The sequence below is a fragment of the Balaenoptera physalus genome (genome assembly GCF_965194825.1).
Source record: "Balaenoptera physalus genome assembly, chromosome: 1".
In the NCBI taxonomy this organism is placed as follows: domain Eukaryota; kingdom Metazoa; phylum Chordata; class Mammalia; order Artiodactyla; family Balaenopteridae; genus Balaenoptera; species Balaenoptera physalus.
Genome location: NC_138882.1, coordinates 176,048,050 through 176,169,945, shown reverse-complemented (window position 1 = coordinate 176,169,945; position 121,896 = coordinate 176,048,050). Strand labels below are relative to the sequence as shown.

At 47.0% G+C, this 121,896-nt stretch overlaps 5 protein-coding genes and 2 long non-coding RNA genes across 12 annotated transcripts; 2 read left to right on the top strand and 5 right to left on the bottom strand.

The window, feature by feature from the left end:
* The first annotated feature begins 792 nt into the window (after positions 1-792).
* Positions 793-17,065, top strand: SELENON (selenoprotein N). 2 transcript variants are annotated; one of them, XM_082434197.1, is made up of 12 exons: positions 793-994; positions 1,629-1,746; positions 4,897-5,030; positions 7,585-7,797; positions 8,014-8,138; positions 8,702-8,839; positions 10,543-10,624; positions 11,074-11,262; positions 11,646-11,751; positions 12,836-12,948; positions 13,042-13,143; positions 14,615-17,065. In XM_082434197.1, the coding sequence occupies exons 1-12, from the start codon at positions 812-814 to the stop codon at positions 14,783-14,785; spliced, it is 1,674 nt and encodes a 557-aa protein (XP_082290323.1). In that variant the 5' UTR covers positions 793-811; the 3' UTR covers positions 14,786-17,065. The 2 variants fall into 2 exon arrangements, with proteins under 2 accessions (XP_082290323.1, XP_082290324.1); XM_082434198.1 differs by lacking the exon at positions 793-994 and adding an exon at positions 1,152-1,175.
* A 1,756-nt stretch (positions 17,066-18,821) lies between these two features.
* Positions 18,822-30,787, top strand: MTFR1L (mitochondrial fission regulator 1 like). 3 transcript variants are annotated; one of them, XM_082434265.1, is made up of 7 exons: positions 18,822-18,952; positions 21,787-21,928; positions 22,352-22,456; positions 25,609-25,718; positions 25,943-26,154; positions 27,373-27,694; positions 29,767-30,787. In XM_082434265.1, the coding sequence occupies exons 2-7, from the start codon at positions 21,905-21,907 to the stop codon at positions 29,870-29,872; spliced, it is 879 nt and encodes a 292-aa protein (XP_082290391.1). In that variant the 5' UTR covers positions 18,822-18,952; positions 21,787-21,904; the 3' UTR covers positions 29,873-30,787. The 3 variants fall into 3 exon arrangements, with proteins under 3 accessions (XP_082290391.1, XP_082290393.1, XP_082290392.1); XM_082434267.1 differs by lacking the exon at positions 18,822-18,952 and adding an exon at positions 18,963-19,213; XM_082434266.1 differs by lacking the exon at positions 18,822-18,952 and adding an exon at positions 19,249-20,387.
* Positions 30,788-31,195: 408 nt separating this feature from the next.
* On the bottom strand, positions 31,196-76,173 carry AUNIP (aurora kinase A and ninein interacting protein). 2 transcript variants are annotated; one of them, XM_082434217.1, is made up of 5 exons: positions 76,044-76,173; positions 72,332-72,427; positions 64,928-65,022; positions 34,846-34,987; positions 31,196-32,798 (listed from the first exon to the last, which is right to left on the bottom strand). In XM_082434217.1, the coding sequence occupies exons 1-5, from the start codon at positions 76,099-76,101 to the stop codon at positions 31,945-31,947; spliced, it is 1,245 nt and encodes a 414-aa protein (XP_082290343.1). In that variant the 5' UTR covers positions 76,102-76,173; the 3' UTR covers positions 31,196-31,944. The 2 variants fall into 2 exon arrangements, with proteins under 2 accessions (XP_082290343.1, XP_082290344.1); XM_082434218.1 differs by lacking the exon at positions 72,332-72,427 and having other exon boundaries at positions 76,044-76,126.
* On the bottom strand, positions 66,259-76,170 carry PAQR7 (progestin and adipoQ receptor family member 7). Of its 2 annotated transcripts, XM_082434263.1 has the most exons (3): positions 76,044-76,088; positions 72,332-72,427; positions 66,259-68,356 (listed from the first exon to the last, which is right to left on the bottom strand). In XM_082434263.1, exon 3 carries the CDS (start codon positions 68,333-68,335, stop codon positions 67,283-67,285), a length of 1,053 nt encoding a protein of 350 aa, XP_082290389.1. In that variant the 5' UTR covers positions 68,336-68,356; positions 72,332-72,427; positions 76,044-76,088; the 3' UTR covers positions 66,259-67,282. The 2 variants fall into 2 exon arrangements, with proteins under 2 accessions (XP_082290389.1, XP_082290390.1); XM_082434264.1 differs by lacking the exon at positions 72,332-72,427 and having other exon boundaries at positions 76,044-76,170.
* A 2,086-nt stretch (positions 76,174-78,259) lies between the features above and the next one.
* On the bottom strand, positions 78,260-83,353 carry LOC309647185. The gene is made up of 2 exons (XR_014255854.1): positions 82,986-83,353; positions 78,260-82,640 (listed from the first exon to the last, which is right to left on the bottom strand). It is a non-coding gene; the product is annotated as an uncharacterized lncRNA (long non-coding RNA).
* A 3,101-nt stretch (positions 83,354-86,454) lies between these two features.
* Positions 86,455-95,175, bottom strand: LOC309647184. The gene is made up of 3 exons (XR_014255853.1): positions 93,337-95,175; positions 92,672-92,832; positions 86,455-88,207 (listed from the first exon to the last, which is right to left on the bottom strand). It is a non-coding gene; the product is annotated as an uncharacterized lncRNA (long non-coding RNA).
* An 11,377-nt stretch (positions 95,176-106,552) lies between these two features.
* On the bottom strand, positions 106,553-112,168 carry STMN1 (stathmin 1). Its single transcript, XM_082423419.1, has 5 exons — positions 112,034-112,168; positions 110,360-110,432; positions 109,686-109,858; positions 107,500-107,691; positions 106,553-107,069 (listed from the first exon to the last, which is right to left on the bottom strand). The coding sequence occupies exons 2-5, from the start codon at positions 110,370-110,372 to the stop codon at positions 106,998-107,000; spliced, it is 450 nt and encodes a 149-aa protein (XP_082279545.1). The 5' UTR covers positions 110,373-110,432; positions 112,034-112,168; the 3' UTR covers positions 106,553-106,997.
* Positions 112,169-121,896: the final 9,728 nt, after the last annotated feature.

Sequence of the window (121,896 nt, the reverse complement as noted above, 5' to 3'; positions counted from 1 at the left end):
TCCTGTGGCCAGGGCAGGTCCAGCAGGGGAGAGCGGGTAACTCACAGCCGGTCTTGCCTTGCGCCTGGGAACTACCACCCCTGCCAACCCGGGTATTTCGTCTTCACCACAACCCACAGAAGGGCCTCTGTTGAATCCTCCTTATAGGCGAGGAAACTTCGGCCCCGCGGGTGAGGGTTCAGGGCTGCACCACCTGTGTTGGCCTTAAACAGGTAGTTCCCATCCCTGAGGAACTGGCAGAGGTGGCCTTCCAGCCGGACCATGAAAGGAATAGGAAGGGTTGAACTTCGTAGCTTTTCTGTTTCTAGATGACTGAAGACCTTTTAGCAAGCAGGTGGGATAAGGGTGGAGAGTGGGGTGCCCGGCGGCCGCTGGAGGACGGCAGTACCCTTCTCTGGCCTCCCTCACATCTGCCAAGAAAGGTGGACACAGGCCTGGCGGCCCCTGAGCCCCCTCCCAGGGAAAGCTTCGGCTGTGCGGGTCCTCCCCACCCCCGCCCAGCCCCTCCTCCCAGTCCCCAGCCTGGAAGTGCTCCCGGCTCCGCCAGGCAAGATGAGACGCGGAGGCCCGGCTTCGTTTTGGGAGACCAAGTACAAGAAGGAGGCACCGACTGGCAGGAAGGGGCCTGTGGAGCAAGAGCCCCGGCGCCCCCTCACGGACTCGTGCGCCCACTGAACCCGCTGTGCGCCGGACCCCGCGCCCCAGCCCGCCCCGCCCCGGCGCCCAGGCCCGCCCCCGGCCCCGCCCGCGCCCGCGCCGCCGCGGGTCAGCGTCCCCTGCCGCCCGTCTGGAGCCGCCGCGAGCCGCCGCCATGGGCCGGGCCCGGCCGGGCGAGCGCGAGCCGTCCAGCCCCGGCCCCGCCGCGCCGCCCGCGTCCCCGCCGCGCCGCGCCCGCGCCCTGGCGCTGCTCGGAGCGCTCCTCGCCGCCGCCGCCGCGGCCGCCGCCGCCCGGGCCTTCGCTCGCCACGCCGAGGCCCAGGCGGCCGCGCGGCAGGTCCGAGCCGGCGGGGAGGGCGCGGCGGCCGGGAGACTCGGGTGGGCCCGGGCAGCGGTGGGGCTCGCAGAGGGACTGGGCTCCGAGGGGCGGGTGGGGGCCGGAGGGCCGGGAGGGCGGCAGGGAAGAGATAGGACGAGGCTCCAGGGGTCGGGCACACTTGGAAGGACTGATGGGGGAAGTGAGAGGACTGGCCCAGTGTGAGGCAGGAGCTGGGACAGGCTGCAGGGGGACAGTGCAGATGGGTGACTAGGACAGTGCAGACAAAGCAGAGAGCAAAGATGGGACCCGAGCATCTATCTGGACGGGCCGGGAGCGCTGGGACGGTGGGGAGGGGAGACCGGAGAGGACAATGGGTGGACCAAGAGGGTGACACGAGATGGGCGGGATGGGCCCAGATAGAAAGGGAGCACTTAGAGAGTGGACAGTGGATGAAGGCTCAGAGTGAAGCAGGGACCAGGAGGGATGGGAAGGGGGACTGGGGCTCTGGGGCATGCAGAGGTGGCATTTGGACAGATGGGCTGGGAGATGGGCTGAGACAACCAGGAAGATGTGGCGGAAGCAGCTCCCTCCACCCGTTTGGGATGCCAGTGGGGTGCACAGCTGCTCAGCCCAGCCACCTCCTCCCGAGCAGGACTCGGCGCTGAAAGCCCTGGGGACAGAAGGCCTCTTCCTCTTCTCCTCTCTGGACACTGACGGGGACACGTACCTCAGCCCCGAGGAGTTCAAGCCCATTGCTGAGAAGCTGACAGGTACCGGGAGAGGCTGGGGACTAGGCAGGAGGGAGCCAGGGCATTGCCCTCTACTTCTTGCTCTGTGTCTTCTGTGTCTGCTCTGAACAGAAGGGCTGCCTGGAGTAGGGGGAGGACGGTGCGTCCTGGCAGCCCTGGGGTCCTCCCAGCTCTGACATTTTCCGGCTGGTGGTTTGGGCAAGCTGCTTCAACATGGGCACCCACACATACTCGCACACCCAAGCCTGTTCTCACGTGTGACTAAAACTAGTTAACATTCCCTGACCACCTTCTCAGGACCAGACATCACTTTAAGCACCTCCTGTGAGTCATCTCTTTAATCTTCACAGTGCCTGTGAGATGGACCTGTCCTGATCCTCTTGTGTATAGTTTAGGAGACGGAGGCGCAGGAAGGCTCTCCAGCTTGCCCAGGCTGGAAAGGTGCAGAGCCAGGATTAGGGGCCTCCTGTCTTCAGGTCCTGCACCAGCTCATTTGAAGCTTAGAGAAAAATGTCTGCAAAGTGCCCACCATGCAGTAGACAGGAGCTATTACCATTACTGCTAAATATTAAACTCTGCTCGGGAGCTGTCAGATTCCTATCCCACCTTGTTACCCATTTTTGCCTGGTTGTAATCAGTGATTTTTATTGTAAAGATGAGGGGCTGAAGCATTCTAATGAATTATAAAATGCCTCTCTCACTGCTCCATCACCACCCTAACCTCTGTGTCCATATCTTGTGACGTTTCTTGAACTTATGATCTTGGGCATTTACTTGTTACCCAAATTGCCTGGTGTAAGTAGGTCAATAGATGGGAAAGACTAGAAAGAGACACCAGCTGCTCTCAGGCCGGTAAGCGCCAAAGGACCGTGATGGGCTTTCTGTGTCTCAGGATGGGTCAGGTAGGTCAGCCACGTGCTGACCCGGTGGCCTTTGGTCACTGCCAGAGGAGGAGGGTCAGATGAAAAATGCTAATTTGCTGGAGCGGATGTGTCAGTGCCTCCCAGGGGCAGTCAGTACTGTCATGAAAGCAGATGGGCAGATACACAGGTCAGCCCTGTGTGGATTTGCTTTGACTTCTTATTTTGCACACACTTCTCCGAGCAGCCACACAGCCACCTCCTTGTCCTTTTTTATGGCCAGAGAGCAAGAGTTCCCTCATAATGACATGTTGGCCAAGCTTGCTGGGCTTGGGGGTGCTTTTAATTTTTTCACACAGATCTTTTTCTCCATGAGGGGAAAAGAGCCTCTCCCTCAATTACCTCCTAGGCCACTGTGAGTGCAAAACTGGACCAAGTTTTTGGGAGAACAGAAAACAAAACAAAACCAGAAAAACACCAAATCTAAGCAGGAAATGGAGGCAAACAGTCCTCTCTATTTGGTACAGTTATGTGTGTTTAATTTTCTGCTTTATACCTTAAAAGTTTTACAAGTTGTCAGTAGTGAGCAAATTTTACTTGTAAGTCAGGAAATAAAACTTTTTATTAAAAAACCAAAGAGCCATAAAATGCTGGGTATTATTATTCATAATTATCTATGATAACAGTTAAGTAATTGGATAAGCAAGCCAACCAGTAACGCTGCACATTCCCATTGTTCCCTTCCTCTGAGGTTTCCAGATTGCTGTTTTGAAATTTTGTTGCCTTGACTTACAAATGCAGAAGTAACCATGATTCTTTAGAACAGGGGTTTGCATCAGGAGCCACTGGGGAGCATTAATCGGGAGCACATTTTCCAGATTCTAGCCCCTGAAGACTTTGACTCAGTAGGTCTGAGGGGGGTTCTGGGCATCGGTAGTTTAAAAAGGTATCCTGGTGATTCTGATGATTCCTGGTTAAGAATGCACCCATTTTAATGCACCCATTCAGTCTGTCAGTCCGTCTGTCAACAAATGCCAGGTGTGGTCTCTACCAGCAAGAGAGCAGTCGTAACAGGACCCACCCGTGCTTCATTCCGTTATCTGTGTCGTGGGCCCCCACCCTGCTGTTAGTCACCCCTTCTGCAGTAGCCGTCATGCCTCCCTTAAGCCTTCATCGTGACTCCCTCCACCCTTGAAAGACTATAGACTTGGCAGGTCTCTGAGCAGGAAGAGATCTGACGAATCAAGTTCAACCACTAGCCAGTCCAGCCCCTCGTACTGATGGGGAAATGGGCCACCCAGGAAACAGGGAGAAGCAGGTGTCCTCACTTCTGGACCAGTGCTCTTTCTGTGACACCAAAGATGACCTGATTCCACGTCCCCTGACCTCTCTGAGCAGCCTTTGCTTCTCCATGAGACCCTCATGACGGGACAGGCACGGTAGCATGGGCTCCATCTCTCATGTGGGAAAACCAGAGAGGATGAGTGATTTGCCCCAAATTGTCCAGGAAATGGAGCCAACCTCACCCCGGAGCTGGGCTCAGGGAAGGGGGACAGTGAGAATGGCCTTTCTGCAGCCAGCCTGGCCTGGTGGAAAGAGCACACATTAGAGTCAGAATTAGGTTTGAGCCCTAGCCCCGTGGATCCCCAACCATGAAACCACCGGTAATAGCAATACAGCTGACGTTTATTACTGGTTTACTCTGTACCAGGCCTGGATTATCTCATTTAATCCTCATAACAAGCCACTGGGCCAACCGTCACACAAGCTGGTGAGGAGTGGGGCTAGGATTTGAACCCAGGTCGTCTGGCTCCTAAGCCTTTGAGGAAACTTTTGAGGTCTTAATGCCCCCGGAAGAGGGTTGTGGTTGATTATAGGTTTAGAGTAAAACAGGCCTGGGTTTGAATCCTGATTCACACACTACCTAGCTGTGTGTCCTTGGGGAAGTGACTTCACCTCTCTGAGCCCCCAGTTTCTCATTTGTAAAATGACATTGATAATACTGCCTTCACAGGGTTACTGTGCAACTAAAATGTGATATACATTGAAGAAAATGTGTATGTGTGATATACCATGTGGTATACATCATATGTATACGCCTTTTATATCATACATATACAATTTGTGTATGTTTCATAAACGATGTGATCTATATTGTTACTTTGTTGATTGTTACCTGTTACACCCCCACCCCACCCCCATCCCTGCCAGGCCTGGCTTCCTTAATCACTGGCCAGTGTGGACATCCTGAGAGAAGTGAGGCCCTGCCATCTAAGGCAGGACCCCTCTCCAAGCGACCTTTATCTCACAGGGTCAACTCCTTCGGCCAGCTATGAGGAGGAGGATCTGCCCCCTGACCCCAGCGAGGAGACACTCACCATAGAAGCCCGATTCCAGCCTCTGCTGCCAGAGTCCATGACCAAGAGCAAAGATGGGTTCCTAGGGGTAAGTTGGGGCAGGAGTGGCAGGGGGTCCCCCACAGGCGGGACCAGAGACAGAGGGACCATCTGTGTGCACTCACCTCCTGAGAATGGGTCTGTGGTCTGCTCACCTTCCCTTCTTTCTGTCTTTCCTTCCTTCTTTCATCAGCACCCTCTGTGCACCCAGTGCGCCAGGCCCTGGGGGTCCAGAAGTGGGTGCGACGCTGTCCCTGCTGTCCGGGCACACAGTCTGGTAGGGGAGGTAGGAGGGATAAGCATGAGCCTCTGACCCAGAGTGGGGGTCTGGATGGCTTCCTGGAGGGAATGACATTTGACAGTGACTGCAGGGGACGAGGGCTCAGCCCATTGTCAGTAGGGGTAGGAAAAGGATCCGGCTGGAGGAAACAGCAAGTGCACTAGAGACCGTGCTGATGCAGCCGCCTCGCTTGGAATCATTACTTTCTGCAAGTCAGTCTTTCCCCCCAGGCTGTGAGTTTCCTCAGGGCAAGGCCGGTGACTCACACATTTGTGCCTCCCCAGGCCCCTAGCACAGTGCCTGGAGCCTGACAGGTGCTCTGTTGAGCTCCGATGAACCTGAGGTTCAGCCCCTGGCGATGGCTGTAGGGTGGGGATGACCCTGACAAGTGCCATCCTAACCAGCCCTGTGGTTAGGGCCCGAGGCCCTGTGGACAGGGTCTCAATCCCTCCCAGGACCTAGGCATCCCCAGGCCCTGCCCGCCTTTCCCGCTCTCTCCCCTGCGCTCTCCTCTCAGCTTTCCACTACTCCAGATGTCTGGGCTTTCTTCCAGCTGACGGCCTTCTCATATGCTGGTCCCTCAGCCAGGAACAACCTTTTCTCTTTGCCTCACTCACAGCTACTCAGCTTTTAGAGCTCAGCTGAACTGTCATTTCAGCAGGAGATGCCAGGCAGGCCACTGAGGGCAGAGAGAGGGGGTGGCTGGACCCAGGGCATGGGGGACACATGCAGGGGCATCCTGATCAGTGGGACTGGAAGAGAAGTTGCCAGATGGCAAAGGGCCTCAGCTGCCTAACTTTGGCCTTCGTTCTGCAGCAGCAAAATACCATAGCAGATTTTGAAAGAGGAGAATTCTCTCATCAGATCTAGGCTTTCCAAACTGGCAGCTGGGGAGAAAAGGGAGGCAAGAAGACCAGTTCCCAGGAGGGAGGGGGAGACAGGTGGGGGGAGGCCATGGTGATGGAGAGGAAAGGCAGCCCGGGGGATGCTGGGAAAGGGAGAAAGGCAGGGTGTGGCTACTAATGGAAAGGGAGGGGGGGCAGTTGAGGTGACTCAGGCTTCTGGCTGGTGGCCAGGTGCATGGGGACCCATTGCCCGATGGGGGTTGGAGGAGGGAAGCAGGTCTGGTAGGGAGGGTATGAGGTCAGTTTGGACTGTTGAAGTTGAGTTCCCTGAGAGATGTCCAGGGGGAGAGTCCAGTAAGATCTGGGTGGAGAAAGGTCTGGCATTGATGGGCTGGAGTGATGTCTGAGCAGATGAGTCCCTCCTACAGGGCAGAGAGAACAGGGTGGGGCAGGTGCAGGGGGCCCACCTGCACTTACAGGGGAGATGGGTCCGGAGCAGCACCGCAGCCCTGCGTCCCTAGCTCAGCCCCCTTTCGCGGGCCGCTCCGCTAAGAGCTCGCCAGCCTGTGAGCAGGACCCAGCAGACGGGCAGGCTCTGCCTGGCCCTGCAAGCCAGCCCCGCTTTGAGAACTTGCCTGTGAAAGCCCTCTCCTCCCACCTCAGCTTCCCACTGAGCCGGGTCCCATCACCAGGGAGGTCACAGGTGGGGCAGCTCCCTGGTGGCTGAGCACCCTGAGGGGGGCCAGGCACTCACTGTCCTGGTGGCCACTGATGGTGGCCCAGAAGGGCAGGGAGGAGCTACGGAAGGTGGAGCTTTGACCAGGGGACCTGCATGCTCCAAGGTCCCACCTCTGCTCCAGGCAGATGTGCAGAGAGGCCTGCAGAGCGTCTGACCCTCATTCTGTCCCGCCCTTCAGCTCACCAGACAGCAGTGGGGTGGGTTACTGATGAGGAAATGGCTCAGGGAAGGCCTTTGCCAGGGGCGCGCAGCCAGCGTGGCCCAGGCTCTGCAGAAAGCAAGGCCAGTGGACGGGGAGAGGAAGCCCAGGGCAGGGCGGGGCACCCGGGATTGGTCTGCTGGCTTATGTGCAAGAGGCAGGCAGGCCTGTGTGAGGCCCGGGACCTGGGCTTGGAGAGGGAGGGAAGAGGCCGTGAGAATCCCCCTCACAGAGCCCCCCGTTCCAGTCCTGGGTGGCCCCTCCAGCTGCCTCTGCTCCCCTGCCCTCGAGCGAGCTGTTCCGGCCTGGGCTGGACCCGAGGGGCCACAGGGGCACCACTTCTCTGGGCAAGGGGCCGGGGAAGGTGAGATGAGCCTCAGCTCTGGCAGGAGAGTGCCAGGCTTGTGGCCATGAGCAGGCAGGAGCCTCCCGGGTCCCTCTGCTTCCTGGGCTTGTGGGTTGGCTCAGGGCTCGAGGAGACCTCCGCACACACCTGGGACGTTCTCAGTGCCCCAGAGCTTCGACTTTCCTCTGCCCCAGGTCTCCCGCCTGGCCCTGTCCGGCCTCCGCAACTGGACGACCGCAGCCTCGCCAAGCGCGGTGTTCGCCGCCCGCCACTTCCGGCCCTTCCTTCCCCCTCGGGGCCACGCGGAGCTGGGCGAGCCCTGGTGGATCATCCCCAGTGAGCTGAACGTCTTCACCGGCTATCTGTCCAACAACCGCTTCTACCCACCACCCCCCAAGGGCAAGGAGGTGAGGGTAGCCCACGGCAAGCCCCGGGGCCCTGCCCCCCAGCCCCAGCACGGCCCCTCCCCATCGGCAACTGGACCCCCAGGGCCACGCCTACCCCACCTGCTCTCTGGCCTGCCTCTGGCCCCACGCCCACCTGGGCCCCAGGTCCAGAGCTGACCCTCACCCAGGGGAGCTGGGCCCAGCAAGCCAGCCCAGGTCCCACTGCCCTCCCCCCAGGTCATCATCCACCGGCTCCTGAGCATGTTCCACCCTCGGCCCTTTGTGAAGACCCGCTTTGCCCCTCAGGGGGCCGTCGCCTGCCTGACCGCCACCAGCGACTTCTACTACACCGTGATGTTCCGGTGAGGGGTCCTGGCAGCCCCATCCTTGCCTCCCACCTGGGCCTGGGACTCCAGGGAAGCACAGATGGGTTGAGCACCAGGAGGCGGGGCCTGACTCAAAGCCCACAGCTCCACCACTTACCAGCCTGTGGTCCTGGGCAAGCAGCTTTGGCTCTCTGAGCCTCACTTTCCTCATTGGGCATCAGGGTGGTGGTGACTTCCTCCAGGAGGAAGAGAAAAGGTGTTGAATGTGCTTAGCATGGGGCTGTTGGCTGTGATTGTCATCCACACAGAAGGGGGTGCGTAAGAGCTGTGACACCAGGTCACACACACCGTGGAGGGCTCAGAGGAGGCTCGGGCAAGGCTTCCGGGGAAGGCAGCACATGAACTGGGCCCTGAAGGATGGGCAGCGCTTGGAGGGCGTCCCTTCTCCCTGCCCCACACACTTCTTCCTCCCGCGCCCAGCCCTCTGCCCCACACACAGTCTGGCCAAGGGTTCCAGGCTTTGGGACAGAAGTGAGAGGGGAGGTGGGCAGGCTCTGCTCAGCAGGGAACCTGCTCCCAGCCGGACCCTTTCCCTCCAGCATCCACGCCGAGTTCCAGCTCAGCGAGCCGCCCGACTTCCCCTTCTGGTTCTCACCCGGCCAGTTCACGGGCCACATCATCCTCTCCAAAGACGCCACCCACGTCCGTGACTTCCGGCTCTTCGTGCCCAACCACAGGTGAGAGCCTTGGCCCCGGCCCCGTCATCCTGCTTCCGTTTGCTCCCCACCAGCTCCAGGAGCTCAGATGCAGGGGCCCGGAGGCCCCCTCAGTCTCTCCCCAGAGCTACTTCTCTTGGGAGGGGCCTAGAGCTGACCCAGGAGGAGGTAGCTTGAGGTGGGCTGAGGGAGATCATTCCATCATCTGATAGGCGTGTCCCAGGCGCTGTGTGGGCCTGGCCTGCCAGCTCTGTGCTGGGACCCAACGCAACGGCCAACAGCCTCTCCCTGAAGATGGAACTGCCCCTCCCCCGCACCATACTGCTGACAGACCTCCAACAGACCCGTAACCACAGCCTGCTCATGCCACCCTAGGCGAAGGCCAGCAGGTGGGGAGGGACCCGGCTGGTCAGGGTCCAGGAAGGCCTCCCAAAGGAAGGGACGTCTGTGCAGCGACCTGGGGGCTGAGGAGAGTTTAGCCAGGCAGAGGGAAGGGCACATACAAAGGCCTAAGAAGCAGGCCCTCCACGCCTGCAGTTGCTACCACAGACCCTGGGGCGCCAGGGGGCGGCTTCTGGGAGGGCTCAATGCCAGTCACCTGCCTGCTTGCCTGCCTGACCTGCTCAGGGGCAGCCTCTTGTCAGGGAGGCAGGGGACGCAGAAAGTCTTTCCAGATTCCTGACCCCCAGCCCCAGCACGGCCCCTCCCCATCGGCAACTGGACCCCCAGGGCCACACCTACCCCACCTGCTCTCTGGCCTGCCTCTGGCCCCACCCCCACCTGGGCCTGTGATAGCATGCAGCCGCTTAGTGAGCCTGAGTGACTCTGTGCAGGGACAAGACCTGGGCTGAGAGATGAGGGGCCCAGAGCGAAGTCTCAGCCGTGGCACCCGTGGGCTCCGTGGCTGTGGGCAAGGCCCTGGACCCCTCCAGGCCTCAGTTTCCTCATCTGCTAGATGGGAGGCTGGCTCCTGGGCAGGAGTGAGGGGGTCATTGGGACAGCCTGGGAAGAGAAAGTTGCCCCCAGGACCAGGAGCGGTTTCCTCTCAGTCCCCCGAGGGAAGGAGCATCCTGGGCCACGGGGAAAATGAGGAGGAAGGACACGCTCTCCTCCTCCTTCCTCGCTCATCAGGCAAGCCCCTGTGCTGCAGGGGCTCAGCCCAGGGTTGGAGGTGGGGTCCTGGACTGAATGAAACAGAAGGAGGGGGCAACTGTTCCTGGGCCTGTGTCTCAGGCCTAGACCACGGGACCGCTGACCGGCTCTGAGGGCACCCAGCTCACCCTGACTGCTTCACCTGCCCAAGGTGGTTGGTTGTCTGTCCTGGGGCGCCCCCATGTGGCGCATCTGCAGGTTGCAATGCTCAGGCCAGACTTCCTGCGGGGGGGAGGCACTGATGAGCTCTGCCTCAAAGAGTCGTGGATCGTGGACAGTGCATGAGCCATGGGTATGGAAGCCCTTCATGAACTGTAAAGGGCTGGGCCAGTGGAGGGTGGCATGGTCGCAGTGCCTTCCGAAGAGGCAGCCTGGGGAGAGGAAAGGGACCAGGCTCTGCCGTCAGAACTCTAGTGGCTCTGAGACCTTGGGTCCACCCTGCCAAGTCTCAGCATCCTCATCTATAAAATAGGGTCAGCTGCATGCTTTCAGTGAGATAAAGTCTGACGTCTGGTTAATGGGCCTTGATGACGGTGGTGTTCTGCCCTGGCCACCCTCTCACCTGTCCCCAGGTCTCTGAATGTGGACATGGAGTGGCTGTACGGGGCCAGCGAGAGCAGCAACATGGAGGTGGACATCGGCTACATACCCCAGGTGAGCGCACCTGGGTAGGGTGGTCCCTACCCAGGGAGGAAGGTGGGGCTCGGCCGCAGGGCCCTGCCACAGGGCCTCTCAGCCTGGCTGCAAGGAGGCCCAGCTGGCTAGGAGCCTTGGGGCGGTGAAGGACAGAGCTCCTGCAGGCTGAAGCCACTGTCCCCAAAGCAGGATCCTAGGAAGCCACCTGTTCTTCCTAGCCAGTGTCTGCCATGGGCCCTCAGATGGCTTCACACTGGCTGGACACTGGCTCTGTCCTGCACTCACTGCACAGCCTTGACCAGGCCCTGCCCTTCCCTGGGCCTGTCTCCCCTCCTCTGCAATGAGGGGCAGATCTGCAGAGGTGCACCTCTGCAAATCTTTGAGGGTCTCTCGGGGCCCCTGGAGGACTCGGGCCCCTCGCTGAGACGTCCCTCAGTGACATCATCCCTCACTGACCTCCGGCCCAGATGGAGCTGGAGGCCATGGGCCCCTCAGTGCCCTCTGTGATCCTGGACGAGGATGGCAACATGATCGACAGCCGCCTGCCCTCGGGGGAGCCCCTCCAGTTTGTGTTTGAGGAGATCACGTGGCAGCAGGAGCTGAGCTGGGAGGAGGCCGCCCGGCGCCTGGAGGTGGCCATGTACCCCTTCAAGAAGGTGAGGCCAGACGGGGGTAAGGGGCGGGGCTGGGATCCCTGGGGCTGGGTCCGGAGCTGTGGGAGCAGCAGGTGGGCACTGGGCGTGGGATGCCATGCAGGGCTTGCTGCTGAGGCTGCCTCCCTGTAGGGCCCAGCCTGGGCCAGGGAACCTCCCCTTTGCCCTTTAGAACTTGGAAGGAGGTACCCCCTGGCTCAGCATCACCCCTTCACACAGACACACAGACACACGCACACAAACACACACACTGCAAACATACATGCATATGTACACACACACGTATATACACTACAGACACACACTACATGCACATCACACACTCAGCCCCTGAATGGGACCCTGGCGGCACACAGTAGCTTCTCTCTGTCTCGACTTGGCCCCAGGTCACCTACCTGCCGTTCACTGAGGCCTTTGAGCAAGCCAAGGCCGAGAACAAGCTGGTGCACTCAGTTCTGCTGTGGGGGGCCCTGGACGACCAGTCCTGCTGAGGTGAGGGAGACCCTTGCAGTCTGAGGGGAGAAAGGGGGGCAGACTTCATACCTTGTGGGTACAGGAGGCCCTGAGACCAATGGGACTCTCCTGTCGCAGTATGAGGGACTCAGGGACGACATGGGGCAGAGTGTGGGGTGACGGCTCGCAGGGTTCTGTGCTAAGCCCAGAGGAAGCTGCTGGACACAATAGAAAGAGCCCAGCTCAGCCATTTTCAGCCTGGAGACCTTGGCCAAGTGACTCCTTCCCTGAGCCTCAGTTTTCTCAGCAGTAAGAGGGTAACATACTTACCTCCCAGAGTTGTGAAAACAGATGTGAAAGTGCCTGTACTTGCACACGAGTGAGAGAAGGTAGTGCCAGAGCCTGGACTGCATTCACTTATTCAGAAAATTCAACGAAGACCCGCTGGTGCAAAGTTCTTTGGGTGCCTGACACTGGGTACAAAGATGAGCAAACAATGGCCCTGCCCACATCCAGCCAATCGACAAACATCCTGGGCACCTCCTGTGCCAAGCCATAGGCTAGGTGTTGGGCATCTTGCACTGAGGAAGTCAGAATCAGCCCCAGTCCTCAGGGAGCACACAGTGTGTGCAGAAGGCAGACAGTGAATGCACAAGTACAAGCGTGGTGAATTTACACAAGGCATGGTCCAGAGTGGCACGAGAGTGTGTAACGGGGTGGCAGGGTCAGGGAAGACTTCTTTAGAGAAAGTGACATATAAGCTGAGACTTTGAAGGATGAGGAGGATGAGTTTGCCAAGTGACAGGGGAAGTGTTTTAGGTAGAAGAATTGTCTGTGCAAAGGCCCTGGGACAGAGTTTAGTGGATTTAAGAAGCTGTCACTGTCTAGAAGCCCCTGGGCCAGGTAGGCCCCCAGCCAAGTCTCAGCCCAGGATGCCAGTATGTTATTGATGTTAGTTACAGCTGCCATTTATTCCGCACCTCCTCTGTGGTAGATTCTTTGAATCTGTTATTTCACCTGGGTGCACTGACCGTTCTACAGTTTATGAGGTTTACTGCTGATAGAAAACCCAGTGAGACATGCAGGGTGCCTCACCGACCTGGCCTTGCCTCTCCCGGAACAGGTTCAGGGCGGACTCTCCGGGAAACTGTCCTGGAAAGTTCGCCCATCCTCGCCCTCCTCAACGAGAGCTTCATCAGCACCTGGTCCCTAGTGAAGGAGCTGGAGGACCTGCAGGTGAGTGGCAGGTGGGCGGGAAGAGCCCCATGGGCGCCCCTGGGACAGTGCTGGGAGCCGAGGTGTCAGGAGCGTGCCCAACTGTCCCCATAGAACAACCAGGAGAACCCATCCCACAAGAAGCTGGCCAGCCTGCACCTGGAGAAGTACAGCTTCCCCGTGGAGATGATGATCTGCCTGCCCAATGGCACCGTGGTAGGTCCCCCACCACTCATCCCCAGCCCCGGGCCAGGCACCATGGGGCAGGGGAAGCGGCAAACAAGGGGCACGGCTTACAGACCTCATCAGGCTCCAGGTCTGGCTCTACCACTTCCTGGCTGGTGTCTTAGCCAGTCCGAGCCTCAGTTATCCCCTAATGTCCCCTCGGCCTGCCTCGTGCAGGTGTCGGGACACTCCCTCAGAAAGGGAACCTCAGCAGCACTTTGGGGACCTGGCAGCAGTGGGCATGGTCTAGCAGCAGAGTGGACAGGAACGTGACCTGAAAGAGAAGGCTCAGACCATTGCGGCCAGTCCTGGGATGGAAGGGAGGGAGGGACAGGCCTCGTGACAGGCAGAGAGGACCTGGGGACGCCCCAGGCTGAGCCAGGCTTCAAGACCCTATCTCTCCCGAAGGGCCCCTTACACAGCACTCACATCGTCGCGTTGGGTTTTCACGGGAGCTTTGGGGATAGATGAGCACGAATGCCGATCTCACAAACAAGGAAACTGAGGCTCAGAAAGGTTCAGAGACTTGGCAAAAGCTGCATAATTAAGAAGTATAGCTGCCGGGAATTCCCTGCAGTCCAGTGGTTAAGACTTGGCGCTTTCACTGCTGTGGGCCTGGGTTCAGTCCCTGGTGGGGGAATTAAGATTCCACAAGCCGTGCAGCGCAGCCAAAAAAAAAAAGAAAGAAAGAAAGAAAACAAAAAGAAATACAGCTGACTTTCAAAACAGGCGCCCGCCTGTGAGCCTCAGCGTCACCTGCTCTTCTGAGCAGAGCTGCCCCTTATCCTTTAAGTCCCAGGGGATGGTTAGTGTGGGACTGAGGGATGGAAGCAGGTGGGGAGCAGCGCAGGAGCAAGAGCTGGGGCTGGCCTGGAATGGGGGCGTCCAGTGAGGGCTTGGTGGCGAGGAGGAGGGTGCCAGCCAAGGGCCTTCTGTCTGGAGTTCAGAAGAGGAAAGGCCCGGGGGAGCCAGCCAGCTCGCACCCGCCCACAGGCGCCCACTGTGGTGGACTCGGCCCAGCCAGGGCCCGGGCTGGCGAAGCTGGGCAGACAGGACTCTGCCTGGGCTGCGGGTGGCCCGTGCTCTCCCGCTCGCTCGATTTGTTTGTTCGTTTACCGGACACCTGCCCTTAAGGTGCCCACTACCTGGAGCGGGAGGCAGATGGGGACACAGGCGTGTGGGCATTTCGACAGAAGTGAGTGCGGAGTTCAGGGCTTCTGGGAACAGAGGAGAGAGGTCATGGGGCGCGGAGGCAGGGGAGGGAAAGGTGATGCCGGAAGGCGTTAGGTTTCACCTGGTGGGCGAGGTGTGGAGCCCTGGAGTCAGAGGGCCCTGTGAGCAGAGGAGGAGGGGGAACGGGTTGCCCCTGCTGTCCGCCATCTGCCTCAGCAAGAACAGTTGAGGCTGCGGGGGCACTGAGCCCGGCTGGGCCCCCGCCCTCCTCACCCCACCCTTCTCCCAGGTCCACCACATCAACGCCAACTACTTCTTGGACATCACCTCTGTGAAGCCTGAGGACATCGAGAACAATGTCTTCAGCTTCTCATCCACCTTTGAAGACCCGTCCACAGCCACCTACATGCAGTTCCTGAAGGAGGGCCTCCGGCGCGGCCTGCCCCTCCTCCAGGCCTAGTGCGCCTGCTGGGCAGCGAGAAGCCCGCTGGACGGGGAGCTGGACAGGCCCCTCTGCCCCGGAGCCAGAGCAGCCCTCGCACGTTTCACCTTCCACCTCTCAGGCTGCCCGTGGGGTCTGCGGCCATCCAAGCTTTGCCTCAGTGAAGGGGGGACAGGGGGTCCTCGGCTGACCAGGTGGATGAACCTCGAGCTCCAGCTGCCACCATCAACCTTTTACTACCTACCTGGCTCCGGAAGCTGCTTGGGACCCCAGAAGAGGGCCCGGGGTCATCTCCCTGGACCTCACTCACTCAGGCACATAGTCCCAGCCCTTGCAGGGCAAGTAGTAGGGAAGAGTGGGTGCTAGGAAGACAGGGCCACCCCTCTCTCCTTACCTTCACCCCCTCCCAAAAGAAACATCAAGAAGCCCTGGCCTGAGGGTGTGGGCAGGCTGCCAGGGAAGCACTCCTGTTTGTCCGGAGCCTTCTTCCTCGCATAGCCCTGGCTGCCCTCCTGTGCTTGGTGTCCCCAGTGGAATCAGTCTCAGCTGGAGACAGCCTTCTGGAAGCTCTGGGTAGAACCCTCCTTCAGAAGCGGAAATCGTACTGTACCCCTGCTGCTCCCCAGACCACTCAATCCAACCTAACGATAGGACCCCACAACCTATTTCAGGACTTACTGGAAGCCAGTTCTCTAGGGAGGTTTACCACAAAGTAAGCTTCTGCCCTTGGCAAGGAGTCCGCTGAGGCCCAGGGCCATGGCACCCCCACCGCCTACCCCAGCACAGGCCACAGCGGGGCGGCTGGAGCCAGTGTCCCTGTAACACCTCCTGTCCTTCAGACCTCAGCTCCACAGAAGTGTAACCCAGTCAAAGAACACGGCGTCCCCCAGCGCTGGCACTGTCCCAGCCATCAGGCAGCCCCACCAGCCTGTCCACCGCTGGGTGGCCACTGACTCTCCTTGGCCACTCTCAGGGCCTTGGTCCACATCCTGAGCCACTGACCACGGCCAGTCTCTTTTTATACACGCAGGGCAAGTGTTTTTATGTGAACTTTCTCACAGTTTATATGTATTTTTGATAGCCCCGGCACTGAGGAGAAAGGAGGGGGCAGTGGTACCCCCCAGCAGCTGCCCCGTGATGGCTGGATCTGAAAGCCTAGGTGGATCCAGCTTGATGTCTTAGCAGTTGCTCCTGTGGGAAGAAACACCCCTCTCTTCCTTCTCCTCTTCCAACTGTTTAAAAATAGTCCTCAGAGGGTCAGTATACCCCCTACTCTATCCTTGTCCTCCGCTCAGGCCCATGAGGGGCCCTTGGGCTTTCATAAAGCCCCCTCCGCCGCCCATCCCTGCCTTCATTTATGCCCCCTCCGCCACCCCACAGGGGGGCTCCCTCCTGACCTGGAAGAGGAAGGAAGGCAAACATTTCCTCAGATGCACTCCCAGCCCTCCCACCTGCCACTGGAGTTTCCACACTGAGTCTTCCTCACAGACTGTCGTGTTCTCAGTGTTGTATCAAGTAGCGTAATAATGGCCAGTTACCAAGAGCTTTCTCTACCTAAGGCACTTTGTTAAAATCACATGCATTTCCTCATTTAATCCTCACAGCAGATGTGAGGCGGATAGTAATCATTCCCATTTTGCAGATGAAGGAATTGGGTCTCAGGAAAGTGAAGTGACTTGCCCAAGGTCACTCAGTGGTAGGGTTGAGATTCAGCCTGTGTCTTGATGTTGGAGTGTTTTGTCTTGCACTACACACGCCACCCCGCAGCCCACCCCCTCTCTCCCCTGCCTGTTTTCAGTGAGGTGAGAAAGCCTTTCAAACCAAAATGTCTTATTCCCCTCCGTTCTCCAGAGCAAATGAGGTGTGAGCCAACAAGCTCAGCCCAGTTCTTTGTGTCCCTTCTGCAAGGCAGTGCTTCCATGCCACTTACAGGGAGGGAGGGCCCCGAGCCTGTCTCAGTGCTTCCAGGCATGGGTGGCAGTAGCCTGTCCCATGAGCCACCCAGTGTCAGCAGAGGCTCAGCCTTCCCACCCAGCAGGGTCTTCCCCTCACGCTGGTCTGGGAAGGCCGGCGCCGTGATGAGCGACCCGTACCCCGTGAAAGGTAAAGCTTGCTTGGGCTTTCTGCATCCTCACCTGATGCCTCTGCCTGACCCCCCACCATGAGCCTTGAGGCTCATGGTGGGGGAGGGCCCCAGCTGCCCTCTTTTGTCACCCCTCTGCCACTTCCCTGCCCTGTCCCCAATGTGTCCTATAATAAAATTGGAGATTAGGGTGGTTCTAAGTGCCTTTCCTTTGAGCTGGATGTTGTTCAGTTCTGTTCTCGGTCTCATTCCTCTGCTGAGATTGGCTTGGCAGATGGGCAAGGGAGCATGGCTGGAATGCCTTTGGGGACTATCTTATTTGTCACCAGAAGGCTTGAGTGACTTGCTTAAAATAAATTTGTGATAGACCTAGAGGAAGAACTTACTATTTTTAGAATCTGATGCTCTGTGTTGAGAAAGATTCTGAAGTTAAGCCCATCATCTTAGAAGCAGAGCCTGAGACAGGCATTAGGTAAATTTTTTTGAGGGTGTGGACTTCAGGAAAAACCTGTAAAAGAAGGATTGAAGCAGAAGGGGGAAAGGAAGAACCTTGAGCAGGGATAGAGTCTCAAAGCCAAGCCTTGGCCAGATCGCAGGAGCAGGGCTCTAGAGCACAAACCACACTGCCAAGTTGAACTGGCCTCTTGTACCCTGTATCAGTCAGTCAATGGTTTAGGGGGTAGAGTAACTTACCAGGTTAGGGCTTCCATTCTGAGAATGGGGCAGCTGTGAGTAGCCAACACAGCTGCTGGGGGATGGATTCATGGGTTGGGTAAAAGGGATCTTTGGGGAGAACCAAGGAAAGGCAACTAGAGTGGATTTGCAAGATCTGCCGTTGCCCAGGATGGGAAAGCAATGATTAAAGCAACGATTTGTCATCCTGGAAAGAGGGCTGGACCTGAAAGTCAAATTTCATCATTTGAAATATGGTGGGGATCAGGGTGGACACTGTCTCTGACTAGGACCAGTTACATAGTTGGCAGGATCCAGTGCAAAATGAAAATGCAGGGCCCTGTTGAAGAAAACTATTTTGTTAATTTCAAGAGGTCAACAACAGGGCATTAAAGCAAGAACGAGTCAGTCTGAGCATGATGCCTGTGTGAATGCACAGGTTCTCCCTGCCATGAAGCCCATCTGTCCCTGGCAGCTAGGGCTTGCAAGCTTTGAGCCCAAAAAACTGCAGCCTGGGAGCCAGGCACATCCATGTGCTGAAGTCAGAGGAGGGCATGTGACCCAGGCCTGGATGCCGTGGAGACAGGACCCTGGAGGTTTGAGCACGAAGAGGGAGTGGGTGAGTGAGACTGGAAGGAATGTGGGTCTCTTTCGCAATGCCTCTGGTGTCTTTCCCCATCAATCTACCCATCTGATCAACCAACTCACTGAATGTACCGTGTGTGTGTGTGTGTGTGTGTGTGTGTGTGTGTGTGTGTGTGAGAGAGAGAGAGAGAGAGAGAGAGAGATACATAAAGGCTAAAATAAAAGAAAGCTACAAAGCACTGGAGGGCAGGAGTCAGAGGAGAAAGAGGCCCATTCTTGCTGCAGAGAAGACTGTAGAGGGTCTTGGCTGGGAAGCATGAACTGTGAAGGCACCAGGGCGAGATGAGGCAGCCAAGCACTAAGTCTGGGGCCTTGAACGCCAGAGGGAGGATTCTGAAGTTTGCAGTAGGGGTGGGGACAGCAGTCACCGATCAATTTGGGGGCCGAATAGCAACAAAGACCCCTTCCAGAAGTCGTTTCGAGACTAAGCGCGGAGAGCGGCAAGGAGGCCGACAGCAGCGGCGGATGAGACCGGGCAAGCCTCAGGGATCTCCTAGCGCAATCAGCTTTTCCCCAGGGCTTTGACAGGCAGGGGCGTGGCCTCTGGTGGGTGTGCCTCCTCCCTCGGGAACTGCAAGTGCGCCGCCCCTCCCCCGCAGAGCCCTCGCTCGCCCCGCCCCCAGCAGGGCCCGCCTTCCGAGGGCGCGCGCCGCCGCGGCTCTGTGCGCAGCTGCTAGGGATCGCTTCCGGGGGGCGGGTCAGCGGAAGTGAGGGCGGTTGAGGCTGGGCGGCTCGCTGTGGTAGGAGGGGCCGTGAGGTGAGCGAGTCCGGAGCTGCAGTGTGAGGTGAGACTAGGTCCGAGTGCCGCCCCGGAGCGGGAGTGTGGCCTTCCGGCACGGCAGTCGCGCGGCCTAGTGCCGGGCGCTGTGCGGTGCCCGCGGCTGCTGTGCCCGCGCCGGTTTTCGCGGGAGCCCGTGTCGTCCGCCTCACTATGTCGGGGGAAACTGAGTCCCCAGGGGCAGTTGCTCGCCCGAGTCACCCAGCTGCACCAGAGGCTTCTCGTTTCGGCCGCCTCCTCGCTCCTTCCGGGACCCGGCCCCGGGCCTGTGGGTCCAAGGGCCGCCCGAGCCGCGGCGAAAACTTGGCCGACCTTGGCCCTGTCGGGTCGGGCTGTTGCGGGGGAGGGGAGGCGTGTCCCGGGCAAGGTCCCCGCGGCGGCTCCCCCGGCGCAGAACTGCGCTGAGCGCGGCGACCTCGGCGGGGACCGGGGTGATGCGACCAGGCCCCGCTCGGGAGGAGCTGCGTCTCCGGCGGGGGACCGCGTGTACACACTGGGGCAGCAGCCTCGGAAGGGGCAGTGCGCGCGCAGAGGTGGTGGGAACCAGCCCCCACCTCGCTGGCCGCGTCTTCTAGCCAGACGATTGTGGAAGGTTCAAGGCTAAGTCGGCGTTCTCGTTGGTCCGTGTCTTAATTGAACAAATGCTCGAGTGCCTGCTGTGTACTGAGCGAGCGCTGGGCTGTGCCTGAGTCCCCGTCCTTCGGACAAACTGCACAGCACACCGTTACCTAGTTACTGCTGCTCGAAGGAAACGCGGGGTGCGGGTCGGGGAAGGGGAGGCGATGCTTGAGTTGAGCTCCAGGAATGATTAAGGATGAGCTTGGAGAAGGGGGTGCTGGTGTTTCGAGCAGAGGCAATAGTGTGGACAAGGCCATCGAGGGGCTGAAAGGCCAGCGTGGCTGGAGGGCAAGGGGAAAGCAGGTGTGGCCGTGAAGTGTGCAGGGACCAGAGTGGACAGGCCTTGTAGGCTGCGGGGAGTTGGGTACACAGGGCAGAGAAAGATGAGGTTGGGCCTGATTGGGGCCGGCCTGCTGGCCATGCTGAGGAGTGTAGATGTTATCCTCTTGGCTCTAGCAAGCATAGGGGGTTTGAAGCATGGCAGGGATATGATTAGCACTGTGTTCTAGAAAGATGCCCCCGGCTGTCGTGTGAGGGTGAGGCCCAACTGAGTTTGGAGGTAAGTTTGGAGAGGAAGTGGCTGCAGTGACTAAAGTGAGAAACACAGGGAAGCAGTGTCATGTGGAGCTTGTGGCAGCCACTGAAATTCAGCAAAGAGCCTGGCACACAAAAGGACTTTGATAAAAAGCTTGAACTTTGCTGAGAAGATGGAGCCCGTGCAGGAGGCAGCAGGGTCTGGACCAGACTTTCTACTGCCGTGACCACTGAGTGACCTTAAACCAGTCCCTTCCTCTCTCTAGCTTCTTTTCCTCATGCATCGTAAAGTGAGTGATACCTCCTCTCCTAGCGGTGGAAGAGAGACCCTCCAAGGGAGGTTTCCAGAAAGAGCTGCTCTGGTCAGCGCAGCCCAGCCCCTCTTCAGAGGCTGCCCTTGGCTCCCCAGAGACTTCTTACCCAGGGCATTCCCAGCCCTCGTGACTTGAACCCCACCCTCATCTACCTTTGCGGCCTTACCATACTCTGCTCTTTACATATCTCTTCACACTCCTTTCCTAGACCTCTGGTGGTGGTGCTGTTTTCCTTCCCTTCTTACCCCCTCTGAACTCGCCTTGGGGCCAGGGACTGAACTCACCTGGCCACCTGCCTGGTGTGCCTTTCTTAAGCAGTGATATTCAGCCTCGGCTAGAATTATGTATTCAGGTCCTATCTCTCGTCTAGATTATGAGTCCCTTGAGAGCCTGGCTATGTCTTACTCCTGCCATAGCCCCTCCAGTGCCCAGCACAGGGCCTGGCACAGAGCGAGTGTTGTTAGTGTTTGATGAACAAGGGACTGAATGAGCTCATTGACTGCAGCTGCTCACCATGCAAGGGCAGCTGTGAGGAATCCAGTCAGCAGCAACTCCACCCATCTGTGTCTTGCTTTAACAGCTCATTAAGTACTTTAAAATCCCGTTTCACTGATTGACTCTTAAGGTAACTTAGAGTGGCAGCTCTTCCTGTCATCTTTTTACAGATGGAGAAACCAACATTCAGAAAGGTTAAGTGACTTGCCTATGGCTACTAAGCCAGTAGATGGCTGAGCCAGGATAAACACTTTTGGCTCTTTTCCCTTGTAGCCCAGTAGACTGAGTTTGGCTACCGGTGGCTGGCTGTTCTTTCTACTGTTGTCTGTTTTACCTCTTCCCCTTATGGGGGCCCAGCAGCGCTAGGCTGGGTGGCACATGCTGGCCTTTTTACATCTTATCCCCAGGAATGAATGTTGGGCTTGGATGGTACCTACACTGTGGCTTTCCCATGAGCTTTTTTAACTACCAAAGGGTTCTATTTACATCTTAAGAAGTTTGCTTGTTGTTTTATCTTTCTTATCAACTTTAAAAAAAAAAATTTTTTTATTGAAGTATAGTTGATTTACAATGTCATGTTTCTGGTGTACAGCACGGTGATTCAGTTATACATATATATTCTTTAGAAGTTTTGCCTCAGGAAACCTAAGTGCTCAGGAAGCCTCCCAGGGTTGGCCAAGCTCATATAGCGAATCTGAAATAGAACCTTTAAGGGTCTGGATTTGTTGAAGCCGTTGTTGGGTGAGGGCAGCCTCTTTGGCTGGTTTTCTCCCCCTGTGAAATGTCAGATAAGCCTCAGCGTTAGTCATGGCTCTGCAGGGCCTGGTTTTGTGGGGCTTGTGTGGTGGCCACTGAGTCTCCTGTGGGGGCTCTTTCACAGGAAGAGGAGTCTGGTTCCTTAAGATGGCCTGATATGAAGGCGTCACGCCTCCTGCGTCCCCAAGCCTCCAGAGCTGCCCTGTGGCTGCCTTGTCCTTCAAGTCCAGGAGCCAGTCGAAATGTCGGGAATGGAAGCCAGTGTGGTAAGGGGCATTCCCAGGGCAAGGGTGTGGTGGGGAAGGTTAAGCACCGGACCTGCTGCAGTTCTGAGATTCTCAAGTTACTTCTTCCCCCACCCAGGCCTGGAATTGAAGGGTCCTCCCTTCCATCCCCTCCCCCAAGGCAGAACCAACTATGATCTTGGGGCAGCTAAGGAGTCAATGCGTTTCCATCATTCTGTGCAGAGGGAAGGGAGGGCAGCCTGGCTGATCCCTACACCCGGCTAATTCCTCACCCTTTCACTGGACCCTCCCAGCATTGACTGTGCCTCGACAGCAGCAGGTGTCCCCTTAGGTGGCTGGCCCAGGTGAAGGCTGGCCCCTGCTAAAGGGGACAGGGGGAGAGGATGGGGACAGTAGTTGGATGTTCTCTGAGGTTGTGGCCGTCCCTGTCTCTTTCTGCTCTAGACCATCCCGATCTGGCAAAACAAGCCGCATGGGGCTGCTCGAAGTGTAGTAAGAAGAATCGGGACCAACCTGCCCCTGAAGCCATGTCCCCGGGCATCCTTTGAGGTAAGTGAGCTGGAAGGGCAGGCAGAGAAGAGGCTCAGAGTGTATGGGAGGCTGGTGCTGCTTCTGTGCCCCAGACTCCTTGGCGTTGCCAAGGCAGGTTGCTTTCCTGGTCACTTCTTCTAGCTACCTATTTTCAGTGTTTCCCTGAGGCCATTACACCCCATCCTCTTCCTTCTGGCCAAGTCTAGCCATTCCTTTACTGGGCTATTTCAGTCTCACCTCTGTGCCTAGGGGGCCTTTAGTACCCACTTTGCAGCACAGATTCTTGTCTGGCCCAAGTGAGTAAGACCCCCTTGTGCAGTGGAAAGCTCAGTAAAGTTTATTAGTCCCAGCTGCCTCCCTCTGAGAGCTAATGGTTAAGCATCAGCTCCAGGCTAGATGGTTAAGGTGTGTGCATTTGGGGAGCTGGGACACAAAAGAGATACTTCAGCTTTCTGCCTACACAAAGGAGACAGAAATACATGCCTGAAAAGATGTGGGCCCAGGGCGAAACAAAAATGAAGGAGCCGAGTTTGTATGTCACATGGCTGAGCTGCAAAGTCTGTGTAGGAGCTTGATCTGGAGTCTGAATTGGTGTCAGGGTTGGTATTAGTCAGGAATGGGTTGCGAGGGTGTTGTCCCTTGACCCAGATTGCCAATTATTGTGTAGGGCAGGAAGTGGCCCTAGCTGCCTCAAGCATCAGGAGCAAAGGGAAGGACAGCTAGGGAGTGTGAGTCTGTCGGGGTTGCCCCCACACTCGGCTGTAGCCCCTCCAGTCCTTTGCCTGCATGCTGCTGGGCAGAGATGATCAAGGGCACGGGCTCCCACGGAGCAGGAGTAGTATTAGTAATACTAGCTAACACTTACTGAGCCCATACAATGTGCCAGGCTCTGTGCTAAGTACTTTATATATGTTAACTCATTTAATTGCCGATAGCAGAGGAGCACTCTGGCTAATCAAGGAAAGCAAATGGAGGCTTCCCCTAAATGGCCCATCTTAGCGTTAGCTCCTGGGTCAGTGGAAGTCTTCCTCTGCAACCCTGGAGTATCACTTCACTCCTGTGAGCCCAGGTTTCCTATCAGCTCCTGATCTACCTACCAAACAGTCTGTAACAGAAACCTCTGAACTTAACTCATGTATAGGTGGATTTTTGAGAAATTATCTCTAGATTTGTTGTAAATTGATTACTTTAAATATTTGAAGGGAATCTTGCTGATTTATTATTCTTTAATTTACCCATATAAAAATATTCAATTATGAAAAGTAAAAAAGGAGAAAGGGAAACAAATTACCTATAATCACACAGTCATGACACAATAACTGTTAATGTTTTAGTGTAGTTCTTTTCCATCTTTTTCTAAACGCATGGTTCTTTCTTTGTTGTAATCAGTAAGTACATAATTGAACCTTCCTAATTTTTCATTTAACATGGTGTCACTCAGTCTCTCTGTTCCCTAGTTGTTCATTTGGGTGAAGGAGCTATTTTAAGGAGTTACATTATGATTCCTTTTGTATAATTATTTTTTTATTTAAATCTAAATAGTCAGATTATCAAGTTTGCTTCTAACAGTGTTTGTTGCTGTAACATGTTACACCAGTAGCTAACACCAGTTAGCTACAAAGGTGTTGTAAAGAGCTTGCCAGCAGAAATTTCCTGTTGCTATAACAGATTGTCCATGTCCTTGCACCTGTATTCTCACAACCAGAAGGCAAGACACTCTTAGGCAGTGGTCATCTCTGTTAAAAAGTAACTTTGGCCAGTACCACTGAAGACCCCTTTGCTTTAGCCAGGGGTCAGCAGAGGGCCAGAGAGTAAATATTAGTTTGGCCAAAAAGTTCGTTGGGTTAGTGAATACGTTCAATAACGTTCTTGGTGACAATGAAAAATGTGATTTATTTTTACTTAAAACCGAACTAGGGCTTCCCTGGTGGTGCAGCGGTTAAGAATCTGCCTGCTAGGGGCTTCCCTGGTGGCGCAGTGGTTGAGCATCTGCCTGCCAATGCAGGGGACACGGGTTCGAGCCCTGGTCTGGGAAGATCCCACATGCCGCGGAGCGACTGGGCCCGTGAGCCACAACTACTGAGCCTGCGCGTCTGGAGCCTGTGTTCCGCAACGGGAGAGGCCGCGACAGTGAGAGGCCCGTGCACCGCGATGAAGAGTGGCCCCCGCTTGCCACAACTAGAGAAAGCCCTCGCATAGAAACGAAGACCCAATACAGCCAAAAATAAATAAAATAAAATTTAAAAAAAAAAAAAAAAAAAGAATCTGCCTGCTAATGCAGGGGACACGGGTTCGATCCCTGGCCCTGGAAGATCCCACATGCGCGGAGCAACTAAGCCCATGTGCCACAACTACTGAGCCTGCACTCTAGAGCCTGTGAGCCACAGCTGCTGAGCCCACGTGCCACAACTACTGAAGCCTGCGCGCCTAGAGCCTGTACTCTGCAACAAGAGAAGCCACGACAATGAGAAACCCGCACACCACAACGAAGAGTAGCCCCCACTCACCACAACTAGAGAAAGCCCACGCAAAGCAACAAAGACCCAACACAGCCAAAAAATAAATAAATTTTTTTTTAAAAAAAAACCGAACTAACTTTTTGGCCAACCCAGTATTTTAGGCTCTGAGCCATACTGCTCTCCATTACAACTACTTACTTCTGCAGTTATAGCTTAAAAGCCATCACAGATAATACTTAAACAAATGGGTATGACCATTTTTCCAGTAAAACATTGTATATAAAAACAGGTCCCATCCCTGCTCTCGGCCACCGTGTTTTGCTTGGAGGATGCAACAGGCTCATGACTGGTCTCTGCACCTTCCCATCCAGTAGCCAGAGTAATCTTTTAAAACCTCAAATCTGATCCTTACTTACTTAAAATCTTCCAGTGGCTCATTATTGATCTTAGAATCTAAGCTCCTAATTCACTTTCCAGTCTCTCCCAACTCCCCACCCCACCCCACCCCACCCCACCAATCCTATTCCAGCCATGCTGAATTACTTGTAATTTCACAGACTCTTGCTTCTGGCCTCTTATTCAAGGTGTTTCCAACTGGGACATCTACGAAGACTTCCCTACACATTAGGTGTTCCTCCTTTGTATTTTGCCCAGTCTCCAGTTGTTTCATCATGAAGGCAGTAAATGTTGATCAATTTTGCTTCCCTACAGACCCTGCCCAACATCTCTGACCTCTGTCTGAGGGATGTGCCCCCAGTCCCTACTCTGGCTGACATCGCCTGGATTGCTGCAGATGAAGAGGAGACTTACGCCCGGGTCAGGTAGCGGAGGCAATAGCCTGCCGGCTGGGGAATGAAGAGCTTCTTCCCAGATGAGGTGGTAGGCAGCAGGAAGAGTGAGAGGTGGAGGGCAACAGGAATGAGAGCTGTGGGCTCAGAGTGGGAGCAGAACCTGGCTGTATTACTCTTGTAGGAGTGGATGAAGGAATTGTGGAAGCAGTGCAGTGGCCCGCTCTCTCTGACACATTTGTCTTTCCCTGGTCCAGGAGCGATACACGCCCCCTGAGGCACACCTGGAAGCCCAGCCCTCTGATCGTCATTCAGCGCAATGCTTCAGTGCCCAACCTCCGTGGGTCGGAGGAGAGGCTCCTGGCCTTGAAGAAGCCAGCCCTGCCGGCCCTCAGCCGCACCACAGAGCTGCAGGAGGAGCTGAGCCACCTGCGCAGCCAGATTGCTAAAATAGTGGCAGCTGATGCAGGTAAGAGCCCCTGAGCTAGGACCAGGATATAGCAGGCTGTTCCTTTTTGCTTAGCTTTTGGACAGGATAGGGACAAGGATGGTCCTTGGTTCGGGGGTACTCGGGCCTAGGGCTCTGAGGTTGCCATGAGGCCTGGCTAGCCTGTTATAATCTTTGGATGGTTTCCGTCAGCCATTTTGGGGCTGACTGGTTGGGTTAGGAACAAAATCTTCACTTAACCTGGGGCCCCAGGCAGATTCCCCGCCTTGGCCACAGAAACCAACACTCTCTTCCAAGTGTCTTTAAGATCATGTCTTCCATGAGCGCTCATGGCTTTCCTTTCCAATATGAAAAATAAGCATTCCCTACCACTAAGAGACATCCCTCTTTGTAAGCACCTATCTCCCCTTTCCTTGCCCTTTCCCGCAGAGACCCTCCACCCATTCCTCCACCTTTCTGTCTGCAGTTAAGGCAGAACCACTGGAAGTGAATGGGATGACCAGATGCAGGAAATACTAATAGGTGGATCTCTCCCAAGGTGCTCAGTGTTTAACCCTCATATACCTCCCATTCTCACTGTTTTGCTCCTCACTGACTCAAAGTCATAGCTCCCAAACCTTGTCAGTTGGTAGAACACATAAAAATCATGGTGTTCTCTTTGAAATCTTCATGTATTTAATTCCCTCATATGGCAGTTTTATAGAGGAAATGGACCTGAATTTTCCATTTATATTTGTTGGCTACTTTTTTTGTCCCTAGGATGTTCCCTAGAGACTTAGAAATTGAGGAAATTCTATCCATTAAAATCTGGGCACTAGGAGGACCATCACCATTCTGGTTTTTTGCTTCAGAACAATTCTTTCAGTCACAGATAGCTGGATTCAAAGGAGCATAGTCAGAAGCACTGGCCTAGTTAGAGAAAAGGGCAAATTCAGGCCTTGGTTCTGCACTGTTGCTTCAGTCTAAAGAGTGCTGTCACTCCACAGCCCACTGCAGAATGGGAGCTTTTAGGAGGCAAGGCCCTTATGGGGTGGCTTTTTTTCTGCCCTCCTGGAACACTGGAAGAGCCCAGTGCTGCTACATCTTCTTGAGATCCTGAGAGGGGAAGGTAGTGGAGGAACCCAGGATGTCATGGTGTCAGCCTAGGAAATGAATGTTTGGTAGGCAGTGCTTGCAGGGAGATGTAACTGCTGTATTTTAGCCCCAATGTCCATCCATGCCTATTGTTTTCTCTTTCAGCTTCGGCTTCATTAACGCCAGATTTCTTATCTCCAGGAAGTTCAAATGTCTCTTCTCCCTTACCTTGTTTTGGATCCTCATTCCACTCTACAACTTCCTTTGTCATTAGTGACATCACCGAGGAGACCGAGGTAGAGGTCCCTGAGCTTCCATCAGTCCCCCTGCTTTGTTCTGCCAGCCCTGAATGTTGCAAACCAGAACACAAGGCTACCTGCAGCTCGTCTGAAGAAGATGACTGCGTCTCTCTGTCCAAGGCCAGCAGCTTTGCAGATATGATGGGTATCCTAAAGGACTTTCACCGGGTGAAGCAGAGCCAAGATCTGTAAGTATAAGGAGCTGTGATGATCTGTTTATTGTTTAAGTTGCCTGTGGCCAATTATCCAATAGAAAGTACTTACATAGTAAGTCCTCAATAGTAGTCATGTGTTATTTCATTCACAAAGCTTGCTGCCTGCTTGCTAGTGCCTGGGGCCCCAGTTTGAGGAAAGAGCAACACTTTACATTTGGTTGGGGTGATCTAACCCAACCAAATGTTGTTAGACTCATAGGGATTTTTACAAGAAGGCTCATCTAATCCAGCTTCTGTCCCCCAGAGGGGCTTCACCACTTCAGTTTTCATACTGCTAGTGACAAGTGTCCCCATGCCCCACCCTTCAAAACATAATTGCGTAATAGTTATTTTAGTATCTCAAAAAAGTAGACTTATTTGGTGAAAGGAACATTTCCTTTAAACACAGTGGTCCATTATTCAAACCAGCCCTGCAAATTCAGAGATTTATGAACAAGGCTTTTGAGACTCCTAGGTAGTTCCTAAACCTGGCTGCCTATCAGAAGTGCTCAGATTTGTTAAAAAAAAAAATACACCTTAAACTTACCAAAGCAGAACCTCCAAGGAGTAGAGCTCTAGGTGTTTCTGATGTCAGTGTGAGGGGATGTGGGAAATACCTACCATGAGAAACTCATCTAGCAGAGAAGCCCTAGAGCTCCAGCCTGAGGGAGTCACCACCTTGCAGTGTTTCCCTACTGCACAGGACATACCAGAAGAGCTTATTCAAATGCAGGTGCCTGGGCATCGAAATATTTGACATCCAGACCTCAAAATCCAGAGGCCAGATGTGCAGCTGTATTTGTTAATGCAGTTAAAAAGCTGTTTTGGGGGGTGGGGAGGTGAGGGCTGTCTCCTGAGCTGATGAAGTTCCTCTTAAAGGAATAGTGACTCACCTCGCACAAGGATCCCTTTGTGTTTTCTGGCCCCATTTTCGTCGGAAAACTAGACAAGGGTCCTGGTAGTCGATTCTGTAGGAAAGTTACTTTTACCTTCCTTCTCTGGCCATACGGACCCGCAGTTCTTTGTTCTCCTGCATTCCCAAATTCAGCTGCTGCTGCTGCTTTGGGGCCACACTGAGCCTTTTTCTTCTGGTCAGTGTTTTATAGATTGGACTCTCCAACTTTCTTATACCTGCCTCTTGTACCATATTAGATCTGTGACCCCCTACTGCCAAGCCCTTCCTCTCACTTGTGTCCTGGGCCCTTTCCTCCTTTGTTGATAGAAGGTGCTGGGGGTTGATGACTAAGGAGCTGGGTTGATGACTAAGAACGGGAAAGTAGCCCCATCATCAGGGTTCAGACATGTGACAGACTGAAGGCAGTTCCTCTTGTTTTTGTTTTCAAGGTTTAATAATCAACCTTGGCCTTTATATCTAGCATAATGACCAATAAAATGCTTTCGTGAGGATGTATGTATGTAAGAGTTCACTAGAATTTCAAGCAACTATTTTCCAGGAAATTACCTGATGTTATCAGGTAATTTAAACCTACCCTAATCTGAAACTGGTTTTGTTCCCACGGGTCCCTTATGATGTGAACATTTTACTATAAATTCTGGATTGCTTATAAAAAAACCTCTCAGTTTCCCTGGCAGGGAGACGAGGTAATAGTAAATCCTCAGCACACCTTTTCCCCAGAACGAATAAATGTCAGAAAAGCCTAGAGTCATCAGTCATTTCCCCTGCTGACCTGGGGAAATGCTACTAAGAAAAGATAGGGCCAGAAGGTGGGAACAGAAGCTTAGCCACCACAGGCCAATACCAACAGGTTGGCCCACATTTTGTAGCCATTTCAGGAAATAGTAAAGCCATGTCTAGTTAAGAGATGAGATCTGTAACCAGCAAGCTTGGTTTTGAACTGTGGATTCACCACTTACTGAGTGACTAATGACTTTGGGTAAATTCCTAACCTCATTGTGCTTCAGTTCCCTCATCTGTAAAAGGATTGTAGTAGCTCCTACCTCATAAGAGTGTTGTGAGGATTAAATGAGATTGTATTCCAACATACAAAACAGTGCCCAGGGCAGAGTAAGTACTCAATAAGTATAAGCTATTATTGTGTCTCTAGGAACCGGAGTTTATTGAAGGAGGAAGACCCAGCCGTCCTTATCTCTGAGGTCCTAAGGAGGAAGTTTGCACTGAAGGAAGAAGATATCAGTAGAAAAGGAAACTGATAGCACTCAGCTCTGCAAACTCAGTCTCATGCTCCTGGAATTCCTTCAACAGCTGCCTTCCTCACTGCAGATGTTTCTGCCTCTCAATTAGAAATCTTCTGCAACAGTCTTGCCGAAAGCTAGAGCTTGGACTAAGAGAAGAGCTGCATTATATGTTTTCCGTACTTCAAACCTTAGCAGAAGCTGCCTGTTTTGAGCTGAGACACGTTACAGGTAATTGTGTAGGTTGGAATGTCCCAGTTTAAAGGGTGAGATAGAAGTTTCTGGTTTTTCCTTGCCCCTGTGTGAAAATAGGTCCTAAATGAATGACTGACTTCACTGCACTAGACCCCATAACTGGTCTCACTGAACACTTTGTGCCCAGCTGTCACTTACTCTCAGCCAGTTCCTTGCAGCAGAGCAGGGCTGAGGGGAGGGGGCTATGTTTATGTACATGTTCACAGGGCAGGGAAAATCTTATGCTGCTCCATCATGAACTGACACCAGTGCCCAGCAATCACTCTCTCCCCCTTCCCTGTCCAACACCTACATGTAGAGGTCGAGCCACTGGACCAGCTGACACTTGGGCTGCTGGGAGGCCTGGGCTGTTTTTTCTTAAATATATTTTGTAATACTGTACAACCAAATCTACCCTCCAAGGCCCTGGGCCCTCATTGGTTCCACTAATTGAAAGCTCTTTCTCTTCCATGGACTTTAGTTTAAGCCCAGTAGGAAAGAGAAATGGAGATGGGAAAGAGAGTACCATCCCTCTTCCAGGCCCTTGACTGCTCCTTTGCATTGGGCCAAGGTTTGTACCTACCACACCATGCATGACTCAGATGCCCTCAGGTCCCTTTTCTCTACGGTATGTATCCTGTGTGTGTTTGGGTTGAAGCACTACCTGACATTAAAGGAAGGATTTGGAGAGATATTGCATTTGCTGTGTCCATCTCTGAGTTGTGATCACCCAGTATCTCCCACAGGTATAGAATTTCTATTAATTTTAAGGTATATGAACTTCTGTAAACAGGTTCCTGGCTTCCCCTTGCCTTTAGAAGAGAAAGCTTCCCTAGGGAGCTTCTTGTCTCTTTGTTTACAGAGAGATTTTGCCCTAACCTTTCAAAGCCGGTCCCGTCTTATAACTTGCAAGCTTGCCCCCCAGAGGCTTATTTTTAAGCCTCTTAGGTACCACACCTGCAACATGGGAAACTGCCACCTAGTGGATGTCTTGAGTAGAACACAAGTCAAATTAGACTCGTGTTCAGATCAGACCCATGGCAATGACAGCAGAGTTGCGTTTTCAAAAATAAAATTGGTAATGTTTTAATTACCAGCAGAGCCAGCTTTGTACACAGTCATTTATTTGGATTCATAGTTTTACAAAGGGAGTTCTCTCCTACCTTGTAGTAGAAGAATGATATAGTCCCATTTAGATTGTTATATAGGTCAGCCTTTTTTAGGGAGATGTTTAAACATATAGTATATAACTTTAAAATGCTGTAAAGTTACCACAAAAATAAAATAACAAAACTACCTAATCATTCTACCTCTCTCTCTATCCTCCCTGCCCCTGTACACCTGGGTCTGGGAGATTTGCCTTATCATCACTCAAAAAAGTGTCAAGAATAATGGTCACAGCTTAGGTTGCATGGGTAAGATTACAGCCAGAGATTAAAAGACCACACATCCGTAAGCAGCAGTATCCCAGTCAGGCATCTGAAAGGGCAAAGAGGTGGCTCTGTGCAGGCTGAGTAGCAGGCTCTTCAGTGGAGAGATGAGCACCTGCCCTGCCTCTTCAGTGTTCACCGTAGACTCATGCAGGGAATATGCCAGCCACCTCCTCCTCAGGGAGGGGCATGATGCCAATCAGTCATACTGTCTCAACAAGCGGCACCACCTGCTTTATTTACACAAAGAAAATGCTCAATAATAACAGCATCATCCCATGTCTCCCTCCCAACGAAGATCATTCTCCTGAATGACCTTTCTAAAACAGATCTTACATTCCCCTACTCCAATATACTCACCCCCTGGAGATACTTTCTTATATGTCATTTCAAGGTACATTTAGAACCAAACCCTCGCAAAGACATTTAGACTTGGTGCCTGATAACTTGATTACCTTCAGAGTCCTGGGTAAAGAGCAAATCAGGCTGCAGATTTAACTGAGTGGTCCTATCCTGGCACTGAGCCCAAGGGCTGTTAGGAAGCTGTCCTAAGCCCTGATTCTGGTCATTGGTTACATCTCGGAAAGGAGCTCTAGAGTTGTGGGCAATGACCCTCTGGCCCTGAGAATCCTCGGTGAAAAGCTGACTCCAGGAGTCCTTGTCATTCTTTTCGCTGTCCCAGGAAAACACAGGAATAGGACAAGGGCTTTGTTTCACTGCTTCTTTGTTTGCTCCACTCCAGGAATCCTCGTGTGTTTGAAGCAGGATGGGGGCCTGCCTGTTTCTTTTGGCAGACACCTTTTCCAAGTTAGTCTTATCCAAGAGCTGATGGCCCTTGTGCCCAGGTGTTTTACTGTGTCTCTCCACATTCTGATGATAGTTCTTTTTCTTAGATCCATGAGGCCATCCCCTTTTCCAGGAAGAATCCTCTTCCTCCTTTTGGTCCAGTAAGCAAGAACTCTCCAGATCTTGGGTGAAGGAACAGGCCAGTGAGGCTTTACTCTCTCCAGCACAGACAAAGGTATCAGGCTGGAACAAAGACAGCACAGTCACGTATGGGCTTCCTGTTCCATGGTGATAAGAAGCCTGGAAGGACTGAGGAGAAAGTCTAGCTTCCTGGATGTCTGCAGGGGTTGAAGTGGCTAAAGGGAGTGCCATGCAATCATCCCCCAAGCCCTGGATCAGATGGTCTAGCTGGGTTGCATCTTCCTTAGACTCTTTGTTGGTCTGACGTTCTATATGAGATGAAACACTCCTCTGGTCACCACTATTTGTCTTTCCTAGTAAAACAAGACAAACAAATATTATTCTGCAGGAAAACTCCACCTGAGTAGGATTTAGGTGGCTTTTTCTGAAATCAGTATCAGCTACCATAACTACTAGTGCAGGGGTCTTAGGACTCTTCACAGATCTTTGTAGCTGATCTTCCTACTTTGTCTCTTTTCTTTCCTGAATGATCTAAAACACAGCTCTTATATTCCCCTACTCAAATATATGGATGCTTCCCATGACCTACCTAATAAAGTCAAACATGTTACACAGTCAGACCACAGCCCACTTTTCCAGTTGATTGGGGTTTGTTTAACATAGGCCACATCAGTTTTGCTTTTGTTTTTTATTTAACGTAGTTTCTGCTAAATAGTGATCCTGGCCAAATATCACCCCTGGATATTATCCTTTGAGAAACATGTTCAATATACACCATTTTTGTAAAGTCTCAAAGATCACATTGACCAGCCAACTCTGAGAAACCTTCTGGTGACAGTGAGAAAGAATGTGGGTCTCCTGCTCCCCAAACATTTCATGGGAAAGGGAGTAAAGACACAATTAGATGCTAAGTCCATCAGTAGAAAGGACAATTAAAAAAACTATTAGGGGCTTCCCTGGTGGCACGGTGGTTGGGAGTCTGCCTGCCAATGCAGGGGACACGGGTTTGAGCCCTGGTCTGGGAAGATCCCACATGCCGCGGAGCAACTAGGCCCGTGAGCCACAATTACTGAGCCTGCGTGTCTGGAGCCTGTGCTCCGCAACGGGAGAGGCCGCGATAGTGAGAGGCCTGCGCATCACGATGAAGAGTGGCCCCCACTTGCCGCAACTGGAGAGGGCCCTCGTGCAGAAATGAGGACCCAACACAGCCATAGATAGATAGATAGATAAATAAATAAATAAACCCAAAAGTTAAATAAATAAATAAATAAATAAATTTAAAAAAAAACACCAAAAGATAGGATGGTTCTTATTGGTGAGATTATTCAATAATACAATTGAGATTCCAAATACACACTAGAAATGAGGATGAAAATTAGATTCTCAGGTAGTGTAATGAACAACAACAACAAAAAAGCATATCAATACCCTCCAAAAAAAAAAAACCATTAGTGTCCAGTCTGTCCACTTTATCAGGTGTGGAATGGATCCTGTCTGCCTTAAAGATAGATGACATGGAATTCCTACTCCCCCCCCACCACATTATGCCAAGATCTAATTACAAACAAGGCTGAATGACTGATTTCTTCTTTCCTTCTCCAAGAAATATACCACAGAAATTGTTTTGTAAAAGCGTTCTCAACTGGCCTAAGACTTCAATACAGACTATGTAGAATATACCAGAATTTTGAAATGGAAAGTGGTTTTGAGAAAAATCTGCCCTTGTTACTTAAAGCAAAAGTAAGTTTTTGTTTGTGGTAGGGAGAAGGCATTTTGAAGGTTTATGCAAAGCAGTCCTGGGAACAGCACCAAGAGTTAGAGCTCTCTTCCCTGCACCCTTCAACTGGCAAGAACCCTGCTCTGTAAGCCCCAGCCTGGTCTGAGGCAGCTGGTCCCCTGAAGAGGAACATGCAAACAAAGAATTGCCAAAGGATGATGAAACACAAGCCAACTTTATGCCAAGCTTTCTAAGAAAAAAAGCGCTTTTGAACTTTGATTAATTTGAGAAGCTTCATATAGACATATCAATTATCAATTAATCTTATACAGACTGCTAATTGTGGCCAGTCCAAGACATATATCTTACTAATGGCACATCAGCTCCCCTCTGCACCCCCAACTCCCAAGTATACCTTTCCTCACTGCTCTGTCAGGGAATACCAATACTTTTCTGGTTCTGTTTAGACTGAGATAAACAGAACCAGAAAACTACGTTTGTAAAAGTATGTATATATTGCTTTCCAAAAGACGATGCTTTTCTTGTGTTTTAAAACATCTTCTAATAGGTCAGCTAAGTTTAACACAATGCACTAATGGCAACACTTCTCATAAATATCCCAGCATGGAAAAATGAATGCACTCCCTTTTGGTCCCTGGTTGCTTCCAGTCTGGTCACCATACCTGGCTGCAGGGTGAAGAAGGAAGCAATGCTGGTCTGCCGAGTGCCTGCAGGTGGACGACTTCTTTGAGTAAAAGAAATGTTAGCCTTTCTCTCTCCAGGAAAGAGTGTTAGCATTTTGGTACTTGACTTGATTAAATGTGTCTGAGAAGGGGGAGAAAAAGAATAAGAGAAACCTATTAATATCAAAACAGCTGCCAGACAGGATTCAGTAAACACCAGTAACCCTCTTGGAAACACACTAGACCTCCTGGACTCGACTAATATCCTCTACTCTAGTCTTTGCTGTACATCGCCTTCCACCATTTTCTGCCAACTGATGGTGTTTGTTTTTCCTCAAGAATCACATATTCCAACCATAGCCCATTCTTTCTGCTTCCCCATGGAAATCAGGCAGGCTGACTAAACAGGAAGGGATTCCACAGGTGATATTCTCTCCTTTATATTTAAAGATAATTAATGAAACTAGGGACCTCTCTGGCAGTCCAGTAGTTAAGACTCTGTGCTCCCAATGCAGGGAGCCGGGGTTTGATCCCTGGTCAGGGAACTAGATCCTGCATGCCGCAACTAAAAAAAAGATCCTGCGTGCCACAACTGAAGATTATGCACATGGCAACGAAGATCCCGCGTGCAGCTAAGACCCGGTGCAGCCAAATACATAAATAAGTAAATAAATTTTTTTTTAAATAATAAAGATAATTAATGATTCTACATCAGTAGCAGTTGATACATTTTTAATAGTTTTCAAATAGTCACACAGTGGTTAACAGCATGGCTCCCGAGTCACACAGCTTCTGTTCAAACCAATACCAATTCTGCCACTTGCAATTACTAGCTGCATGACCCTCTAGAAGTTGTCTGATCTGTCTCATTCTCATGTGTGAAATGGGGACAATAATAGTACCAAGCCCATAGTGCAGTTACGAGGATTTGGTGAGTTAATTCACATAAAAGGCTTACAAAGTTTTGGCACATTATACAGCATTTAATAATAGTTGGCTATTATTAAGAGGAGGAGCAATGAAACAGCAACAGTCTTATTACATTTTCAACTCCCCGCCCTTTATACTTTGAGTATGAACTGGAAGATGGGCCAGAGAGGTTTGGATGTGTCAACTTTTATACCTCATCCTTATTTAATGTAATTTGATTTTGTTTCCATTTGCTTGTTATGGAATGCTTGAGAAGTAGGGAGAATAGGATTATATTCAATTCAATTTGGCTGTGAAAGCCACAGAAGAAATGAGATTTGCCAATATCCATTACCAAGTTGGAAGTAGGCCTGAAACTTGAACCCAAATTATTAATTCTAGCCCAAAGTTGACTTCATTTCATTTTTACATTTGGAAACTAAAATGTACTTTAAGTGGTTAAAAGACGGAAGAAATCCTGGATGTAAAATTGATACTTTGACTTGTACTGGTATGGAACATTCTCTTCCACCATACCAAACTAGAAAACTGGATAAGATACATGAAACAACTGATTTTAGACAATGGATAACAGGCAGTGCAGAACTGTGATCCCCAAGAGCAGGAAAACAAATGAAGTGAACCCTGGGACACCCTAGCTTTCTGCTTGAAAGCACTTGTCAGAATGCAATGTATAGAGAGAGTACTCAGGCAAAGCATTGCAGTCTTGATAAATTGAGTAGACTGAGATTGGAATTTGGGGAAGATGAGGTGGCTGGGATTTAGAGTGCAGAGAAATATATCCAGAAATCTACATAGGGATCCCTTCAGTTCATTACTGAGTACTAACCTACACGTGTGTTAGGCGAAACCCCGTGAGGCCAGACAAAGAAATGCCAGGAACTGCAAGATGAACAATTCCCAGAGCTCACACAGGGCTGGGAGAGTTCCCACTAGCCAAAGTGGAAAGACCTTTTTAATACCAGTGGCATTCAGCAGAATTAGCAGGATCACCCCTTAGCAGTAGAGCTAAACTAGCTGCAGAGCAAAAACTTCCAAACCTGTCCTAACAAAGCTTAAAAGCAAGCTTGATTAGCAAGTAACTACCTGCCAAAACAAATTTCAGTATTCTTTAAAGACAGTAAAATCCAGATACCCAGCAATGTAGCACACAACCAAAAATTGCTAGATATGTGAAACAGCAGGAAAACCATCCATAATGGGGGGTGGGGGGTGGCGTGGGGGATCGGTTAAATGGAAATGAGTCAAATACCAGGGATGACAGAATTAGCAGACAAACTTTACAATAAATATGCTCAAGGATTTAAAGGAAAACATGAAAATACTGAGAAAAAGAACATACAAAAAATTCATTAGATGGGCTTAACAACAGATTAGAGACTACAGGAAAAAAATAACAGTGGACCTGAAGTCAGAGCAATACAAACTATCCAAAATGAAGCAGAGAGAGAAACAAACTGAAAATAAACAAATTCTTAATGGTCTGTGGGGTATCAAGCACACATATAATGAGAATTCCAAAAAACAAGGTGAAAGTGGGCAGAAAATATAAAGAAATAATGGCCCAAATTTTTCCAAATTTGATGAAAACTACAAACAACTGTGATTGTCTTTTTCAAAGACAATCAAAGACCAATTCAAAGGCAATTCAAAGACCAACACAAGATCTCCCATTTCACATGCTTTTCTTATAATTTGACCTTGCTACTCTTCCCATCAAGTGGTGAGAGTCATATTCCCTTACCTTGAACTGGTGAAGAACTTTGTGACTGCCTGACCAATAAAGTATGATAGAAGCAACACTACACGATTTTCAAGACTGGGTCATAAAAATGCCATGCACTTCTCTGCCTTGCTTTCTTGAGATGCTCACTCTTGGAACCAGGCCCCCATGCTATGAGGAAACCCAAGCAGGCACACAGCTCTCTAAATTGTATGGGAGACACATCCTAGATATTTGAAATAATGTGAGTTATAGTATGCCAACAAGTATCTGAGCACCTACAGGCTAGGTACTAGGAAACAGTGATGAACAAAACACTAATAACCAGTCTCTTGACTGGTCAGGCCCCCATTTACTACCTGTTTCAATCAGTCCCATACCCAACATCTAGATAAATCTTAAAGCACAACTGTGATCATACCATCTTGTTCTGGCAAGAACCTATAGCATAAAATGTAGACTCTTAGACTGCACACACTGATAACGATTTCAGCTTTCTTCTTCTCCATTACCAAAAACCCTTTATGCACACTCTAACATAATACTCAACTAGATACCAGTCCCTATTATGGACTTCACCGTCCTCACTTCTGTGGCTCACACAGAAGGGCCTTTTTCACACCCAACTCTGAAATGTTACCTATTCTTCAACTTAAGAGCCAAGCATTCCTGATTCTCACAGCTAGATGTGACCTCTTCCTCTTTTGAACTTGACATTTATCACTTGGTATTTCAAGACTTACACTACAAAATCCTGGGATCAACATTTAATTCACATACTTTTTTCCTATCCTCCACACAACCAGCTTAATACACATACTAGGTACTCAATTCAACAAATATTTTAGGAAGAAAGTGGATATATAGGAAGGATACATTCCAGTTTCTGTTTATTATATACCTACTCATTACATTTTCAACATCAACAAAGCTGTCAGAAAAAAACTAAAGCATTTCTAATACTGTGATCAAGGTTAAGATGAGCTCCTGTCACTGCAGTTGATGTCACACATATAGACCAAAAAACAATGCAGAAGGCTGCAAGTAAGAAAAGAGTTTTTGCGGGGGGATCTTAAGAATTGCAATTTGGGAGACATAGATTCTGGTAAAACCTAAAGAGTGTTCCAGAGAAGAGAAAGAGGGGCTTGTAAAGACAAAAAGCCATGAGGTTGTTCAAAGTTGCCTGGCAAGAATTGTGGTTGACTCTGACGTGAGTCAGGAAATATTTGTCCTTAAGGAATCACAAATTATTTTAGGGTAAGGGTCTGCTAAGTATCTTGAGTTTCTGGCAGATGTTCTGGATGTCTTCATTAGGACAATAAGTGGTCAAAAGGTCAAATTCCATCCAGGCTGAGATGTGCATAAGTCACACTTCCTTAATGGCCTCCCAGCTCCATTTTAGAGAGCTCTCTTAGCAATACCAACTCCATTTTTATTTTCCTTTCACACACATAAGGTCTAGGACACAGCAGGGTACACCCATTGAAAACTGTGAAGATTTTCCTCCCAAAGTAATCTAACAATAGAAAATTATTGCAAGAATCTTCTCTAGAATGACCTGGCACTGGTTTTTCATCTAAACCTAATGAAAATTCAGCAATGATAAGAGAAAAGCAATTTCTTCTAAGTATCACAACTCCTAAACTAGAGACCTGATATGTCTACACCCATGAGCAACACTAAGTCTCATACAAAGGTGCTTCGTGCTAATGAGATTTTTCTCACTTAAAGGATGTCATGCGGGCTTCCCTGGTGGCGCAGTGGTTGAGAATCTGCCTGCCAATGCAGGGGACACGGGTTCAAGCCCTGGTTTGGGAAGATCCCACATGCCGCGGAGCAACTAGACCCGTGAGCCACAATTACTGAGCCTGCGCGTCTGGAGCCTGTGCTCCGCAACAAGAGAGGCCCAATAATGAGAGGCCCGCACACCGCGATGAAGAGTGGTCCCCACTTGCCACAACTAGAGAAAGCCCTCGCACAGAAATGAAGGCCCAACACAGCCATAAATAAATAAATAAATAAATAAACAAACAAACAAACTCAAAGTTTTTTAAAAAAAAAAAGGTACTACTCCTACTTAAAAAAAAAAAAAAAAAAGGATGTCATGCATGTCAGAGTTCATTGTAGTACAATGTTTAGTACACTTATCATCAGTTTTGCCCTAATAAAGACTATTTATTGAAGATCTGTTTAAACATCCTGCTTTAACTACTTCCAAAATAGGAATGGCCACATGTGACCCTCTCAATAGTAGAGATGACAGTCCCATGAAAGAAAGAAGAGCACTGCGGCTCACTTAAATGGGAAAGTAGGTGCCTCAACTGAAACACAAAGGAGGGGGAATCCCCACTCTGGGACAACTCTGCGAATCCGCCTAGATGTCAACTTTGTGAATAGAAGCATTGTGTGTGTGTGTGTGTGTGTGTGTAACACAGATGATATAGATATAGATACAGATATAGATAGATATAGATATACTGAAGGAGGGCAGAATTTGTCACCCTAAAATATGCCTCCTTGGCATAAGGATTATTTTAGGCTGATTATTTTTAAGAAAAAGCAGACATAGGAAAAGCTCTGAGTATAAGTTACCCTTTTGTAAGAGACATTTATATTAATAAGGGAAATCTCCATTTGTAAGGCTGTCTTCCTCTCTGTACCAGGAAGAGGATGACTCTAAATCTCTTGAAATTCTCATCAATGGAGAAGGCAACAACTTACATCTGCATAACAACCTTACCCTCGTTTACTGTGCTTTTCCTGGTAACCTCTCATAACTGACTCTCCACCCCCAACATCTTCTTTGTCTTTAGCTGAAAATGGTATTTAAGGTGATAGCTTTAGCCATTTCTGAGAGTTACGGTTTTCCTGCGTCTCTCTCATCTATGCAGGAGATATACGTTATTAAACTTTTGTTTGATTTTTCTTTTGTTAATCTGTCTTATATCAATTTGATTATTAGACAAGCCAAAGAACCCAGAAGGGAACAAGGGAAATTTTTTCCACCTTTACAATACACATACACACACACACACACACACACAAATCAACCTATACTGTTTCTCCCAATTTCCAATCACTATTTCAAGTTATATTTTTAACTTTTTTCTCTATAATCATCCTCTACTTACTCAGGTACCAATTTCTGGCTCCTAAATGTATACAGAACTGAAGGGAAGATGCAAAGGTCCTTTAAAGGTGAGAGACACTGAGGGCTGCAGATAACTGGACCAAAGTCACAGCTTAAAAAACATATTTAAGGGCTTCCTTGGTGGCACAGTGTTTAAGAATCCACCTGCCAACGCAGGGGACGCGGGTTCGAGCCCTGGTCCGGGAAGATCCCACATGCCGCGGAGCAACTAAGCCCGTGCGTCACAACTACTGAAGCCCACGCGCCTAGAGCCCGTGCTCCGCAACAAGGGAAGCCAATGCAATTAGAAGCCCGCGCACTGCAATGAAGAGTAGCCCCCACTCGCCACAACTAGAGAAAGCCCGCATGCAGCAACAAAGACCCAACGCAGCCAAAGATAAATAAAAATAAAATAAATAAATTTAATTTTTTAAAAAAACATATTTAAGCAACACCCCTCTCCCCTCACCAAAGCCCACATTTAGGTCCTTCTTGAGCATAGCTATATTTTAGATATATACTTAAGAAACCAAGGGTAATCATCAGTTAGCTCTCTTAAACTATAACTTGCTTAATAAATAATATCATGTAACCTGCCTTTACTGACCAAGCTTGCTTTAACTTTTCTTGCAAACTGCATACCCTCCAAGCTTCAAGTAGCTTAGACAACATATCACAAGACTCCTTTAACCACTCCCTATAGATAACACCTCTGAATTATGGGTCACTATACTAATGGTTGCTTAAGTTGTACTTCAGGAGCATGGAGCTAGTCTTGCTCAATTCAAACCAGTCGAGACCACCAAACATTCAACTAGGCCTGCTCGAGTGTCAGATAGATGACTTTTTGATGTCAGAGGGCCAAAAATTCCACCCTCAGATCATGCTAACACTGCCATTTTCTGAACATGCATCCCATGATAGAAGCACGTAACTCAGATATGCCTGCACAGAACACCCATTACTCCACCTTTTTCTTGCCTCCAATCATCTTTCCCTGAGACAGGAGGGAATGGGGCAGGGCACAACCTTTAAAAGAATGGCATAGATGTTGAGGATATGTCAAAAACTGGTTAGAACCTACTAGGCCCAGGATGGCAGAAGATCTGACTTCCAGTAGACCTTGAGCCTCATTATATGCTCACTGTAATACATGAGCATGCTAAGTGACACACCCACAGGCGCCATGACAGTTCTGAGGCTGACCATAATAGGCCGGAAGTGGGGGGTGGCCCAATTCCTGGAAATCCCTGCCCCTTCCCCAAAATAGTTGGAATAATCCTCCCACTTATTAGCCTATGAAATTACCCAGCCCATAAAAACTAACCAGCCCCACACCTTGGGGCCGCTTCTTGCCTTCTGAGAATGACTGCATTCTGCCTATGCAATGTGTATCTCTCTAAATAAAATGCTTTCACATTACTATGGGTCGCTCTTGAATTCTTTCCTTCGCGAAGCCAAGGACCCTCACTTGGTGGCCTATCCCAGGAACTCATCCAAGACGTGGGACATGACCACCCTCTCACACCCCATTCTCCTGCAACATCCCCAACACCTCAGACTACCCTGCCTCTTTATCTCACAAATATCCCAAGCCCCTCACCTTCAGGGAGGCAGATATGAGATTTGTTCTCTCATCTCCTTGCTTGGCTACCTTGTAAATAAACCCTTTCTCTATTGCAAACCTCAGCATTTCAGCATTCGGCTTGCTGCACATCAGGCAAACAAACCTGGTTCAATAACACTCACTTTTAGAGATCAATAATCCAAAAAAACAAAACAAAACAAAAAACTTCAACTTCTACTATCCTGGATTGGGCCCATGTTATTTCTTGCCTTAACTTCTGCAATATATTCCTCCAGCCTACCTTTCACTGTACCACTTACTTTCCTATAACCACTGTTGGGTTTATCTTCTTAGAGACACCTCCCATTATGTCAAACACCTTCCATGAATTTCCAACAACATGGCAAGAGTTTACCCTCCTAATCTCACCTTCAACTCCTCTATGTATACCCTACACTTTAGCCAAACTGAATTACTCCCATGTAGGAAAGTATCTTACCCAAAGAGAGGTCTGGCCTTTGCCCTCAGCTAATAGGAAGCAATCTCTAATGTCCTGACAGGAGTGTCTTTGTTTACCCTGAGGCCTTGGGCCACATCAGATAGTCTGTACTAACAATGTGATCTATGGCAAGAGCTCTGGGCCAAACAGTATCAGCTTGACCTGAACAGAAAATAGAAACTAAGGTCAGCTGCACAAGTATCAACCATATCTACAAGACTAAGCCCCAGTAAAAGCTCCAAGGCTCAGTGAGCTTCCATGACTGGCTATACTCTGTGTGTACTGTCACTGGTAGAGGACACTGGGAGTAATGAGTGCTGTCCAATATGCCACTGGAAGGACACTGGAAATGTCATGCTTGCAATTCTCCTAGACTCTGGCCTATGTGCTTGAAATTCACCTAGAATCTGCCCCTTTAATCTTTAATCTGTATCTCTTTGCTGTAATAAACTGTAACCAGACTCCACTCTCAAAGGGTGCACACACTGGGACTCAGGGCAGAAGCAGTAATTTGAAAGAAGCCTGGGTCAGACGTACCTGCTGATCTTGGAAAGTCTCCCGGAGAGGCAGGAGGCAACTAGAGATCACCCTGGGGACACAGACACTGGGGCTGGCAAGCCTATTTTGGAACCGCCCCTCTAGCTTATTATTAGCTTCAGCACCCAGCCCCACCCCTGCCCACCAGCCTATAGGCACCAGTACTGGGATGCCTCAGGCCAAGTAACTAACTGGGTGGGGACACAGCCCCACCCACCAACAGACAGGCTGCCTTAAGACCCCCTGCTAAGCCTACAATCACCCCTGAACACGGCCCTCCCCACCAAAGGGGACAGAACCCAGCCCCAAACACCAGTACACAGGCACTTGACCCAGGACCCCTAGGGTTCTGCAGCCAGAGAAGCTGGGACCCAACTCAACCCATCAGTGGGCAGACACCAGCCCCAAAACCCACTGGGCTCCAGCCCCCTCACCAGCAAACCTGTTCTAGCCTCCAGACCAGCCTTACCCACCAGCAGGAGGACATGAGCCCCAAGACAACCACAGCACTGCTGCTTGCTATGACAGGACCCAACCCACCCACCAGCAGGCCAGCATCAGGCCTGGGACCCTGGGCCCTGCAGCCAGATATCAGGACCTTGTTCTGTCTGCCAGTGGGCGGACACAAGCCCCAGGATCTGGCTTCACCAACAGGGCACTGTAATAGGGAAGAACAAATCTGACTCCATATTAGATCTGTTTCTTTTACTTTAACCTTTGTATTCTACGCTTTTGCTACAAGAATGTTGCCTATAGCCCGAAATATACAGGATAGCCCATTCTCAAGGCTCTGACCTTTAAAGATATAACACTTTTCCATTTACATAGAGAAAAAAAGTTACAGAACAGAAAATAACCTTTGTCTCAGTTGGAAGTTTATGGGAACATTGTGACCTGACCTACGTGGACAGCTGCAAGAACAAAGGATTCCAGCATCAAGAAGTTTGCAACAACCAACCACACCCCCTCCCCCTTTAGTATAAAAAAAGCCTGAATTCTAACTTGGGTAAAATGGTTCTTTGGGACACTAGTCCACCATCTTTTCAGTTTGCTGGCTTTCCAAATAAAGTCACTATTCCTTGCCCTAACAACTCATCTCTTGATTTATCGAGAGGGGGCCAGCCACACCTACCAGACAGCCCATAGTAGTCAGCCTGCCACAACAGAAGGACCCTCACAGCTCACAGAAGGGCCACTCGGACCAGAGGGGAGTGCACTGATGGGACACACAGAATGTCTCCTACAAAAGGCCACTTCTCCAAGGCAGGGAAACATAACCAACCTACCAGATACAAAGAAATAAAAACAGCAAGTCAGGTAAAATGAGGCAACAGAGGAACATGTTCCAAATGAAGAAACAAGATAAAATCTCAGAAGAACTAAGTGAAGTGGCGATAGCCAATCTACCCGAAAAAGAGTTTAAGATAATGATCATAAAGATGACCAAAGAACTCAGGAGTAGAATGGATGAACAGCGTGGGAAGTTAGAAGTTTTTAACAAACAGAAAATATAAAGAACAGCCAAATAGAGGTGAAGAATACAATAACTGAAATTAAAAATACACTAGAAGGAATCAACAGTAGACTAAGTAATATAGAGGAATGGATGAGCAAGCTGGAAGACAGAGCAGTGGAAATCACTGAAGCTGAACAGAAAAAGAGAATAAAAAGAAATGAGGACAGTTTAACACATTATTGGCCAGAGACATATTAATAGGTCTTTGCTACCTGAATGTTATTGACCGGAGATGTTTCAAAATATTCACTTACATAACAAATTGCCAGCCACAGGCGTTAGTTCCTGCAAAAATCCCCTGGTCAATAATGAGTTAAGAGACCTCTGGAACAACATCAAGCACACTAATAGTCACATTATAGGGGTACCAGAAGGAGAAGAGAGAGAAAAGGGCAGAGAACATATTTGAAGACATAATAGCTGAAAACTTCCCTAACTTGGGAAAGGAAAAGTACACCTAAATCCAGGAAGCACAGAGAGTCCCAAACAGGATCAACCCAAAGAGGACCATACCAAGACACACTGCAACTAAAATGGCAAAAATTAAAGATAAAGAGAGAATATTTAAAGCAGCAAGGGGAAAGCAACAAGTTACATACAAGGGAACTCCCATAAGGATATCAGCTGACTTTTCAGCAGAAACTCTACAGGCCAGAAGGGAGTGGCATGATATATTTAAAGTGATGAAAGGGAAAAACCTACAAACAAGAATACTCTACATGGCAAGGCTCTCATTCAGATTTGATGGTGAGATCAAAAGTTTTAAGGCAATCAAAAGCTGAGAGTTAAGCACCACCAAACCAGCTTTACAAGAAATGTTTACGGGTCTTCTCTAAGCAAAAAAAAAAAAACAGGCCATAACTAGAAACATGAAAATTATGAAAGGAAAAAGCTTATTGATAAAGGTAAATATACAGTAAAGGTAGTAAGTCGTCCACACACAAAGTTAGTAGTAGGGAAATTAAAAGACAAAAGTAGTAAAATCATCTATATGCACAATAAGCAGTTAAGGGATACACAAAGCAAACAGAAAAAGATTGACAAAATTCAACATCCATTTATGATAAAACTCTCCAGAAAATGTGAATAGAGGAAACATACCTCGACATAATAAAGGCCATATATGATAAGTCCATAACCAACATCATACTCAATGGTGAAAAGCTGAAAGCATTTTCTCTAAGATCACGAACAAGACAAGGATGCCCACTCTAGCCACTTTTATTCAACACAGTACTGGAAGTCCCAGCCACAGCAATCAGATAAGAAAAAGAAATAAAAGGGATCCAAATTAGAAAGGAAGAAGTAAAACTGTCACTGTTTGTAGATATCATGATATTTTACATAGAAAATCCTAAAATCACCACCAAAAAGAAAAATACAAGAGCTCATCAATGAATTGGGTAAAGTTGTAGGATACAAAATTAATAAACAGAAATCTGTTGCATTTCTATACACTAACAATGAACTATCAGAAAGAGAAATTAAGGAAACATTTACAATCACATCAAAAATAATAAAATATCTAGCACTTCCCTGGTGGCGCAGTGGTTAAGAATCCGCCTGCCAATGCAGGGGACACAGGTTCGAGTCCTGGTCTGGGAAGATCCCACATGCCATGGAGCAAATAAGCTCATGCACCACAACTACTGAGCCCGCGCTCTAGAGGCCGCGAGCCACAACTACTGAAGCCCACGTGCCTAGAGCCCGTGCTCTGCAACGAGAAGCCACAGCAATGAGAAGCCCATGCACTGCAACAAAGAGTAGCCCCCGCTTACCACAACTAGAGAAAGCCTGTGTGCAGCAACGAAGACCCAACGCAGCCAAGAATAAATAAATTGATTAATTAAAAAAACAAAAAAGACCACAAATAACAAATGTTGGCAAGGATGTGGAGAAAAGGAAACCCCTGTACACTGCTGGAGGAAATATAAATTGATGCAGCCACAATGGAAAACAGTATGGAGGCTCCTTAAGAAAACTAAAACTAGAGCTACCATATGATCCAGCAATCCCAATCCTGGGCATATATCTGGAAAAGATGAAAACTCTAATTCAAAAACATACATGCACCCAAATGTTCAGAGTAGCATTATTTACAACTGCCAAGATATGGAAGCAACCTAACTGTCCATCAACAGAGGAATGGATAAAGAAGATGTGGGGTGTATATATATGTACACATACACACATACATATACATACAATGGGGTAGTTCCCTGGCGGTCCAGTTGTTATGACTCAGCACTTTCACTGCCATGGCCCCAGGTTCAATCCCTGATTGGGGAACTAAGATCCCGCAAGCCACGTGATGGCCAAAATACACACACACACACACACACACACACACACACACACACACACACACACACCGGAATACTACTCAGCCATAAAAAAGAATGAAATTTTGCCATCTGCAACAGGAATGGACCTGGAGGGTATTATGCTTAGTGAAATAAGTAAGACAGAGAAAGACAAATACTGTTTTCTATCACTTATGTGTGGAATCTAAAAAGTAAAACAAACTAGTGAATATAACAACAACAACAACAAAACAGACTCACAGATAAAGAGAACAAACTAGTGGTTACCAGTAGAGAGAGGGAAGGAGGGAGTGGCAAGATACGGGTAAAGGATTAAGAAACACAAACTACTATGTATAAAATAAGCTACAAGGGTATATTGTACAGTACAGGGAATATAGCAAATATTTTATAATAACTATAGAGTATAATCTATAAAAATTTTGAATCACTGTTGTACACCTGAAACTAATATAATATTGTAAATCAACTATACCTCAACTAAAAACAACAATTTACAAAACCGTAACCATAAGTATAAGAGCCTTCAGTGAGTTCTGTGAGTACTTCTAAGTAAATTATCAACCCTGTCAATGGTTTGGGGGACCCCTGAAGGGGAGCAAAATTTGCCGCCCTAAAGTATGTCTGTTTGGCATAAGGATTATTTTACGCTGATTATATATTTTTTAATTAATTAATTTATTTATTTATTTTTGGCTACGTTGGGTCTTCATTGCTGCACATGGGCTTTCTCTAGTTGTGGCAAGCAGGGGCCACTCTTCATTGCGGTGTGCAGGCTCCTCATTGCGGTGGCTTCTCTTGTTGCAGAGCATGGGCTCTAGATGCACGGACTTCATTAGTTGTGGCTCACGGGCTCAGTAGTTGTGGCTCGTGGGGTCTAGAGCACAGGCTCAGCAGTTGTGGCCCACAGGCTTAGTTGCTCCGCAGCATGTGGGATCTTCCTGGACCAGGGCTCGAACCCGTGTCCCCTGCATTGGCAGGCAGATTCTTAACCACCGCGCCACCAGGGAAGTCCTAGGCTGATTATTTTTAAGAAACAGCATACACAGGAGAAGCTCTGAAAACCAAGAAGTTACCCTTTTGTAAAAGAAATTTACATTTATAAGGGAAATCTCCATTTGTAAGGGTGTCCTCCTCTCTGTACCTGGAAGAGAAGGATGACTCTACATCTCTAGAAACTCTTATCAACAGAGAAGGCAAAGGCTTAAATCTGTATAACAACCTTACCCTTGTTTACTGTGCTTTTCCTAATAACCTCCCACAACTGGCCTTCCCCAACCCCCCAACATCTTTTGTTTTTAGTTGGAGATCTTATTTAAAGTGATGGCTTGGGCCATTTATGGTAGTTAGTCAGTTTTCCTGGGTATCTCCCAGTATAAAGGAGACATATGTTATTAAACTTGTTTGTTTTTCTCCCATTAATTTGTCTTTTATTACAGGGGTGTCTCAGCCAAGAACCTAGGAGGGCAGAGGGAATATTATTTTTCCTCCCCCATGAAAGAGAGGGCTAACCTGATTAGGCCTGCCAAACCTAACCTGCCTCTCCTGCTTTTAATCCCTTGCTTTTAGTTGATTTAAAAACCCATATAGGGCTTCCCTCGTGGCTCAGTGGTTAGGAATCTGCCTGCCAATGCAGGGGACACGGGTTCGAGCCCTGGTCTGGGAATATCCCACATGCCACGGAGCAACTAAGCCCATGAGCCACAACTACTGAGCCTGCGCGTCTGGAGCCTGTGCTCCGCAACAAGAGAGGCCATGACAGTAAGAGGCCCGTGCACCGCGATAAAGAGTGGCCCCCACTCGCCACAACTGGAGAAAGCCCTCGCACAGAAACGAAGACCCAACACAGCCAAAAATAAATAAATAAATTAAATAAATTAAAAAAAAAAATGAGGAATCCCTTTTAAAAATTTTTTTTAAAAACCCATATACCTAACAGTCAGTAGCCAAGATAGATAAATAGATAAAAAGATAGACATAAATTCCCACTAGCTTCCTTACAGATAACACCTCTGACATATGAATCACTACACTAACAGTTGCTTAAGTTGTTTTTCAGGTACTTGGAGCTAGTTCTTGCCCAGTTCAGACCAGTTGAAACCACTGACCATCCAAATGGGCCTGTGTGAGTGTCCAATGGATGACCTTTTGATGCCAGAGGGCCAAAAACTCCACCCTCAGAACATGCCACAATTTTCTGAACACGCATCCTATGAAGAGCCATGAAGCTTGACTACACCTGCACAGACCACTGATTACCTCACTTCTCTTACCTCCAATCACCTTTCCCCACACCTCGAACTACCCTGCCTCTTTATCCCATAAATATCCCTAAACCCTATCTTCGGGGAGGTGGACATGAGATTTGTTCTCCCAGTCTCCTAGCTTGGCTGCCTCCTGAATAAACATTTTCTCTGCTGCAAACCTTGGTGTCTCAGTGTTTGGCTTGCTGTGCACTGGGCAAACAAACATGATTTGGTAACACCTATACCTGCAAACGTGGAGTTGGGTGTCAGAAGTGAGGGTGGTCCTGGGGACTCTCTAACTTTCACCCGCTGTTTCACAAACATCTCTTATATTTCCTGCCACTATGCCACTATTCATAATGTCCCTAGAATACCTACTTCACCTCCACTGCTTTCCAACAGTATCTAACCCCTGCTTTAAGGTCTGCCTCAAATGCCACCTTCCACAAAGCCTTTCTATTTTAACAGCTTTATTGGGATATAATTCACTTACCATAAAATTCACCCATTTAAGTATACAGTTAAGTGTTTTTTAGTATATTCACAGAGTTATGGAAACATCACCACAATCTAATTTTAGAGTATTTTTCATTACCCCCAAAAGAAACCCTGTATCCATTAGCAGTCATTCCCCATTCTCATCCTACCCCAGTCCCAAGAAACCACTGACTTACTTTCTGTCTCTTAAGGATTTACCAATTCTAGACCTTTCATATATCATACAATATTGGTCTTTTGTGACTGGCTTCTTTCACTGAGCACGTTTTGGAGGTTCATCCATGTTTTAGCATGTATAGGTACTTCATTCCCCTTTTATTGACAAATAATATTCCATTGTATAGATACATCATTTTATCTATCCATTCATCAATTAATGGACAATTGGGTTGTTTCTACTCTTTAGCTATTATGAGAAATGCTGCTGTGAACATTCATGTACAAGTTTCTGTGTAGACATATGTTTTCATGTCCGCTGGGTATATACCTAGGAGTAAAACTGTTGGGTCATATGGTAACTATGTTTAACATTTTGAGGAACTGCCAAACTATTTTCCAAACTGCCTACACCATTTTATGTGCACCAGCAATTTATGAGAGTTCCAATTTGTCCACATGCTTGTCAACACTTGATATTATCAGTCTTTTTGATTACAGCCATCCTAGTATGTGTGAAGTGGTATTTCATTCTGGTTTTGATCTGCATTTCCCTAATGACTAAAAATGTTGAGTATCTTTTCAAGTCTCTACCTGAATAGATAGAGACTGAACTAGTAATTTTAAAACTTCCTGCAAAAAAAAAAAAAAAAAGCCCACCATTCCATTGACAGATGAATGGATAAAGAAGACATGGTATGTACGATGTATGTATACATACAAACATACTGTGGAATACTACTCAGCCATAAAAAAGAATGAAATTTTGCCATTTGCAGCAACAACTTGGAGGGCATTATGCTAAGTGAAACAAGTCAGACAGAGAAAGACAAATACTGTATGATATCACTTATATATGGAATCTAAAAAATACAACAAACTAGTGAATGTAACAAAAAAGAAACAGACTCAAAGAACTAGTGGTTACCAGTGGCAGGGGAAGATGGGTAATACAGGGGTAGGGGCTTAATAGGTACAAACTATTAGATATAAAATAAACTACAGAAGGTGGAGTGAAGATGGAGGTGTGGGAAGACACCGAGTTAGCGTCTCCCCACAACTAGGGTGGCTGCTGGCCATTGGTGGGAAACCCTGACACCCAATGAGACAGGAGAAACCCCCAAGTAAACCAGTAGGACGTGGGGGGACAGATGGGGGAGGAGAAGTGGAGGCCAGACAGGACTGGCACCCCTGAGGCTGGGGAGACCAGGAGAGGTAGGCAGGAGGGGCCCTCCGGGAGGAGCGACAAAGGAGCAGAGGGGCGTTTGCCCTGCCCACTCGGGCCCAGGAGCCCGCTGAGCTCCCAGGCCGGTCCCCTGCCCTCCAAAGCCCTCTCCAGGCCACGTGGGTCCTGGGGGCATAGGAAGAAGGCCGAGGGGAGAACAGGAGAGGCAGGCGGGAGGGGCCCTCCAAGACAGGAGGAGCCCTCCAGGACAGGAGGAGCAGGAGAGGAGAGGAGACCGTTTGCCTCACCCACTCGAGCCCAGGAAGCCTGCTGGGCTCCCAAGTGAGGTCCCCCACCCTCTGAGACCAGGTGTGGGGGGGAACACCTGTGCCCCTTCTGTTCCTTGAGCCTAAGCCCCAACCCCCCACAGCCCCCAGGGCCTTTGCCAGCCCTGTGGGTCCTAAGCATAGGCCCTGCCCACCACCCAAACCTCACTCCTCACAGCCAAGGCCTTTTCCCTGGCTTTCTTTTTTGTCTGTTTTTTTCTCTTTTCCCTCCTCCTCTTTTTTACTATTGTGGTACTGTTGTACCTTCCGGTTGTTGATTCATCTATATTTTTATTTTTATATTCTTTCTAACATATCTGTTAGTTTCTGAGTCTAATTTTATTTTTAACTTTGTTGTTGTTCTCTTTTTTTTTTTGCCACCCCACGCAGTTTGCGGGATCTTGGTCCAGGAGCCAGGGGTCAGGTCGAAGCTCCTGCAGTGGGAACTCCATGTCGGAACCACTGGACTAACAGAGAACCTCAGACCCCAGGGATTATTCATCAGAGTGAGGTCTCACAGAGGTCCTCATCTCAGCACCAAGACCCAGCTCTACCCAACAGCCTACAAACTCCAGTGTTGGAAGCCTCAGGCCAAACAACCAGTAAGAACATATTCCCATTCATTAAAAAAAAAGGAGACAGCAAAAAAAAAGTCACAGATGAAGAAGAAAGGTAAAAACCTATAAGACCAAATAAATGAAGAGGAAATAGGCAATTTACCTGAAAAAGAATGCAGAGTAATGATAGTAGAGATGATCCAGAATCTCGGAAATAGAATGGAGGCATGAATTGAGAAAATACAAGAAATGTTTAACAAAGATCTAGAAGAACTAAAGAACAAACAGAGATGAACAACACAATAACTGAAATGAAAAATACACTAGAAGGAATCAATAACAGAATAACTGAGGCAGAAGAACGAATAAGTGAGCTGGAAGACAAAATGGTGGAAATAACTGCCGAGGAGCAGAATAAAGAAAAAAGAATGAAAAGAATTGAAGACAATCTCAGAGACCTCTGGGATAACACTAAACGCACCAACATTTGAATCATAGGGGTCCCAGAAGAAGAAGAGAAAAAGAAAGGGTATGAGAAAATATTTGAAGAGATTATAGTCAAAAACTTCCCTAATGGGAAAGGAAATAGTCACCCAAGTCCAGGAAGCACAGAGAGTCCCATACAGGATAAACCCGAGGAAAAACACACCAAGACACATATTAATCAAACTAACAAAAATTAAATTCAAAGAAAAAATATTAAAAGCAGCAAGGGGAAAAAAATAACATATAAAGGAATCCCCATAAGGTTATCAGCTGAATTTTCAGCAGGAACTCTGCAGGCCAGAAGGGAGTGGCAGGATATACTGAAAGTGATGAAAGAGAAAAACCTACAACCAAGATTACTCTACCCAGCAAGGATCTCATTCAGATTCGATGGAGAAGTCAAAAGCTTTTCAGACAAGCAAAAGCTAAGAGAATTCAGCACCACCAAACCAGCTTTACAATAAATGCTAAAGAAACTTCTCTAGGTGGGAAACAGAAGCAAAGAAAAAGACCCACAAAAACCCAAAACAATTAAGAAAACGGTAATAGGAACATACATATCAATAATAACCTTGAATGTAAATGGATTAAACGCCCCAACCAAAAGACACAGACTGGCTGAATGGATACAAAAACAAGACCCATATATATGCTGTCTACAAGAGACCCACTTCAGACCTAGGGACACATACAGACTGAAGGTGAAGGGGTGGAAAAAGATATTCCATGCAAATGGAAATCAAAAGAAAGCTGGAGTAGCTATACTCATATCCGATAAAATAGACTCTAAAATAAAGACTATTACAAGAGACAAAAAAGGACACTACATAATGATCAAAGGATCAATCCAAGAAGAAGATATAACAATTATAAATGTTTATGGACCCAACATAGGAGCACCTCAATACATAAGGCAAATGCTAACAACCATAAAAGGAGAAATCGACAGTAACACAATAATAGTAGGGGACTTTAACACGCCACTTACACCAATGGACAGATCATCCAAACAGAAAATAAATAAGGAAACACAAGCTTTAAATGACACAATGGACCAGATAGATTTAATTGATATTTATAGAACATTCCACCCAAAAGTGGCAGAATACACTTTCTTCTCAAGTGCACACAGAACACTCTCCAGGATAGATCACATCTTGGGTCACAAATCAAGCCTCGGAAATTTTAAGAAAATTGAAATCATATCAAGCATCTTTTCTGACCACAACACTATGAGATTGGAAATCAATTACAGAAAAAAAAGTGTAAAAAACACAAATACATGCAGGCTAAACAATGCGCTACTAAATAACGAAGAGATCACTGAAGAAATCAAAGAAGAAATTAAAAAATACATAGAAACAAATGACAACGAAAACATGATGACCCAAAACCTATGGGACGCAGCAAAAGCAGTTCTAAGAGGGAAGTTTATAGCAATTCAATCTCACCTCAAGAAACAAGAAATACCTCAAATAAACAATCTAACCCTACACTTAAAACAACTAGAGAAAGAAGAACAAAGAACACCCAAAGTCAGTAGAAGGAAAGAAATCATAAAAATCAGAGCAGAAATAAATGAAATAGAAACAAAGAAAACAATAGCAAAGATCAATAAAACTAAAAGCTGGTTCCTTGAGAAGGTAAACAAAATTGATAAACCCTTAGCCAGACTCATCAAGAAAAAAAGGGAGAGGACGCAAATCAATAAAATTTGAAATGAAAAAGGAGAAATCACAACTGACACCGCAGAAATACAAAGGATTATAAGAGACTACTACAAACAACTATATGCCACTAAAATGGACAACCACGAAGAAACGGACAAATTCTTGGAAAGGTACAATTTTCCAAGACTGAACCAGAAAGAATTAGAAAATATAAACAGACCTATCACAAGTAATGAAATTGAAACCGTAATTAAAAATCTTCCAACAAACGAAAGTCCAGGACCAGATGGCTTCACAGGAGAATTCTATCAAACATTTAGAGAAAAGTAAACACCAGTCCTTCTCAAACTCTTCCAAAAAACTGCAGAGGGAGAAACACTCCCAAAATCATTCTACGACGCCACCATCACCCTGATACCAAAACCAGAAAAAGATATCATAAAAAAATAAAATTATAGACCAATATCACTGATGAACACAGATGCAAAAATCCTGAACAAAATACTAGCAAAAGAAATCCAACAACACATTAAAAGGATCATACACAATGATCAAGTGGGATTTATCCCAGGTATGCAAGGATTCTTCAATATACACAAATCAATCAATGTGATACACCACATTAACAAATTGAATAAAAACCATATGATCCTCTCAATAGATGCAGAAAAAGCTTTTGACAAAATTCAACACCCATTTATGATAAAAACTCTCCAGAAAATGGGCACAGAGGGAATCTACCTCAACATAATAAAGGCCATATACGACAAACCCACAGCTAGCATCATACTCAATGGTGACAAACTGAAAGCATCTCCACTAAGATCAGGAACAAGACAAGGATGTCCACTCTTGCCATTCTTATTCAACATAGTTTTGGAAGTCCTAGCCACGGCAATCAGAGAAGAAAAAGAAATGAAAGGAATATAAATTGGAAAAGAAGAAGTAAAACTGTCACTGTTTGCGTCACTGTATACATAGAAAATCCTAAATATGCCACCAGAAAACTACTAGAACTAATCAATGAATTGGTAAGGCTGCAGGATACAAAATTAATGCACAGAAATCACCAGCATTCCTATACACCAACAACGAAAAATCAGAAAGAGAAATTAAGGAAACAATCCCATTTACCATCACAACAAAAAGAATAAAATACCTAGGAATAAACCTGCCTCAGGAGGCAAAAGACTTGTACTCAGAAAACTATAAAACACTGATGAAAGAAATCAAAGATGACGTAAACAGATGGAGAAATATACCATGTTCTTGGATTGGAAGAATCAATATTGTGAAAATGACTATGCTACCCAAAGCAATCTACAGATTCAATGCAACCCCTATCAAACTACCAATGGCGTTCTTCACAGAATTAGAACAAAAAATTTTACAATTCGTATGGAAACATAAAAGACCCCAAATAGCCAAAGCAATCTTGAGAAAGAAAAACAGAGTTGGGGAATCAGGCTCCCCGACTTCAAACTATACCACAAAGCTACAGTAATCAAGACAGTATGGTACTGGCACAAAAACAGAAATATAGATCAATGGTACAGGATAGAATGCCCAGAGATAAACCCACACACATATAGTCACTTAATTTATGACAAAGGAGGCAAGAACATACAATGGAGAAAGGACAGCCTCTTCAATAAGTGGTGCTGGGAAAACTGGACAGCTACATGTAAAAGAATGATATTAGAACACCATCTAACACCATACACAAAAATAAACTCCGAATGGATTAAAGACCTAAATGTAAGACCAGACACTCTAAAACTCTTAGAGGAAAACATAGGAAAAACACTTTTTTTTTTTTTTTTTTTTTTTTTGGTGATGTAACAAATTTATTGTTAGGTAAAGAATCAGTAAGTACAGTAACCAGCCATACGTAAGAGGTAGAATTCTTAATCACAGTTTTATAGAAAAGATGCAGTAGTTTATATCTGTACTGTTTTATTAGCTATAGTACTTTAAGTTTGCTTCTTATTATGAGTGTATCAGAAGGGGAAAAGGGAGGGCTCTTCATAGGCAAAAATCTTATTGGCCCTTGTCTTGCATGTGTTATAGGGGATACTCCTAGACACTTAGGAGCATTTTCTTGACCAATTAAGGTAATCATCATACCTTATCTCATTTTTAAAAAGCTTCAGAGTTGGGAAATCTAAACTTCTTTTCTGAAGAAGAATAGAGGGAAATATATAAGAAGGAGGGAAATACCTCTCTTTTTGTACCACTCTTGAGTGTAAATTATAGATGAAAGCATTCTCTCTGGATATCATTATTGCTTATTAAGAATTCCAGCAGTACTAACCAACAGAGGTTGTTCTATACTCAAGTTTATAAGTTGATTGTTTCTAACTTGTATATGTCATAAACAATATTACAAATGGGTATAACCTAAAAATTCTATTTAATTCATTAAATTATTAGTATTTGAGTAAGACAGGATGGCAGAGACTATAGGGTTATTCACATATTGAGTGTTTAAACGTCTGTGGGTTTCCAATCCTTATTTGAATGTCAATAAATAAAGTGATCAGAAAGGTCACTTTATGAAAGTTGTAATAAAAACTGTAATAAATATTTATACCCAGTAGGGCTTATGTTTTGTAAAATGTACCTGAATACTTAATAAGTGATAATTCAAAACAGAATAAAACAATTATAAAAAAAAAACCCCACAGTTTCTTCCAGTTAACTGGAAATTAATCTCATAATTTATATTAGGATTGAGTCATTATGATGAGCCAATCAGATTCCAAATACTTTATTTATAGTTTAAGTGAACTTTATTTTGATAGGATATTCTCTAAATTCTTTTATATTGAGTTTATTCTTTTCTTACTGATTTTGAGAACACAAAAGTGATATTTACTTACATTAGGTCTAGATCCTTTTAGCAATATTTCCTTCACAACTGCTGGTATTAATGTATTATCCAAGTCAGTAAACACGTTAAAACTAATATAACACTGTTGATAATATAAAAATAAAATGATTTTCCCTCACATTTAATTTTAAAATCTGTATTTTAGTTAAGGATTAGACAGAATGTATCCTTACAGAGACTGAGAGCAATCTTTATTCTTCAAAGAGAAAATCTGTCCTAATTTTAATAAGTATGACTTAGCATTTTTAAGAATTATTCAAAATGTCAGCTTTTGGGAATGTAAGCTAGGTATATAAAACTATTTGCTAATATTTTAAAATGAAATATATTTGATTATAAAAATCCCACATATCTCTTTTTCACAGCTATGCTTCTATTTACATTTAGGAGATACATATGTAAAAAGAGAAAAGTTGAGTCTTTGTCTTCTAAAGATATCCATGATTAGGTAATTCTCAGATGATTTATAACTTAATATATTGAAAAACTTCTACAGTTAATTTGTAATTGCCACATTTACAAAGAAACTTCTGGGTAACAGTCTTTTAAAAACATAGTTCAGTGTTACATTTAGGCCCAAAGTTCATTTATTTAAATCACCTATGACATTTGCAAAATTTTTTCAAACGTAGGAAACTGCCGTTTATTAATATGGCTTCATTCATTTATACCTGCAAAATACTTGTTATACACTTAAGTACAACTGGAACAATAGGATTACTTGCACGGATGAAAGTGAAGACTTTCCTTTCACATTAAAATTAATATTTATTTCACACTTATGGTAATGCCTGAAAACGTTTTGCAAACAACTATTAATGGTCTTGACTGTAACAGTTTATTGCATTTTTCTGTCCCTTTTTTTGAATGTTAAGTACTCTACTTCGGAGTTTTAAGTTCTACTTTTCCTCTTATCTTCAAATAGACTCTTCAGCATATATACTTGAATGGCTGACACTACCACCATTACCACTAAATTAACCATAGACCAGAAATTTACTCTGTCAAAGTTGCTTTCTTGTATGTTTCGGTCACGAGCTTCAAATGCTCTAAGCAGAGTTTGGATATGACCACTTTTGCTTAGTCTGGACTTGATACTGTTGATGGACTCCAGAATGTCTTCCAGTTTCATATCCAGCATATCTGTGCCAGTAATGTATTTCTTCCAGTCCTCTTGTTCTTGCTCCTGTTCTCCCATATTATCCAGGATTAATTCAAAGAAAATAACCTTCTCAGAAATGGTGCTGAATGTATTATCAAAGCAGAACATGTAGTCACCGCCTTCAGTCTCTATCCTATATTAAAAAGAGGACATGTCTTCAGTTATCTGTACTTCCATCTGGGATCAAAGGACAAACTAGTGTGAACTCCATCTGATTTTCTTTGTTCAAAAACTAAGGTTCTTCCTTTTGGAGAGGCAAGATGGAAATCAATATCTAATCCTGCTCCATCTAAAACCGGAATTGAGTGAGGGCGGTGGGGGTGATTAAGGCCAAGTGTCATCATCTCGTCCAATGATTAAGGAGAACGTGTATTAGGCCTGTATTGTGAAATTCCCAGTATTGAAGCGTGTACTGGTTGGTACTCGATCTCCAGCGAGGCCTTCAGGGGCATGGGCTGGTAGAAACACTCCTTCTGGCCGGCCGGAAGAGTGAACGTGAAGTCGCTGTCTAAGGAGGGCGTGAAGCCGACCGCCCCAGGCAGCAGCAGAGAGGCCAAGAGGACCACCGGGAAGGGCAGCCAGATCTTGTCGCCCATCCCTGCCTGGGCGATCTCGGGCTGGAAGAGGCGTGGGAGGCGTGGGTTATAGGCGCCTATGCTCCGCTTTTCCTCCCTGAACTCCTCGTGGTTGGCAGGGGAACCTGGAGCCTGAAGAAACTCCAGGTGAAGGCCGGGGCGGAGGAGCGTTTCTCAGAGGGGAAAACGCCGGCCTACAAAGGGTAGGGACTGAGGGCGGAGCCAGCAGTCCTTTTCCACACCCTCCCGGGTCTTGGCTCCCTCAGGCCCCGCGTGAGCGCGCCCGCTCGACACCCAGACGGCCGCAGCTTCCCATGGCGTCCCTCACACCAATCGGAAAAACACTTTTTGACATAAACCACAGCAAAATCTTTTTTGACCCACCTCCTAGAGTAATGGAAATAAAAACAAAAATAAACAAATGGGACTTAATCAAACTTAAAAGCTTTTGCACAGCAAAGGAAACCATAAACAAGACAAAAAGACAACTCTCAGAATGGGAGAAAATATTTGCAGATGAAACAATGGACAAAGGATTAATTTCCAAAATATACAAACAGCTCATGGAGCTCAATATCAAAAAAAAAACAATCCAATTAAAAAATGGGCCGAAGGGGCTTCCCTGTTGGCGCAGTGGTTGAGAATCTGCCTGCCAATGCAGGGGACACGGGTTCAAGCCCTGGTCTGGGAAGATCCCACATGCCACGGAGCAACTAGGCCCTTGAGCTACAATTACTGAGTCTGCGCGTCTGGAGCCTGTGCTCCGCAACAAGAGAGGCCGCGATAGTGAGAGGCCCACGCACCGCGATGAAGAGTGGCCCCCACTTGCCGCAACTAGAGAAAGCCCTCGCACAGAAACGAAGACCCAACATAACCACAAATAAATAAATAAATAAGTCTACATCTTTAAAAAAAAAAAAAAAAAAAGGGCCGAAGACCTAAATAGATATTTCACCAAGGAAGACATATAGATGGCCTAGAGGCACATGAAAAGATGCTCAACATCATTAATTATTAGAGAAATGCAAATCAAAACTACAGTGAGTTATCACCTCACGCCAGTCATGATGGCTATTATCAAAAAATCTAGAAACAATAAATGCTGGAAAGGGTGTGGTGAAAAGGGAACCCTCCTGCACTCTTGGTGGGAATGTAAATTGATATAACCACTATGGAAAACAGTATGGAGGTTCCTTAAAAAACTAAAAATAGAACTACCATATGACTCAGCAATCCCACTACTGGGCATATACCCTGAGAAAACCATAATTCAAAAAGAGACAAGTGGGCTTCCCTGATGGTGCAGTGGTTAAGAATCCGCCTGCCAATGCAGGGGACATGGGTTCGAGCCCTGGTCCAGGAAGATCCCACATGTCGCGGAGCAACTAAACCAGTGCGCCACAACTACCGAGCCTGTGCTCTAGAGCCCACGAGCCACAACTACTGAGCCCACATGCCACAGCTACTGAAGCTTGCATGCCTAAAGCTCGTGCTCCACAACAAAGAGAAGCCACCACAATGAGAAGCCCACACACTGCAATAAAGAGTAGCCCCCGCTCACCACAACTAGAGAAAGCCCACGCGCAGCAACAAAGACCGAACGCAGCCATAAATAAATAAATAAATAAATTTTAAAAAGAGAGACTTGTACCACAATGTTCACTGCAGCGCTATTTACAACAGCCAGGACATGGCACCAACCTAAGTGTCCATCGACAGATGAATGGATAAAGAAGATGTGGCACATATACATAATGAAATATTACTCAGCCATAAAAAGAAACGAAATTGAGTTATTTGTAGTGAGGTGGATGGACCTAGAGTCTGTCATACGGAGTGAAGTCAAAGAGAAAAACAAATACCGTATTCTTACACATATATATGGAATCAAAAAAAAAGAAAAAAATGGTACTGATGAACCTAGTTGCAGGGCAGGAATAAAGATGCAGACATAGAGAATGGACCTGAGGACATGGGGTGGGAGGGGGAAGCTGGGGCAAAGTGAGAGGAGCATCAACATATATACACTACTGAATGTAAAATAGTTAGCTAGTGGGAAGCAGCAGCATAGCACAGGAAGATCAACTCTGTGCTTTGCAATGACCTAGATGGGTGGGATAGGGAGGATGGGAGGGAGGCTCAAGAGGGAGGGGATATGGGGACATATGTATGCATATGGCTGATTCACTTTGGTGTATAACAGAAACTAACACAGTATTGTGAAGCAATTATACTCCAATAAAGATCTATTAAAAAAATAAATAAAATAAAATAAGCTACAAGGATATATTGTACAACAAAGGGAATATAGCCAGTATTTTATAACTATAAATGAAGTATAACCTTTAAAAACTGTGAATCAATATATTGTACACCTTTAACTTATATAATATTGTACAGCAACTATACTTCAATTTTTTTTAGTTTAATATAAGTAAATAAATAAATCAATAAATAAATCCCACTGTGTGCTGCCTGGAGAGGCTGGGAATTTTCAAAAACCAGCTAGGCTATGCTTCTTTTTAACAGACCTTCCTTCAGCGTCTCTCTCTCCTCTAGCTTTCTGCTATAACCAGCCAAAAAAAAAAACCCAGCTAGCACCTTTAACACTCTGCCTGGAAATCTCCTAGCTACATCATCCAGTTCATTAGGTACATTTTCTACCTTCCACTTTACTACAGCCAACAGTGTTGCTAAACTTTGTCAATGCGTAACCACTTTCCAAGATTTTTCTCACTTTCCTTTAAACCCTCACCCAAAGCCTCCTCCAAGGTCATCAGACTTCTAGAAACAGTTCCTAAAAAGCTCTTCAAGCTTTCACTAGCATTCCCTTCAAAGTCCTTCCAGCTGCCACCCACTGCTCCATTCCATTTGCATTTCTGAAAGCCAAGCCCACCAGATAGATTAACTCATTCACTCATTTGCTCATTCAATAAATGTTTACTGAGTACCTATTACATGCCAGAAAGTTTCTGAAGGACTGCCTAATGGAACTTTCATTCTAGTAGGGGAAGAAAGACAATAAATGAAAAAGTAAATATGCAGCATATAATATGTCTGATGGTGAAAAGTGCTATGGACAAAAACAAAGCAAGATTAAGGTAGTTAGAAGTATGGAGAGTAGAGGATAAGGGAAAGGATGGTTAAGAAAAAACTCAGTTAAGTTGATGTTTGAACAAATGAAGGAGCAGAGCAATGTGGCTCTCTAATCCCTTTGCACTTCAGGCACAAGTATATAAAAGTCTCAAGCACAGACGTACTTGCCTTGAAAGACAGCAAGAAGGCCAGTATGGTTGGAGCAGAGGCAGAGAGAAGAGTAGATGAGGTCTAAAAGGCATAAGAGGGCACACAAGACCAGATGGTGTCTTATGAGCATTAAAAAGATTTTGGTTTTTACTAGAAGGTAAGAAACCACTAGATGGTTTTAAACTTAACAGTGAGCAAAGGGTCACTCTGGCTCAGGTGGCAGCAGTAGAAACAGTAGGAAATGATGACATTCTAAATACATTTGAAGGCACAGTCCATAGCATTTGCTGATGGACTGAAAGTTAATAAAGTTGCAGAATGTCAGAGTGGCATTCAGTGTTCCTCCAAGGCTGGTGGAGAAACCACTGATGACTCGGCCAAGATTTCTGATATCTTTGCATTTCTGTCTCCCTCTTAGTTAAGTCCACTTCTCCTTCTCTGCTACATATCTCAAGGGTAGAGAACTAAACTGCATCATAGATGAAGAAGAAACAGAAATTATTTTCTAAGTTATAATGACATTTTAAATATAATACACTTAAGAGACAGCAAATATACAAATCAAATGCTAAATCTTTTTACCTCTTTAATGTACAGGAAAACCTTTGTTAAAAAATTTTCTCCAATATTTTAATATAGAGGCAACAAAGTTAAAACACCACCTTTGAAAATCACGGAAATTAAGATGGTCTTTCTTTTTAAAATATTTATCTATTTGGCTGCACCGAGTTTTAGTTGCGGCACGCGGGATCTTCGTTGTGGCATGCAGGATCTTTAGTTGTGGCATGTGGGATCTGTTTTCTACTTGAGACATGCATAATCTTTTTTTTTTTTAGTTGCGGCATGTGGGATCTTTAGTTGCGACCTGTGAACTCTTAGTTGCAGCACATGGGATCTAGTTCTTTGACCAGGGATCGAACCCAGGCCCTCTGCATTGGGAGTGCTGAGCCTTAGCCACTGGACCACCAGGGATGTCCCAAAATGGTCTTTTTAAAAACCCATACTAAAACCCGTATGTCTCACATGGAAAGTGCTCCATCATATATTTAGTGAAAGGTGAGTAGCAGAACAAACTGTCTGATATAATCTCATTTGTGGGGGAAATACATAAATATATTTATTTATCTATCTATCTATCTATTACCTGTGCTTCTGACCAATTGGCTATAGATTAGGGGTTCCAACAACCCCCTCCTACTCAGGATGCCAATCCCAAGTCCAAGTTATTAACTATACTTCTGACTAGCTGGCTATAGATCAGAGGTCCCCACAACCCCCTCCTTGGGTTCAACTGCTAGAGTGGCTCACAGAATTCACAGAAACATTTTACTTGCTAGATCACCGGTTTGTTATAAAAGGATATAACTCAGGAACAACCAGATAGAAGAGACGCATAGGGCAGGGTATGTGGGAAGGGGTATGGAGCTTCCATGCCCTCTCCAGGCGTGCCCCTCTCCCTGAACCTCCACATGTTCACCAACCTGGAAACTCTCTGAACCCTGTCCATTTGGGTTTTTAATGGAGGCTTTATTACATAGACATGATTGATTTAAGCAATGGTCATTGGCAACTGAATTCAATCTCCAGCCCTTCTCCCCTTAGAGGTAGGGGAATGGAGGGAGTGAAAGTTCCAATCCTCTAATCACAAGGATGGCTCTCCTGGCAACCAGCCCATCCTTAGGTTACCTAAGGGCTTTCCAAAAGTCACCTCATTAAATATAAAAGACACCATTATCACTCATAACACAGGAAATTCCAAGGGTTTTAGGAGCTGTGAGCCAAGAACCAAAGACAAAGACCAAATATATATGAGAAATATAAAACAGAGATAATGACAGTACCTACTTCATTGAATTTGGAGTACCTGCCACTGATAAGGCATGTAACGTCCCAGCAAAGTGCCTGACACATAGAAAGTAGTCAATAAATTACATATTGCTATTATCTGTACATCTTTTCTTCCCTACATGACTGTAAGCAACTTAAGAGCTAGAACTCTGCTGTTAGTGTCTGCTTTGAGCCTGTTTTTCATGTGTAAAATGGGTATCATTATATTACTACTACATAGAATTGCACCAAATAACAAATTCTCAGCACAGTGTCCAGCTTAAAATGCTCAATAAACATTAACTATTATTATCCCATACTTTTGTTTCTTTGTAATGACTAATAGAAAATCTTGCATATGTGCCAAACCTGGGTGGGATTTCCAGTTCTCCTAGTTGGGTGAACCCGGGTTCATCACCTCACCTCAGTTTCCTCATTTCCGTAAGGGTGATGACACATATAACACACATTAAATACTTAATACAGTATGTGGCACCCAGCGGATGCTTAATAAATATTAGGCCAGCTCCCCTCCCCGTCTCTTCTATTTTTTCCCCTAAAGTAACATGTTCTGGGCAGGTAGATGGCGGGCAACCTGACAAGTAGGGAAGAAACGGACCTCCGGGCGAGAACTTCCGAAGTTTGCATATGCACCCACCCCTCCGTATTTCAGCCTCTGCTACCGTCTTGAAGGGACTCCGAGTTAAGGGGTCTGCTGCATTACGCTCCTCGGAGCAAATTTTCTCTCCACCCTCTTCCCTCACCTCGAAACCTCGCTGCCCCAGTCTCTCCACACACACCCCACCCCACCGCCCCCGCCAGCCTGCCTGCCTGCCTTCCGCCCCCATTTTCTCTCCACCCTTCCCAAACCCCATTTTTCAACCTTCTTCAGACTCCAGCCCCTCTCTCCCCTGAACCGCCAAAGCTATTCGTTCTCGGTCCCCGACTCCATCTCCACATCACATCCCGGTCCCCCCAAACTCCTCCCTTCTCACGCCTCCGGGCCTCTAACACCTCCCCCAACACCCTCTCTCGCCTCAACGCCCTACCTGCGCTTTCCTCCTCTTCAGCGCCGCCGCGTCCAGCCACACGCCGCAGGCCTCCTCCTCCTCCGAGCCTCTGCGCCTCATGGCCGCTGAGGAGACTAAGACAACGGGGTAACGGAGTGGGAGTCCGACCGCCTCAAAGAACCGCCATAACTGACTCCGCCGACGTTCGAATCTCGCGCCAACGCCGGGAGCGGAGCTACGCCGCGGCCGCCCCCGCTCAGGCACCGCCCCCAGCGAAAGCTCCGCCCCGGCCCAAGCCCCGCCCCTTCCCTAAACCCTGCCAGCGTGACTGCTTAATGTTACCAAGGCCACGTTCTTGCTGGTTTTCTCATTGAAAAGTTGTATTCCAGAACTGTGCTGTGTGAACGCGTTCGTGACACTGCACAAGGAATGCACATTTTCTTTTTGCTGAGTTAGTTGGACTTTCTTACTGATAACTATCAGGGCTCAGGGTTTTTCCTTGTCTTATCGCTGAATCCTCACGAACATCTCAAAAGGAAGAGGAGAGGAGGCTCTGGTCCGCCAACTGCAAAAAGCTAGGGTCCTCAACGGTACCTTAAATGGATTACTTTTGTAATTCAAAACAAGAAACAAAAAGCTAAGTACAACTATGAAACCTCATGGGAGAGGATTTAGAAAACGTCAAGTAGAATGAAAACTAAAAATTTGCAGTCAAGAATTAGCTTTCAGTATTGCTTTTCTCGCTTACTGTGTGGCCTTGGATTTTAAAGAGGATCAAATAAGGTTTGTGAAAGTACTTTGTAAATTCTGAGAGCCCCTCAGAAATGCAAAAATGCTGGCAACCATAACCACAATCTCCATAGATGTACTATATGTATAACAGGATATTTTAGCAGTGGAGTGGTATTTCTTATTCATTTAGGGTTTTTTTGCTTTTCTTACCTGTACTTCCTAATTTTCCTTCACTGTACATATATTACCATATATTGCTTATGTACTGTGGAAAAGGCAATACTGTAAACATTAACATATAACAATATCATAAAAGTTAACATATAAGATCCTCCTTGATTGAAAAACCAAAAAGTGAAATCTTTGTCAAATTATATATTTTTAAACACATTCTTTTAACTTCTAAAACTTATTTAGTAATAAAACTGCCCCACCTTTCCTACCAAAAAAAAAAAGTTCACATATATAGTGAATAAGACCCCAACCCCACCCCCAGGCAAAGCTAAGACAAGATCTGTCCCCTCCTCCCTATGCCCACCCCCAGCCTCCCCCTGAAAACCTCCTCCAACACAGTGAACAGGTTCAAGGGGCACCAGGGCTCCCTCTCTAGGATAGGAGACAAAAAGCAAAGAGGCAGCTCTTATCACAGTCACTTTATTGCATCCAGGACATCAGAGTCCAGACCACTCCTAACTCCAGCCGCAGTGAACTCCTCCTTCCATACCTCTTGGCCTTTGGACAAGTTTTTCCCTCTACCTGGAATGCCCTTCCTCTTCTCCACGTGTAAACTCCTATTCACCCTTCCCAACCCAAGACCCTGAGGGTCCCAGGCAACACTAATTATTCCCTCCTCAGTGCTTCCCCTGACGGTTCATTCTGATATTAAAGCCTTTACCATCCTGCATTGATCCACGGAGCCCAGTCAGTGGCCTGCCTCTGAGCAGAGGCCCAAGAAACACTAAATGGATAAATACTGAATCATGAACAAGGGAACCAGGAAAGACACTGGGAACAGGGTGTGTGGGACATTGAGGCCAGAGCTAGGAGGGTCAGGGCTCACTGTCTGGGACAGTGACTGAAGAGGTATGGGGCACCGGATGGGATCCATTTCTACCTGGCACAATCTTCTATCTTTGGGGGCTCTCTGCAGCACCAAAACTTCAGGCTGGGGTTCAAGAATGGTAAGATCCTGCACACATTTTGGGCCTGTCCTTTCCCTATCCACCAGTGAAATCTGGGTAGAGGGCAGCTGCTGATGCTTTCCCTGTCTCTCAGCTCAGATCTGACTCTGACCTAAATCCCAACTTCACCCCCTCCCAGATAATCTGGAAGGCCCAGGCCAGGGTCTTGGCCCCAGCTGATCCTCTATCCTCACCCCTAAGTGAGAGGCAATGGGGGGAGGCAAACCAGGGTAGCCCACATCTTTCTCTTTCCCTCTCCCAGGGCAGGGGGCTGGGGCAGGCCCTGAAGTGGACCCCAGCAGCTCCAGCCAATCCTCAAATCCAAGGACTGGCCAGTGCCCCCCTTGGCAGCTGAGGTGTGCGCACAGAAGTCACCGCGGGCCAGACACAAGCAATTTTACCAGGCCTTGTTCCCATCTGGAGCCAAGCCCGGACCCTTGGGCCCCCACTATACCTCCCTCCCTACCAGCTGCCACCCCCTTCACTGGGTCTTCCGATCGAGATTGAGTTTGCGCCGTACCAGCTGGCTCAGAAGGAATGCAGTGAGGATGCTGCTGCCTACAGTAAGCAAGAAGAGGCCGGAGAAGTTTTGGGGCCAGCGGGCGTGCAGAGGCTCATAGATGGGCCGCCGGGCCTCGTAGTCCAGCGTCACGGCCTCCAGCTGAGCCAGCGTGCACAGCACCAAGAAGACATGGAAGAGCTGGTGGCCCTGCCCAAAGACGTGGCAGCTGCCAGGGAACCAGCGCTCAGGCATGAAGGCAGAGAAGAAAGTGGCAGCCAGCAGAAAGAAGACCACCTGGCATTTGTGGTAGAGAAGAGCCGGGTCGTCCATGGCAGGGTTGGGGGACACGAGGATGCGGTGCACCACGGGGCTGATGTCCAGTGCGTAGGCCAGCGCCGAGGGCACCTCCTGGCAAGTGCGGCCCAGCAGGCCAGGCTTCTGGATGTACTTGTTGTAGCAGGAGCCAGCGCAGGAAAGCCAGGCGAGAAAGGCAGCCATGGGCAGGTAAAAGGTCTGCACCTGGGCATGCCAGGCGGGCTCAATGGCGTAGTAGAAGTGTGCCAGGGCGCTGCCAAACTGGTACACGGCCACACCCACGTAGTCCAGGAAGAAGAAGCTGTAATGCCAGAACTCGGACTTGGCCTGCAGGAGGTGAGCCAAGGCACTGAGGGAGAGGTAGGTGAAGGAGGTGAGGACGATGATGAAGAGGGGCAGGGCGTGCAGGTCTCCCCAGAAGTCCACGGTCCCCACAAAGATGGCCAGCCGCAGCAGCAGCACCAGGGCCGCCAGCAGGTGGGTCCAGACGTTCACCGCCTCGTTGTGCTGCTGGAACAGTGTGCGGAAGTAGAAGCGCCAGGTCCGATGCAGTGGCCGGTAGCCCACATAGATGTATGGCTTCCAGAAGAGGGGCGGCACCTCGGCTCGGTCCACTGTGAACACAGGCTCTGGCTGCACAGACGGCCGAGGCATCTGGTGGACCTGCCGCAAACTGGGCAGGAGGTGGCTGAGCTTCTGGGCCACCATTGTGGCCATGGCTGTGGGTGGGGCGAGGAGCTGGGAGAGAGGCCCGAACAAGGTCAGGGGGCTGGTGTCCTCACCCTCCTGCCCCGTGAGCAGCAGTTGGGGGGCTGTGCTCTTCCCCACCCCCTTATCCCTACACTGAGTTTAAGAGGAGAGAAGTTGTCCTAAGGGAGAGCTCAGCTCTGACTCATGATTGTTCTTCTCCCTGATGTATCCCAAGTGCCTAGAACAGTGCCTGGCACATAGTAGGTGTTCAGTAAATGTTTGAGGCATGTGTTAAAGAGGCTCACTATGTCATCCTACTTCTTTCCAGTCCAGGCTCCATACAGCAACCCTCATTGTTTTCTCCTGTGTTCATGCTGCCATCAGTGTTTACCTGAGAATGACCTTGCTAACAGACCTGCTGCCTCTACCTTTAGCTCCTTCAGAGTGGCCAGGGTCTGCCATTGACCCTACATCACCCTACATGATCTGGTCCCTACTACCTTTCCTAGCCTTATTACTCAACCACAGTGCACTTCACTTCCAGCCACAGCCTCATCAAAACCGTGGGCCTGATGTTTCATGTGTCTATAGCTCTGCACAAGCTGTTCCCTCCATCTGAGCCATTTACCTCATCTTGCCCATCTGGCAAACTCCTATTCATCCCTCAAAACCCATTTCTTCTGTGACACTTTCCCTGGAGGTCCTCCAATGATGACCCCTCTAACTTGAGTGCCTACAATCCTTTGACCATTATAATACTTCTTACGGGCATTAAATTGTTAGTGCGAGCTCCTCCAGGGCAGGCAGTTTGTCTTATTATTTTGTGAACCCCTGGTGCTTAGCAGGTAGCTGGTGCTCAATGTTTGTTGAATGAAAAAACAACATAATAGCATCCTGATAATACTTCATAGCCTTCAAGGCCCAACTTGAAAAGCCACTTTTTTCCCGAAAGTCCCTAGTAACAACTGATCCTATAAAAACAGCCCTTTCCCTCAGCCACACCCTCACTCAAAAGTTCCCCTCTCCAGCCCTTCCACCATTGCTAATTGCAAATAAATCCAATCTAACCCCTCACCTGGCATTCAAGACCCCATGACCTGCTCCGACCCTCATTTCCCACCTAACCCAAATGTCAGACCCTGTGCCAACTTCCTTTCCCTCTACTGAAATCCTTTAAAACCAGTACAAGCTGCCACCTCCAGGGGACTTCCTTAATGCCCCCTCACTTCTCCCTGTGGGAGATCTATAATGGGTTATACAATTTAGCATTTAAAACACATTCATTCATTCATTCATTTAGCAAACACTTACTGAGCCCTTTCTCTGCCTCATGTCCTGTGCCGGATCCCAAAGGTGGGGGTGGGCTGGAGAGTGGACAAGAATTTGATCCCTGCCTTCAGGAACTTCATGATATGGTAGAGGTCATAGAGAGGAAAACAAAGCATAGCAAATGCTTACACAGCATGTGCTATGTGTCAGTGTCTTAAGCACTTTATGCATATTTGACTCATTTAATCATCATAGCACCCTATCAGATAGGTATTATCATTATGCCCATTTTTCAGATAAGGAAACTGAGGCACAGAGAAGTTAAGTACCCTGCCTAGGAAGTGGCAGAGGCATGATATAAACTCAGTTTGCAATCTTATCCACTTCCTTAAACTGCCCTTTGCAAAACAAGGTGGCAAGTACTATTAATCATTTCATAATTATATACTGCTTTTGCCTGGTACCAATTGCTTAATTCAGGCTTATCATTATTCACTGTTTCATTCATTAAATCAAATATCTGTTGAAAAACGAGCCAGACAACTAGCTAGACAGACAACCCCCCTCCCTCAGATTCTCCCCCAAGAAGCTTATTGGACTCAGCAGCCAGATGTACTCTGTCCATCATTCATCAGATATTTATTGCAACTTCCTTTGCACCAGTCATTCTAAGTGGCAATAAGATCTGCACTCAAGTTCCCCGCCACCAGCAGCACCGTGATCACCCCCAAAGCCACCCAATAATTCGCACATGGTCCAAGTAAATGCAATGTGCTTGCTATGCAAAGGCGACATCAAGACAAGCCCCCAGCCCACACTCCTCCACATCCCGAGCCTGATTTGCATCCCTGAGCTCCTCCTGCATTACATTCTGGAGTCAGCTCTGGTCTCTGGCCTTTCCTCGTCTGGTAGGGAGGAAAGAATTAAATGTCATTACACCACTACTTTCTATTCCCAGACAGCCTGGCAGGTTTAGGAAGCAGACCTTGCTGATGAACTAATTAGTGGGGCCACTTCTGTCCAGAGCATAAGAACTCCCCTGGCCCACTTGCTGGTTGAGGAGCCAGCACTGGATTTCTTCTCTTCCCCAAGAGACAGGGCTTTAGCCTCAACAGTCTGGCCTCTACCCTTGTCTACAACTTTGTCTTCCCAACTCAGAACCTCAGGGGACCAGAAAAGGCCTCTGAAAGCATCTCGCAGCTCTTTTGTTTTACATTGAGAAAACAAGAGCCCAGAGACAGCAAGGCCTTCCCCAGAGTTGCCCAATCCAGCCATGTTTCCATTCCACCATGAAGGCAAAGACCAGGGAGTGATGACATTCGATGGTGCCTTAGTTCCTGAGTCCCTGTGATCTGTTAAGTCCAGTCCGATGCTCCACATCCCACTCTTAGAACTTCCCAAGTCATAACAGCATATTAAAGGCTCGGAGAAGGTCTGCACCAAAGAAGCCTGCTTCACTTTGTTGAACCTACATTTGCCAAGCTTACATGACCAAGGATTCCTTTCCCAGTAATGATTATATTATAAAGCTAGCTGAAATGTAGTAAGTGTTTACTATATGCTCACTCTTCATAGCCTTGTTGCAATTAATTCTCATAACTAGCCTGTGAGGTAGGTATTACTGTGCCCATTTTGTTGTTGAGTGAAATTCAGAGAGGTTGGAGCTCCTTAGCTAAGGCCATACACAGAGAGAGAGAGAGAAGGAGAGAAAGAGAGAGAGGGAGAGAGAGATGGAGCCAGGATCCAGACCCAGCTCCCCGACTGCAGAGCGCAGATACTCTCAGCCACTCCTGCTGCCCTGCTTCTTGTCACACCTAACTGCATCCCAAAGAACTACTTTGGAAAACACTGGTCTAAAGCAGGCAACCAGGTCCTTTCCCGTAAATTATTTCCTTAGGCTTCTAGCAACTGACTTGCATCCAGGGACCTCAGACTCACCCAGTTACCAGTTACCCACTCTCTCTGCACCAATGAAGCCCTGGCTCACAGCTACCTCCTCAGGTGGGTGATAGCTCACTCGCAGTCCTTCCTCTCCCCCAGACACAGTGGGCCCTAAGCACAGAACCCAGAGGTTGCATACTGGGATGACAGAGGTCCAGTTGCCCTATTTCCTTTAGACCTTTAGACCAGTGGCCCCATTCCATTTGAATAGCTCTATTTTCAGAGTTAGTTCCCATCTCCTGACTCCATGGAAAGGGGCCCTGGATCCAGGGGAAAGAAGCAGGGGCAGGAGTCTAGCAAGAGCCAGAAGGATGAGGGTGAGTATTCAGAGGGCACCCTCAGGGCATCCTTTGAGTAGTCTGCCCACCAGGCTGCCAGAACCTGGCTTTTCCAGGCATCCCACCCCAATCCAGTACACCTCCATGGCCCCCCCTCCAAGTCTCCCTAATTGCACGGGTTACCTAAGGATTTCTCTTGAACCTGGGGGCTGATGACTTCTGCTGTGGAACAGGGCAAATTCGCCAGATGCCAAGCACTGGGTGGCACTTCCACAGGTGAGGGTCACTAGGGGTGGGGCTTCCAGGGACTGTAGGGGTCTTGTGTGATGTCACCAGAGGGTGTGATGTCACCAGAGGGTGGGGCTAAAGACAACCTCCACCCTCTCGCCTCCCTCCATCACCACTCCCACGTTGGTCAAATCCAGGCTAAACTCTGCATCCCTAGCCAGGCCTCAGCTGCAGAAGGAAGCTCGTGGTTAACCTTGGCATGAAACATTTGGGGAAACCGAGGGCTAGCTGAAATGTTGTGACTTACCCAAGATCACACAGCAAGGTGGGCAAAGCTGGGCTGAGACCAGGTGTCCAGGGCCTGGTTCATGAATGTGAGGCAAACTTGACTGGCTTCTGTCCTCTACTCAGTGGGAATCACAATGAAAGGAAGTTAGGAACCAAGGAGAAAAGAGACACTATAAAGGCTCGTGAACGAGATGGACTTCAGATTTGGACAAACCAGGTTTGACTCCTGATTCCATAACATACTAGCTGTGTGACCTAAGACAAGTGACTTACCTTCTCTGATCCTCAGCTCCCACATAAGAATTATATTATCTACCTCATAGATTGCTACAAAGATTAAATTTATGAGAACAGTTTTAGCACTGTTTAGGGATTCAATAAATGATTCCTAGTATTAGTATTAATTACTAAGAGTAGTAGTAATTATTATTATTAAGAGTAGTAGTATTTGAAATATCCCCAGCCTGAGTATTAGTACTTAAAATATTTCCAGCTTGAAAAATTTGCTTGGGGTTCTCTAAAAAACTCGGTCCCTTTTAGCCCTCGATAGCTGGCTCCACTGGATTTGGAGGCCTTAGAAAGTTATCTGTCTCTTTAAATCTTTACCTTTCTCTGAGGATGCATTTAGGGACCAGGGAAATTTGGTTGGAGTTTAATAATTAAAGTGTTCTCAGAAAAGACTATTCAGAGTAACCTCTCTGGATTCACAGGACTCTGAAGATTTGCACTTGCCCACTGACCCAAGAGAAGTGGCTAGGAAGTAAAATCCCCAGAGAAAAGGGCCTCAAGCTCAGCAGCCCCAGGAGCCCCATCCCGGAGCAGGAGGGTAGAGGGGGTAGACTGTGCTAGCAGGTAATGCAAGAGGCCTGTGGCCTGGTTGGGGCCTGTCTTGCAGGTTTGGGAGGCTCCTGGGTTGGCTGAACTTCAGAACTGGGATCTCCAGGGCCCAGGTGGGAATTCTTCTGTCAATCTGAGCAGCACCTTCCTCTTCTCCTCTCCTACCTCCCCAGCCCTCCCAATTCACATTCCCCTTTTCTAAACTCAAGGTCAACCTCCTCACCTCCTTCCTCAACCAAGGCTTGCCACCCCTAGTTCCTCCTGGTCTCCCCCTGATACCTCTGGGGGCAAAACAGCAGACCAAGTTGTGGGGATGGGGTAGTGAATAGGCTTTGGAGTGGGAGAGCCCTGCGTTATACCCATTCCACAGATTTTACTCAGTGCTTACTATATGCCAGGCACAAGGCTGCAAGGCTGGGGCACATGGTGAACAAGGCAGACAGGCTCCCTGCCCTGACAGGGCTCACCCACACAAATGAAATGCCCTTGGGCCCAGCAAAATCCAGCCCAGAGAGAAGCCACCCAGGTGGTAACCATGGAGAACTGGAGAGAGCTGCTCCCCCCAGGGAGGGCATCTACCACTCACCTCGGGCAGATATTTCAAGAGAACCCAGGTCCCCATTTTTATGTGAGGATGGGATTTCAGGTCTGGAACTTACCAGCTGTGTGACTTTGCTAAAGTCCCTTTAACTCTCTGGGCCTGTTTCTTCATTTGAAATCGGAGGATAATAATAGCTACCTCAAGCAAAACAAAGTCACAGATGCTAGCTAGGTGTTGGCTCTGGCACAGCATAGGCTCCATTATCTTTGTTGGATTCTAGTCCTGACTCAGCCACTCAATCCCAGTGTGACCCTGGACAAGTCCCTTCCGCTCTTGGCCCTGTTTCTCCAAATGTCAAAGGACAGAGTGAATTCACCAATGACTTCAAACGGCCCTTCAGTCCCTGAGACATTCCAGCAATATTTGTTTTAGGCTTACTGTGTGTAAAGAGCTGAAGCTTCCGCAGTGAACAAAGCAGTTAAAACACCGCCCTCATAGAACTAATAGTCAGCTAATTAACAGCTAAGGGTAACCCCTAAGGGTATTAATACCCTGCCCATTTGGAGCTTAATAGCCTAACTAAATAACACCTAAGTCTTTTAAGTATCATTTGATTATAATTCTACTTCCTCTTTTGCCTGCTTCCTGGCATGCAAAATATTCATTGTTGCTTCTCTGGGCCCTGATGTTTCAGCAACTCCCTTAAAGACAACTTTATCTTGCCATGAAAGGCAGAGTTTAACCTCATTAGATAAAAATAACAAAAAAGCCAGACCAGTGTTAACAATGGGGCTGTCAGAGGTAAACCCTTTTGAGGGGTCCTGACAAGGATGACACAATATGGCAGAGCCTGAAATATTATTAATAAGACTAGGCATTAACATTAATAATTTACAGTGGCTTGCTGTTTACAAAGAACTTTTACAAACATTTCACCTCTCCCTCTCAGCAACTCTTTGAACCTGTGGCTAAGCTGGTGTCACAGCCCCAGAGAGAGGCAGGAAGGCAGAGCACATCTTACTCCAAAACCAGTGCTCTTGCCCTTCATCTGCTGTGGTCAACTCCCAGGCACCCAGTGGGTGGCCACAGATTGTACAAGCAAAGTTTTCATCCCTGGCTGGCTTCTTGATATCTCAGCAACTGGGTCACCTCCCTCAATGCAAACCAATTCCCCAGTTCTGCCCAATGTGTTTAAAGAAAAAGTTCCTCCATGTCTTCCAAAACTGAACAGAAAACGCTTTTGTTTTTTGTAACTGCACTTTGGACTTCCATTTGTACTGAAAAGTGTGATCAGCATGAAATAAATCACTCTTAAAGGAATTCCTAGGATCTCAGACTCAGGACTGTTCTGAGGAAAAGGAAGCACCTGGTGGAGGAAAGCAGGCCCAGAGAGGTTGGGTGAGCTAGGTACAATTGTCCAGCCCAGGGGGACAGAAAAGGGACCTGGGTTTTACCACTGACCAGTTTCACCACTGACCTCTTGGCAGGGAAACTGAGGCTGGGGAAAAGCAGCCTATCACCAAGGGGCTCAGCGGTGGCACAAGTCACATGATGGGAGGCTGGGTCCCTCTCTAATGGGACATCCACCTAGGAGCAGCCAGCCAGGCCCTGAGAATACATCTAACTCTTAAACTCCCCAGCCTTGGCCTGACCTCTCACTCCCGCCAGGCTTGGGGCGGAGTGGAGGGGTGGGCCGGTGGCATGCCCCAGGGAAACCTCTAGAGGTCCTCAAAGCCTATAGTCTTGAGGCAAGTGCTTCCCTCACTGAGTAGGAGGAAACCTCATGCTCTCCCGACTCCAAAGGAGGCCTCCCCCTCCCACGGGACCTAAACTGCTTTGGAGCAAGAGCCCCTCTGACCCCAGCAGCGCTCTTACCACTGTTTCCGGTTTCCCAACTGGGAGCCCCTCACATCACCCAGTTCCAGGTACTCACGCCCCTTTTTGCCCCCAGAATCTCACTAGATTCCTCCTTCAGTGGAAGGAGCGTGCTCCGTGCCTATTCTCTTCCAAGACACCACGGCCCTCCCAGGCCAGCTCGCCCCTCTGTTCACTCCCTCACAGATGCGCTTCCCTCCGGCTCTGATGGCCCCTCTCCTCCAGTCTCCTCCCGTCTCCTCCCACTCCTCCCTGAGACTCTCCCCCTCCAGCTCCGCTCCTCCTTCCTGCTCCAGTCCCTCCTCAGTGGCGCCCCACTCCAGCCGATCCCCGCTGTCAGCCTCCCACTCCCTCCCCAAGTGCCCCCAACTCACCTAGCCCCGAGTTTCCGCTGCACACAGCTCCCCGCGCTCCGCCCCGCGGGGAGCGCCTCCTCTGCCTGCCGCCCGCCCCTCCCACTTTTCCCCCAGCCCCGTACCTGCGACCGAACCGAGTTGCAAAAGGAGGCCCGACTGCGACCCGACGGCCCTCGGCATCCCGGCTGCAAGCGGGCAGATAAAGGGGCGGCCCGGCGGAGGCTCCGCCCCGAGCCGGGGGAGGGCGGGGCGGCGGCGGGCGGCAGCGGGCCTTCGCTTAGGGCTCGGGGCCCAGGACTAGGCCGCCGCCCGCCCACCGCGCCCGCCTGGCCGGGCGCCAGCAGCCTCTACCCAATGACGTCCACGTGTTGCACGCGGAGGCGAAAGTGGTCACCCACACCGGTGACGACAGTCTTGGGAGTTCCTGTGGTTTACGTGCTGATGGGAACTCTGAGGCTCAGAGAGCAGAAGTCGTTGCTCAGCAGGCGCTCCAGCTGAGCGGTTTCCACTTCCGGCCGCCTCGAGCCACGAGCTTCTTCGGAGTCTGGAACTGGCTGACCTGAGAGGGAGGGGGCAAGTTGTAGCAGGAGCACCCGAGTTTCCCAGCGAGAGCGTGCGGCCCAACCCTGAAGCCACTTAAACCCACACAGCCCACCTCTCTAGAATGCTTCTGGTCGGGACACACCTGACCTTCCCCATCTTCATCTCTCTGCCTGGGGAGCTCCACCCCACCTCTGCTCCCGTAACTTATTCAAGTTCCCACCGAAAGCCCTTTCTTTGGGCAGCTTCGCCTGATATGCCCAGCCCAAGGCACATAGTTAGGACTTCTATTGAAACACCTTTCTGCTCCTAGTGTAACATCTCCCCGCAGGAGTGGGAGCACCTGAAGGGTGAGGAATCCCTGCACATAGTAGGCCCTCAGTAAATATTGGACCAACAATGGCAGGGCTTGTCAGCTCCTCAGGTGTGCAAAGACCTGGACCGGGCAGAGTGGGGAGACACCCCAACCCTTCTTGGAAGCATCAGCCTGATGGATGGACCGCTGAGAGAAGACAGTCTAGGAGGGACGCCCCTTTGCCCTCAGGGAGCTCTGAGCCCGTTCAGAGAGACAGCTGTGAGGCACAGGCCTGATGACAGGATCCAAGTCCTGGTGGTGTTACCCCAACTCACCATGTGACTTTGGGCAAGGCTCCTCATTGTTCTCTCTGGGCCTCAGTTTTGGGGGTTTTTTCCTTTTTATTTTTTATTTTTATGTTATTTTATTTTTTAATTTAATTTTATTTAATTTTTTGTACAGCAGGTTCTTATTAGCTATCTATTTCATACATATTAGTGTGTATATGTCTATCCCAATCTCCCAATTCATCACACCACCCCCCCGCCACTTTCCCCCCTTGGTGTCCATACTTTTGTTCTCTACATCTGTGTCTCTATTTCAGCCCTGCAAACCAGTTTATCTGTACCATTTTTCTAGGTTCCACATATATGCATTAATATACAATATTTGTTTTCTCTTTCTGACTTACTTCACTCTGTATGACAGTCTCTAGATCCATCCACATCTCTACAAATGACCCAATTTCGTTCCTTTTTATGGCTGAGTAATATTCTATTGCATATATGTACCACATCTTCTGTATCCATTCGTCTGTCAGTGGGCATTTAGATTGCCTCCATGACTTGGCTATTGTAAATAGTGCTGCAATGAACATTGGGGTGCATGTGTCTTTTTGAATTATGGTTTTCTCTGGGTATATGCCCAGTAGTGGGGTTGCTGGGTCATATGGTAATTCTATTTTCAGTTTTTTAAGGAACCTCCGTATTCTCCATAGTAGCTGTATCAATTTACATTCCCACCAACAGTGCAAGAGGGTTCCCTTTTCTCCACACCCTCTCCAGCATTTGTTGTTTGTAGATTTTCTGATGATGGCCATTCTGACTGGTGTGAGGTGATACCTCATTGTAGTTTTGATTTGCATTTCTCTAATAATTAGTGATGTTGAGCAGCTTTTCATGTGCTTCTTGGCTATCTGTAAGTCTTCTTTGGAGAAATATCTATTTAGGTCTTCTGCCCATTTTTGGATTGGATTGTTTGTTTTTTTAATATTGAGCTGCATGAGCTGTTTTTATATTTTGGAGATTAATCCTTTGTCCGCTGATTCGTTTGCAAATATTTTCTCCCATTCTGAGGGTTGTCTTTTTGTCTTGTTTGTAGTTTCCTTTGCTTTCCAAAAGCTTTTAAGTTTCATTAGGTCCCATTTGTTTATTTTTGTTTTTATTTCCATTACTCTAGGAGGTGGGTCACAAAAGATCTTGCTGTGATTTATGTCAAAGAGTGTTCTTCCTATGTTTTCCTCTAAGAGTTTTATAGTGTCCAGTCTTACATTTAGGTCTCTAATCCATTTTGAGTTTATTTTTGTGTGTGGTGTTAGGTAGTGTTCTTTTACATGTACCTGTCCAGTTTTCCCAGCACCACTTATTGAAGAGACTCTCTTTTCTCTGTTGTATATCCTTGCCTCCTTTGTCATAGGTTAGTTGACCATAGGTGCGTGGGTTTATCTCTGGGCTTTCTATCCTGTTCCATTGATCTATATTTCTGTTTTGTGCCAGTACCATATTGTCTTGATTACTGTAGCTTTGTTGTATAGTCTGAAGTCAGGGAGTCTGATTCCTCCAGCTCCATTTTTTTCCCTCAAGACTGCTTTGGCTATTTGGGACCTTTTGTGTCTCCATACAAATTTTAAGATTTTTTTGTCTAGTTCTGTAAAAAATGCCATTGGTAATTTGAGAGGGATTGCATTGAATCTGTAGATTGCTTTGGGTAGTATAGTCATTTTCACAATATTGATTCTTCAATCCAAGAACATGGTATATCTCTCCATCTGTTTGTATCATCTTTGATTTCTTTCATCAGTGTCTTATAGTTTTCTGAGTACAGGTCTTTTACCTCCTTAGGTAGGTTTATTCCTAGGTATTTTATTCTTTTTGTTGCAGTGGTGAATGGGATTGTTTCCTTAATTTCTCTTTCTGATCTTTTGTTGTTAGTGTATAAGAATGGAAGAGATTTCTGAGCATTAATTTTGTATCCTGCAACCTTACCAAATTCATTGATTAGCTCTAGCAATTTTCTGGTGGCATCTTTAGGATTCACTATGTATAGTATCACGTCATCTGTAAACAGTGACAGTTTTACTTCTTCTTTTCCAATTTGTATTCCTTTTCTTTCTTTTTCTTCTCTGATTGCCGTGGTTAGGACTTCCAAAACTATGTTGAATAATAGTGGTGAGAGTGGACATCCTAGTCTTGTTCCTGATCTTATAGGAAATGCTTTCAGTTTTTCACCATTGAGAATGATGTTTGCTGTGGGTTGGTCATATATGGCCTTTATTATGTTGAGGTAGGTTCCCTCTATGCCCACTTTCTGGAGAGTTTTTCTCATAAATGCGTGTTGAATTTTGTCAAAAGCTTTTTCTGCATCTATTGAGAGGATCATATGGTTTTTATTCTTCAATTTGTTAATATGGTATATCAGATTGATTGATTTGTGTATATTGAAAAATCCTTGCATCCCTGGGATAAATCCCACTTGATCATGGTGTATGATCCTTTTAATGTGTTGTTGGATTCTGTTTGCTAGTATTTTGTTGAGGATTTTTTGCATCTATATTCATGAGTGTTATCGGTCTGTAATTTTCTTTTGTTGTAATATCTTCGTCTGGTTTTGGTATCAGGGCGTTGGTGGCCTCATAGAATGAGTTTGGGAGTGTTCCTTCCTCTGCAATTTTTTGGAAGAGTTTGAGAAGGATGGGTGTTAGCTCTTCTCTAAATGTTTGATAGAATTCACTTGTGAAGCCATCTGGTCCTGGACTTTTGTTTGTTGGAAGATTTTTAATCACAGTTTCAATTTCATTACTTGTGATTGGTCTGTTCGTATTTTCTGTTTCTTCCTGGTTCAGTCTTGGAAGGTTATACCTTTCTAAGAATTTGTCCATTTCTTCCAGGTGGTCCATTTTGTTGGCATAGAGTTGCTTGTAGTAGTCTCTTAGGATGCTTTGTATTTCTGCAGTGTCCGTTGTAACTTCTCCTTTTTCATTTCTAATTTTATTGATTTGAGTCCTCTCCCTCTTTTTCTTGATGAGTCTGGCTGAAGGTTTATCAATTTTGTTTATCTTCTCAAAGAACCAGCTTTTAGTTTTATTGATCTTTGCTATTGTTTTCTTTGTTTCTATTTCATTTATTTCTGCTCTGATCTTTATGATTTCTTTCCTTCTACTAACTTTGGGTTTTGTTTGTTCTTCTTTCCCTAGTTCCTTTAGGTGTAAGGTTAGATTGTGTATTAGAGATTTTTCTTGTTTCTTAGGTAGGCTTGTATTGCTATAAACTTCCCTCTTAGAACTGCTTTTGCTACATCCCATAGGTTTTGGATCATCGTGTTTTCATTGTCATTTGTCTCTAGGTATTTTTTGATTTCCTCTTTGATTTCTTCAGTGATCTCTTGGTTATTTAGTAACGTATTGTTTAGCCTCCATGTGTTTGTGTTTTTCATGTTTTTTTTCCCATAATTGATTTCTAATCTCATAGTGTTGTGGTCAGAAAAGATGCTTGATATGATTTCAATTTTCTTAAATTTACCAAGGCTTGATTTGTGACCCAAGATGTGATCTATCCTGGAGAATTTTCTGTGCACACTTAAGAAGAAAGTGTAATCTGCTGTTTTTGGATGGAATGTTCTATAAATATCAATTAAATCTATCTGGTCTATTGTGTCATTTAAAGCTTGTGTTTCCTTATTAATTTCCTGTCTGGATGATCTGTCCATTGGTGTAAGTGAGGTGTTAATGTCCCCCACTATTATTGTGTTACTGTCGATTTCCTCTTTTATAGATGTTAGCAGTTGCCTTATGTATTGAGGTGCGCCTATGTTGGGTGCATATATATTTATAATTGTTATATCTTCTGCTTGGATTGATCCCTTGATCATTATGTAATGTCCTTCCTTGTCTCTTGTAACATTCTTTATTTTAAAGTCTATTTTATGTGATATGAGTATTGCTACTCCAGCTTTCTTTTGATATCCATTTGCATGGAATATCTTTTTCCATCCCCTCACTTTCAGTCTGTATGTGTCCCTAGGTCTGAAATGGGTCTCTTGTAGACAGCATATATATGGGTCTTGTTTTTGTATCCATTCAGCAAGCCTGTGTCTTTTGGTTGGAGCGTTTAATCCATTCACGTTTAAGGTAATTATCGATATGTATGTTCCTAGTACCATTTTCTTAATTGTTTTGGGTTTGTTTTTGTAGGTCCTTTTCTTCTCTTGTGTTTCCCACTTAGAGAAGTTCCTTCAGCATTTGTTGTAGAGCTGGTTTGGTGGTGCCGAATTCTCTTAGCTTTTGCTTGTCTGTAAATCTTTTGATTTCTCCATCGAATCTGAATGAGATCCTTGCCAGGTAGAGTAATCTTGGTTGTAGGTTCTGCCCTTTCATCATTTTAAATATATTGTGCCACTCCCTTCTGGCTTGTAGAGTTTCTGCTGAGAAATCAGCTGTTAACCTTTTGGGAGGTCCCTTGTATGTTGTCATTTTTCCCTGTTGCTTTCAATAATTTTTCTTTGTCTTTAATTTTGTCAGTTTGATTACTATGTGTCTCAGCGTGTTTCTCCTTGGGTTTATCCTGCCTGGGACTCTCTGCACTTCCTGGACTTGGGTGGCTATTTCCTTTCCCATGTTAGGGAAGTTTTCGACTATAATCTCTTCAAATATTTTCTCGGGTCCCTTCTCTCTCTCTTCTCCTTCTGGGACCCCTATAATGTGAATGTTGGTGTGTTTAATGTTGTCCCAGAGGTCTCTTAGGCTGTCTTCATTTCTTTTCATTCTTTTTTCTTTATTCTGTTCCACGGCAGTGAATTCCACCTTTCTGTCTTCCAGGTCACTTATCTGTCTTCTGCCTCAGTTATTCTGCTACTGTTTCCTTCTAGTGTATTTGTCATTTCAGTTATTATATTGTTCATCTCTGTTTGTTTGTTCTTTAATTCTTCTAGGTCTTTGTTAAACATTTCTTGCATCTTCTTGATCTTTGCCTCCATTCTTTTTCCGAGGTCCTGGATCATCTTCACTATCATTATTCTGAATTCTTTTTCTGGAAGGTTGCCTATCTCCACTTCATTTAGTTGTTTTTCTGGGGTTTTATCTTTTTCCTTCATCTGGTACAAAGTCCTCTGCCTTTTCATTTTGTCTGTTTTTCTGTGAATGTGGTTTTCCTTCCACAGGTTGCAGAATTATAGTTCTTCTTGCTTCTGCTGTCTGGGCCTAAGTTTTTTTACCTGTAAGATGGAGATAATAACACCAACCTGACAGAGGTGTTAGGAGAAGTAAATAAAACAGTGGATATGAAGGTTGTTTGTCAACTGCAGTGTACTAGAGGAACATACATTTCTTTATTATATTATAACAAAATGTATATAATCATAATGTAATAGGATGAAACAGGTCTTTACTTCAACATATTCAGACAAACATACAAGAATTACTTAAATCCCATTACCCTTATGCTTAGGAAAAGTGACATAGAAAATCCAATCATTTAGAACAGGTAGGCTCTAGGAAATGAAAACAAGTAAGGACAATATGGAGATTATATTCTACGTGATGAAATATATCCTATCATAGTGAATAAAAACTTGAAAGGTGTCTTGGATTCAGCTTCCATTTTTGAAACACCTGCTCTGTCCTAGACTTGTTTTTTTTTTTTTTTTTAAACATTTAATTTTTTTTTTTTTAAAGACTTATTTATTTATTTATTTATTTATTTTTGGCTGTGTTGAGTCTTTCGTGTCTGTGCGAGGGCTTTCTCTAGTTGCGGCGAGCGGGGGCCACTCTTCATCGCAGTGCGCGGGCCTCTCACTGTCGCGGCCTCTCATGTTGCGGAGCACAGGCTCCAGACACGCAGGCTCAGTAGTTGGGGCTCACGGGCTTAGTTGCTCCGCGGCATGTGGGATCCTCCCAGACCAGGGCTCGAACCCGTGTCCCCTGCATTGGCAGGCAGATTCTCAACCACTGCGCCACCAGGGAAGCCCTAGACTTGTTTTTAAAACTGTAGTTTATTAAGCTCTTGCCGTGTGCAGAGCCATGTGCTAAACAGTTGCCATAACTACCTCCTTTGATCCAGATAATGCTATTAACCCATTTACAAATTGGAAAACTGAGGCTCAGCAAAGGGACACAGGACTGTTAAATTATCTCATTTGGGACTTCGCTGGTGGTCCAGTGGGTCAGATTCTGCACTCCCAATGCAGAGAGCCTGGGTTCGATCCCTGGTCAGGGAACTAAATCCCACATGCATGCCACAAGTGAGTCTGCATGCCGCAGCTAAGAAGCCCACACGCCACAAGGAAGATCCTGCGTGCAGCAACTAAGACCCAGTGCAGCCTAAATAAATAAAATAAATATATATATTTTTTAACCGCAAAAAAAAAATCTCACTTGGCCTCATGCATTCCTGCATGTTGAGTGTGTTGGTCCCCATTTTATGGATAGAAAACCTGAAGCCGAGTGAAGAGAAATGACATACTCCAGGTCATGGAGCTCCCAATGTATCCAGGCTCTGGGAAATGAACCTGGAGGTGTGCTTGGGGGATAAAAGCCGCTTAACCATGAAACTTGATTGTGGATATTTGAGAGCTGAATGACAAAAATAATAAAAGTAAGAACAGTGATCCGTCATGGAGCACTTGCCCTGTGCAAAGTCCATTAGATACACTGTATGCCGTAATAGGGTTCTGTCATTATCTCTGTTTGTGGATGAGGAAACAGGCTCAGGAGGATCCTACTTGTCCAAGGCCACCCAGCTGGCTAGTGTCAGGCCTTAATCAAAGGCCAGTTCTTATCTGCTACACAGTACTGGTATCAAAGAATGAAGCTATGGGGCTAGGACACTTCATTCCCTGCCCTGCTCTGCTCCAACTCCTTCCAGCCCAGGTAGGGTGAGAGCAGCCCCAGGGCAGCCAAGGGTACCTCCCTTCCCTGCCCTCCTGCAGCTCAGCCCACCTGGTTGAGGCCCAGTGACTCCACTGCTCCAGGATCCCAGAGCCCTGTAAGACTTTGAGTCCAGTCTCTGGAAAGGGGAATCTATCCGGCAAACTGTGCATCATCCATCTGCCCTACCAGGTGCCAGTCTCAGCCCTTGAAGGAACAGGGAGACTGGATTCCTGGGCAGGCCTAAGGAGCCAAAGGCCTCAGAAGTCAGGCTCTGAGCTGGGAGACCATCAGGAAGGGCTTCAGCAGACTCAGAGTAAGAGAAAGGATGAATGGGGGTGCCTGAGCTGTCTGGAACACATTCTTGTCTTTTCCCCAAAACAAGTGCTTCCATTCACTGGAGGCAGCAAAGCAGTGAGACACATGAGTGTATTTTGCCTGGGTTTACATCTTAGTTCTACCACTTACCAGCAAGTTATGTAACCTCTCTGGACATCTATCTCCTCCACTCTAAAACAGGTTAATAATACCCATGATATAGGGTTGGCATAAGGAGTAAATGAAATAATACATGTGACGTGCTCACAGAGCCTGGCATAGAGTGACAGCTTGATAAATGCCAACTATCACTCTGTTTCAACTCTTTACTCCCTCCCTTTGCCAATGGGTGAGGAAAATAAAGGCTTGTAGTAAGCCCCCAAATTTTGAGATGGTTTGTTACACAGCATCATTGAAGCAAAATTCCTGACTCATACACATAGTGAAGCCGGAATTCAAACCCAGGGAATCTGACTCAAGACCACAATCTCAACCATGCCTGGTGCATTGGGAGTGCAATGCAGAAGGGACTGATTTCTTACAGAGATTCACTGCCACTTGGGGTGAGTCTTAGAGGATGAGGAGGAGTTCACCAAGCCATGAGGAGGGGAGAGAACTTTCCAGGCAGAGGGAACAGCATGTGCAAAGGTGCAGAGGTGTGAGTGGTGGGGTAAGTTTAAAGAATCAGGTTCTGGGCCTGAAATATAGGAGACCTGGTGACAACAGATGACATTAGAAAGGTAGGGAGAGGCTAGAATGCAGAGAGCCTCACCAAGATGGGAGGGCTTTACTGTGAAGGCAATGCGGAGATTGGAGTTAGAGATTAGAGAGAGCGTTTTTTTCTGGAGGGAGTTGGGTAGGATGGGGTGGCTTTCCTCTCACTTCAAGCCTGGTGAGGGGGCTTCAGGGAGACCAGTCAGAGAGATGGAGGGCACCCCCTGGGACTCCGTGGCCTGGTATCTGACTCTTGCCCAAGAATCCCAAAGGGATTAGTAGTAGCAGAAAATAACGCAGTGGTGGGAAGGAACTTCACTCCTGCATGCTCAGGTCATGGGTCGGTGCTGCCCCCAGACCAGAACTGGGCAACAGGGGAGAGTCAGCCTGGGGCGACCTTAGATCCAGCCCAGAGAGGTCTCCAGAAGTGGCCACCAAGAGCAAGACTTCCAGGAAAGAGGCCCCACCCCCAAGAAGAAAGAGTCAGCTTTAAACCCCTGCCAAACCTGGAGAGCGAGAAAACTAGCTCAAGACAGGGCAGTTAAGTCACACCCTTCCTGACCCTATAACCTTCCCTGCTCCCTCCCTCCCGTGGGGGAGGGGGGTCAGAGCCACTGTGGGCAGTGGCGGGAGGGGTGCAGGCTCAAAAGGCAGAAATAGAGAAGCCAGGCATGGCGCCACCATGGCTCCTTTCCTACTCCAAACTCAAGCTGCCAACTCATTCCCACCTCTTCACCTTTGCACTTGATGTTCCTTCTGCCTGGAGCTCACTTTGCCCCAGACAGGACCTATTACATAATTTCTGGGGTCCTGTACAAAATGAAAATGCAGGGCTTTGTTCAAAAATTAAGAATGTCAAGATAGCAACAGTAGAGTGTTAAACCAAGCGTGGGACCCTTCTGAGCGCAGGGCCCCGTGTAACTGCATAGGTCCCAAGGCCGTGAAACTGGGCCTGGCTCCAAACAGCTGAACTTCTGGCCACCCCTTCCTTCACATCTCTGTTTAAACGTCACCTTATCAGAGAGGCTTTCCCTGACCACCTATATAAACTGATACCCGGCACCCACTGGCACCCCCATCCTACCAGGTACCTCTGATAACCCTTTCCAGCCTCATTTTCCTTCTGGGCACTCAGCACCCCTGCCATACCGATGACCCCAGAGGTCATCAGTCCTGCCTGGCCACCGCTCTTTCCCCAGGACTGGAACAGTTCCTGACACACAGTAGGTGCTCAACAGAGATTAAGGGAATGGAGGGAGGGAAGAAAAGAGGGAGGAAGGGGGGAAGGAAAGAAGATGTCTTCACCCATGGAGCAAGCCTGGGCTGGGGGAGAGGAAATCTTTGAATGGTCTGAAGTTGCGACTCTCCACTCTTTCAAAGTACTGAAACTGTTTCGTGACTTAACAGTGATTGGAAACTTTTAAAATCTGAGAGCGTCCAGTGAAGTCATGGAATCTGCTCTCAGTTTCAACCAAGGGACAGCTGCAGAAAGTGTCTAAACAGGCAGTGGGGGTAAAAGACAAAGCTGTTTTCTTTTTTTTTTGGCCACGCCGCACAGCATGTGGGATCTTAGTTCCCCCACCAGGGATCAAACCCATGCGCCCTGCAGTGGAAGCAGCACGGAGTCTTAACCACTGGACCGCCAGGGAAGTCCCCCAAAGCTGTTTTCTTCGGTACATTATTTGCCTGTGTGCAAGGATTTTTGTAAGATGAAGTCCTAGAAGCAGAATTATCAGGTCAAAGGGGATTCTGATAGATATCACTGGAGTGCACGTCTTCACATTGGATTAATTTACACTCCTGCCAACAGAGTGTGCTATCAAACCTTTTGCTCTTTGCCACCCTGCTATGCGAAACATGGAAACTTGGTTTTCTTTTACTTCACATTTCTCCTATTATGAGTGAGGCTGAATATCCATTAAAACACATTGTGATATTGTGATTTATTATAAGAAATATATGTTTGGTCTTTGGCCCCGTTTCTGGCACCGAGCTCCTGAAACCCTTGTAATTTCCTCTGTTATGAGAACACTAAGAGCATCTCTTGTTCTAAAATTTGTCTTTGACCCTGTTCCTGACACAGGGCCCCTAAAACCCTCATAAATTCCTAAGTGATAAGAACACTAGGAACATCTTTTGTTCTATTAAGGTGACTCTGGGTGGGCTCCTGGATGGCTCCTGGATGGGGGCTTGTAGCCAGAAAAACCAAACCGTGATTAGAAGCTTAGAATTTTCAATTTTCACTCTGTGTATCTCTTCATCTGGCTGTTCATCTGTATCCTTTATCATATCCTTTAATAAACTGGTAAATGCCAGTAAGTATTTCCCTGAGTTCTGTGATCCACCTTAGCAAATTAATCAGATCCAAGGAGGGGGTTGTTGGAACCTCCGATCTATAGCTGGTTGGTCAGAAGCACAGGTGATAACCTGAGCTTGCAACTGGCATCTGAAGTGGGGGAAAGGGTTAGTCTTGTGGGACTGAGCTCTTAAACCTGTGGAATCTGACATTGTCTCTGGGTAGAAAGTGTCAAAATTGAGTTGAATTCTCAGAAGCCCTGCTGGGTCTGAGAATTGCTCAGTGTTGTGTGGGAAGTTCCCCCCGCCCCCAACTCAGACATTGGAATCAGGTCCAGGAATCCAAAAAACACATTTAAAAGAGAAACATTTCACCCCAAATCCTCTCCTCTAACACTCTAACTGACTTTAATTTCCCTAAGTTTACAGCCCATTTTCAGACATTGTTTTTCATAGTTTTAGAGAAGACAGAATTTCATGTTCTGCCCTTTAGTTTCATTCATCTTTTTCAACAAACATTTATCCATATACTAGTCAGGATGAGCTAGGTTATGCCACAGTAACAACAACAATATCTCAGCAGTGTAAAGCAGGTTGTATTTCTTGTTTACTCTACATGTCCATTGGCAGTGTCTCTACTCCTTATCCTCATTCCAGGGCCAGGCTGATGGAGCAGCCTTGAGGTGCACCCGGCCACCTCTGCAGAGGTTAAAGTATGGTAAGTTGCACACTGGCTCTTAAAGTTTCTGCTGACGTATAGGACATCCTTTCCCGTTTCATTGGTTAAAGCAAGTCACAGGGCCACAATTAACTTCAAGGGGTGGGGAAGTACAACAGGAGAAGAAACAAATATTTGGTGGCCGGCATGAGTGGCTACCACACGGAGTGTCTAGTCTGTGTCTGGCTGTCTGCTCAGTCCCAGGAAAAGGGAGATGAATTCAGTGTTGTCCTTACCCTCTACATTCTCCATGGTCAGAATGATCCTTCTGGGGGAAACACATAACAACCACTTTTAATAATCCCAGAATATCTCATCAGTAGAACAGACAATCATTTGCTCAATCATTTATCAAAAGCCTACTCAGGATATTTCTATTTTCCTTGCTTTCTCTTTTTCTTTCAGCATTAAAACAACATTGCACATGGAAACAACCTAAGTATTTATCAGTGGATGAATAGATTAAGAAAATGTGGCATACACACACACACACACACACACACACACACACACACACACACAATGGAATATTATTTAGCCATAAAAAAGAATGAAATCTTGCCATTTGCAACAACATGGATGGACCTCGAGGTGGTATGCTAAGTAAAATCAGTCAGACAGAGAAAGACACATACTGTATGACCTCACTTATGTGGAATCTAAAACAACAACAACAACCAAAAAAACCGAGCTCATTGATACAGAGGACAGATTGGTGCTTGCCAGAGGTGGGGGGTAGGAGATGGATGAAATGGGTAAAGCAGGTCAAAAGGTACAAATGTTCAGGTATAAAATAAATAAGTCATGGGGATGTAATGTATAGCATGGTGACTATAGTTAATAATAATGTATTGGCTATTTGAAAGTTGCCAAGAGAATAAATCTTAAAAAGTTCTCACCATAAGAAAAAAATTTTGTACTTATGTATGTATGGTGACAAGATGTTAAGTAGACTTATGGTGATCAGTTTGAAATATATACAAATACTGAATCATTATGTTGTATGCCCAAAACTAATATAATGTTAGATGTCAATTATACCTCAATATAATATATAAATAAATATAAATATAAATAAAATAAAATAACATTGCACATAATCACATCAAAAGGAAGTAAACACTGAGGAATAAAAATAGTGCAAGACTTGTACAATGAAATCTACAAAATATTGCTGAAAGAAATTTTAAAATATATAAATATATGGAGAGACAAACTATATTCATGGAATGGAAGATTCAGTATTGTTAAGATAGCAGTTCTCCCCAAATTGATCTATATATTCACTTCAATCCCTATCAAACTCCCAGCAGACTTTTTTTTGCAGAAATTGGCAAGCTGGTCCTGATCCAGCCTCCAAAGCTGATCCTAAAATATGAAAATGCATTGGACACAAAATAAGCAAAACAATTCTGAAAAAGAAGAATAAAGTGGAGGATTTATACTTCATAATTTCAAAATATACTATCAAACCACTTAACCAAAACACTGTGGTACTGGCATAAGAATAGATTTCAAAATATACTATCAAACCACATAAACAAAACACTGTAGTACTGGCATAAGAATAGATATAGAGATCAATGGAATAACATTGAGAGTCCAGAAATAAACCTTCACATTTATGATAAATTAACTAAAAAAAAAAGATAAGTCAGACTGGGAGAAAAATATTCCTAAACATCACGTATCTGCTAATGAACTTGTATCTAGGATATACAAAGAACTCTTACAACTAAATAAAAAAGATAAATAATTCAATTTTTAAATGGACAAAGTATTTGAATAGATATTTCACCACAGAGGATTTATGAATGGCGAATAAGCACATGAGAAGATGCTTAGGATCTTTAGTCACTGTAGGAATGCAAATCCAAACCACAAGAAGTTACCACTTCACGCCTACCGGAATGGCTATAATTTAAAAGAAAGGAAACAACAAGTGTCAGGATGTGAAGAAATTGGAACACTGTTCATACACAGCTGATGGGAATATAAAAATGATACAGCCGCTTTGGAAAACAATGTGCAGTTCCTCAAAGAGTTACACATAGAGTTATCTATCATATGACCCAGCAATTTCATTCCTAGGAGTCTATCCAAGAGAATTGAAAACATATGTCTACATAAAGACTTATGTGGAGGGCTTCCCTGGTGGCGCAGTGGTTGAGAGTCTGCCTGCCAATGCAGGGGACACGGGTTCGAGCCCTGGTCTGGGAAGGTCCCGCATGCCGCGGAGCGGCTGGGCCCGTGGGCCACAGCTGCTGAGCCTGCGCGTCTGGAGCCTGTGCTCCGCAGCAGGAGAGGCCGCGACGGTGAGAGGCCCGCGCGCCGCGATGAGGAGTGGCCCCCGCTTGCCACAGCTGGAGAAAGCCCTCGCACAGAGGCGAAGACCCGACACAGCCAAAAATAAATAAGTAAAATAAAGAATTATTAAAAAAAAAAAAAAAAAAAAGACTTATGTGGAAATGGGAATTTCCAAAGACATATGGGAATTCCCTGGCAGTCCAGTGGTTAGGACTTGACACCTTCACTGCTGAGAGTGTGGGTTCAACCCCTGGTCGGGGAACTAAGATCCTGCAAGCCGCACGGCATGGCCAAAAGAAGAAGAAGAAAAAAAAACTTATACAAAAATGTTCAAGGAAGCATTTTCCAAAAGTGGAAACAACCCAAACATCTATCGATGATGAAAAGATAAATAAAATGTAGTATATCCATACAATTGAATACTGCTTGGCCATAAAAATGAATGAAGTACTGATACACGGTACAACATGGATGAACCTCAGAAACACCGTGCTCAGTGAAAGAAGCCAGATGCAAAAAACACATACTGCACGATTCCATTTATATGAAATGTCTAGAAAAGGTAAATCTGTAAGACAGAAAACAGATTAGTGGTTTCCAGGGCTGGGGGTGGGAATAGGCATGAGATATCTCTTTAGGATGATCGAATGTCCTAAAATTAGATTGTGGTGATGGTTGTACCCCTCTATAAACTCACTAAAAGTCATTGAATTATACCCTTCACAGAGGTAAATTTTATGGTATGTAAATTTTGTCTCAATAAAACTGTTTAAAATAACATTGTAATTAACCTCTAAACAACAAATTTAAAGACTGTTTTATTTCCTCACTATCAGAGGAGATCATTTTTCAGCTTGCTGCCTGGCTTCCTGAGGCCCACCTGAGTTTGTTTCAGACTTTGGGCTTAGGACACACTTAATTTTCCTGCTTAAAACTACGAGACCTCAGGTGTTTTTACAGACTGGCAAAGTCTGGCAGGGCCATTTAAAAACAGAGGCATTTCACAGCTAGAGAAACTGAGGCTCAGAGAAATAAAGGGCCTTGCCAAGGCAGCACAGGAATCTGCAACAGCTCCATCCATGCCCAGCACAGACTGGCTTCATAATACAAACACCAGGGCAGCCGGTCGCTGATCAAGCTGGACTCAGCCTGGCACTGGCAGTCCCATGGTTCGTTCCTGCAGGCGCCCCTTTAATTTCTCTGAAGACCCTTGTTCCTGCTCGAGATGCTCCTGTACCCTTTCCCTCTTGGGTGTACAAGCGCAGTCTCATTTTCTGAGTCACAAAAAGTCCAGTCCTGTTTTCCATTAAAATCTTCAGGTTCTTTTTGGTCTAAAGCTTCCCCTCTCTGACAGCTCGGAGGAAGAGATAGAAGTAGGAGAGTTATTCTTTGCCTGGCATGGTTGCAATTGGACTTTGGTGCTTCTGAGCATGGCAGGTACCCACATGCAGATTCTGTCCTCATGGGACGCTTTTGTGGGTTCCCAAGAGAAAGCCCCACCGAGGACTTCATGCTGCATCCCAGGCAGGGTGGTGGCACTCTCCAGCTGACCCCTTATGACCCCCACCCCTCCACTTCTGCCTTCCCCATGCACCTCTCCACTGCAGGTGCCTTGCCCTGGGAGGAAGCCCCTTGGGCAGGGTCACAGCCACCTTCCTTCCTAAGGCTCCATTTCTCCCACCCACAGAAACAGTCACAGTTGCCCACCATCTGGGCAAGAGCAGCCTGTTCCTACAGGAACTGGATGGGGAGCTGCTGGGCCCTCTACATGTATTAGGTGTGGTGTGCGCCAAGGACAAAAAACAAGGTAAACTCAAAGGGCCAATATTGCCGGGACAAAAACCTACAGGACTCCTATCACTCTGTCACAATGTGACCATTGCAATGTCCCAGAGCCCTCCCAAGCAGCATGCCCTGTCCCTTTCCCATCCATATAAGGAAAGACATTTGCCCTGTTTTTCTCCCGCTCAGCACACTGAAAGTATACGTACTCTGCCCAGTCAGCAGATGACTTACAGGTTCCCTGGCTATAAAAGCAGACAAGCAACCCATGCTCATTATCGACTTTCTCTGGCTACCAGGAATTCGGCCCGCTGTTCTTGCAGTGACCCTTTCACTTTAATAAACTCTATCTTCCTTACATTCTGCCTTGTGTCTGGAAATTCTTTTCCAACCCGTGCTTGGACCACGACATTAGGTAGTATATTTGAGCTTTACAGCAAACTATAAGGTAGGCATTTTCACCCCTCACTCAACCTCCCTTCATAGCTGAGTAAACTAAGACCCAGAAACAGCAAATAGAACTGGCTAGAATTAGAATTCAGGTTTGCCTGACACCAAAGCCATTTTCTTTCTTCCACATCAAAGATCTTCTTGGCCAGACTGAGGTCGTCGCTATCACTAATAGCAAATATTTAATGATCACCTGGTGCTGGTGAGGCAGGTCAGACGACACAGTCTAGTCAGACGACACAGTCTATTCAGACTGGAAGCCCAGAGTTGGGCAAAGGGCAGGAGCAGGCGGGAGAGAGATTTGCTCAGCTGAGGTCTGGCTTGAGGCCCAGGCCCATGCAACAGAAAGTAGATCTGGAAGAAAAAATATATATACTGTATCACCAGCTAATCTTCAACCTCGGGGCCAAGGGACAGGAGGTGGAGGTGCTATTAATCAAGGCCAAAACCGTGGCTTCCAAACTTTGCTGCAATGGAATCACCCAGGGATCTTTAAAAAAATACTGAAGACTGGACCCCACCCCCAGACGTTCTAATCTAATTGATACGGGGAGCAACCAGGGCATCAGGATTTTTAAATGTGTGGCAAAGTTGGTGGCAGGGACAGGGTGTAGAGTGGAGGGGCAGGGAGCCCTGGAGGTCTCACAGGAGGAAGTGGCAATGACATAACCTCAAGTCCTGAGGTTCCAGGGTGGGGAGCTCAGGGCCCAGGGCACTGGGCTGGCCGGAAGTGGCCCTCAGGAAAGATTAGCTAGAGGACGGTGGGAGGGAAAGGCAGGAGGGAGGGAAGGAGTGGAAGAGAAGAGAAGCAAAAACCCAGGCAGAGCAGTAAGTTTGAGTCCATTGTCTGTCACTAACTTTCTGTGTGACCTGGGACAAATTGCTTCCCTCCTCTGGGCCTCAGTTTCTCCATCTTGAAAAGGAGGGAATTGAACTTGATGATGGCTAAAGGTCCCTCTGGCTCCAGGGTTGGAGGACGCCCGAGGCCCCAGCAGGCTGGGCCTAGTGTGAGATAAGCCCAGATGGAGTTCCAGATCTGCAGATCTGTAAAGGATGTTGCACACCAGTCTGGGCTGGGGCAGGTTTAGAGGTCCATGAGATTGGTCCTCCCCTGGCCCCTCCCTGGGCTCCTGGGCCACTCCGTCAGGCTGCCAGACATGGTTCATGGAAATTTCCTCTCAGCCTCTCTAGCCAAGCTCAGGGAACTTGGTTATTGTTCCAGTTTCTAATGGAAATTTCCACTATCCCTCTGACAGCTGGTGGGAGACACAGTGCCTTGGAGCTGGAGACACAGAGAGGTCACGGCAGTGGTGGTGGGGGACAAACACCTGGTTATAGGCCACACAGGCTTTGTCAGTGGCCCAGGCATCTTCCTTCAACAAGTATTTGTGGAGCACCTCACCTACTGTGTGCTGGGCCCTATTCCAGGTGCCAGGGACTCAGGACAGGACGGACTCAGGACTGGACAGACACTTGTCTCCTAATAGGGGGAAGAGAATATACATAGATACTGTGAATACAATGAGGCAGGGTAAGGAAAAGGCTGTGATGCTGGGGGCAGGGTTGGGAGGGTGACCAAAGAAGGCCTTGCTGTGGATAAGGCGACATTTGTGTGATTATCAGGGGAACAGCAAGTACTATAGTCCCCGGTTATCCGCAGTTTCCCTTACCTCAGTTTCAGTTACCCACCACAACCACAGCCAGAAAATATTCATTGGAAATTTACAAAAGTAAACAATTCTGAGTCACATGATGAAATCTTGTGCGGTCCGGCTCCATCCTGCCCGGGCCGAGAATCATCCCTTTGTCCAGTGCATCCCGCCCGTTACTCACTCAGTAACCAGCTGGGTTACCAGAACGACTGTCAGCAGTCGCAGTGTTTGTGTTCAAGCAGCCATTATTTTACTAAATAATGGCCCCAAAGCACAAGAGTAGTGATGCTGGCAATTCGGATACGCCAAAGAGAAGAGTAAAGTTTTTCTTTAAGTGAAAGGGTGAAAGTTGTGGACTTAACAAGGAAAGAAAATAAATTCTATGCTGAGGTTGACCGAATCGTCTATCCATGAAATTGTGAAGAAGGTAAAGAAATTCGAGCTAGTTTTGCCGTCATGCTTCAAATTACAAAAGTTACGGCCACTGTACACAGTGAATGCTTAGTTAAGATGGAAAAGGCATTAAATTTGTACAATAAGAAATTTTGAGAGGGAGCCAGAGAGAGACCACATTCACATAACTTATTACAGTATACTGTTATAACTGTTCTATTTTATTATTGTTGTTAATCTCTTACCGTGCCTAACTTATAAATTAAACTTTATCATAAGTATGTATGTATACATAGGATAAAGGAAAAAACATCACATACGTAGATAGGGTTTGGTACTATCTGCGGCTTCAGGCATCCACCGGGAGTTTTGAAACATATCCCCCACGGATAAGGGGGGACTGCTGTACAAAAGCCCTGAAGCAGGGCCTTGGCTGGCCTGCTGAGGACAGCAGGGGAAGAGAAGAAGGTGATGGGATCAGAGAGTTTCCTGCCAGGCATCTGGACCTCTCTTTGCCAGGGGCGACCTCCTGACCATCAGAAGCTCATGGCCCTTCTAGGGGAAGGAGGAGGAGGACACAGCAGGGCCGTCTCCTGCTCCAGGTCCAGGGTGACGTAGCACTGCGTCCCCTCAACGTCAAGCACCAGTTCCCTCCCAGCTGTGGTAGTGAAGCCATAACCTCTTTCTGTCAGGATCTCTATGAGGTCATCTCTCAAGTCACTGTTGGCCAAGCCCAGATGCTGGTGGGGGGCAGGGCTAGCCCTCACTATTGGGGACTGTGTGGGTGGCACCACTCCCGAGTCCACATCCATCCCGGTGGCATGAACAGAGGCTGCCGGGAGGGCACCACCTGGGCAGCGGCACACGTGGGGCGGGGTGCAGGGGTGACCAGACGTCTCACACCCCACCTAGGTCATCCTCTCTCTTGGTCTTAGAGTTTGGTGAAGCTTTGGTGAAGGGAGCAGGGTATTCCTCGGGGCAACTTGAAGCCGTGGGACAGGGCATGATGCCAGGTCTTCCTCCATGTCAGCCCAGGTCAACGGGGGGCCCTTCAGGGTCAGGACGCTGTTCTTGCTCTGAGTTCATCGCTCACACATCTGTCCTGTCCCATGTTCCCCATGACACTCTGGGGGCATCATTCCCGCTAAAGCCAGCTTTGCACATGCCAGAGTCGCTGAGGGTGAAGGGCTGGATGAGCGTGGCAGTTGCTTCTTCCATGTTGATGTAGCTGAGGTGGCAAAGGCATCGGGCAGAGCGCTGGGGTGGAGAACTTGACTCCAGAGGGTCATGGGACTGCCTTCGAGAACACACTGTAGAGGGGCCGGGGCAGCATTTGTGGGGGGCTGGTGTGGAGGCTCCCGTAGAGATCCCATAGAGTGATGGTGCTGGCCCAGTCATGGGAGTCATGGAGGAGGAGGTGAGAGAAGTGGTGTCCCGCATCCAAGTGTCAGCTCATTCAACCGTCCCCTCCCTGCACGGAGCCCCATAGTTATCATTCTTTCTTCCATGGGTTCATTCCAGCAACAAGTGTTTATGGGTTGCCCAGACAAATCTGACCTGGACCCACCCTGCTCACCACCCATCGGTGGCTCCCCAGTGGCTACCAAATCAAGTCCAAACTCCTTGTCCTGGCTGACAACGCCTTGCGTGGCCTCCCAGCCTCGTGCCTCCCTACTGCCCCTCCATCCACAGTCCAGTCACCCCCACGTGTTGCCACCTCGCCTCTCTCAGCCCTCCACATGATGCTCCCTTTGTCTGAAATACCCACCGCTGTTTTTTTTCACCTGCTTCTCCTCTGGGACTCAGCTCAGGTGTGAACTCCTCCATGAAGTCCTCCCTGACTGGTCGCCACTACCTCGATCTGACTTTGTTGCCCTTTTCTGTGCTTCTGTTGACTCTTCTGATACCAACACCCAGTACACTGTGACTCCTATTAACTGCCTGTCCTAGTGTGTTGTTCTGTGACTTGTCTTGCATTCCTAGCACTCATTACAAAGAAATCCACTTGAAAAATGGGACGAATGAATGAAGGGTGCCTGGACTAGACAGACGAACAAGAGACACAGTCCCCGCCCAAAGCAAGGAGAAAGGGGAAATCAGGAAATGGTTTGTCAAACAATGACCAAAAGGGGTGTAGGGAAAAGGGGCCACGAGGTTGCCCAGGGGGGCAATGAGTGCAGTGGAGTTTCTGAAGTCAGAAAGTCCTGGGTTCAAATCCCAGCACAGCCGCTTATTAGCTGTGTGACTGAGGCTGATTTCTTTTTTTTTAACTTATTTTTGGCTGCGTTGGGTCTTCGTTGCTGCGCGCGGGCTTTCTCGAGTTGCCGTGAGCGGGGGCTACTCTTCGTTGCAGTACACGGGCTTCTCACTGCGGTGGCTTCTCGTTGCGCGGGCTTCTCTCTTGCTCGCGGGCTTCAGTAGTTGTGGTGCACGGGCTTAGTTGCTCCGCGGCATGTGGGATCTTCCCAGGCCAGGGATAGAACCCATGTGCCCTGCGTTGGCAGGCGGATTCTTAACCACTGCACCACCAGGGAAGTCCCAGGGTGCTGATTTCTTAAACTTCCTGCGAGATGGAGATGATAATAAAACACCTGCCTCATAGAGAATGCAGCCCCGTGTTCGGCTCATAGAACACACTAGAGAAATACGTTGACCATTTTGATTTACGAACATAGTAGGGGGGTGAGGAAGGTTGTGAGAACAGATGTGCCACACTCTAGCCCCGTCACCTGTCTGTACTTCAAACCTTACTACCTTTGGATCAAATGAGAATGTACAGTCCAGAACTCAGGTCTGGCTTCCAGATTACACCAGAGTGTAAACTCCTTGAGGGCACGTATTTTTGCCTGTTTTATTCACTGCTTAATTCTCAGCACCTAGAAGGGTGTCTGGTACATAATAGGTCCTCAATAAACATTTCTTGAATGAATGACTGAATTCTGGCTCCCCCCCTGCCAAATCTCAAACTCAGCATGACTCCATTAGCTATAATTGCATTCAGCAGCATACAATGAAAAGCCACAAAATGGTGGCTTAAACAAGTAAAAGGAAAAACTTGCTCACCATAACAAGAACTTGGGCGCAGGCAGTCCAAGACTGGTATGTCAGCTCATTGGTATAACCAAGGACTCAGGCTCCATCTACCTTCCTGTTCCAGCCATCTTATCATGTGGCTTTTATCCTCATGGTCACAAGGTGTATGCTGTACCTCTAGTATCATGGCTCCATTCCAGGAAGGAAGGAGGAGGATGGGAAAAGGGCAAAAGGTCAATACTTAAAGAAAAGCCTGTCAGGCTTCTGTTACAAGGAAGGAGAGAATTGACATGGGGAGGGCAGCCAGCAACGTCTGCCATGATGGCTAAATGGAGTCATTGCTTCTCCCCAGCCTGCAGCCGCCACATCTGTTCCGTCCCCAGACTTCTTCATAGGAGTAGATGACCCCTCCACTCAGCTGCCCATGTGAAAAACCCAGGGGTCAGCCCTCACCCCACAGCCCACATCCGGCCCATCAGCATCCTGTTGGCTCCACTGTGACATAGATCTTGAATCCGACCCTGTCTCTCCAACCTGTTGACCCCACCTTAGTCCAAACTACCCTCATCTCTCCCTCCTGCACTCCTGCTCACTTTACATCCATCCTCCTCACAGTGGCCGAAGGATCCTTTACAAACGTAACCCCATCACATCACTCCCTAGAGCCCCTAAAGGCTTCATATCACACAGAATATCATGCAACCCCGCCCAGCCCACAGGCCTGCATGGCTGGGCCCTGACAGCCTCCCTTGCACCAGGCCTCCTTGCTCACCTCATCCAGCTAAGCAGGCCTTGTATGTGCCCCTTCCTCACACCTGCTGGCTCCTGCCTTTGGGTCTTTGCGCTAGCTCTTTCCTCTGCCGGGAACACACTGCCCCCTGCCCATCTATCTGTGGAGACTCCTCACTCCCTGCCATGGTCACTGCCTATTATTGCAACACATCACCCCTTTCATGTTCTCCATGCACCCCTCATAAGCTTTTCTACTGTCTTTCTCCTCCACCAGGATGTAAGCTCATGAGGGCAGGGACCATGTCTGCCTTGTGCACAGGTCTAAAACTGTGCCGGACATGTAGGAGGATTCAGTATTTGTTCAGTGAATAAATGAATGAACGGAGAGGCTTGTTTTGGGTGTTCCCTTAGGGAAACTTCCGGCTCTTGGACATCTAAAGAGAAAGGAGAGGAAGGAGATTGGGGGTAGGGAACGCGATGCCTGAGATATAAGTCAGAAACTGAAACCAACGAATGACCAACTTTCCACCGACACCCAAACCCTCCTCCCTCACTGCCCAAGTGATCCTGCCAGGCAGAGTGCCTCTGGGGTGGAAGTGAGAGCCCATTTGGGGAAAACAGGAGGGAGGAGGTGAGCACAGGCAGGCACCACATGGAGCCTGCTCTATTCCGACCAACATCTGGGGAATAATGTTGAGAGCGCCCCCTGCTGGCTTGGCCACTGACAAGCTATGAGGTCAGTACTGTAACCTCTCTGAACCTCAGTTTCCTCTCATGGAATAAGAATAATATTTAATTCACAGGAAAGTTTTAAGGATTCATTAAGATGGAATATGTAAAACACTTATATGGTGTGTGGCAAATAGTAAGTGCTCAAAACACCTTAGCCATAAAAGGAGGAGGAAAGGGAGACAGGAGAGAGTCAGAAAGTGCAAAGAGGCAACGACAGAGAGAGGCAGGTGGCTGGTAACCCAGGGGCAGCCCAGTCTGACCCGCTGGAAGTTTGACTCTCCCACAAAAGATACAGAAAGCTAAAGCATCGAAACTTTAGCACCCACTCCCCAAAATGGACCTGAGTTCTTCTGGTTCAACACCCTCATTTTACAAAGGTTCTGCGTCCCAGAAAGAACAAAAATGTCTCTGAGATGCCCAGAGAGCTGGCAGAGGAGCCAAGTGCGGAGGGATGATGGCCAGCTGGGGAGGGAGCCGCAAAGATGGGCCAGGGCCCTGGATTATGTTTCCTGTTCTCCGCAGTCCAGAGGGAGAGGGTCTGCCTTCCTCTGTCCCCTCAGCCACAGTGATCCCTCAGATCACAGCAGACTGAGAAGAGGATCACTGGGCAGGAAGGGACAGGAAGAGGCAGGGAGGGGCAGGGGACCGACTGGTCCTGCCCAGGCCCTGTGCTAGGAGGCACTTCCTTAAACCCAGCACAGACTCAATACTCATCCAGCCTGAGAGGGATTATCCCCACTTCACAGGTGAGGGCACAGATGCCCAACGCCCCTGAAGAGCTAACAGAGCTAGAACTTGAATCTCAGTCTGTGTGACTCCAAAAAGCCCTGCCCCGCTTCTGCCTGGGAATTGAAAGGCCTGGATATGGGACCAACACTAACTGGCTGTAACCTTGGGCAATCCTTTCTCTCTGGCCTCAAGCTCTTCCTCTAAACAAGGAGGGTAGACACTGGTCACTGAGGGCCCTTCCAGCTGGAGCGGACATTCTTAGAATTCTAAACAAAAGCCTCCCCCGGCTGAGTCAGGAGGAAGGCCTGCCAGATACCCCACAGCCTATCATCCGGCCTTCTTGCCCTGGGAGCACAGGGCAGCCCTGCCCAGGGAGAGCTCCTCGTCCTGCCCCAGCCCCGGGCAGCACGATGCTTCCTCCCCTCCCTTCCAGGGTGGTGCCCATTCCTCCATGCCTCTAGCCCAGGGAGACTGGGCCTCAGCACCCCCCACTCTCTGGGGCAAATCTCAGCTCAGCAGTTTGGGGAAATGAAACTAAACAATGAATCAAGCCCTTCAATCAGGAGCCTATTTCCCCCCAAATCCTCAAGGCTCTGGGGAGCCCACAGGTCAAGATTTAGGTCAGTGTTTCTCAAACTAAAAAAAAAAAAATTGGTTTTTAATCTGCTAAGAACCTAGACTTTTGTAAAATTAAATACACTAGATAGTGGTAACGGTTACACAACATTATGAACGTTCTTAATGCCACTGCATTGTACACTTAGAAATGATTAATATAGTACATTTTATGTTATGTATATTTTACAATAAAAAAATTTTTGATGAAATGAAAAAAAAAAGATGCAAAATGCTAGCCTCAACTTTAATAGTCTTCAACAGACCTTGTAAGATTGTTATGAGAGTTTCTATATGCTTACTTTCCATTTCTGTACTTATCTCATTGCAGACCAGTAGCATTTTGTGGACTGACAGCGTTCCCAGGACTGCCCTTTGATAGTACTGATTCAGGCTGCTGAGAGGGGGACTCTGGCTTTGCAGAGCCTCTCAGGAGACCTTCCAGAAGGAACAAGGTTTCTGCTCCCCTGCTCCCCAAGCAGATACTTCTGGATACCAAGCCAGTCAACCCCAAGCAGCCCCAGGCCAGGCACACTGATCTGAATTATGCCTGGACCCCTTCTTCCACCCTAGTCTGTCTCCCAGGGTCTTCTTGATGTACATTATTAATAACTTTTTCCCGTTTGTGGCCCCTGATAAGCATAGGGAATTGTGAGGTAGGGGATGGAGTGGGGTGAACTGGGAGAGAGAGAAGTACAGGGTAGAACTGTGATCTTCTTTGTGATCTAACCCCTATAGCAAACTTGGCCCAAGCATCACCTCCTACAGGAAGTCATCCTGGGCCCAGAGTGGAACTGAGGAGCCCCCAGACCCCCCTGCACACATCTCCCTGTATTCTCATTGAATGGTTGACGTGGAAAATTTGAAAGTGGTGCCTACTCTTCTGGGGTGCGGTAGGCCTTGGTTTGCGGTTCTGGCCAGATTTCAGGCGTTGGCTAGGTGCTCTTGTGCAGGGTATTATCTGCACAACTCTGAGCAGCTGCGTTGATGATTGGGGTTCCGGGCCCATCTCCACCAGACTGTGGGGTACTCCAGAGAGGGGCCCATGTTTGGGATGTTGCATCTGAGTACAGTGGTCTCTGCTTGGCTGAGCAACAGAAAATACTGTGGGCTTTTGAAAGATCTAGACACCTGGGCTCCAATTTTAGAAAGTCTACCTCCAAAGGTCTGATGAGGGTCCTGAATTTCTGTATTTTGAATAAGTGCCATGTGACTCTGATGCCCAGCTGGTGTCTGGCCCATAAGTGGTGCCCTCGAGTGTTTGGTGACTGTGGTCATAGTGGTGCAGCATGTCTGTGGAAGGAGACTTGGGGACCTCCAGGAGGGGAGCTGGGGGACGTTAGGAAGGAGTGGCACTTTTATATATCCTTTTGTACTGATTGGACTTCGACCTAAAAAAAATGTGTGGCTGACTGACGAAGTGGCTGTCATCTATGTCAGGAACTGCAAACTCTAGGTCTGTATTTATTATACCTGGGGCTGCGGTCCTTAAGGACAGAAGTGGGTGGGTCAGAGGAATGGAGAGCTATAGAGCCCACATCCCACCTCAAGGGGGCAGCAGCTGCCCAGAGCTTGCTGGGTGGGACTGTGAGCCCAGGGTGGCCAGATCTTCTGGTTTTTCAAGATAAGCCTGAAATCATATTTTCAAGTGTAATTAATTGTCAACTAATTCAAAAATTTAAAGCACAGCATGGAGTGAAGACAACATGCCTGCTGACCGACTCTGGCTGCAGGCCACCAGTTGGCGCCTTTGGATCTAGGAGGATGCTGTTTAAGATTGGGCACCTCCAAGGCCAGTCTGCAAAGCCAGGACAGAGCCAGTCTTTGCTTCTAGAAAATCGGATTGACTCCCCACGGGGTCCACACAGGACAAGAACAAAGCAGGTGCCCAGAGGAGTCACCACCCACTCATAATTCAGCTCATATTAACCTCCCACCATGTGCCAAGCTCAGTGCTGGAGATCCAGTGATGTGACTGACAGGCACAGTTCCTGCTCTGGGGGATGCTTCCTTCTAACTAGAGAGACACACTTGAAATAAATAATTGCATGATAATGAATTCATTGGTGAAACATGAGGAGCTGCAGCATAGCATGGGGGTTAAAAGTTTGGGTTAGATTCCTGACTCCACACCTAGCCAGTTATGTCACTTTGGGCAAATACCTTAACCTGTCTCAGTTGCCTCATTTCTTGCCTGTGAAATGGGCATGATAATGTCATAGGGTTGTTCTGGGGATCCATTGAGATCATGCAAATAATTATTAGCCGCTGCCATGAAGCACAGAGAGCTGTGAGACCACGTTAAGAGGGAGCCTACGCTTCGCAGAGAACCCCCCAAGGCCCCCCCCCACCCCAGCGATACTGGAGCTTCTCCCCAGAGAGGGGAGTGGGAGGCCACAGGTTGGAAACCCAGGCCCAGGGACTGCTGCACCACCACAGCTCAGTCCTCCTTGTACCCACCATTCTGTGGTAGCGGCCACGGGCATCTGGCCAATCTCCCGCCTGTTTCTTCTCCCCTTGGATCAATTTCACAGCCGACTGGCCCCTAGTAGGATTGGTGCCCAAGGACAGGGAAGGCACTGCTCTTGACCACACTGGGAGAAAGCTAGGCATTTCCCACTATGGGCCAGAGGCCCTCCACTGAGGTTGCTGCATTTCAGAGCTTATCAAACCCTGCAACTAAGTTTTACAAATCTGAGTGCCTGTGTAAAACAAGTCAGAAAACTTTCCTGGTGCCGCTGAAGTGCAGAACACCAGCTTCCACTGGCAGGGGCCTCAGCCATGGGGACACTGTGGACCTTCTTTTTGACCTGGGCAAAGAGGGAGGAGGCAAGAGGCTTAAGTGCCAGCAATGTTTCTGGGGCCTTGAAGTTCAGCTCAGTGGAGGGGTCCTCAATGGCCAAGATATGGTCCCTGATCTAACCAGGTAGAGAAGACCTGCAACTAGTCTTGAATGTGGAAGGGAATTTCCAGGGCACCTAATCCAGCCTCCCGTCCAAAGGGGGAATCTCCTCTGTAAGGAGCCTGGCCTTATCTTCTTCTTGTTCCCAAACAAATCACTTTCAACAGTGATTCAGAAGCCAAACTAACGGTAAGGTGGTCAAACCATTACCTGGGAGGACAGAGTTATATGGGGTGCTAAAACATCACTGGAAATGAGAACTCTCCACTGGGAGAAAAATCCACACAGTCGAAAGGAACACCTTTATAAAAGGATGGTGGGTGGGGGATAAAACCTTTATTCCCCAGAATAACAGAAGATGGTCATTAATTGTCTTTTTGAGGGTGGTATCACTGGCTGAATCTGGGGCAGAGGGGAATTGTTCAGGACAAGAGGGAATGCCAAGCTGCCAGAGCAGCCCCCCTCCCTGTGCAGGGCCTGGAGTCAGACTGCTCCAGTTAGACCCTTTCCAGCTCAGACCCTGAGCAAGTTACTTCACCTTCCTCAATCTGTTTACTTCTCTGTACTATGGAGATGGTAGCAGCACCTACCTCACAGAGTTGGACCTGAGGAGACAACATAACAATGCCTGAAAGTAACCGCTCAACCCTCAGTAGCTTAGGACCGGCACCACCATTTCCCAGTCAGCAGCGGAGCGTTTATTTTTCCTCCCGTCACCCACGGTCAGCAGTAACTTTCCCAGTTCCTTGGTGTGGGGTCTCCAGAGCCCAGGGGCCCCCTCCAGCTCAGACGCTCATCACTTCATCCCCTTGCTGCTGAGACAGCCTCCTGCTGTGGTCTCCATCGCCTTCTCTCCAATTCATCCTGCCCCTGCCTCCATTTTCTCTCCCTCAAAATGGCTCTGTTCACTGAACACTACCACTCCCGTGTTCTAAAGCCCCACTGCTTCGGATAAAGGGAATGAGAGCCTGCCATGAGCCAGTAACCATGGCAGGTTCTCAGAAAGTGCGTGCTCATCAGTGCAAGCTTGGGTCAACATCTGACTTCTCAAAGGACTGGCTCAAGTCTTCCCTCCTCTATTAAGCTTTCCAGACCACCGACGCCTGTGGTTACACTCTCCACCAAACCACCAAAACACACTTGGCCAAGTACAAGCATGTGGTCGAGACCGTATTCTCAGCAAAGTGTTCCACAGCCCTCCTGCCTGCTTCATGCACAAGCACAGGGTGCGCTGGGACCCCATCTCATTTTTCTTCGCTAGCACATAGCTCAATGTGGGGCACACTCTAGCAGCTTGTTAAACGTGGATTTAAGGGCTTTCTTCATCCCTCAAACCTCTCTCTTTTGCTGAGGCCACTTAATCACCATGTCCAAACACAAAAGCCTCAGGAAGAAGGCACACACCTCATTTTCCACTCAAGTCAAAGGAAACAGTGTGCTCTGTGGTGACAGCCCGCAGACTGCAGTCAAACCACTCTGGCCTTACAAGCCCAACCTATGACGGAAGTCCTGCCAGGAGAGGCTGGCCCTGCTCACTCTAAGGACAGGACAGAGAGTCCCCGGGCCCAGGAAAGCACAGACAGACGCTCCCCAGAAGCTCCTGGACCCCCACTCCTCCTTCTCTCCACGCAAAGAATTTGCATGGAAATTACTTAACCTAGTTCAATCCTCTCATTTTATCCTGGAGAAAACTGAGGCCCAGGACTAGTACCTCTCCAAAGGTCAGAGGTAAAATAGAAAAGCCAGGGCTTCTGATTTTGTGGGTAAGATGCATCCTCTTCAGTTCCCTGTGACAATTTTTGTCACAAAGTGGGAGCTCAGGACCACTTTTTGATACTAAGTCAGGGCCACCGTGGGGTTGGCTGTTAACTGGGGGATCTCTCCTCAAGCCCATCTTGACCCTCTTCTTGCTTTTTCCTGATCTCTGTTCCCTAGCCTACATGTCCCATATAAACAAAAACTTACTGCTAACTGTATCATTACTCCAAATTTCCATCTTCACGCCATCTTTATATCCCAACTACTCAGAACTGGTGCTTTAAAGATTCCCAGAGGCACCATCTCCCCCATGAAAACCTCTAATACCTACTATATGCACACAAGCCTCACCTTTGCCTATGTGTTCAGGTATTGCCATCATTAACTGAATTACACTTGATCCTTTTCCTGTTTGCCCTACATGGTCATGACTCTGTAAATTCAGCCTTCTTTCAGAACCCCTACAATTGATCACCTTGTAAATTTGTAAGTCAATTCAAGGCATACAAAAGCTTCATAGTCATTTCTACCTCAAGAGTATACACTTAGCTCACTCACTAGCCTCTGGTTAAAAAGTTATTTATATATAGTGCTAAATATATACTAAATACAGTTCTAAGTGTGCTCTACACACACACACACACACACACACACACACACTCTCACTTAATCCTAACAACATAGAAGAAAGGTTGGTAGGCTATTATTATAAGTTTGGTAAAACCCAAATCAAGAGCTGCAGAGGCATAAGCATGGCAACATGCAGACCCCACTGCAGTATTAGCAGTCATCCTGGAAACTTTCACTAAAGGAGCGTGGCTTCCAAGAGCTTTTCCACAGATGTCTGAGAAGCAAATAATCATATGTAATTAAGGCTATTTCCCAAACAGCCTAGGAAAGCTGCCAAAGGCTTTCCCAGAATTGAGAGGCAATCCTTGACAACTGTGAATACTGTAGCCTCTGGATACAAGATGAAGCAACTGCCAACCTTCACCACCCAAGTCAATGTTGCTCCAGAAAATAAGGTTCCCTTTATCAGTTCATAAGGGTTGCTATAGTGGTACACAAGGTTTTTACTACTCTTTTGATTCTTGAGAAATGGCTCCTATGGCAGGAAAGCATTAGGATTCACGCCACCCCCAGCTGTAACATAAAGCAAATAAACCATCAAATATCTCTAACTAGGATCTTAAGATTTCTCTAAACTGTTCTCTAGAAACACCATTTGCGCCTTCGGTCTGCCTTTTTAATGGGGGCACAGAAACAAAAAATGCTTGTTTGCCAATAAACATCTGAAAGACTATCATAACAGCTGATCAGAGCCGAGGCATCACAACAAAGTGACATTGTGGTAGAAGACAATGCATACAACTCTGGAGCAAGAAACTCCTGGGCAGAGAACTCGCAGTGATGTGTGTACTGGGTATTTCCGCCAGCCTAAAGGCCCCATCTGGAACATTGTCCAGTGATAGGAGGGTCTCTATCACTGGACAATTTATTACCTGGACAGAAAGAAGTCACTGCCACCAACAGCACTGTGCAGTTTTATTAACCATTCAAGTACAGTAGCATCTGTTAAGATCGGGACAGAATTGGGATTTAAAAGTGAACAGATATTCAGCATCTAACAGTTTGAAAGAAGCCACTACATACTCTTTTCACAAAACATGTTTTCACAGAGCCAATACAGTACTAGCCATTAACCCAGCACACCAAGTGTACTGAAGTAGAAAAGATGCAACAAGAAAAATAGCTACATTAGAAAGACTTCAACACTTTAGAAAAAGAGTAAAACACTTTTAGTTTCTCCCCTTTAGCCCCTAAAACAACATCATACAGTCTGGATCTACCTATACAGTCCTACATCAGCTTCTAGAATATTTGTCAGGAGGGCAAAAATAAAATGACACTGGCCAGTACAGTCTTTGGATATTTAGGAAGGGGAGGGGGAGAAAGTCAGTTCTCAGAACAAATTAGTCAGCTTCAGTCTCATCAGCAGGATCTTTGGATTCTTTGTTCTTCCGCACTTCTTCAATGTGCTTGTCCTGTAAAGAAATAGTATATATCATCAGTCAAGTAAAAAAAAGCCTGCCAGGTCACACCCCCAAGAGGCCCAAATCAGCATCAGTACGTATGTTATATAACATACATAATAATATACTATTATTATATAATTATATATTATGGGAATCACATAATTAGAGTTCTAAGACATCATCTTTGAACTTCCTGGGTCACTCATGGAACCTAATGATTCAGCCTTCTACTGCTCTTCCAAAGAATGTGCAATTATGCTCGAAATTGGTGAATATTCCTTCTTATTTAAAATAAGATGCCTCTGATTTAACATGTTGACCCCAAAATTGATGACAAAGACACCAAGCACATGTGATCAAGGCAGAGAGTTCAAGCCACTTCACTGTTGTATCAAACCTCAAGCTCTTAAGCCCCTCAAAGCCAGGAAGAGACACCAACCTTCTCTCGCAAACGCTCCAGTTTGGCAGCCATTTGCGCCTCTCGGTTCTCTTTGTTGGCTTCCATTTTGTGGGTCAGCTTCTCTTCTGCCATTTTACTGAAGTTGTTGTTCTCCTCTATCGCTTTTTGAAGCACTTCCTTCTCATGCTCTCGTTTCTCAGCAAGCTGCTTCAAGACCTCAGCTTCATGGGACTGGAAAAAAATTTAACAGGCTAGGCTCTCTGAAATGTTATTTAGCATAGTTAAAAATCACAAAAGAAATTATTGAGGATTGAAGATAGAAAATTAGATCTCTTTAAATAATACTGAAGTCAGGACCTGAATTATCTATATCAAAATACTGTGAAAATGATATTCTTTTTCTAGTGTTTGTATTTACTTTGGAAGACTGCTCATATTTGTTCAGAGATTCTTGCCCAATTATTCCTTAAGGAAATATTCGTAAGATTTACTGCTTAACGGTATCAACGTGACTTGAGTGACATGCACTTAGGAATGGCACTTTATTGTAAAGAATTTTGGTTTTTTAACTTCAGAACCCCTGAAGTTACTAAAGAAACTAAAGGTAGTTTCTTTCTACCTAAAGAAAATTAGGTCATTATAAAAAATGTAACCATATTGATAAAAAGAAAGTACATGGCAATGACAGGAAATTTAAGACTAAGCCTCCAGATGACTATTTAAGTCAGAGGATTTGTTTCAAGGAAAAGCTTATTAGCTTTTTTCTGTGCAAGCTGCATTAAATTCCAGACCACTGGAGCTCTGTTACCACGGTGTGCCTCCTTCAACAGACTCAGAATAGCTTATTGCCAAACAGATTCCAATGTGTTTGGAAGCATCAACTTGCAGGAAAACTTCAGAGCATCTGCCACTGGTTCTGTTAATTCTCTTCTTCAAAATCCCAGTCGTGATAAGAGTTTCACTATATTTAGCCAGTTACTATGTAAAGCACAGACTAATGACTACAGGGCCAGCACTGATTCCTAAAAAAAGTCCCTGTCCAGCCTTCGGCTACATCTCTTCCATGAACTCAAACTACGTGAACTCCATCAAACTCCATCAACTCAGACTAAACAGAAGAGCAGGTGGGAGATGAAACACCATTGCAAACACAGCCACTCTTCCTGGGGAAATAATTCCATTTCGACAGTGGGTCAGCACACATACATAAAACATGCAGCACCAAAAGGTGCACAGCACATGCTACAGCAGCTTAAAAAGGGGCCCAAAGTGTATGTGTGTGGTTACAAGTACCCGACTTCAAAACACTAACTGTGTTGGTCATAGGCAGGTTACTACTTCACCTTTTTGTGCCTTCATTTCCCTAATTTTAAAATTAAACACACTTACCCCAAACAAAGTTGTTGGAAAGGGGGACTAAATGAGAATTTATGTAAAATTCTTAATGAAACGTTGAATAGAGGGAAATACACCAAAATGTTAACAACAGTTATTTCTGCAAAGTAGGATAATGGATACTTTTAATTTCCTACTTATAAACTTCTGTGGTTCTCAACTTTTCTCTAACAAGCATATTAATATTTGTTGACTTTTCTGACTAGTTCTTTTTAAAGATAGCTACTTTATAATAGAAGTACTTAGATAAAAGCTGCCACAATACCAGTATGCCAGCTGAGCAACACAATCACATAACTAGCAATTTAAAATGTTTTTATTGTACAGCTCTCAAAAAACAAAACAAACAAAAAAACCACACAGACATACACAGAAACCCAAAAAACAAAGCAAAACAAAAAAACCCAAAACCTTAAGAGACAAAAAAAGAATCATCCACCAACAAACCTATTTTTCAAAAAGAAAGCATGAGAAGCATGAACTTTGGTTTCAGGCAGACCTGGGCTTGAATTCTGCCTCCAATACTCACTAGCTATATGACTCAGAAAAATGACTTAACATTCCTGAGACCATTTTCTAATCTAGTATCTCAGACAACACCTACCCTCTAGGGTCACTGCAGAAAAGAAGAATATAAGTAAAGGAGATGGTACACAACAGGAGCTCAATAAATGATGGCTGGTATTTTCTTCCCACCACTAGCATATGTAATTTTCACACAGTTATAATCACCATCTGGCTACAATTCTGTTTTCCTCCTCTTATAAAAATAAAACAGATTTGCCATATTACATTAATAAATATCCTGTTTTCTGTGAATTGATGTTTACCTTGCGTCTTTCTTCTGCAGCTTCTAGTTTCTTCTGAATTTCCTCCAGGGAAAGATCCTTCTTCTTTGGAGGGGAAAGGGGGAATTCTGGGACAGATTCTTTTGATCGAGGGCTGAGAATCAGCTCAAAAGCCTGGCCTGAGGCACGCTTCTCCAGTTCCTTCACCTGGATATCTGGATTTGATCATATTTATAATATATTCAGAAAAATGGAGTTTTCCTATTCTAATAAACTGTTCTACCGTTTTCTAAAAACCAAATCAATTTAATGGATAGAATTAGGGCTGACGAAGCAGCTGTGTTTACAGGCAAGAAATTATTATCTAAATACCACCTCCCAGAAAAACAAAGCTCAACATTTTTGGATTAATAAATACCATTCTAAAGTATCAGTATTTGACAATCATTTCCCTGAACAAAACAAAGACTTATGCAAAACTTCACATTTTGCTTTACACCAAGCCAAATCATCTAATAACGAACCAATTAATTATGAGCTCTCAGTACATTCAAGTAACAATAATTTTTTCTTCTTTAATTACTCTGATTTATAAAATATTTTTTTTGGTAAAACCAAAACACAAGTGCCAAATTATAAGCTTAAGACTTGAGCCATCTCCTATTCTAAAATTAGAAGCCCATCACAATTTCGGATTTTCCAAATAGATTACCTACCAGAAGAAGCCATGGTGAACAGAAGACAAGAGACTGGCAGTGTATTCTACACAATCCACTAGCAAGGAAAACCCTGGAAACGATTTTCAAAAGCATGCGATCAATTTCTTTGCATTTCCATGCCATCGATTCAAAGGGACCTCAAATCACATCCATATAAATCAATGTCAGAAAAATCACTACTGTGGAATTAAATAAGACATCATTAACTAGAAAATTATAAAAATCCATAAAATACTCAAACACTGGGAAATCTGAATTGAATAGAACGCTGGTTGCAGAAGATGAAGTTAACTGAGCTTGCCTGTTCAAAAAATACTTATATTTTTAAAATTAGACGGAGTTTAAGTCACAAGATTTTTTCCTCCCCTATATTTTCCCTCTGGTGAGAAGATATTCCAGGTTCAACGCCTAGTGAGACCGGAGCCATCTTAACACTGCCTACAACTCATTGTGCAAATGAAATACCCACCCCTGCTTTGTCTGTGTCTGCCATGTGTAAAACAAAACGCCCAAGCTAATATTAACCAATAATGTCGAACTCCCATTGTTCCTGCGGTCTAAGCTCCTTGTCCAACAGCTGGTAACATTAATTAGTTTTATGAACCTCTAGGTTTTAGGTTACAATAGTTGCTGCCTTGCATAGAATTTTTTCATGAAAAATTCTACATCCCTTGATTTTTTTTAAAGGTCATGATTCTTGTAGACCCCAGACTAGTACCAAAACCGTAGGAATACAGGCTCTCAACAGCTGGAACTTAAAATCCTAGTCAGCAACACGGTCTAACCCCGGCGGAGCATTAGACTCAGCACCAGACCCAGGGTGGGCGTGGCCCTGGCCCAGGCGAGGAAAAGCGGCAGCCCGCCCCCGGCCAATCAGAGAACGCCCTACACACCGGCCCCTGGCCCCGCCCCCTTCCTCCCCGCGCCTTTTCGAATCTCCCCGAACTCACAACACCCCGGAGCCCGCGCGCGTGGGAAGGGGCGGGATAGGCGGGGCTAACGGTCCTATCCGGGTAACTCCGCCCTTCCCGGGCTCGCCCCGTGCGGACGCCCCCCCCAACTCCCGCCAAAAACACCTTGCGGCGGCCCCCACCCTCGCCGCAGCTGGGCGGGTGGGGCAGTCCCCGGAAAGAAACCGTGGGGTACCCCGCCATCGGCTCGCCACCTCTTTCCTTCACTTCCAATCTGCCGCCACCCAAGCGGTCCGCGCCCCCCGCCGCGAGGACTGGAGCGCTCTCATGGGGTGTCAGCCTCTCGGGCGCTGCTCCCTGGGGGCGCCGCCCCGCCCCTTCAGACAATGGGGACCCCAGCGGGGCCGCGCCTGGAGGAAGGTGGGGGCCAAACGAGGGCCTACGCCCCCTATTGTCTCCTCGACGACATCCCGGAGCTAACGCAACGAGCTCGCCCAGCAGGCCGCGCCCCCTCCCCACCACAGCCGCGCCCCCGGGGAGCGGGGACAAAGCCGAGGCTCCGCCCGAACCAAACACAAAGCGGAGAGATCCCCGCCCGCCAGCCCCTCTGGGGCCCGCGGCCCCGCCCGCCGCCCTCCAGCAAGGGGTCGCTGCCAAGACCCTGCCCCTCCCTCCGGCCGCGTCCCTCTCGCTGCCCCCAGCCTGCAGCCGCCGCCGCCGCTGCCGCCACCACCACCTCCTCCTGGAACCCCGCACCCACCTGCTCGGTCCGAGCCGCCTGGCCACACTCTGAGCACCCACAGACCCGGGCGCGCACAAAAGCGCCAAACAGCGGCACGTGACCTCCCCGCAGGGCTCCGCATTGGCTGAGAGAGGCGGCACGTGCCGGCCCCTCCCCACCCCCCACAGCCCAAGTGGGCCCCGCCCCTGGGGACCCCGGAGCACCTCGGGAAGTGTAGTTCAGGCTGGCGGGACAGAAGGACAATGCGAGGTGTGAGGGCTTCTTGGCGGTGTCTCCAGGTGTGAGCCGGGGGCTGGGACGGTCGTCTGGTCGCGGAAGAGGGTGATGCGGTGACCCTGCCTGGGTCTGAACCAGTTCTCCCATCCTTAGGAAAAGGGCGGGGCAGGGTCCCTTTCCACCTCTCAGACGGTGGCCGCCTGGACTCCGCGTCTGTTGAGCCACTTGCCCCACGTCGCCCCAAGGGCAGCACTCGGACAGCGCATTATCCCTTCGGTGCCCCACCCTGTACCGCCACCTAAGACTCCCAAGCCCTTGTGACAGGACAATGCCACTCGACGCCCCCATCTGTCACCTGTATTGTGACATCATCATAATCTCTAACCCACTCAGCCCTAACAGGGCACGGGCGTGGCCCTTAACTCACTGTGTGAGTTCTCGCTACCATATTAGGGTCCCTGAGCTGGTGACCAGACACCTGTGGGGGAAAAGCAAGAGGCTCTGGAATTTGATCTCCTTTGGTCTAACAAAGTCACTCGGCTTAAATGCAGACTCCCATCTGTTCTGCCAAGCCTTTTGCCGGATGATAGGGAAGGAAGCGCAATAGCAGTTCTAGACTACTACACAGACTGCAGTTAAGTGTTGCTTTTGTTCTTGAAGCACGTGTTCCTCGGATCGGTGGGGGGGGGGGGGCTTTTAAAGAATCAAAACAAAAGAAGCCACAAGGTCACGGTTCTCCCTGCCCTGGATAGATCAGAAGCACAGCAGATACACAAAGGAAATTGGTCTGACCCTGGCTATCTTAGAACGACTAGCCTCATTCTTACCACAGAAAAGCCAGAGGAAAAATAAATAAAATGAACATGGATCCCAAGCCCCTTCTCCCATTCCCCCGACCAAGGCTCTGTCCTCGGTGGTGGTCATTCCACCAAAGCACCTGCTTTGAGGTCCCGACTAGGCAAAAGGACACCTTCATTTTATTGCTCCGCCTCCCCAAACCAAGAAACAAACATGACCCAGTTTGCTGAAACAGGAGTCCTAATTTAAAGACTCCCCATGTCCAGCTAGTCACTAGGGATATGCTGGAGTTAAATACAATTCAGAGGTGCCTGAGACAAGGAAAACTGGATCATACAGGCAGCAGACACACCACACAAAGCAAATAATTAGCAATGCACTGATGCCTGAAATATGCTTGTTGCAGCATTTTCTCCAACAATCGTCCTTGTGTGGGGTCGGCCTCTCCCCCGCCCCCAGTCTAAGTGGTTTTCCCTTAGCATGTGAGCAGGACCAGGAATAATTCAGATTCTGAGCCCTGAGAGCCTTCTCCCTCTCAGACCAAACTTAGCCACCAAACAGCCAGGTGTTTCCATCTTTCAGATTTTCTGAGCAAAATCTCAGAAATCGTTAGGAAGAGGAGTGGGGATAAGAGCTCTCTGAAAAGTGACAGATTGGCAGGCAACACACACGAGCAAGAAACCCAAGGCCGAGAGGTCTGTTATCCCCTGAACCAGCCTTTATCTTGAAGTCTTTGTACTTGATCTGGAGGTTTGCAGAGGAAGGTCCCACCCATTTGATACATTTTTTTTTTAATACAAGAAATTGCCACAAAAATCTCACATTTCTGACTATTAATGTTTTGACAGAAAAAAAAATAAATCTTTCAAAACACTGATTATTTTAAAGCACTTATACTGCTTCCCCCCACCTTTTCTTTCTCCCTGGAGCAGATGTCTATTTCCATGGAAACCACAGCTAGGAATGAAGATGTTAGAACTCATGTAGATTTTTAATCTTTTTTTAACGATGCCACTTGGCTCCTGGGTTTGTTGATAGAAGCCTGGCCCTGCCAGTCTCTATGACAAGGATTTCCTGAGATCCCTACTGTTGCTTGAGGACTTGAGGGGGCTGGAGTAAGGTTTCCCCCAGAATGATCCTGTGAATAAAAATGTGTCCGGTGGGATGATCCTATTCTTTAGGGTGGGGCTGCTTTTCTAAGAGCTATTTATTGTCAACTCTTTTTTTTTTGGCCACATTGCATTGCATGCGGGATCTTAGTTCCCCCACCAGGGATCAAACCCGTGCCCCCTGCAGTGGAAGCTCGGAGTCTTAACCACTGGACCACCAGGGAAGTCCCAATTGTCAACTCTTATGAGTGTTCATGTATGAGCCTTGGAATAGGGAGGGCTTCAGACGGTAAGGAGAGGAAACAGCTTTGCCACTTCACTTTGGAGAGGGGCAGAAGCTCCCTTCTTGGAAGCTTCCTAAAACTAACTTCAAAATCCACTCCCTCCTGAAGTGGCAGCAAGGAGTTAATGTTCACATCTTGGAATTGTCTGTCTTTGCCCATGAGAATTATTTTTGCCTCTGCTCAGATGGTTTGGTCGAATTGCTGTGGAGCTGGCTGCGACTATGGATTAACACAAAGTGAAGTCGAGATATGGCAGCCATCCAGCTTATTTGATCTGTGTAGACAGCTAAAGGAGAGCACTTCAGGCTTCAAAGTGCAGAAGGGATGTCTACGCTGATCAAACAAGCTGGGCTGTTGTCAGATCTGCTCTGTTCTTACAGAGCACCGGCAGCCTTTGTTCATTGTTGGTTCTGAGGCTGCAGGGTTGTCTGCCACAGAGGCGCCTCCAGGTTCCACTGCTGCTTACAGGGCCTGTCCTTGGCAAAAGGGTGTCGTGGGAGAGGTTTTCTCCTTGTCCCCAGCCTCGCTGTTCCCTTTGTCCCCTAATCCTTAGGCATCGTGCTCTAACACTCCTTTTCCTGTTCAAAACCTGTCTGTGAATCTGCTATTTTACTTGTCTGTCTCCCTCACTAGCCAACTAAGTCCAAGAGGGCAGGGGTTGTGTCCTTGTCTCGGTATCCTTAGTGCCTGCCCAGAACTGAGCCTGGCCCCGGATGGTGGGGCCTGGATGTTTGCAGCTGACTTTAGGTGAGAACCACCTCTCTCCTCCTCAGCTTCCTCTTCTGGTGCTGGACACCTCCACCAGATACGGGTGGTGAGGATTAAATGAGATAATGTATGTGCAAGTGCTTAGCACAATGCCTGGCACATCTCAGTGCTGAGACTTGTTAACCATTATTGCTAGAGAAGTTTCTTGATTACTATAGGTTACTGAATAAATGAATGAATGATGACTAGTAGACTTTCTCCTTTTGGTGGGAATCATTGTCACTGGCTTAACTCTTCCCATGGGGTATTTTTAAAAATTCAATTAATTTAACATTTTGAATAGATCAACACATTCACGTAGTTTAGAAATAAAGTACAGAAAGTCCTCCTCCCTTCTCTATCCCCATCTGCCAAATTCTCTACTTACCGCTCCCCCACCTTAACCATTGTTATCAGTTTCCTATGTATCCTAGGGTTTCTCCATGCGTACATAAGCAAATTTTTAGCTATGTATTCTTATTCCCCACTTCGTAATAAAATGGTAGTCTGCTGTAACTGTTCTGCACTTAGCATTTTTTCAGTTAACAGTACATATCAGTGATCTTTTCCCTGTTCATACATCAAGCATTTCCTGGATCTGGGATCCAATGTATGAATGTTCCATAATCTAGTTAACCAGTGCCCCATCCATGGCTCTTAGGTTATTCCCAATTATTTGCTATTTCAAACAATGCTGTAATGAACAAGCTAGTATATATGGCATTTTCCATGTGGGTAAGTATATCTGAAAGTGTGGTATTGCTAGGTCAAAGGGCAAACACATTTGTAATTTGGATAGTTCCAAATTGCCTTTCATAGGAGTTGTACCAATTCAACACCCACCACAAAACAATGGTGTTTTAATTCATTATCTCAGTTCATTAAAAAATGGATGGAAAGGCTTTGTCCCTAGAAATTTCAGGCATTAGGGAAAAGGAGGGGGAGGACTAGAAATCCCTAGAAAGACATGGCTGTCAGTTCTGTCTATATTAATAACTCCTCTCAATACTTGAAAAGCAGCAGCTGATCTCAGAACAGCTCTGGTGCCTGCACTGTATCACTGTCTCAATCAGTCTTGTGGTAGAAGTATCTGCAGGTGTCACCATGAGATTGGAAGATTACTGAAGGCAGGGTCTTCTTCATAGCTGTATCCCACTCCCCTCCCCATGATGCCTGACACAGTGGCTGGCATATATTTTATTTAATCCATTCTAAGATATATTTTCCCCCACATTTGTGTATCTTTGAAATCAGTGTGCTCATAGTCCATAAGTACCATGTCATAATTGCTGACAGCATATTTTCTTAGTGGCGTATAAAATAATGCTATCTTAAAAATAAATGGCACATGTGAGTCAACAAAATATGGTAAAATGCACACATATTAAATGTGTGAGTGGAACAGGGCCTAGATGTCACTGCCCCTGCCGTCTTCTCACTCTGTGTTCTAACCTTCATCCCTCTTGTCTACCTCCATGCCTTCCTCCAACAATTCCTTTTATGGGGATGACTTCCTATTTGCCTTTTTGAGCTTCCATCTCTCCCCTGAACTTTAAAAAACATTTCCAGCTGCCTAAAGGACATCTCCTCATGGATGCCCCATAAGGTCCTCAAATTCTGTATGACCCACATTGAACTAACATCTTCCCACCAACCATATCTCACTTCCCCATTCTGCTAGAGGCTTTGCTAGACTCTTGCCCTCCAGGTCTAAAACTTCAGTCAAACTCAACTCTTCCCTCTTTCTCACCCAAGCTTCCACTTATAGAAACTTAGCATTTTCTAATAGAATGGAACCTTTAAAATGATAGTAGCTACAAGAACAAAGCTGAAGGACTCACACTTCTTGATTTAGAAACTTGCTACAAAGTTACAGGAGTTAAAACAGTGTGGTACTGGCATAAAGACAGATACATAGACTAATGGAATAGAATAGAGAGCCTAGAAATAAACTCTTGCATATACAGTTGAATGATTTTTGACAAGGGTGCTAAGACCCATTCAATGGGGGAAAGGATAGTCTTTTCAATAAGTAGTGCTGGGACAACTGGATAGCCACATGCAAAGAAATGAAGTTGGACTCTTACCTCACACCATATACAAAAATTAACTCAAAATGGATCAAAGATCTAGTTATAAGACCTAAAACTATAAAACTCTTAGAAGAAAACATAGGGCAAAAGCTTCATGATGTTGGATTTGGCAATGATTTCTTAGTGTGACGCCAGGCAACAAAAGAAAAATTGAACTTCAGGAAAATTAAAAATTTTGTGCATCAAAAGACAATATCAACAGAGTAAAAAGGCAACCCACAGAAAGTGAGAAAATATTTGCAAATTATATTCCTATAAGGGATTAATATCCTATAACTCAAAACAAAACAACCTGATTTGAAATGGGCCAAGGGATGGACCTTGAGGGCATTATACTAAGTGAAATAAGTCAGACAAAGAAAGACAAATTCTGTATGATCTCACTTATATGTAGAATCTAAAACAAAACAAAACCAAAAAACAAGCTCACAGATACAGAGAAAAGCTTGGTGATTGCCAGAGTAGAGGGTGAAATGGGTGAAGGAGGTCAAAAGGTATAAACTTCCAGTTATGAAATAAATAAGTCATGGGGATGTAATGTACAGCATGCTGCCTATAGTTAATAATACTGCATTGCATATTTGAAAGTTGCTAGGAAAGTATATCTTAAAAAGTCCTCATCACAAGAAGAAAAATTTTTATAACATGTATGGTGACAGATGTTATTAGATGTTACTATGTTAACAACTTTGCTACTACAAATATTGAATCATGATGTTGTATACCTGAAAATAACATAATGTTATATGTCAATTATACCTCAATGAAAAGTTTTTTTAAAAAAGAAATAAAAAGAAAATGGGCAAAGTACTTGAATAGACATTCCTCCAAAAAAGCTGTACAAATGGCAAATAAGCAACATCACTAATCATGAGGTAAATGCAAATCAAAACCACAATGAGACATCACCTCATACCCATTAGGATGGCTACTATCAAAAAAACAGAAAATAACAAGTGTTGATGAGGATGTGGAGAAATTGGAAACCTGTGCACTGTTGGTGAGAATGTAAGATGGTACAGTCACTGTGGAAAACAGTATGGAGGTTCATCATAATATTGCAAATAGAACTATCATATGATCCAGCAAGTTCAGTTCTGGGTATACACACCAAATAATTGAAAGCAGGGTCTTGAAGAGATATTCGTACATCCATGTTCATAGCAGCATTATTCACAGTAGCTAAAACATGGAAGCAATTCAAATATCCATTGACAGATGAACAGATAAACAAAATGTGGTGTAGACATACAATGGAACATAATTCAGCCTTAAAAGGAAGGAAATTTTAACATATGCTACAACATGGATGAACCTTGAGGATATTACGCTAAGTGAAATAAGCCAGTCAAAAAAGGACAAATACTGTTTGATTCCACTTTATTTTTCTTCTTTTTTTCTTTTGGGCCACATTTTGCGGTGGCGGGATCTTAGTTCCCCGACCAGGGATCGAACCCGTGCCCCCTGCAGTGGAAGTGCGGAGTCTTAACCACTGGACTGCCAGGGAAGTCCCTAATTCCACTTTTATGAAATACTTAGAGTAGGCAAAATCTTAGAGCTAGAAAGTAGAAGAGTGGTTGCCAGGGGCTGGTGGGGGGAGGGGGAATAGGGAGCTATTGTTTAGTGGGGATAGAGTTTCAGTTTTATAAGATGAAAGGAGTTGTGGAGATGGATGGTGGTGATGGTTGCATAACATTATGAATGTACTTAATATCATTGAACTGTATACTTTAAAATGGTTATGATGGTACATTTTATGTTATATATATTTTACTACAATAAAGAAATTTGAAAAAAAATGATAACAGCCAACATACTTATAGACTGCTTACCACATGGCAGGCACTGGTCTAAACACTCCATGTTTGTTAACTCATGTTAATCCCCAGAACAATCTTATGAGATTTATTAACCTAATTGTAAAGATGACGAAGTGAGGGTGGCCAACTGTCCCAGTTTGCCTGGGACTAAGGGTTTTTCCTGGGATTCAGGACTTTCAGTGCTACAACCGTGAAAGCCCAAGGCAAACCCTGATGCGTTGGTCACTCTAAAGGAAACTGAGGCACGAAGAGACAGTATCTTCCTAGACTTGTCAACAGGGTCCTTGTCCTAGGCCCTGCACTTTAAAGGGCTTCACTCTGACCCTCCTCCAGCTGTGCCCATTTTCATAGGCAAGGAGTCCCCTGGGGCCAAGGAGCCGTGCCCACCCTGAGCCTGGGCACCCTTCTAGACCACACTCTGGGAACCGGGACTCCAGAATTCCCTGTCCAAATGGCCAGAGTCCACTTTCAGCAACTGCACCAGCCCCTTCCCTGGGTCTACCCTCCAAGGGCAAACTTCCCTGCCAATGAGTACACCCCTGTAGCCAGGGCTGGCTGCTCGTAAGGGGTGTGGATAAAACCTGCACATGGGGGCTGGGGGGTAGGGGGTGCACACAGGAGCCAGAAATAGGAAGAGAAGGGATCTAGCTCGGCCACAGTCTGACCTGGAACTCCAAGGAACCCAAGAATTCTCAACTCAAAACCTGGCTTCCGGGCTTCCCTGGTGGCGCAGTGGTTGAGAATCTTCCTGCCAGTGCAGGGGACACGGGTTCGAACCCTGGTCTGGGAAGATCCCACATGCCGCGGAGCAACTAGACCCGTGAGCCACAACTACTGAGCCTGCGCGTCTGGAGCCTGTGCTCCGCAACAAGAGAGGCCGCGATAGTGAGAGGCCCGCGCACCGCGATGAAGAGTGGCTCCCGCTTGCCACAACTAGAGAAAGCCCTTGCACAGAAACGAAGACCCAACACAGCCAAAAATAAATAAATAAATAATTCTTTAAAAAAAAAAAAAAAAAAAAACTGGCTTCCTAAGTTACTTTGGAGGTATATTTGTCAAAGTACAAGGATAAAGCATATATTTTTAGAAAATGGTTTGTTAGCTTGATTTATAACTCTTAAATGCTTAGACGTAAGGTATGTGGGCTTCCCTTTTATACTCCTGACTTGGGTCTGGCAAATGTTAGCAGCAGGCCTGCAAAGAGACTGTCACTTAACCAACTAGTCTACACACAGAGAAGCACAGACGTTTTGCAGTCAGGTTCCAAGTGTGTGTTTTTAGCTCTCACTGTAAACTGTTTTATCAGCCTAACCCTATTATTTTACGAATGGGGGGAGGAAAGCCTAGAGAACTTTAGACATTTGTCCAAGGTCACACAAGCAGGAATTTGAATCTGTGCTTTAAATGATGCTGTAGGTACTGTTCAGTTACTACTTGTGTGCGTTTGGGCATGTGACCTCCTCTTTTGGGGCCTGCGTTTCAACATCTGTGAAATGGGGAGAATTCCCCTACTTCATAGGGTTGTTGTCAGGACTAAATGAAATAATATGTGTAAAGTACCTAGCATTATGTCTGATGCCTAATACACCTTCAATAAGTGACAGCTATCATCAAGCAAAGCTCTGATCACACGACTTTTCTGCTTGAAAACATTTGATGAATTAAACTTTGGGGCACATTATATGAGAAAAATAAAAATTCCTGAAACCTAAAGAAAAAATTGATGACTCCCTTGGATTATAGTCCAAGGGTCCTTGGCATGGCATTTGAGACCCTCCATGAGGTAATTGCAACTTACCTCAAGATCAGCTAAACCCTGAAATTCTTTGATTCTTGATGCATCTGAAGATCTGTCATCTCAAAAAGGGATAGTTGTAGGGGAGCACAATTAAGATGCATGGAAGAACTCTGTGGTCACTGGACGTAGCTAACAATAGAATGGATGTCTTAAAGAATGAGTGAGATTCTGGCTAGGAGAGGTGTCCAGACAAAGATCTGTCAGCCAGCCACCAAGATGGTGAAGAGGGATTCTTGCATTAAGAGGAAAGTGACCTCCCTTCGTGCTTTAAGATTCTTTTTAAATGAGATGGGGAAAGGCTCGTGATATTAAGCTAAATGAAACAAATGAACAAAGGCTACCCAACTGTGTGTACAATATGAGCTCAACTACAAGGAACAAAATGTAATGAAGGAAATGCACCAAAATATTTGTTCTGGGAGGGCAAAACAACAGTTGAGTTGTTTTCTTCTTTGTACTAGTCTGGATTTTCCAACATTCTTGAAGTGAACATATATTCCTTTTATTAATGATAAAACAATTATATATTAAAAATAGAAAGGAGTTTTGTTCTCCTCACTGAGCTTAGGTCCTTCTACATCTCTAAGACCTCTGTCCCCACTTCCCCCCACCCCTCCGAGTTTCAGCTTTATTGGACTCTTCCCATCCCCCTGGAAAGTCACACACCTATATGTTTTGCTGACACCAACCCCCGGCCTTGAGTCCTTGACTTTTGTCTCTATTGAAATTCTCTCCACCTTCAAGGTCTTGATCAATCTCTCCGAGCCCCACACACTCTCCTGGTATTGTAGCTATTTATACATATGTTTGTCCCCCTCGCTAGAGAGTGAACTCCTTCAGGGCAGGGTTCTATATGGCTTTGTCTTGGTATCTTTACAGTGCCATGAATAGACAGTCGGCAAATGTCAAATCATCTGGCTGATGTCTTTTTGGCCATTAAACAACACTTAGGGCTGAGGGTCAGACATCATAACTAAGGGTATATTCTGGACCAGTATTATCACAGAGACATTTAA

Bases quoted from the DNA above. Each gene is read 5' to 3' on its own strand.
- STMN1 (XM_082423419.1), bottom strand. The intron at 107,692-109,685 runs GTAAACATCAAT...ATTTTTTTCCAG, and splicing joins CTGCAGAAGAAAGACGCAAG to TCCCATGAAGCTGAGGTCTT. The intron at 107,070-107,499 runs GTTGGTGTCTCT...ATTTCTTTACAG, and splicing joins TGGAGCGTTTGCGAGAGAAG to GACAAGCACATTGAAGAAGT.
- MTFR1L (XM_082434265.1), top strand. From the start codon at position 21,905: ATGTCGGGAATGGAAGCCAGTGTG. The intron at 22,457-25,608 runs GTAAGTGAGCTG...GCTTCCCTACAG, and splicing joins GTCCCCGGGCATCCTTTGAG to ACCCTGCCCAACATCTCTGA. The intron at 27,695-29,766 runs GTAAGTATAAGG...TTGTGTCTCTAG, and splicing joins GTGAAGCAGAGCCAAGATCT to GAACCGGAGTTTATTGAAGG.
- AUNIP (XM_082434217.1), bottom strand. From the start codon at position 76,101: ATGCCGAGGGCCGTCGGGTCGCAGTCGGGCCTCCTTTTGCAACTCGGT. The intron at 72,428-76,043 runs GTACGGGGCTGG...CCCACTGAGTAG, and splicing joins GCAACTCGGTTCGGTCGCAG to AGGACAGAAGCCAGTCAAGT. The intron at 32,799-34,845 runs GTATGGTGACCA...TTGTTTTACTAG, and splicing joins CTTCTTCACCCTGCAGCCAG to GAAAGACAAATAGTGGTGAC.
- PAQR7 (XM_082434264.1), bottom strand. From the start codon at position 68,335: ATGGCCACAATGGTGGCCCAGAAGCTCAGCCACCTCCTGCCCAGTTTG.